This window comes from Neopelma chrysocephalum, unplaced genomic scaffold, assembly GCF_003984885.1.
Source record: "Neopelma chrysocephalum unplaced genomic scaffold, ASM398488v2 Primary Assembly neopelma1_97517, whole genome shotgun sequence".
Lineage (NCBI taxonomy): Eukaryota > Metazoa > Chordata > Aves > Passeriformes > Pipridae > Neopelma > Neopelma chrysocephalum.
The window spans coordinates 2,158,615-2,280,510 of record NW_020926159.1 but is presented as its reverse complement, the minus strand read 5'-3'; the positions used below and the strand labels follow the sequence as shown (position 1 = coordinate 2,280,510).

The 121,896-nt window shown below is 41.0% G+C and overlaps 2 protein-coding genes and 1 long non-coding RNA gene across 7 annotated transcripts; 2 read left to right on the top strand and 1 right to left on the bottom strand.

Annotated features, from left to right (window-relative positions):
• Positions 1–1,862: 1,862 nt before the first annotated feature.
• On the bottom strand, positions 1,863–9,970 carry ENPP4 (ectonucleotide pyrophosphatase/phosphodiesterase 4). 2 transcript variants are annotated; one of them, XM_027672647.1, is made up of 4 exons: positions 9,832–9,970; positions 7,263–8,121; positions 6,167–6,337; positions 1,863–3,092 (listed from the first exon to the last, which is right to left on the bottom strand). In XM_027672647.1, the coding sequence occupies exons 2-4, from the start codon at positions 8,077–8,079 to the stop codon at positions 2,728–2,730; spliced, it is 1,353 nt and encodes a 450-aa protein (XP_027528448.1). In that variant the 5' UTR covers positions 8,080–8,121; positions 9,832–9,970; the 3' UTR covers positions 1,863–2,727. The 2 variants fall into 2 exon arrangements, with proteins under 2 accessions (XP_027528448.1, XP_027528447.1); XM_027672646.1 differs by having other exon boundaries at positions 9,847–9,952.
• A 767-nt stretch (positions 9,971–10,737) lies between these two features.
• LOC113961943 lies at positions 10,738–16,173 on the top strand. 2 transcript variants are annotated; one of them, XR_003532409.1, is made up of 4 exons: positions 10,738–11,848; positions 14,174–14,434; positions 15,223–15,334; positions 15,768–16,173. It is a non-coding gene; the product is annotated as an uncharacterized LOC113961943 (long non-coding RNA). The 2 variants fall into 2 exon arrangements; XR_003532408.1 differs by having other exon boundaries at positions 15,223–16,173.
• Positions 16,174–16,383: 210 nt separating this feature from the next.
• Positions 16,384–94,789, top strand: CLIC5 (chloride intracellular channel 5). Of its 3 annotated transcripts, XM_027672648.1 has the most exons (7): positions 16,384–17,297; positions 18,615–19,597; positions 64,066–64,175; positions 64,510–64,635; positions 65,976–66,082; positions 84,546–84,727; positions 86,931–94,789. In XM_027672648.1, the coding sequence occupies exons 2-7, from the start codon at positions 19,076–19,078 to the stop codon at positions 87,096–87,098; spliced, it is 1,215 nt and encodes a 404-aa protein (XP_027528449.1). In that variant the 5' UTR covers positions 16,384–17,297; positions 18,615–19,075; the 3' UTR covers positions 87,099–94,789. The 3 variants fall into 3 exon arrangements, with proteins under 3 accessions (XP_027528449.1, XP_027528451.1, XP_027528452.1); XM_027672650.1 differs by lacking the exon at positions 16,384–17,297 and having other exon boundaries at positions 18,301–19,597; XM_027672651.1 differs by lacking the exons at positions 16,384–17,297; positions 18,615–19,597 and adding an exon at positions 36,379–36,739.
• The last annotated feature ends 27,107 nt before the right edge of the window (positions 94,790–121,896 follow it).

Sequence of the window (121,896 nt, the reverse complement as noted above, 5' to 3'; positions counted from 1 at the left end):
CCAGAATTTAGAAAAATAATCATGTTTAAATAAATCAACTTTGTGTCTTATGGACAAAGAGGTGTTTTTCTAGATTCTCTTCATCTGTACATGATCTGTATGAAATCCTGGATGTACAAGAGTGACTCTGAAACCCGTTGTGCCAGGAAGAATACTCAGAACTGTTACAGACCATACCACATCTTTGGAAATTCAAATAATCAGCAATGCAACTGGAATACAGTTTATCCTATTTCTTAGTACTTAAATTTCCTCTTTAAGCCCTTTCCACAGGGCTAAACAGTAGCACTGTTTAGTCTCCACGCTAAGGGAGGACGAGTAGAGGGTGTTAGGGATTTCTACTCAATACAACCACTCACTGTCTGCTTTCACAGCAGCTCAGTGGCTTGTAGCAATTCTCATCAGAAGGGGCTGCCTAGAGCTAAAAGGAGAAATGCACTTAGACCTCGATTTCCCCATCTGTAACAACACTCCTTTTTCAGATCACACTGCACTTCAGTCAGCATTTACATTTCTGGCCATTAAAATCTTGGTGGTAACTTTGCCACCTGCCTGTGAGGGGGATGCACAGAGGAACTGAGAGGACATCCATCACAGGCTGTGTGACAACTGCTGGGGGGAGGGCAGAGAAGGGGGAGAACAGAGTGGAGCAAATACTGTGCTATATCAGGTTTAGCTTCCAGCAAAAAAACACCAGAACTCACATGTAGAGACCATACAGTTTGGTCTGACCAAGTCTGCTGGGAAGATTAATTCAGTCTAGTCAAGCCTTTCCAAACACAGAAGATGCAAAGCATATCCCAATAATTCCACCACCTTCTGAGGATCCCAGCCTGTATCAGCAGAATTATGAGAACCTAACAAACAACTTTCTCCAATGTCCTCCCTTTTACAGCATATCCAAGCCTGGGTCCTACCCTGCAAAACATTCCCTTTGTAGTTACTCATTAACTCGACCTCTTGGTGCCTGTAATTAATTAGTTTAAACTTCAGGCAGGATGGGAAAGTGACTGTGCTCAGTCCAGCTACTGCTCTAGGATAGCAACAGATTAAAATCCAGGACCCTGTCAGCAACAGAACAGATTTTTCAAGGGGCCTGAGCCTCTTTCAAGTTCAGATTAATCCAGCATAAAGCATTAATAAGTAGTAACTAGTAATTTAAGAAGGGGGGGAAACCAGAACCAGTTAGGTTTTGGTTTGTGTTTTTAATCAGTACAACAGAATACCCAGAGAGGAAGTCACAAAGTAGTAAAGCTTCCACACATTTCTAAAACTCCATGTATTTTTTTCTGTGGACAGTTAGAAGCAGTCCTTCCCCTTCCCTCCAAAGTCCCTGTCCCCTCCCTGCCGGATCACTAAAAGGCAGTCTGGGGCCAATACCAAACTGCACTGAATTGGAGCTTATGAAAGAGAAACAACATTGCACACTACCATGTACCTCTGTCACTTCAAATTATTTTTTAAAACCATCAGACTTGTAGGAAAAGGACTCGGTAACCATAGGTCTCTTTTGGGTTAGCATTAACAATTTAACCTCACATCCTCTCCTCACTGAAAGATAAGTTATCATTTAAGGCTTTCTACATCAAATTTTAATGTCAAGGTTCAACCTGACCATTAACAAGGAATCAAGAGTTTCAATTAGGAGAACCATTAGCACTGGTCTTCACCAGAAATTTGCATCTATACATCTCAAATGCTATAGAGTATTTATTTTTTTGAGATAAGAGCTGTTAACTTTTCCCTTTAAATTTCCAGGGTTTAAAATAAGAGTTTGGAAGACTTGTTTGATGACTCCACATCAAACTTTCCATTGTTGCCTTTTAGCATGACAGCCTTCAAAAGACAAATATCAGCTGGTGCACAGGGCAGAACCACCTTTATTACAAAAACACCTTCAGCAGAGTTTACACCTGAGAAACTTTCCACAGGACTTAGAAGCATTAATTTTACACGTACAGCCCATGAAACTGGGTAATTCAAAGATTCTCAGATTAAACTGACATCCTTGAGATAAGGCAGCAGCACAACTGGAACTGGAACTGTGGATCTAAGTCACTCACAGACACGTGGCCAGAAATGTCAGAGCCACCTGTCCAGTGTTGTAACTGCTGAACCACATGGTTTATTGCTCAAAATAGAAGTGATATGCACCAATTCTTTTCTCACTGACTTCCATTTTCTTTCTCAGCAATTTCATGTCATATTGCTGCCTTAGGGTGGAAACAAAAGTCTTGAATCTTCCCTATACCCTCTATCCCCAAATTAAATGGCAAACCAGAACATACTCTGCAAACAAAACTAACTTCTAGCTCTCATAAAAAAGATCTTCTCTCCAACACAGGTACAAGAACACTAAAATAAGTCAATATTAATTTAAATTTAATACAAAAAAGCAATTATCATTTACAAATATTAAAATTCACTTAGTCTATCCTGCCTAGTCATACTCTGGAATTTCATTCTGAAAATGCTCAAAGGCTTGAATGAAAAACTAAGCATCTTTATTTTGTTAAGCATCTCTTACAGTGAAAAGCCACCAGTTCACTGTTTTGTTCTGAAAATATTTTTACAGGACACTAGTCAGGCAGCACACAAACGAGTCAGCAAGGTCTGGCCGTACAGTATTTTACGTAGATAAAGTGCATCACAGAATGCCATCCAGTGCAAGTTCAAACTGTTTTCCTGAAATCACAATGTAGCAAGTGAGGCTGGGCTCCCTCTGTGCTATCCAATTAAAGGTTCATCGTCATCACTTTGTAACTGCAGTCGGGCAAAGGGCCGTGGCGGAACGACTCTGTTCTTGGAGATGACTATGATGCAGGTGAAAGTACTCAAGATCACGAACGCCCCAATAACTATCCCAATAGCTTCGGGAATGTTGATGCACCACTGGTCAGCCAGAAGGCACTTGGTGTTTCCCAAAGTGCCGTTGTTGGGCTGTGGTGTCAGCCCCAGGATGTGGCACATCATGGGGTAGATGTCCACATTGTTGATGGAGCTGTGCGTGTATCCGCGGCGGAAGGCGGGACCGCGCGCAGCCAGGAATGGGTGCATGCTGGGGAGAGCGTTGTCGTAGCCGTGGTCACCCACTGCAGGGAGCAAAAGGTAACAGTTAACACTACAGGGTCTGTCTGCACCTTGTATTCCTCTCCCTCTCTCTCTCCCCCACCCCCAAAAGTATGTATTTTAACCAAAGGCTAATGCCGAACATAAATGCGCATGTCAGATCAAGCACTGAAGGAACCCAGAGTTCCTTCCCCAAACCCCAGAAGACTCTTCCAATACCAGTCCTCAGCTATGGTTCTCCCTCTCATTATCTCTTTTATTTCAGTCCTTAACATTTCCAGCTTCACCCCTTCCCATTCCTCATGCCAAAGCTGTAAAAGGAGGTTGCCACTCCACCATGAGTCTGTAGCTGGAATGGAAATTTTTACCTCTCAGATATTTGGAAAGTCATCTCTCACTTGCATAGCAGACACTTTAATTACTTCTTAAAAGCCAAGCACCCTTCCCTTGATAGTGTTTGGTTTGAACATATTAAGTACCCTCAAATCCCGTTTATCAGATTAGGTACTTCAGGTGAAGGGACACACAAAGAGTCAAAATCAAATAAACAGTCAAAGGATCACTGTGCCTCTGACAGGCAAACAACAAAACCTTTGTGGCTACAAAGTCAGCAGTATTTGGACATTTAGTAGGTTAGCAGGTTTTTAAGATAAAATATAAAGAGCTAAAAAGCAGCCATAGTCAAATTTCCTAACAACATTCCTGAAAAACCTGTCCAAGATGCCAGAAGTTTTTCACAGCACACTCAGCTGTGAGAGTATGTGAGTATGTGAGTGACTGCATTTGAGTCCATTTCTTAGTAACAATTGATAGTCGCCTTGGGTGCTTCACTGAAGTTTCTGATGCAAAATGTCCAGATTCTGACTGATTAGGTCACACCACTTAACTGAACTTCCACTAGTCCTTTTTAACGTTTTCTACCATTCTGTTTGTTACCACAGAGGTATTACTGCACCGCATCTTGTTTAACACAATACTGTGTTTCTTGATTTTTTTCCCCTCTTTTGCTACTCGATTGCTTTGAGCAGAGCTCTTTCAAGTCCTCCTCCAATGAGGTTCCCAGTCTTTCACTCTGAAGTTGGATTCTGGTGTGAGGTGTTGGTACACGTGGCATTCACTTTGTCCATGAAAACAGTAAGCCTTAATCATAGAATCATAGAATAGGTAGGGTTGGAAGAGACCTCCAAGATCATCAAGTCCAACCCCTGATCCAACTCCAATTACTATATCATGGCACTAAGGGCCACGTCCAATCTCTTTTTAAAAACCTCCAGGGATGGTGAATCCACCACCTCTCTGGGTAGGCCGTTCCAATGCCTGATAACCCTCTCTGTAAAGAATTTCTTCCTAACATCTAACCTAAACCTCCCCTGGCAGAGCTTGAGCCCATGTCCCCTTGTCCTATTGTTGGTTGCCCGGGAGAAGAGACCAACCCCCGCCTGGCTATAACCTCCCTTCAGGTAGTTGAAGAGAGTGATGAGGTCGCCTCTAAGCCTTCTCTTCTCCAGACTAAACAATCCCAGCTCCCTCAGCCTCTCCTCATAGGACTTGTGCTCAAGTCCCTTCACCAGCCTCGTTGCTCTTCTCTGGACCTGCTCCAGCACCTCAATGTCCTTCCTGAACTGAGGGGCCCAGAGCTGAACACAATACTCAAGGTGTGGCCTCACCAATGCAGAGTACAGGGGAAGGATCACTTCCCTGCTCCTGCTGGCCACACTGTTCCTGGCTTTTAGGCTAAAACCTCCCGTGCCTAATTCTGGGAAGCCTTGGCTAACAAAATTGATTTGAAAAGGGATTCACTTCAGCTAATACAATGCTGTTCCTTATAAATATACAGTTATTAACTATTTTAGGTACATGAAAATTGAATCTAACCAGAAACAAGAGACCTCTAATAGAGAACACCTGTGCTACATATTGTCAGTTTGAAGATAATTGTAGCAAACCTGTGGGGAAATTTAAATGTAAACACATCTTGCATTAAAATCAGTACTTTTGGACAAATAATGAGAACACCTGAACTTAAATGTGCAAAGAGCAGACAGAAAGAACAGCCAAACTGGATGAAAACTGGAGTTTCCACCACCCAGCACCCTGTCTCTGACAGCAGTCATACAGGGAGTCTGGGGAGTATCCAGCAGGGATATCCCTGACACACCAGCCAGCCCGGAGCTGCTGGCTGCTCAGAAACTTCCTGGAAGCTGGTACCTTTTTACTTAATTTCTATTAATGGATTTTTCTTCCAAGAATCTGTCCAATCCCTTTCTGAACATGTGTATATGCATATATATATATATATATCTGCACACACACACACACAGAGCCCTCATCTACAACAGAATTACAGGCTGAATTATCTCATTATTACAACGATGAAATCTATATGGAATTTCTTCTTTGAGATATACTTTCATGTGACTGTTGGATTTTTTTCAGTAAATTATACATGCCCCTTGCCTGCATGTGGAACACCTGGAAAAATACATACACATACACACACACATATATATATGTAATTTGCCTTTCATCAGGAAGCATCCAGCAGGAAGAAAGTACACAGCTTAGCAGTGCACTGAGAAGTAACATCTGTTTTGGGATTTGTCTTTCAAACATGCTATTTGATGCCCCCAACAGGAAGAACTCTGGCTTCTTTCACCATTATTGTTGTGTTCCTATTATTTGTTGTACTTCCTACCATTCATTTTTGTTTCCTAGTACTGCAACATTAAATGTTGCATCTTGCATGCCTCAATTTATGCACCCCTATATATATGTATTTTACATACAATAAAAAGTTAAACCACACTCTAGGGAAAGCTTGAGACAGACTAACCTGCCTAAGATAATAGCCTGAAGTACAGTTTTAAGAGTTAAATTGAACATGACAAAGTGTTTCAGCCAAGAGAATATCCCCATCTCTTAAAACACTCCAGGCTCAGGCTGAGAATGTTCTAGAAGACACTGAGCTGTTCCTAAATGTGCACAGTGCCAGAACTCCACTTGCTAAAGGAGAACCATCTTGCAGCTGGCTGGAATAGAAACAAAGCAGTTTACCAACATAAACCACAGAGAGCACCAAAGAGGAAAACACACTTACACTTGGAAAGTGACTCGTTCTGTACAATTGTCCAGCCTTCGTCTGCAACCAGAATTATGGGTTGGATTCTCTTGTTATGACTATAATGAAATCTGTCTGGAATTTCTTCTTTGAGATACACTTTCATGTGACTATTGCAATTTTTCAGTAAGTTATACACATCTTCTTTGTCTGCCAAGAAAAGAAACTGCATGTGAAACACCTGGACATTAACTCCTGTTTATTACAATTATCTGTCATTAAACCTAAGATCCATTATTTCAAAACAATAATATTTTAAAAGACACATAGAAAACGATTTTTTCATGTCCCTCACGAAAGCAACATATGTCAGGGTGGATTTTACTATCTGCTTTAATTTTAAATCAGACACATCACAGCTGTGGCTTTGGACCTACTATTCAACTTACCCTTTGGGCTGGCAGGGCAATATTCAAGCAGAGAAATCAAGAGAAAACAGTCACCTCTCCTAGTAGTCAATATCTTATCCAATGAAGTAAATATTAATTTTTTTTTTTACTGTATGAATCACTCTGTTCATTAGTCTGGCCACAGCTGTAGAAACTGAGGCCAGCAGAGCCATGACTTTAGACATGCCTGTTGGGAACTACTCCGAGATACAAAAATTGAATTTACAGCATGAAACCTGAAGTTTCACTCTCAGAAACAGAACTGGGAAAATGATCAAAGTTGGGTTTAGATTTTCACTTTGAAATTTACATTTTTTTATTCTGACTTAACATGTGGGTTTATTTCATGCTCACCTTGAATTACAACTGCATAGACTAAGTGAGCAACAAGAGAGCAAATGTGCCGATCTAATTTCTCAACTAGATGTACCAGGATCATCCTTATGATGATAACCCATAGTAATTTGACAAGAAACTCTCATTGGCCCACCAATTACCAAAACAAAGTGATTTCTAAATAAACTGACATCTTTCATCTTATTCATAATGCCCAAGTGCTGCAATACGAACTCCACTGGTTTTGCAAAAGATGTGAACAGTCTACCATAGTGTATACTTTTTAGAGGTAAGATAAACAAGATCTAATTCTCAGTGTGTGAATTAAAAAACAGCCAAACAAAACATACTCTGCCTTGGCAGCACTGCAGCAACCGGAGTCTTGTCTATCAGAGTGTAGTTGTTGCGCCCAATGCACTCGTCCAGGATAATCAGCTTCTTTGCAGAGCAGGAGGCCATTCCATGATCACTTGTTATGATGATATTAATAGTGTCCCACAAACCTGATGCCTTCAGTTGATTCATAAGGAAACCAATCCGTTTATCCACTTCTTCCAACACTCTGCGCATGTTCTGGGTGTCGTCTGGGCCGTACTTGTGCCCACTTGCATCCGGTTCTTCCCAGTATAACACAGCAAAACTGACCACTGGGTTGGAGCTGTTCAGCCACGCAACAAGCTTCTCCACTCTCTCCTCAAACTTCACTGAGAAGTTGTACTTCATAAAGAACTGAGGGGTCGTATCGTTAATTTTTACATCGGTACCAGGCCACATGGCAGCAGCACTTGCTCCCTTTCCCTGCTGTTGGTTTGTTACCCAAATTGGAACTGCCTCATCCCACCAGAAGGGATCTGAATCATTGAACTGGGAAAACTTTTTCTTGGCATCTGCATCATACATGTCATTAGCCACAATGCCATGGCTTTCCTCGTATAAACCCGTTACTATGGTGTAATGGTTTGGGAAAGTTTTGGTGATAAAAGAATTCATGACTTGTTTTACAAGCACACCATCCTCAATGAACTCCTGAAGATGAGGAAGCTTATAGGTTTCCAAGTAATCAGCCCTGAAGCCATCAAAGGACACGAGGAGTAACCTGGAATCACCAGCTGAGCAAGCACAACAGGCAAGTATTCCAGCAAAAAGTAACATTAACATTGAGCTCATTGTTGAGGCTTCAAAGTACCTCCAGCAGGTAATCAGATGCACCTGAAAAATTTAAAAAGATAAGACATGTAACCAAAATACTTGTACTGGAACCAGTTTAACTAGCTATACATTATGTACATCTTCCTTTTAGAGGGTAACTCCAAAATAATCAGTCTAAATAACCACTCAAGGCAACCATGGATTTCCCTACTGACTTCAGAGGTTTCTCACACTGTCATAGTTTTTCATATATTAAAACAAATGAGCAATAAGATTTTTTTCATTATAGACTAAATGAAAGGAAGAATTATTTTCTCTTTTGAGTAGTTATTCCATTGTTCTGTGTGTCTTATTACAATTCTACATCCCAAGACAGACAATCAGTATTTTTCCTCATATTCAAGCCACATGCTCCTGAACAATTCCAGCCCCACATTTAAGAGTCCTCTGCAGCTCTAAATTCTTATTACACATCCCTGCTCAGACCAGAATTCTGTTTCCTACTGTAATTATAACTTCTCTTTTTCATCCTGCCTTTCCTTTTACAGTTTCCACCATCTCAAGCTGCTGGAAGACTTCTGAGCCTTTCAACAGTCCTATTAAGTCAATGCTTATTCTATACACAGAACTGCCAGGATTAACTTCTACTCCTTCTTTCATTCTAAGCTCCTGTACACCTACCATAACAGTATTTAAACCTGGCTTTTATGTATCATATTTTTCTCTCTTAAAAAAATTTAAAAAATCATCAGTAACCTTAGCTGTGAAACAAGTATTTCTCACCAAGGAATTCATGACTATTATGAATGCAAGGTATGATTAGTAAGCTTTTTTTTCCCCCTAAACTTATTACGTGTGCCTGGAGCACTGTTCAGGAAGGTCCAGAATGATTCTCTCAGTCTTTAAGAAAGAGGAAGCTCCAGGTTTCAAAAAACCTTCTGCAATGCTGTTAGTGTATTTATTTCTCGAGAAGAGCCCCACTTGCTCCAGCAAGGGTCTCCTTTATCTCTTTTGCACAAAGTGGGTGATTAAAGGAGCAGCAGCTGTTTTCCCAGTTTGTAGTAACACTAACTTTTCCCTTAAAACTCCTTAAAACCACAACTGTATTCTTTTAAAGGTATAAGGAGCTTTAATGTTAGCTATAGCTTTAGCCGTGAAGGGGATTCAAAGCACGGGAAATCATTCCTCCTGCCTCCAACAGTTAAAATTTCTTTAGAAGATACAGAAGTTTGAAGAAATGATCGGCAAAAGCAGCGTTAAGGCACCTCCTAGTACAGAGCACTTGGAGCAGGAGCCCCTTTAAAGAAAAAAATAAAAAGGAGACAAGAAAATAGCAACGAAGCAGCGAATCACCCCTTTGATGTTGTCAGGTGCTTTAAAAAGCAGAACCAGAGTTTTCCATAGCGCACTAAAACGCAAAAACACAGCGTTCGCTCCGAAATGCACCAAAGCTGCTCAGCACTTGCGTTTTTTATACAAAAACGTCGCGGTTTAACTAAAAATTAACTCTATCCCAGGCAGAAGCAGCACAACAACCCAGCTGTGGAACTCCGCCAGCGCCAGTGCCACCTGCTCCCGAGCCCCCGCACCTCCCGGCCGCGCTGGGGAGTTGCGCAGCTCGGTCAGGACGGAGCTGTCCCGCCTGCGGAGCGCAGACACCCGGCACCGCCGACCCGACGGGCGCTCTGGGACGGCTCCCCCCACACCCGCGACTGCGCTCCGACCGGGCTCACCGTCCCCACAGCCTCCCGACGCGGGACGCCCCCGTACCCGCCCGGTCCCCACCGTGACGTCCCGCTCCGGCTCCGCTCGGGCCGGATACGCGGAGGCGGCGCCGGAGGTGACCGGGGCGGCTGAGGTGGAGCGGGACGGGGGGGGGTAAGGGGGGGTAGGGGGGATGGAGCGCCTGCGCACCCGCCGCGCCCGCGGCCCCAACCGACACTGGCGGCCCTTGGGGGGGGGGGGCGCGAGCGCTCGTCAGTGCGCGCGGCCTCCGCCCGCTGCGATTGGCTGCGAACCCGCTGGCGGGAGATCTGATTGGCTCCGGCGCGGTGGGCGGGGCGCGGGGAGGCACGGCGGGTGGGGGAGCGGGAAGTGAGGGACGGGCGCCGAGGGGGGTCATGGGGGGGGCGGTCATGGGAAGGAAGGGGGGCGGATTTCCAGTTTCGCGGAATTAATTCGGTTGGAAAAGGCGTCTGAGATAATCTAGTCCAACCATTGACTGGTCACCACCCTGTCAACTACACCATGGCACTAAGTGCAACGTCCAGTCTTCCCATAAACACCTCCAGCGATAGTGACTCCACTACCTCCCTGGGCAGCCCGTTCCAAAGCCTGACGACCGTTTTTGTAAAGAAATTTTTTCCTAATATCCAATCTAAACCTCCCCTGGAAAAACTTGAGGCTCTTTCCTCTTGTCCTGTCGCTTGCTACTTGGGAAAAGAAACTGACTCGCACCTGGTTACATCCTCCTTTCAGGGAGTTGTAGAGAGCGAGAAGGTCTCCCTGAGCCTCTTCCAGGCTGAGCGTCCTCAACTCCCTCAGCTGTTCCTCACACTTGTGCTTCAGTCCCTTCCCCAGCTCCATTGCCCTTGTGTGGACATGCTCCAGGACCTCAATGTCCTTCCTGAATTGAGGGGCCCAGAACTGAACACAGCACTCGAGGTGCATCACCAGTGCCCAGGGGGACAATCACTTCCCTAGTCCTGCTGGTCACACTATTCCTGATACAACCCAGGATGACAGGAGCAGAGCTGAGGGGAGCAGGGCTATGGAATGCAGCTGTCACAAGTTGGGAGATGTGATGGGTTGCAGGGGAGCTCGAGATTTTATGAGGGGCATGTTGTACAGGCTGGAGTGAGGGTCACTTGGGGTACAGGGTGATTCCTGGCTGCCCCATGGCTGAAGGACACTGTGGGGCGAGGCGAGGAGGTGATGGGACGTGGCCCTGGAAGTTCCTGTGTTTTCCCAGCACGCCTATAACCTGTCTCCCGCCTCCTTTGCAGGAGTCACAGCAGCCCCAGGCTGTCACCTTTGTGAGGCAGTGGTGATTGTCAGCATGTCTTCTCCGTGACTCTGTCTCCCTTTTGGTTGCACAGCTCTGAAAGTTGCCTGTTCATATTCTTACACGCATATGACCTTTTTGTGGCCTCCTGTGAAAAAACTGGTTTACCCTAAAACTCAGAATACAGGCAGGAAATGGTGAATGTGTTGTTGAATATACTCTGAGTGCCACCGCAGCTTCTGGAAAAGCAGTGTGTGGTTACAATGGGTTGAGGTCTCTTTTGGTTCCTGGTGTAAGTTTGCTTCATAAATTAAGGCAAATAATTTACATTCCTATGGTTTTCCTTTTTATTATGAGGACAGATTAGTAATTCTGCAAAACCTGTTAAGTTACTGGTGCTGAGTAACAATGAGATCAGCTCTATGTAAAACATCCTTTAATAGCACAGAGCACAAATAATCACTCTATTTTAAATTTCATCCTAAAAACTGAGAAAACGACATGCCTATAGCTTCATGATTGACTGAAGTAGATCTGAATTTCATTCTGTTTATCCTGCTGACAGGTTTATTCTGAATACCATATAGACTTCTCTCTAATGGCTTTCACATATGTATCAGTTAGGCAGGTTGTGCTACCTGCCTGTTCCAGCTGTGAAGTGGTTCTAAAGATGGGGTACAATAGGCTGAATAAAGTGACACGCCTCTGATTCACCTTGATTTATGGAATGTAGTAGGTGTGGCAAAGCACAAGAGTGTGAAAGAGGGAAAAAACCAACTCCAGGTGAGCAAGATAAGACTTCTTGCATCTATTCACGTGTTATGTGTCAGGTTCAAGTCAAGGTCTTTCAGATTTTTTTCCCTTTTTGTTACACTAATTCAGCTTTCTGCATATGCATGTGACAGTTGATCATGTGGAGGAGAGACGTGTTCTTTATGAATTACTTTGTTGTATTGCCTTAAAAATATTTATTACACAGAGTGAACTAGAGCTCAAGGGAATTCATAACAGGTGCAATCTTTTCGCCAATTTCATCAAGTTACGATTGAGTTCTTGTTACAAACTTTGTGCACAGATTCAGAGAAATTTTAAGCATCGAGGCTCTTTTGCCAACCTAGTTTGGCAACATACTCAGCTATTCAGTCCAGAAGGCATGAGTAATCTCGTGTTTACACCTGCTCAGATGCTTTGAAACCTATTTGCAGAATTCACATATTCATGAGCCCAGCCTAACGTGATGTGTCCAATTTGACACATCATGCAGGCAGCATAACATACCAACTCTGGACTCTGAACTGGGCTAGCCAGTATGTATCTACTCATGTATTTAATACAACTCTTCGTTCCATTTACAATGTTTGCCTACAAGACGTGGGTGAGTTATGTCTATACTTATATTAAAAGAAGTAAAACTGGGAACTACCAAGATGTTTGCCTTTCATCACCTTGATCTCTTTCTACATTATATTTCACCCCACATTTGCCTGCAGATCTAAGCATTAGACTGTCCTAAATGCTGCCAGAAGCTGTACAGATTTTTTGCTGGAGTATAATTGAGCACATGCAGCTCAAAAACCATTGCATGCATTTGTTTGTGTCAGTGGAATTTAGTGAATGCCAGGAACTAAAGCGTAGGCAAACTCAAAATATTCTGTGTTTGGTAGGTTTAATAAGCATTTCATTTCTAGATGGAAAACTACACCCTCCTGTTGGCAGTATTGTGAAGGAGAAGCAACTGCAAATTTATTTGAATGAATTAAAATTGAGTTTAAATTTGGATTAATTTAATTGGGATTGTCAGCCTGGAAAAGAAAAGGCTTTGTAGTGACCTAGTTGCAGCCTTCAAGTACCTGAAGGGAGCCTACAAGAAAGGTGGAAAGACACTACTTACAGAAGCATGTAGCAACAGGACAAGAGAGAATGGCTTCAAACTGAGAGTAGGTTTATATTATGAATTAGGAAAAAATTCTTTACTGTGAGATTGGTGAGGCACTGGCACAGGTTGTCCAGACAAGCTGTGGCTGCCCCATCCCTGGAGGTGTTCAAGGCCAGGTGGGATGGGGCTCTGAGCAACCTGGTCTAGTGGAAGGTGTCCCTGCCCATGGCAGGGGGGTTGGAACAGGATGATCTTTAAGGTCCCTTTCAACCCAAACCATTCTGTGATTCTATGATTCTATTAAAACTTGATGTTGCATGTAAATAGTTCAGATACTTGTCTTAAGTGGTTTCTTAAGAAAAAGCAGGGCATTTTCACTACTTAACATCAAACAAGAAATATTTCCTGTATTTCCAATTTCGTTCTCAATTTTATCCATGTGACAGAAATCTCTGTGACCATTTTTGCTCAGTGGTTTTGTAATCTGTCATTTAGCATGTTTTGATGCATCTTTATATAACTGAGATACAAAAAATAGAGGTTTAATGAGACCATAAAAGGGCTGGGTGACTTACAGCTGTTAAACTTTATTAGACACTAAGCTTTTAGTGCCTGTTTAATCCAAAGCATTGCTTGTGTATGGAGGCTATAAACCCAACAGGGCTCTTAACCTTGACGTTTCTCAAACTGTGTGGAAGGAGATCCCTAGGGCTGCATGACAGGCTGATACAGGGGACTCTGCTGCCTCTGCCTTCTTTATTTTGGTTACCAGAGCCTCCACTGCTAACAGGCTTGAAGCTGGGTTGCTGGGCTTCTGATGGGTTGGTTTCAGAGGCAAACAAGGGTGTTGAAATGATGCCAGATTTTAAAGGTGAACAAAAATGTTTTGCTTGGAGCAGTTGGGCAAATAAAAAGTATTGCATAGGCTCTCAGGTATTCTAATGGAGTTTCCAACCATGGGGTTGGAGACCAAACCAAGTAAAGTTTTATAAAAGGAACTGGAAGACCACAAATAAAGGGCTGTGAAACATCCAAGTTGGGAATAATTGTTTAGGCCCCGCAGCAGGTACAGCAGGTTTTCAAATGTCTGTTGGCAACCAAAAAGCTGTCAATAACATGAGATTTGCGTGTTCTGTGCAAAGTAGTTTCCTATTGTTTGTCTAGTGGAGAAGTGTCTGTCTTACAGAATCAAATTTACAGATGTGTTTGCTTTAAATGTGTCTTTTATGCAGTCAGCAGCAAAGGAAAATCTGGGTGAAGGTAAATCAGCATTACTGCAGTGGGGTCCCGGATTCGTGAACCAGCCCCTCAAGCAGAATCTAGGTCACTGTTAGCTGAGCCATAAATGGATTTCTGGAGTCCTGCTTCAAGGATGTGTTGACTCCTGTGTGAAACAGTGTCATGACCAACATCTACTAAACCACCTTCTTCTGAAATGGTTCTTCTGTGTGTTTTGTTTTCCTTGCTACATCACAAATAGAATACAAATAAAGGTATAAAATGTGGGATAAAGGTATTATTCTCATGCTGTTTAGTGCAACATTGTCAGTGAATAAAGCATTACTGTTGATGAACTGTGGAGAGATGAGGTGGTGCTAACAAAACAAGTAAAAGCTGAGGCTGGAAATGATGCAAGAAAGTTTGTTTGCAGTTGATTTCATCCAGGTATTGAGTGCAGCCAGGAGTGAAAACAAAGTGGTGTGATTTTATTGCAAGCCCCTTGTAGTAAATCTGTAAACCATGACCAGTCTGTCTCCCAGAGCCCACAGTGTAGTTTCGATAATGTCCTTGAACTACATGTTGCAAAGCTTTGGCAATTTTTGAGCTTTACAAAGAAAAAAAGTTGGGTTTTTTTGTAAAATCAGCATCCTGAATGGCCAGGAACATTCATGATGTTTGCACTGAGTGCCCTTAAGTGAAATTGAAGGGTCCGATCCTATGGGATGCCAAGATCCCTCAGTTTCTGAGGGACAGTAAAATTTGTTGACCATCATTCATTTTCAGGTTCGGCTGTTTCCAAGAACTCTGAGTGTTTTAACTATTCCTTTTTTTTTTTTGCATCTCTTCTGGCTGGCAAAAGACACTTTAGAGCAAGCAAATGAAGGACCCCAATTTGTTTAGGTTATGAAGAAAGATTTACAGGCTCTTTGCTTAAAGTGTGCAAGTATCTTCATGGAGGACAAATAAAACTGAGGGACTCTTTTAACTAAAGCACTAAAATCATAGCAACTGGAAATGATCTGAGAAATTCCAATAGAAACATGTTGCTGTTTCTAAACAGGGCTGTGAACTACTGAAGCTACTTGTGTCACTGATGGATGAGTTGAAGTTTCTAGGATTGTGGAATGTCTGGAAGACATTCAAGTTATTTGCTTTAATAGAGGTCTACCCAGGTAAAAGGCTTAAGAATCTGTATTAAATAGTGTCATGTGGCTTTTTACCTCAAATTATTAATCTCCGAGCAGATGTGAGGATTGCTGTTTAGGGGTCTGACATTCTTGTTACTTTTCCTTCTTTCCACCCTTCTCTTCCACTCTGGAGGTGAGGGCTAACTGACTTTAGCAATGCAGGAATTTCTTCTGCTTGTCGTTTTAAAATAAGTCCAGGTGGGGATGCTGATTTCTGTCAGGGTGACAGGGTGAAAAGATAAAGTTTCAGTAGTAGCTTCAGTGGTCTCATTTTAACATGCTCTTCCCAACGTGCCAGGGCCCTGACTGTATCTGCTGTCCTTCAGATAAAATCAAGTTGTCTAAGTGAACAACTTAAATACCAATAAATGTCTGTGTGTGTTTGAGCTGCTGAACTGATCTCTGTGTTTCTCTGCAGAGTGAACCTGGCAGTTGTCTACATTCCTAGCGTGAGTTTTGATGTCCATTTGTGGGCTTCTAAATGTAGATGAGTCCCAACTTTGCTGCCTAAACAGACATATCTGTTTAAGGGACCACTGATGACTGGGTTTTGCAGTAATAAAGACCATCTCCAGAGTATACTTAATTTCCTTTGGATGTAATTATTTCCATCTCTTTTTATCACATACTTTGAGGTACCCATTGCTGTCCATTGGACTGTAGAAAGAATCAGTGATTTGCCTACTCTAGGTACTGGACACTAACAGAACTGTAACTTGTGTCTTATGTATGCTAACTGGAGTTGTAGTCATGTCAGCTCTGGGATGTCTTGCTTTAAAAAGATAGAGGTTAGAGTAAAAATGGAAATTCAGTCATAAAGTAAAAAATAAACCTTGAAAACGAGGAGTTCTGTTGTTCATGTTCTTTGTCCCTGTATGAATTTTGCTGCTTGTGGTTTTTGTGGTTCTTCATGTTTCTGCAAAGCCAGTAACCAGTGTTACCAATGGCTCATGCGGGACCTGGATTGCAGAACTAACACCACGAAGTGTTGCTATTACTAACTTCCACATTAAGTCAATGCCTTCTCGATTTGGGAGCAGAGGAATTTAGCAAATGGATGAAATTAGTGATCTCTGCTTTGTTTAGTTATGCTGAGATCTTTTCCTGCTCTCCTGCCTCATACCACCTCTTCCCTCTCACCTCTGTGCAGGACAGAAGTCCCATTGCACTGAGCACATGTGCACACAGCACCTCTATTCAGTTCCTTTGCTGGAGCAGAGCATTTTTGGCTGGGGAATAGGGAGGGAGCAGCACTGGACACAGGGGAGCAGGTCAGGACACCACTGTCCCAGGTCATGGTGTGGGAGCCTCAGCTTGGATCTTGTTTGTTATCCCATAACTTTTGAATTGTAATGCAAAAACTGTTCCATCTTCCCTGAAAATGAAAAGTAAGGGCTGTAAACCAGCGGAGGGTTCATGTAATGTGATGAGAAATGCACCTGATTTTCATCTGGGTAAATTCTTAAGTGTGGTCAGGTTTCCCCTGGGGCCTTATCACTCTGTCACAAGAGTGACATCGGGATCTTGGAGCTGGCTGATATTTTTTTTTTTGGTCTTGGAGTGGGCCAGAGGAAAGAAGGACTTGGGTAATTCACGATAAAGAAATCCACATCAACTGTATTTATTTATTTTTAAATAATACTCATGTTACACTCTTATTCATTGGTTTACTTGTGATATTTTAAACCCTCCAGCAGGTGCTGCTGCATCCTGCAAATGTCATCTTCGTGAAGGGGAAAAAACCCCAGTAGTTTAATTTAACACAACTTTGTTTAGTGCCATGAATATTTCTGTGTTCTCTTTTCTTCCTCAAGCTTTTTACCAGCAGAGTTACTAAGGAGTGAGTTTTTATGATCCCAGCGTATTTAATCCTGCAAGTAAAAAGAGGTTGAAGATCAGTGGGAGTTGCTGATCAAGGTCATGCTCAGAGCAAGTTGAACAGTCACAGGTAGAAATACGTTTGTCCTTCTACAAAAAATGAAGAAATCCAAGTGTTTTCTTAAAAATGTAAAAAAAATTCATTGAAAAAAGTGAAGTTATCTAGTTGGCTCATTTGTTTTCCCAAGTTTCTTGAACTTTAGTGATTTAGGCTCTTGATTTTAAATCAGTCTTATCTCTAGCCTGATCTTGAATGCAAGAATTTTACAATACAGATTACACAACACATTTCAGAATCTCTGATTTAGGATTTCGATGTGAAGAATTGTGTCTGAGTTACATACACAAAATGTAAAAAGTAGATGTGTTTTGTCCTGTTTGCTGATGGACCACTTGTGCCAGGCAGGAATTTGTAGGTAGGAATAATTGAAATTAGACCTTCAAGATATCCTTGAAGTTCTTGAGTTACATCGGGCCAGAAATGCATCCGTGACTAAGAGATCTCACTGTTCTCTGATACTTACCTGCATCTTGTGCTGTACAATCATTGTGATTAAATTTGGTTGTTACTATGATCCTGGCACTTTTCAGGTTACCGAGGAGCCTTAGAAGGTGGATCCAAGTTTAATAAGATGAAATATTGGTTTGCTTTTGATGTTTAATTTTAGTAGTAATCTAAACTGTTCAGTATAAGAGTAAACTTGTTAACAACCATAAATCCCAGGCAGGCAGCACCTGCTACTCTACTGTGTGAAACAGCACGTCTTCCCTTGGTTGCTCTGTTTGGGGTGGATGGAATTACCATCTTTTTCTCTCACCTCTCCTCTATGTTTCTTTAAGAAATCCAACCTGGCTGTGGCAGTTATCTCTCAGAAAGTTACATGGATGAGTCAGGAGGAAAATACCTTTATTTTTCCTTTTGGCTTAAACCCAAAAGGTTAAATATAATTAGATTATAAGAATTCTTGTCATAATCTACATAATCCAGATGTAGTAAACATTGAGATAAAAAGCCTTTAGTCAGTAAGGTCTGAAGTTCTCATGACTTTAATAAATGGATAACTTTATAATAATTTGATAAATTCAGGTTTGGATCTTTGAGGAGTTTCAGCTCCATTGAATTCAGTTTCTCTGGAATGTGTATCTCTCCTAGGAGGGCAGTTCATTTTACGCTGATGCTGGCAGTATTCATCCCCTTTAGATTCTGTGCAGTGTAGTGTGTCTCTCTAGAGAAAAGGAACTGCATAGACAAGGAGGCAAATTAGATTGCTAAAGTTTGTTATGACATGGAGATACATAATGTAAATGTGATTATAATTAATCAATACATTAAGTGTATTTAATAATAGCTAATACTTATTCAGTGTTTTCTTTTCCTACATTGCAGGGCAGCTCCAAGACTTTTTAGAGTTTTGGCCCTGGTTTATAGATGAGACGAGGAAATTGCTAAATGTGAAGTGTGTGGTCCCCAAAGTGAGTCAGTGGCAAAGCTGGAAAGAGTTAAAATTTACCAATTTATATTTTTTTTATTTGTAGTTTTTATAAATGATCATCATTTGTTGATGATGTTGTAAGTAACCACTGTGAAGAACAACTGATTACAGCTCCTGAGATACCATTCCCAGCAGTCAGATCAACAAAGGGGTTAAAAGTGAGACAGCCCTATCTTTTACTTGATTCAAAGCTCTCAGTAAATGATTGTTGGAGCTCTGCCATGTATAGCAGAGCATTTAGAAAGCACACCACAGACTCTGCTTCCTCCTGAGGAGAGCTTGTCTGTCAACATCTCACTTTAATTGTAGTCTTTTAAGGTACCAGCAGGCAGGCAAATCTCACCAGCCAGCAGTCATGGAAGATCCAGCCTTTACCAACATCAGTGAAAATGTTAATGACACCAGTGTCTGTGAGGTCTCAGACTCTGAGGAAGACAAAGGGGGTCATCTTTATTATCATGTCCATAAAGATTCAGCATCTCCTTCTTCCATTGCTAATATCCCAGAGAACATGAATGGTAGTCAAGAGAACTCAGAAGATAGCTGTAGTAATTCTGTGGCCTCTCAGCATGGAGATGATGGAGAAGATGATTCTTCATTTCACCATGGTGCTGGAGAAGATGATTCTTCATCTCACTATGGTGCTGGAGAAGACCACCCATACCAGCAGATGGATCTGATGAGCCCAGGTCTGGAAGAGAAACATGTAGAGGTCATGATGCTTGAGAGCAACCTTCATTTTCCTCCGGATTTCCAGTCGCATCTGAGGCAGAGCACTTTTTCCAACTCTTCAACTTCTCTGAAGTTTCCCCTTAACAATAACTCTGGAGAAACTAACAACTTCCAGGAAGATTTTGAGATTTACATTTTTGTAAAGGTAAGAAATTGGGTGCTCCTAAGCAGACTCTAGTTTTAACCCCCAAATCAATGTGTGTGTCCTCCAAATGAGGGAAATACCCTACCCACTGTTTTGTTCCAATTCTGCTGCCTGTGTGCTGCAGGGATCCAGTCCCTTCACTTACCTCTTGCATCTTAAGGCACAGAAAGAGGTGATTTGTGTTGTGTGGAGGTGCCTGAGATTTCTTCATTTTGAGTGGAATTATGGTGAAAGTATTCTGATTGTTGCTGCAATTCATTTATTCTGTGAAATCTCCCTGCTGTTACAGCTAGACTGCTACTACTTGAACTAGTTTAGTTGATCCAGTTAAGCTGTCCCTGCATTTCACTTTCTATCTAGTAGCTGAGGGCTCAAAAGTGATAGTTATTAATGCTATGAAGAAAACTGAATATATAGTTTAAATGGAGATCATGCCTGAAAGAAGTCTTTCTTTTATTTCTTTCATTATTTAAATTATTGTATTTCTGTGATTTGTTGGATTAATCTATTTCTGTTACAATTTCAACATGTACTTTTCAATAATTTCCAGTTAGGTATAAATTACTGAAGGGGCTTTCACATTTTCTCTAACCTTATAAAGCAATACGTACGTTTCAAAACTGTAAACACCTGTGTTCTTGAATAAACACTATGTTTCCCATCATAAAAGCAATTGTACTTAACTATTCCCAAAAAAGTTCCTTCTTTTTAACTACAGAAGAAATAAATATTTAAGGTCTTGTTTCCCTTGAATAGGATGGCACACCATGAGTATAATACTCTGTTATTTCAAGAGAAGTCTCATGAAGCTTCTCACTTTTTGACATAAATAATATTATCAGTATCTGTTCCTCAGTTCCATGGGGAACTGTAGAAGCAGGAGAACAGATTTTGTTACCACACATAGTAAGAATGTCTTTACAATGTCATTATTTGGTTAGTTTAGTTCACAGAAGTAAGAACACATGATAAACTTTTCATCCTGATTTCTGTGGAAGTGGGCTGTGAGAGCCATGTGTGAGGGCCCTTGGCCTTTTTGTTACCTTCACAGTCCTTACACTGCATGACTCTCTGAAGCAGCACCTCTCCTATTTATTTTTGTGACTGGATCATGGTCATTGCTAAAAGTATGTTAATTATATGGTCAAAGTAAGAGCTGTGGTGTTAGTTCCAGTTCATATCTCTGCATGTAGTCCTGCATGGGTCTGTTAAAAGTTGCAGCAATTGAGTATATTTTGTTAGCATCTATATGGTGTAAGCAACCTGAGTGTTGTATTTTGGCTTTAAAATCATCTATATTCCTTATTCTTTTGTGTTACTCTTGTTTCAAGATAATAATGTCTTCTTTTTCTATGGATAAAATAAGAAATGGATGCAGATGCTCCCATTCAAGCAGAGTTATTTGGGTTAATCTGACTTTCTGAAGAGTGAGAAGAGGGGCATTTTGAAAAGAACTGTCATGGAGAAGGTCTAAGGAAGTCCTTTTCCTTGCCTCTGTGCAGAGTACCTTATCCCATAAAGGAACTTATCAGCTATTCTAGAGAGAAAGGCACACTTTGTGCTCTCTTCACTTGCCAAACATAAGCACCTGGTGCCTTTGAGACGTCCTTGAATCCCAAGGCATCCTTACCTGGCTGGAAAATGAAACATGAGGCTCTCAGGTGATCCATGCTGTGATCCCGATGGGCAGGGCACTGGATACTGTTGGGTGTGTGGCTGAACTGAACTCCTGTGACAGTGTTTTACTCCATGAGAAACTGATGACATATAATTTTTGGCTTTTTTCTTTTTCTTCCTTTCTGGTATCAAGGTAATAAAGCAGTAACTCCCTAGAGTGCAGATCCAGTTTTGCTCTTTTTAATTACCCAGATAGCAAAAGTCAGCCTATAAAATGGAAGGTCACAAAGTAATATATAACAGGAGTAGTGAAATACCTGAGGGCTGTTACTTCTTGCACGTTGAACCAATATCTGAGTTGTGTCAATAAATATTACTCACAGATGGGTTCCCTTCCTGTATGGTCTCTAGTTCACCTGGGCCCAGTGTTGCTCTGAAATTGGGTTCATCTTCTGGATTTGCTCTTTTCTGCAGACACCAACAGGGACAGCAGGATCTTTTGCTGTGGGACAATAGTGGTCATGACAGTTCTGGCACTATTTTTTCCTTCCTTTGTTTGTAGCATTATTAAATCTCTGCGGGTGGCTGGAAATGTGAGTATCAGAGGTCGCTGCTGACTGAAAACCAGAGAAAGTGGGAAAATTAAAAGGTTTCTAACTTAGAGTGCAGCTGGCTAGAAGAGAAATTTAACTTCATCAGGATTTTGTAAGTGCTGTTACATTAAGATCATAATTTCAGTCAGACTAGATAATCTTTACAGTAGTCCATTCTGTGTTGTTAGACACCAAGAAAATGTTTAAATCATCTTTCACTGTTTATCAGTACTTGGTTACTATGTCATGTCAGCAGACTACTTCAGGATGTGCCATAAGTCAGAAAAGGAATTCCCTGTACCTTTAACAGCAGAACATAGCATGTCCCAACATGGTGATGTTTGTGTGAATCCAGCAAGTCCAGGCTTGTCACAGCCACAATAATGCCCTTTCAATAACACTGTAATTTCTTCAAACAAAAGCCTTTGCAATTTGAGCAGAAATATGATGGACACACAGGCTGTGCTCCTGAGCACACAGGACAGCCTGGCCTAATCAGAGCTCTGAGGTCCAGCCTTCTCACTTGTACACTCTGTTTCCCTGTTGAGTAGCATGTTTGTTCTGAAGGTTTAGATTTCTTTAAAAATTTTAACTTTTTTTTTCCTGAAGCTTGAGTTGTTATTTAAACAATCGTCCTCCTATTTTCTTTTCAGAAGAAAATTATTGCCCTTCTGGTTTATTGATGACCTGAGACTGACTACAGGTTTGTACAAATGTACACATTTGTGCTATAGAAGCAGAGTTCCCAAGCAAACGGAGGTAATTCTTTACCTGAGCAATAAACACCTTGTGTTATGCAAAAAATGCCAATGTATTACAGTGGTTCAGCATCATGAACCTGCATGTTGGATCACTGCACTGGGGTAACAGAGTTATGGATGCTGGAGGGCACCTCCGGAGATGATCTGGTCCAACCCCTTACTCAGAGCAGGATCACCTAGAGTAGGTTGCTCAGGGCTACGTCTGGGCAGGTTTTCAACATTTCCAAAGATGAAGAATCCACAATTTCTCTGTGTAACCATTACAGTGTCCTACCCTTATGGTAAAGATGGGTTTTCCTATGTCTAAGTGGGATTTCTCATAGCTCAATTTGTGCTCATTGCCTCCTGTCCTTTCCATGGATGCCAGTGCTTAAGAATACTGTTTTAAGAAAGATATTGCTTTTAACTTCTCTCTACATCAGAAATTAAACTTTTAGGGGTTTCCACAGGGATTACTGCATGCTTTAGTAAAATTTCTTTAAGTCAATACTAGGGAAAGAAAGGACATTTCTGGTTTTCCAAAAGATGCTTCCCACTCCCTTGTTTCCAAGTCAGGAAGATCTAAGGGTTCTAACTTGCTGGCACAACCCTGTTCTAGCTCCCCACTGACACACAAAGTGGAGCTGAATAACAGACCATGTTCTTCGTGGGATTAATTGTTGTATCACTGCAAAAATCACACTCCTTCCCATTGAGTTGGCTTTTCTCGTTGTATGGTATCTGTTGAGAAAATTTTGTCAAGAAATGTGTATTAGTAGGTTAGAACATGAAGTTACAGAACACAGATAATTTTTGGCATGTATTATTTGCAGAGAGCAGAACCACATGGATGTCCAGTCATAAATTAGTGGTTAAACTAGTGCTTTGCTGAGCAGAATTGAGCATTTTGTAGAAGATGAAAATTAAAAGAATCCCCAGCATAGATGAACTTTTGTAGCTTCCAGTAGGACAACCTGCAGGGGGGTCAGATAAAGGGTGACGATGAGAGTATAAGTTTTTCAAATTTTCAACGACTACACTCATAATCTACAGAGTAAAACAACCATATTTGCAATTTTGGGCTGGTAGATATTTGCGAGCACAACTGGGTGTCCAAATACCTTTTAGCAATGCAAACCAGGTGGTATTTTAATTGACTCCAACAGAGCACATAAGGATAGTATTAAGCCATTTCTTCTGCAATGAGGTTTGCAGGTAGTAAAATGAGTTCAAGCCGAAGCCAGGTGGCAGGTGTAACTCTCTATATGTACATAAAATTACAGTAGTTTGGCTTTTATGACATTTTACCTTTTGCAAATATTTTTTATAATAAATCTAATGGAAGTAAGCAAATATTATTTTGGTCTTATGAATAAGCTTAAAGAAAGGTTGAATGATTCATAATCCACCTTTTAAATAGTTTTAACTGAGCAACTCCAGCAAGGAAAAGATCCAAGAACTATTTTTGGAGTTTTCCAGTCTTGGCAGATTTACAGACCAAGATGCAACATGCTGAAGTTGACACCTGCACAGCAGGAAATGACTCATGGGGAGCCAGTGTTCCTAATCTCTTTTTTTATAATTATAATTAAATTAATGGTTAATTATTCCTTCAAATAGTCTTGAGAGAGCTTACAAGTACAATTAAGTATTGAAATACAAGTCTGGAATATCAAGTGATAAGACGTGTCCTCCTGCTCTCAATCTTATCCAGACTATCCCTAACAGACTCTTCTTTGGAAACATTCAGTGATGCCAATTCAGTGCTTCTGCCAATTAGCCTCTGTCAGTGCTTAATTGTTGTCTTGAGAAAAACATTTTCCTTTATTAAAATTCTGCTGCTCTGAATTATGCTGTTTTTATAGATAGCTCCTTTACATATATAGAACACAGATACCAAAAGTGCTTCAGTTCCTTCAGCTTTCCTTCAAGCTTGAGTTATCATTTCTAAATGTTGTGTGATTTGTTTTAGGGTTTTGTTTGGTTTTTTTGGTAGGGTGGGTTTTGTTTGTTTGGTTTTGGTTTTGTTTGGTTTTGTTGTTGTTTTTGTTGTTTTTTGTTTTGGTTTGGTTTTTGTGTTTCAGTTTGGTTTTTGTTTTACCTTTTCTAGTCTTTTTCCAGTTAATTTATATGATTCTTATGCTCCAGTTTTCAGATACAAGTAGTGTATATAGCATTGCCAATAAAAATTACTACAGCAAGTGCATCTTTAATGCATCATCTGTCCAACTCTCTAGTCAGGACACTTTATCTGCTGTATTGTAGCATATTTTTGAATTCTTTGACATTTATATGGTTCATCTAGCCCTGGTGTTTTCCCAATAAATGCTTCTGTAAGGGTGTTGACCATTTATTATTTGCCCATTTGCAAGCAGGTGTAATGCAGTAGTATTGCACAGTTTGCAGCTGCTGTTTGACTTTTAGAGCATTAGGTTTTTCTCCTGTGAGCATTTAGGTTTCTCCTAGTGGTGTGATCAGACTCTGATGACTCGTCACTGAAAACAGCATGAGTTTGGAGTCAGACAAGTGCTGTGATACAAATCCAGTGTGAGGGACACCATTGCCAGTGCTTTTGCTCTACTAACTCAGAGAACAGAGATACATCTCTAACACCTCCACACCACACTGTGCAGACACAGCGTGGCTTTATGGCTCCCCCTGTCACAGATAGGAGATCGGTAATCTCTTAAGTCATAATATATAAACCTAATAGTTATGTAATCTTATTTCTGAGGAGAAAAACTGTGTTGTAGGTCTCTTCACAGCTGGATTTCTGCCCATCCGAATTACTCTGTGTGTGTGTGTGTGTGTGAAAAGATTAGCGAGTGGCCGTTCGGTTACAGATAACATCCAGTTCCCCGACTATCAGTCATGAACAGAACATGTGTTTTAGCAGCAGGGCAGAGCAGTTTGCTTAATCTTTTGGATACAAAGGGCAAAAGGTCTTGCTTCTGACCCTTGCTGGGTCTGTGGCTCATTCAGGCACTTTTTCTGACTGTGGGAAGGTCCATAAATCAATTTTCAGGTGACAGTCCCATGCCACCCTCAGTGTGTGGCTCCAGTCATGGTGGTGGCCGGGCACAGTGCAGTAGCATAGCAACAGCTTCAGAATACAGACCTGGATTACCTAGGAAATTGCTCCTGCACAGTGATTGCAGCAATGGCAAATGCAATGTAAATATCTAGGTCATACCGAGGAAAAATTAAAACAGGATTTATTGACTCGTTTATCTTTCCATGTATTTTCCTTTTTCTGATGCTTTCTTTGATGTTCTGAAAACAAGACTGTTATCCCAGCTTGGAATGTTCTTTTCCTTTTAAACATCTCAGTGCCTACATTTTAGGATTAGAAAATGTTTGGATTTGTGGATTGATTACTTCCTTGCTGCCCATGAAAACTTATCTCTGTAGTTAATACTCTTATGTCATCTGTTAAATGGATTCTGTCCAATACAGAGCGATATATATTATTTCTGATTGCTTATTGCAGAAGTACCTAAAAAGCAGCTCCACTGAGACTGATGTTTACATACACAAAATAATACATAATCCCTGCAGAGCAACTGGTAATGATATATGGAAATTATTTTGGAGTCTGCAAAAGGAAAGCAGCTTTTCTGCTCTGCTCTTTGTTTTCTTCAGATATCAAGGGTCAGATTTGACTTACCCAACTTAAAGTGTGTCTGTAAGCCATTAACTACGTCTCTGCAGGATGTCTAGGCTCCTTTTGCAACAAAAAGCTATTTAAAATAGCACAATGGGATGTTAATTCTGGTGGCCAAGTGCAGGCATCAGCTGTAGGGTGAGGTTAGTTGTTCAGTAGACTCCATTCATTGTATGGAGTAGGGGCCTAACTCAGTTTTCCAGTGATGGTTTAGCTGTCTTAAGGCTTCCTTCCTGGCCTCCAGCTGCCTCTGCAGAAGGCCACAGGTCTCCCATAGATCCTTTCTTGTACATATTTACAGATTTCCTCAGCTATCCTAGGGCCTTTCAGTGCTGCTGCCTATCTTTGTTAGCCAGAAATGTCATTAGAAATTCTTCCTAATTTTAATATCTATTAGCTATGAAATTTCCAGATAAATACTGGAGAAAATCACTCAGGAATACTGAATTTCATAGAGTAGATTTGTTGACCCAAGAGTCCTTTCTTTAGCTTTTTGTTTGTTTTGTTGTTTTTTTTTTGATACCACACTGTGATTTAGGCATGGTGGGTAACCTTTCTTGCACATTTCATGGGCTCTTCCACAGGGCATCAAGAAGTGCCCTTAAGAATGAAAACAGGACTCATATCCTAGTTGTTTAAAGAAAAAGTAAGTTGTCCAAGAGCTCAGTGCTGCAGCGTGCTGAATGCTCTGATGCTTATCCCTGAAATGAATAAACCACATGCCTAATGTTTTAGCGTAAAATAACTTTAACTCACATTTTTCTCAGTAATTTAAAATTAATAAAATTATGTTTCTACTGAAATACTTGATTGCGTTTGGATAAGGAGGAATAGAAAGAACTTCTCTTTTAATAAACTGGGGAATCTTTACAGAAGAATCATAGTAGGGAAGAATCACAGTGTTTAAGAGGAAGTTAAATCATAGAATCATAGAATGGTTTGTGTTGGAAGGGACCTGAAAGATCATCCAGTTCCAACCTCCTTGTCATGGGAAGGGACACCTCTCACTAGATCAGGTTGCTCCAAGACCCATCCAACAAGGCCTTGAACACTTTCAAGGATGGGACATCCACTATTTCTCTGGACAACCTGTTCCAGTGCCTCACCACCCTCACAGTTATGAATTTCTTCCTAATATCTCATCTAAACCTACTCTCTGTCAGGCTGAAGTCATTCCCCCTTGTCCTGTCACTACATGCTCTTGTAAATAGTCTCTCTCCATCTTTCTTGTAGCCCCTTTGGTACTGGAAGACCACCATTAGGTCACCCTGGCTAATGGGGAACTCTGGTCACCTGATAAATCCAGCCACATAACATCTGAGAACAAGCATCTTTCTTACTTGTGGAAGTGATTCAGCTGCTGGGACACATTAGAGGCCTGATCCTGAGAAAAGCAGCAATTGGAGGTTTGGCAGGATACCCCAGGGCATCTAACATGGCCCTTGAGGACTGTGTCTGAACAGTCTAACCCCACCATCAATTGCTCAGAGCCTAAAGTTGCTACAAGGTCATATTTCCATGAAAATATGGTAAACAAATATACTGGAGAAAAGTCCAGTATCAAAAATCTGTTATACACCATGTGGCCTATTTTCAGGAGGCACCAGTCTGTCTTCCCTTTCTTTGGCAAGCACATGGATTTGTAAATATCAGCAGCAAGTAGTTCCTAGTTACATAATGCATAGTTACACAGTGACAAAAAAAGAACACCTTTGTAAAAACTACACAGATTGTTTTATGTATATCACACTGAAGGACTGCATGCTCTAATGGATTTTATGAGGCACCTTAAATTTACTGATTTTCAGCAGATATAGGCAGGATGCTTATCTGTTAAATCAGTAACTTCACCGTGGTCCGAACTATTCACGTACTCGGTGTTTGCGCTTTAATGAGCCCTTATAACGAACGGCAGAAGTGCAGAGCAGCAAATTCAGAGTCATTTGGCTCCTCCCTGTGAGATTGCTGAGAGTGAAGTTTGGACGGAGCAAGAGTTTCTTGCCGGCATCGAGTGTGGATTGGCCCCGACACCACGGCTGATAACAGCTAAAAATAGCACCGGTATAAAAGCCCGGCCAGCGGCTCAGCTGCCCTGGCATTCCCTCCTCGACTGCCAGCCAGGGAGGAGACCGTGTTCTCCAAGTCCCTGCAAAATATGTGACCAAAGAACACCCTGCTGTCTCATCCCACTTAACAATTAACTTGTGAAGTCAAACACACACACTGGACTGTGTGACTCATGGGGACAGTAACGAAGTTATAGAAAAAAAAAAAAGACACAAATCGAAGGTCAGATTTTCCAAGCAAGTTTTCCCATCACAGCATGGCAGGTGGGCTGGTGGAATGTCTTTGGAAGTGTGCTTGCAGAATATCTGTGGTTTTGTGTACAAGAATGTTATAATATACTCATAATATAATCACCTGTATGGAGAGCATACTCTGTGACGATGGAATTCTGAACACTTGGAAAAACAAACGTGTTTTCATTTGACAATGGTTTGACTAAGCTGGCATTGAGGAGTTCAGAAGTCTATTCTTAGCTTGCTGTTGATTCTGGGGAAATTGGGTCACTTCCTTGCATTTCTGTTCCCTTTCAAGCACTGCCTGTCTTCTGTTTTAAGCTGTAGGCTGGGGGATCAGTGACTTCAGTGACTGAGTGCATTGCAAGATAAACTTTTGGGTATCTGAAGCACTCTGGATGAATAAAGAAGTCTCCCCCTTTAAAGTCTGGCAAAAGTTACGCTGAATTGAAAACAGGATGTAATCAGGGAAAGCATTAGGAAGTTTTAAAAATCAGCAGCATTATCAGCCCTATCAATAGTAAACTATTCCCACATGTATTACTTGAGTTGCTCTGAGTCCTCCTCTGTGATTTTATCAAGCTTTGCACTGTGAAGTTTGTATGTGTGGATTCCCCTTCATTTTAGTTACAGTATTTTATTTTTTTTCAGCTTTACAATAATACAGTGAAAGGTTTATAATATCTTACAAGATTGACAGATGACCTGGCTAAAATGCCTTCAGTTCTGATTTGATATGCTTAATTTTCTGAAAAGGTCACTTATAAGGACATTTAATTACCTTTTATTTTATTGTCTTAGGTCAATCTGTCATGGCAAACAAGATAATTGCAGAGCATGTTGGCTAGGTAGTTCTGTAGCCTTTCTCTGGTCCAGAGACCCGGCTTTGACAGGGGTGGCAGAAACTCCCACAGCTGACTTGTGTGATATAGACGGATATCAGAGCTGAGGAGAGTCAATCTTTACAACACATTTAACTTCCTCCTTTTGAACTCTTTGCTTCTCCTCTTGGAAGGTCAATTTGCCGTGTTTACATGTAGCAAAGAGCTAACTGCAGAATCTCTTATTGGTGCCATCCTCTGCAGGGGAATTTAGGCTCTCTCTCGACATAATGAGATACCTTTATATGTATTTATTAATTAGTCTGGCATCAAATCTTAGTTGATGCTTGGCTAGAAAGGGGCTGAAGTTGCTAATGAGCAAAGGGCTCCATGTCTCATCAGCACTTTTCTAACTGATGTCGGTCCTAGTGCCTTTGCTACAGAATTGTACCATAGTCATCATCAAGGTCAGAACACTGAGACTGCAAAGAGGACCATGGAGCTTTGACATTCCAGTGTTTTATGAGGTTGCTTCCAGGTTTTGCAGTCAGTGACAAAGTGTCCACACCTTCCTTAGAGAAGTGATACCTGCTACATGCTCTGTGAAAATTTTGTGATTTTGGGAAAAGATAAAACATTTTTGGAAAATCTTCCATTTAAGAGGAAAAAAATCTTATGTCTTTCTAGTTAAGACTACCCTGTGTTCCCAATTCTCACAGACTTAAACAAGACCCCACTGCTATTGAGACTGTGCTCAAAGCTGAATTTTACACTAAGATTTACTTCCAGTCTTAAGGCAAACTCTTTAAAAATGGTCACCCCCACCTCTCTCTTAAGAATGTGGGATGTGGTCTGTGAAATCCTGATAACCTGTGCATGGTGGTCACCAGCGAAAATCTGCTAATGTGAGAGTGTATTTGCAGAAGAGGAGTTCACATCTGTTCTTAACTAACCACCTTCCTCCAATTCATCCTGGTTGTCTGAATTAACTCTTCAGTGAAAAGCATCCTCAAGCAAAGAAAAACGAAAATGAGATATCACCAAGTCAACATCAGGTGCTTCAAGACGTTGAACTCTTATGTTGAAGTTCGTAAGACAGAAAAAAAGAGCAAACAACTCACCGTTCATTTCACAACAACTTACGATGATGCACTGAGGCAAGTGAGCTGGCAAACTTTGTGGAAACTTTATCACAGAAGAAGTACCAAAAGGTAAAATGAAAAATGAACGAGGGCAATTTTCCAAGGAGAACTAAAAGAGTTCTCCAGTTCACTGTAAGGCTCAGAGTCAGCCAGCTGCATTAACCCAGGAGTACAGCACTGCCACTGACCAGGTGGACCATATGCAGAGGTTAAACTTTGCTCCATAGAGAGGTGTAAGGATGTCGATCCCTGCTATTTCACACTGATCAAGCGTAAGTTTATCAGGGAGCCAAAAGCCTGAGGCCCTTTTTTAAAGCCAAATAGTACAATACACCACAGAGGATCCTGAAATCCAGTGTGCAGATCCATGCACATAACCTGCTGTGCAGGTACTGATGCCAACATGTGAACCCATGGGAATTAGCCTCAGTCATGAGTAATTTCAAACTGAGTTGTTAAAGGCTTCATCTTTTAGACATAATGTGCATCAGAATGTAGAAAGTAATTTCTGCTCTCAGCCAAATTGTTTGCTAAACAAGAGTGTGAAACACAAATGTATCCAATGAAATCAGCAGCAACTGTGCATTCTTTGGCATTATTTACTGTGAGAAACTGAAACCTACCCTGAGATCTGCATGGGCTGTACACGTCATTTTGAACACTTTCTGTAAATAATAATTCATAAATTGGGATTGGAGTAGTGTGTTGTGTGCTGGTCTTTACTTTGGGGGGATTTAATCCTAGTTTGCATTTACATGCTTCAAATCCTAATTAATTTAGACTTGGTTTATGACAAGAAGCATACCAAGAAGTGAACAGAAATAATCTAAATAGGGACTTGCACTATGAACTCTTGCAAATTAGGACAGGGATAGGCACTAGTTACTCTGTTGCAGACTTGTAAGTAAAATCATGTAATTTTAGTTCTATGACAGCAGTGAGTCAACAACAATGGGTACATCATCCTTACCTGGTGCTGTTTTTCTTCATCACGCTTAACAGCATGGAGGATTTATTATGAAAAGCAAGGGCTGAGGATTTCTACATTCCTCCTTTCATCAGTTACATTACCCATATAGCCCACAGTTCGGGACAATCTGTAATGCTCTCCATTGTATCCCCTACAATACCACTTTCCAGAGCAGTCTCAGTCCTGGTTGGAAGTATCTTTTGTTTTTAATTGAAATGGCAGTTTTGGAATGATAGTAAAACAGAGGAATACACTGCTGCCCTCTAGAAGCCTCTTCACTGAATGCAGCATTAGGAGATGATTTTGTACCTTTTCAGTCCCACTTCCTTATGAATGGATACCTGTGGCTGTCTCAGTGCAAGCACTGAGATAATTATCCATAATAAAATCCCTTTTCACACTGAACAGCAGCAGGTTTTTCTCTTAAAAGTGTTAATGCTTACTAATGTTACAGCAAAGTCTGGTACTGCGTCCATGTGAAAACATAATTATATTTAAAAATAGCTTCAAGCTTTTGGAATAGAACTTACTATGCAGAACTCCAGTCTGAGCTGATTCCAGTGATCTGCCTTTCTGTTGAAGAGTTTCAGCCAGAGACCTTTAGAGCTAAAATAATGCATTTTCATAATAAGATAAAGGAGAGCTGCTGTAGATCATGGCTGTGATGGATTCTTAAGGTCTGGGTTATAGAGTGGGTTATCTCCAATTTGCCAGTTAATGGACTGCAAAGTTTTCTGGCCTAGGTTTGCCATCCCATCCTGTCTCTTGGGACATTCAGGCTGCACAGCTGTTGTATCACTTGATGTCTTTTGTTCCATGCCCTTGAGTGTGGGACAATTTATAAGAAGGAAAAAAAATCCCAGTTCTTCCATCAAACCAACACACTTTGAGGTACTGTATGTCTCTGGAGTTGAGGGAAAATATCTGCTTGCCCAGCCTTGGCATGAGGCTGATGAGAAGAGCTTTGTACATCCTTGCATGTCTTGTACATCTGTGAAGGGGAACATTCTGTCTGGCCCCAAATATCTGAGACAAATCCTTTTGATTTTTCTGAAGATCAATCAAGACGTTCATAGTGAAACACTGTAATTCAAAAGGAAACTAAAATGATTGGATTGATTCATTGGAGTTGTTAACTTGTTAAGTAATTAGCATGTCAAAGCTACAAGAATGCAATAAATGCAATTGCAAATTGCCAGTAATTGAGAACTGAACCTGGGAGAGATATTTTCATAACCCACTCAAACATGCTGGGTTAGTACCTGGTTATGCTTAGGTGTGGGGTTTTTGGCATCTAAGCAGTTAAATAATTCTCAGATAAAATCATAGCCCCAAATACCATTTACTGCAGCTGCACCATGTTTTTACTTCTTTTCATCACAACGATGAAAAACATTGCCTGTGTTGTATAAAACTTGCAATACCCTGCTCTTATGGAATGAACTGGATGGAAGCATCAGGAGATGGATATGCTTTGTGCCCTGATCCTTCTTAGTAACTTAGCGGCCTGCTGGAGAACTGCATGATAGAATTACATTCTGGATGCTTGGCCTCTGATTCACCCCCTCGGGACAAATCTTTGCTGGAAGTGAAGCTTGGATCAGGCCCGTGAAAGCTGATAGTGCGTCAGTTCACCTACAATAGGCCTTATGTGGAGATGTCGCTTTTCCTTTTCTGAAGCTGTTCTCTTTTTTTATTAATGGGATGACGTGCTCATATTCATTTATATATCCCATAAAACCTCAAACTATAATGACTTGGCTTATGAGGAGTTCATAATTCAGTGTCTAATGTTCTTGTGTGTAACTCAAAGCCTCTGCTACTTCTGACTTGTGAGAAAATGATAGCCCAAACTAAGTGACTTATTCTTTACAGTAAAATGAGAGTGTACTAATTATTTATCAGTATCTTACCCTTAATTTGGCCAAAGAAAGAGCTGATTTCATAATACAAAACAGAGCTGTGTAGGCAGTAAAAACCATTATAGTCAAAGAGGTTCCACCCAGATGTAAGCGATAAGTCAGTTTTATATGACAGAAAAGCAGTAAATGCATGAATAGATTCCTAAAGTAGTGCATATATATATATATATATTCCCTCCTACTCACTGATTTCTACAATGTTTATCCTAAATTCAGCTTTCAGAATCTCTTTTTTTTTTTTAAAGAAAAGCATTATATGAATAAGGACTCTGTCTTGTTTGGTCTCTTCTAGGGATTCCATAGGGAGATTTTTGAAAGTTAGCATTTTTTTGAGGTGGGCTGAGTTATTCTCTCTGTGGACACCTAAATGCACAGCTGGAACACCAGATGTGTGGTATTCAGTCTACAGCTTCTGTAGCTTCTGAGCATCCCATATCAAGTCCTGGGGCAAGGAATGAGAGCAAGGTGATGCCTTATGGGTGAAAATGGATGGGGAAGGGACCTTACAGGGGCACCATTGTCCAGAATCACCTTGAACCAGGTGTGATCTGGCCCTTTTCTGCAGTATTTTATATCTGGGTCAGGATGAAACTGCTTCAGGGTATCTTAGCTCCTTTTCTCTGTATTGCACAGTTTCCATTCTGCTTTGCTGAGCCTCAGCACAATAATCTTTGTCTGCAAACTAATTATAACACACTACTAAACCCAGACAGTAATTAGGAGGGAAGGATTTAAATGTTTTGACACGATGAGTCTCTACTGAAATTGCTACATTTAGAGTTTAACTTTCACAAGTGCAAGGCACGCACAACTTCTGAAGTGGGAGATGGCACGTGCATAGAAATCAGGCACTAAAGCCATAGATTTCTTTTACTTAATAATTACAAGAGAATTTGTCTGACCATTATGTGTTTATCTTGTTGCCCTGGGTTCTCTTTATTACCCATGGAAAAATTAGACACTTCTAGGGCACAATTTTTCATTCCAAAATAGACATCTAAATAGGTCACATGCATTACATCTTGTGCCAGTATCTCGAAAGTTGATTTTATTTCAACATTTTGATTTAGCATTAGCAGCATTAACTCCTTTACTATGCTCACAGCTGGAAGTGTTTTCCCTTCTAGAGCCAATATATATGCTCTGTGATATAAATTGTTTAAAGCACTTGCCTATATCAAAACAGTGTTTTCAATGAGGCTGGAGCTACAGGTAACTTCAGTCAACATGACCCACTTCCCATTATTTCCAAGGAAACCTCATTAAAGGGATAGTACGTCATCGTGGGGTGCTAAAGCAAAACAATTTTTCAGCAAACCCCTAAGTCTTATAATTGTATAGTTGATAATACATTATTTAGGGATGCATTTTAGAGATATGGTGACTACACTTGAGTTTTTGGCAGACTTTTATAACTGTAATGCATAATTACAATGCAATGATTCTTTCTGCCACATGTAAGTACACTTAGCCCGTGCCCTTGGAAGCTTGCCTGTAGGCCTAAGAGTAATCATACTATATATGTTTGGTAATTAATGTGCCTAGTCCAAAAATTACATGTAGAAATTTGAAATCAAAGGAGTAATAACACTTAATTCTCTTACAGTTAACCTTCCAGTTATTTGAATGAGTGCTAATTAGATCTAAAAACCATAAGCACACTTTTACAGTAATTATAATGTTGATTATGCTGTAATTATGGTTGCAACAGCATAATGAGATTTACTTGTTAACCATTTCAGTCCTTCATGGAGTGCACACAAAGCAGCTGTTTGGGGAAATTCCCATAGAGCTTATCCAAAGGGCCATGGAGATGATGGCTGTGACTGCTCTGGACCTGTGTTAAATGCCTAGAGGTCATGGAGGAAACTAGAGATCATCACAAAAGCGCACAGCTAAGAGCACTTTCAGGAAAGGCGAGTGTTTGATCATGTCAAAACCATCCCCCAAAGGCCTCTCTGTGTCAGAAGGGAAAGGTGAAACTGCTCGTGTCTGGCAGGTCGAGCTGCCAACAGCCTGTGAGCTGGTCCCAAAACAGAATCAAGGGGCAGCAGTGCAGGAAGGGGCTGCCTGAGGGCAGGAGGACATGAAGTCCCTCCAGGCAGTGATGGGGATGAGGAGGAGGTCCCACTACCCCCTTTGCCTCTGCCCATTGTCCCCTCCCATGCCAGCACTCCCTTCCTCCATGCCTTTTGGCTGTGTCAGGCCTTTCTATCCTGTGCCACCTCATGCTTAGGGTTGCTGTGTGGTGACCTCTGAGTCACGCAAGGAATGCAGGGTGAAGGAAGGGAGTAGAGATGACAATATGTCAGCAGCAGGCTGAGGCCTTTGGAACTGTTCTTCCATGCTCCACCCCAGTGAATCATTGCTCTCCTGTCCCCCCTCTACAACCAGCATCCCGAGGGACATGCTGAGAAATAGTTATGGGACCCAAACATTCCCATTCCTCTGCTCCTGAACTCCATCAACAGTGCTGGCACCACAGGTGCTTCTCTCACCTGAGTATTGAGTTTTGGCTTCTGTGCCCCTTTTTACCACACACATGGGGGGTTTTGCTGAGGCAAAACTCTGCTTTTCTGCACACCCCTTGTACCGATGCCACGGCCAATGCAAGTGCATTGGGGCTCTTTTTTTCCTTACCGTTCTTAGCAATAACAATATTAGGATTTTGAACAGCTAGAAGCAGGACAAACACTCCTCAGAAAAGCAGGAAAAAACATCACTGCTGCTTAAAGCAACAAAACCAGGCTTGCTGCAGAACTTCCTTCTTCCCTGTCCCTGGTGCTCCCAGCTGTAGAATAAAGGGAGGGAACGACAGAAATGCTGAAAACGGGGAAGACCAGAATTGTTTGCTCAGAGACTGATCCTCCCATAGGTACCAGAAGCTTACCTCCTCCCCTGTGAGTTAACTCCACCCTCTTTTTTATGCTCTGGGCGATTTTGTCTCCTCCCCTGTGAGTTAACCCCACCCTCTTTTTTTATGCTCTGGGCTATTTTGGGCAGGCAGCAAGGGCTGCAGCTCTGACAGATGAGGGTACTGTACCAGAGCACAGCAGCACTTGTTGCTCTGAAGAACTACACAACTGTAACAGGGACTGCTTCTCTGCTGCCTGCCTTTTTTAAATTATTATTAATTTATTAACCTGCAAACTTGTTTTCTCCACTGCTTTTGAGCTTTATCATTATTACAAATGATATTTTAAGAGCTTTGTGAGAGCAGTTGGGAAGGGAAACTCACCTGCTGTGCAGTTGAAACCTCCTTTTGCCACTTTAATAGAGGGAGATCAGCTGGTGGCCTTGGGGGTGAAAAATGACAGACTCTGTTGCTGCTAACGGGGAAGGAAAGGACCCTGAAATTGAGCTCTTTGTGAAGGTAAGTTGTGCTGTGAACTGGACACTGGTGTGACTCTCGGATCAGCTCGGCTTCTACTGAATAATCAAACTTTAATTTTCTGGCACTGAGCTGAAGTGGTGCTTTGACAGCCTGTTATCTCTTGCACACACGCTCACACTGCTTTCTTCTTCGTGACATTAGAATTAGGTAATGTTGTGAAGGGAAAGTCAGAGTTCCTGTGTTTTATTGTTAATTCTCTCCTCATGAGTTTGTTCTGTTATTCTTAGCCTGCTGCCTGCAATTACTGTGTCCTAACTTTAGACTTTAGGCTGTAGACTTCAGGTTTTCCACTATGAATCCTGACTGCCTTCTCCATTTTTGGGAAGAGCTGAGGGGTACCATGATTTGGTACCTCAGCAGACACTGTAAGGTCTCAAATGCTGATGGACCATAAAACAATAAGGATTGAGATAAGGTGTCAGTTTTCTGATTATTTTCTGCAATACTTTCTTTTTTCTAAAGCAGTAAAAACTGAGTCAGTTTTTACTTTTGGTTTCCTCAGCCTGAAACTCATTCTGATTTTATAGAAGGGTAACTGAGAACAGAAACCGATTTAATGAATACATAGAAATATAAGTACACCTGTTATATGGTAAGGTTTCAGAATGTTTCAAGTTGGGTATGACTGTCGCTCTTTGGCTATGAAAATCTTACCATTCAAATCAGTGGCACAGTTCAAACGCATGACACATACAACTTTATTAATAGCAAACTTTGTGGAAACTCTGTCCCAGTGAAGAGCTCAGATTTTTGATATTCAGAGTATGTTTTAAAAGCCTCTACACACATTGAGGCTGAAATCCACTATGCTCGTGTAAAATCGTGGAATCATAGAATCATAGAATGGCTTGGGTTGGAAGGGACCTTAAAGACCATCTTCCAACTCCCCACCATGATCAGCAACACCTTCCACTAGACCAGGTTGCTCAAAGCCTTGTCTAGCTGGTCTGGAACAGTAGCAGGTATTTGGTCTCTTCAAGCCTAAACCATCCCTGTAAATCAATAGGATTATTATTAATATGTGGAAGTTACCTCAGACCCTTTGCAAACAGTACTGAATGATTAGGAAAGCAAATTCCAACCCCTCCCTTCTGTCAAGTTGAGGGTATATAATTGCTTTTTACTCCCTGATGGATGTTTTGGGCTGTAAGTTGAAATGTCAGCCACATCCATGATGTGTATACATGGCTTCTTCACACATCTTTCAAAACCAGTCAGTTTAGGTGCAGCTGTTCTGACTGAGCCAGCAGTGAGGTCTTTTTCCCTAGCAAACAGATTTTACAAGAATTTCTGGTTCATAAATGCCCAGCAGATCCTTCGTGCAGAGCTTAATGTATTAAAATGGACCTACATGGGTCCATACAGCCAGACACCTCACCTCTGGTGTCTAGAAATAAGTAATTTCTACCACAGTGAGTTTAATGGAGACATTTATGGGCTAAAAAATAGGTTGGAGGGGTTGTTTGGTGCTCTATGTCATCACAAATGTCAAACCTTCAGCTACTGATTTGTTTTAGTGCCCACACTATTTTACTGAGGCTGATACAGATCTTTGTGATATGTGGTTCCTTGACTGCATCAGCTGTTAAAGTGAAGGTCATTCCCCAGATTCATTGTGTGAAGTTCTGGATCCATAAGATACTGGAAAAAATGAGCACTGCATTGAACTGAGCCATGCCATCACCTGAAGATTTATAACTCCAGAAAGAACATTTTTAGTAATGTGACTTCCTGCATAATGCATATTACAGAATTGCATAGAGACTCTCACATAAAACTCATAATTTGCAGAACTGGAGCAGAAGAATTAATGGATATCTTCCTGAAGACTTTCCATTTAAAGTGAAAAATTGCAATTCTTGATGTTTTGGAAAGGTGCCACTAATTTAATTAGAAGTTTAGAAGGTTGTATAGTAACACATGTAAGCAGAGTATTAAATTATACAGCTCAGAAGTTGTAAAATAAAAAAGAGAAGAACATCCAAAGGAGAGATGAGTGGAAAGCTGAAAAACAGGAGCTTGTAAGAGAGTCATGAGCAGGTGACAACTTTTCTGGAGCATGAATTTGAAAAGAATAGGATATTATTAAGGGGAAATAAACAGGAAGGCTGATCCAGGAGAGAATCTGCAAAGGAGAAGGCACTTCTTCTGTCTGTCTTAAGGCTGGTAAGAAGAACAGAAAAGTGCAACTTCTGGATGAATATGACATACTGGGACAAATGGCAAATCTAATATACTAGACCAGACTTGAGGCGAGTTTTAATAGCAGAGGATGTTGGGATCAATGAGAAATTCATCATTTAATTTTTGTGGAATTAATACTTAAGGGAAAGAGTTCTGTGCTGCATCCTTGGATGAATGCACAGCCAGAAAACACAGAGTTCAGTGAGAAAATGTAGGGCAGTAGATGTGGCATGGAGGAAACTATCTTCCACAAGCACAAATAAACCAGAAAGGGCTGTTTTTCTCCAGCCAAAGAGTCTCTAATAAAAACAGTTTCTGTCTCAGGTTAAAAAAAGAAAGGTGTTACACAATTGCTCTATTTCTCCTTTCTATTTAACAACCAGGAGCACAGGAGCCTCAGAAAGAAAAGCAGAGAGCTGGTTGTAAACAAAAGAGCTGTGCTGTAACCTAATGCAGGTTGGTTCAGGATGTCCTGAGCCCGCAGACAGGCTGGGCACCACCAGGACACAACTGAGCTGCTATGGCAGAGACAGGTTAAGTGGTTATCACAGCTGTTTGTTACCATCCCCTTTGATTTCACTCTTTTTCTAACAGTGCCCTAACCTGGATCTGTGAGATTTTTTTTTTTGTGAACCAGTGTTTGTTTTTGCAAGATGCCTGGTTGAGAGGTAACCACCCCAAATCTGGGGCAGGACACAAGGAGATGGATGGTGAGAGCGGGCAGAGCTGAGGAGCAGTGAGGTCTGCCACCACCTTGATCACATGGGCAGTTCATGTAAGCAGGGTTTTGCTGAACACTGAAACTCTACAGCAGCAATTCCCTCTCTAAACTTGTTTGACAGGGAATTGGAAGAGGCTGCCAGAGAAAAAAGCTTGATACGCAGCAGCGCGAGACACTGGCGGCAGCGGCTCTGGGGAAGTGAACATCAGGAGATTGTGCTTGCTCTGTGCTTAACCCAGCTTGTTGTAACTCAGGTTAATTTTAAATCTTTGTGTACTGGAGAAGCAAAGTGCTTCTGCATAAATGATAGACCAATGGAAGGTATATTTAGGTTTTCTTGGCGATGTGACACCTGTATACGTGACCGTAATGACTAAACCGAAATTGTGCTCTTTTTGCATGCAGTAACAAAATTAAAATCCATAGGGGAGGACCACAGAACTTTTGTGACTTCTTTCTGTTTGCAGTGCAAATAGATGTTTGGATGTACGTTCCTTGCCCTTCAGGATTAGAGTAGTGCCTAATATTTAGAAAGTTACTTTGAAAGGAGATATTTTGTACACATGGAAAACAAAACATGATGCAAAGAAAACTGTCTATCTGCATCGCTCAGAATGAGTACAGTCTAGAAAGCAAATAACCCACACAAATGGGCCTAAGTGCTTCTCATTTTAAAAGTCTTCCTGCTTTAGAAATACTCTATAACAAGATACATCTTAATCCATATTTCTGATAATGAAAAGATGGTGGTATCATCATGGTAGTAGGAGGATGAGGATGTGTGGTGAGCTGGCAGGCAGCTACTTCTAGAACAAGTAATTGTGGTATCAATGGATTAATATTATGGATATGTTCATCAGTATCCTGGGCTGCATCAAAAGCAGTGTGAGCAGCCAGTTGAGGGAGGATATTCTGCCCCTCTGCTGTGCTCTTATGAGACCCCAGCTGAAGTGCTGCATCCAGCTCTGGGGTTCTTAGCATAAGAAAGACATGGTTCTGTTGCAATGAGAGTTCAGAATTGGCCACTAAGTTAACCATAGGGCTGGAGCACTTCTGCTATGCAGACAGGCTGAGAGTTGGGGTTGTTGAGCCTGGAGAAGGGAAGGCTCTGGGGAGACCTTAGAGCCCCTTCCAGAGCTTTAAGAGGCTCCAAGGGAGCTGAAGAGGGCCTTTTGATTAGGGCATGTAGTGATATGACAATGAGGAATGGCTTTAAATAGAAAGAGGGCAGATTTAGATTGGACAAAATGCTTTACTGTGAGGGTGGTGAGGCCCTGGCATAGGTTGCCCAGAGAAGTTGAGACTGCCCCATCTCTGGAAGTGTTCAAGGCCACTTTGGATGGGGCTTAGAGACGCCTGGTCTGATGGAAAATGTCCCCGCCTGTGGCAGGAGGTTGGAATGAGATGATCTGTAAACACATTCCCGTCTGCCAGCTGAAGACATAAAGTTCTAAATGCATTGAATGCTCTCATCCTTTTCCTCCAGTTTGGAGCTGAGCATTGTGTATGACCAGGCACAGTGCTGGGGTGTTTGCAGTGTCCCAGGGGTATGGTACCAGCCAAGGGAAGGTTCAGGGACTATCAACATCCCAGTATTTGTAGGGCCCCTTGCAGTCATTCCCTGTTACAGTATGATCACAAAGAGAAGAGGTTAGTCCTGGAATGGTCCTGATCTCCTGGAGCAGCAAACACACATACAAGGAACCTGTGAGCCCTTTGTGATCCAGCATTTCATTTCAGGGATTTTCAGGGGCCTGTTAGGATTATGTTTAAAAGCAATGGCAAGATTTAGCACCAAACTTCCTCTCCCTGAATGAATGGGTCAGTTGGAGAGCCGGGCTGTCAGGACAGAGCAGTCATCCTGCTCATTTATTGTGCTCCAACAAAATACCAGGAGCCACTGCTCTCGGGAAGATGTTGCTGTCCCTCTTTTGGACAGAATTATCCCAGAAATTATCTCGGGGAGGTGCAAGATTATTTTTTGAATTCTGGCATTTCTTTGCTGCATTTTCTGTTCTCTTTTTTTTTTTAAAGTTACTTCTGCCAAAAGGTGATTTGAAACTAGCCTTAGTTTGGAATTTGGTGAACTGCTGCCACATAGTCTTAGAGGAATATATAATGTTACTCCTGGTACAAACAGTTGTTCCCCACTGTTAAGGCTTTTGTGGTTTTAATGTAAGAGAGTCCCTCTGATAAGAAATCTGATTTCAGTTTCAGAATTTCAGGGTTATCAAAACCAATATTGCCTTTACAAAATGGGAGAGATAAGTTGATAGGAACCTTTCAACCCATTATAACAATACAGGCTCTGTAATGTATTTGATTCATAGACTGCACTCAAGAAGTTTTTTGGTGATAAGTAGAAATCAGCATCAGATCTGTAGGGTGCAAGTTCATTTCTATTTCTTAAAAAGTGTGGGTATTTCCTGGGTATTATGAGCTCAGCTTTTGGCTTCCATACAAAATCGTTCCTATGTTTAGTAAAACTTTCTAGATAAAGAGGAAATAACAAAGATTAAAAAAGCACAGGGAATAATAATGCTGCTGAGACATCTGGTTCAGTCTGCCTGGTTGCCCAAGGCTGACAATAACATTTTTTTGCATCCTTGGTAATGAGGTTGGCCAACCCTTTCACATTTTGAGGGAGCCACAGCTACCCTACAAAGCAGACACACACAGTGTGTGCAGTCTCTGATACTTCCAGCTGTCACCCTGGAAGTGGCGTGAGCACAGGGTTTATTATGCATCTTGAATTTTTATCCATTTGAAGCTGTCAAGCAGACAATGGGGAACACAGTTCATGTCTCTTCCAAACTTTTTTTCCATGAGGCAGTGCATGATCAGCAGCCTGAGTCTTCTCCTCCAGTGTACTGGCCTTGTGCCTTGGTATTAAGGTCACAAAATTTACAAGGTTTAACGGTAATCTGGACACCAGGGAGGAAAATAATTTTACTAAGTTTGTTTAAACATCAATAAATGTGTTTCATAACTTCCATGCAGGGGGACTCAGGTATTTCAGTGTAACCCTGGCTCTGCTTAGATCTTGTCAAATCAGGAGTGACTGGAGTGACAAAGCAATAGCAAGTCTATTACCAACCCAGTTAAATCAGGGAAATGCTGCCTGGACTGATAGTTTCTTCTCTTATCTTTTTATTAAGCATTTTCAATAAAATAATTAAAAAACAGGGGAAAAACATCCATCTTTGCAAGATTTAATTTTGCTTTAAGCTTATGTTGTTAAAAGAAAACAATTCAATAAACTACTAAAAGCTGCCTAGCAAAAGTTTAAAAATTAAAAGCTGCTTGTTTTTCTTTGTGATGAAGAAAAACAATACTTTAAAGAAGCTTTAGCCTGAATTATACAACCCAGCGTCTGTATGTCTGTGTGTCTGTTTTCTCTCTGAGTGTTTGCAGACTTTGTTTTGTGTCAGGACAAGTGCCTCGTTGGTGGGAATATTAGAGACGGGCAGTAAATAGTTCAAGCAGGCCAAGTTTATAAAATGACTTGGCAGGGATATATTCACTATCCCTGCCACCTTGAACCTAGTTTGGAATGCTTTTGGGATTACTTGGGAGACTGGATCTCAAGTTAAGAAGGGATTTTCAGCTCTGTCTCCTTCTGCCTAAGTTCATGATCTAATCATTATTTTATGGTTCAAGGTGAATCACATTCTGATCTGCCATGGTTTGCTTTTTTATCCTCATATAAATGTCTGTGATGATTTGCTCTTCATTAAACTTAATGGCACCGATATATATGTTAATTGTGATTAAAATGAAACATATTCAAATGCTTTGTTGAAGATGCATAACTTTACTTCTTTACGTGCCTTTGTAAATTGGATCCATTTGAACGCACAAGACTTCAGAAGCATTCAGTTTGGGTCATATCCCATGGCCACAAAAGCGAGTCAGTTTTGTACTGCTGAGTTCAGTGGCAGCACAGTTAGGTCAACTTAAGTGTATTTGAGATCTTGTTTAAACTCCACTTGCTAACTCCTTCCTTTATTCCAGCTTTTCTGAGCCTCATAGTCAAATTGCGTAAATACTGTTTTAATTTTACTGTAAAGAACTGGTGATATTCCTAATTATTATTGCTTGTACTGAGAAATAGCTGTTGGCGTGCTTTGGGTGCTCTATGTTTAGCTGCAGGTTGCTCTTTTTCCATCTCTGGCAGCACACGACTCGTCAGGCTCACAGGTTGTTGTGTCGTAGTTCAGCGATGACAGTGAAGCTCCAGTAAGTGTCCTCAGGGAACTTTTATCGGCAATACATGGCTCTGGTGAGGCTATTCCAGAGCAGCAAATGTCACTGAGATCATTTGACATAACATCCCAAAAATACACAGGGATCCTTTCCAGAAGAGCCAGCAGGAAGTACGTCTGCCTGTGCTCTAGAGTTTAACTTTATCATCAGATCAACTGGTTATGTCAAATAGAGTTTGATGAAAGGCTGTGTAAGATTGCTTAGGAGAACATATTGATCATCACAGCAACAATATCGCTTAGTTCTTGTGAGGCACATAACTCTTCAAAATATGGCAGCAAAATAATCCCAGCGGTGCAGCAAAGAGATAACTTAAACACTATTTTATTAGTAGTATTTCTGTTTTTCAGCTAAGATCTCTGGTAAATTTTTCAAATTGCCCCTTTTTAATGTTAGGCAGACATTAAAGGGCTGTGAGTTTGTGTGTTAGTTTTGTACATGAATAGGTTTCAATGATACTTTTCTTTTTTCAGCAAAGGCTGACTCAAAGTCAGGGAGAATCATTTGGAATAAGCAAGGGTTTAGTTTTCTGCTGAATTCCATCTATAAATCTTAGGTGAATTAGGCAATCCAAGCAGGTACCTAAAGTGCTCTAGTAGGAGCTTTGAAAATAGTTTGAAGTGATTTGTTTGATACAGTAAAATTTATCATCGACACAGTCCAAAACAGGTCCGTATTTCCTTTCCTTTCTTGTCCCTTGCTCTCTCCATTTGTTTGCACTTCTTCTGTATTGCTGACATGCAGTAATACTCATCTGGATATGGTAGCAGTGATATATATGTACATATGGAGCCATGAGTTAAAAAATACCTTGTTTTTGTAGGTCTGAGGAGTTTAATCAGCATCATGTATTCCTGGCATGATTCTTATATTAAACTTAAAACTTGGAAATTATTACAGGGGAACAAAAGTAATTCAAACTGTATCCAGCTGCGTTTTGCAGTTTCAAAGCCAGCAATTTTATCTAATAATACCTAAGGGTACAACTTTCTCTAACTGATTACATTTACAACATGTCATTGCTGTTTGTTATGCAACTTGATTGCACGTTCACACATAAATGTAGAATAATCAGTCCATTGGATGTTTTCTTTGACTCTGTTAAATTACATGATTCTTTTTTAATGACTGTGATTCTGTCTTTCTCAAGAATAATTTCATAACAGCTTTTAGGATGTTTATGATTTTACCCTTCTATATGTATCCTTTTTTAATGATGGTGAAGTCAATCTTCTGTGACATAAGACAGGTTCCTTTTCTATTCAGTGACTCTGATGCACCACAGAAATTTCATGGCTACAGTGTCAGAAGAGGAGATGGGCTCAGAAAAGAGGCTGGGACATAAAGCACCTGAGATACAGTTCTGTAATGCACCATAGGAAAGCTTTGCCATGTTAAAAAGGCCCCAGTGTTGTCAAAATCCAAGTCAACGTTTTTTTTGACTTTCCATTCTGCAAACAAATCAGCATTTCAGCACTTTATCTTAATAGAAAACAACAGCAGAGCTCCCACCAGCTGTAAACGCTGATTCTTATTATTTTTTCTAGTCAAACTATGAAAAGGTCCCACTGTGCAATTTTTTCAACATGTTAAGCTTAGTAATATTACCAGGTTTCTACCCAAATTCTTGACAGGCTTTTATTACTTTCGGGCATTTCTGCTTCCTTCAGTGATCCAAGGCAAGGTATTCAGGCTCTCCTCCCCTTGATAAAATGCTGATACCAGTCCTTCTCCTGCAGATGTGGATATATGGTGGGATCAGGGAACATTCTTCACCCCTATCCCAGAGCGGGTTCAGCATCCTGAACACCACTTAAAATAGAAGAGAAATATATGATGGGGTCAGGTCTCCAGTATAGAACTGTCTTCTGACAAAGTGTATTGGAAATCTCAATTTCCTGGGCATAAAAGAAATCAAAGCAGAGGAAACTGGATGTTAGTCTGCTCTTAAGTACAGGCTGTTGGGTGCTTTATTAAGTGTCTGGACAGTAGCTCATTCTAGTTCCGAGTTTGTGCAGATGTGTTGTATCTTCTGTAGGATCAACTTATCTGCTTTTTCTGCTTGTTCTCACATGAATTCAGACTCATAAATTTATACCAGTCTGCTAATCCCCATGATTTCTGTATTGGTCCCCAGGGTAACCTGGTTCAAGTACCTCCTCAGAGGTATTGTATATCTGGAGCCCAGGTGCTTCTCCAATTTTTTTCCCCACGTCCCTGATAGCCAAAATATATTAAAATAGCTCCTTTATGTGTATTATTGGCAACTCTGCGTAAAACTGAGATAATGCACTAATTGAAACTCATTTCAGGAGAGTTGTATTGTAATAACTTACTAATGCATCTGTAGGACAGTAGGAACTGAAGCTATTCCTGATATGGATGCTCTGGCATAGGGACATTGTATTAAGGGTAAAGTTGCTCAAATAGTGACAGTTGGCTCTTCTAAATCCTCATTCTTGATAAAAGTAATTATGTGTGCAGAGCAGATGACAGAAGCCCACGGATTTCACCTGTATGTGCTTACTCAAAAATGTAAGTAAAATGTTCAAAGCCTAATATTCAAGGTTGCAGTCCGAAATTTGGATACCAACAGAAAAGGAACTGCTAGGATTAAAAAGGAAACCTTGGGCCACAGAGGCTGGGGAAAAACCACCATCTAAAAGACCACAAAAGATCTGTTGTCCTGATCTCCCCCAGCAGGATGTAGAGAGACTTTGCATGATGCTATCAGATATCCCATTGTTTTCTCCCTCCCTATGTAAATCCTTCTTTCAGGTAAAGCTGATCACCCTTCCCCAATGTAACCCTGCTTACTGGAAATATCAAAACTTCTTCCCCAGAATGTAAATACTGTATCAGAGAAATGTAAAATAATTTTTCCCCTTATGTCACCCCTGTTACTGGAAATGCCAGTAGATTGTGGAATTCGCTGTTTGGAATAACCCTGCCTCCTCATTAGCATGGAAGCCCCTGAGACCCTTAAACAGCACTTGCATGTTCAATTCCAGTTTTTGCCCTCAGAGCTGGGATCGTGATGTCTTTATTGGACCGTTATGATTCAAGACCAAAGCTGATTTTCATTTACTTTAAATTCTATAAAACTTGGAAAGATTATATATGGGAATAGTATTTTTTATCCTTCCTTATGTAAGTCAGGCTGCAAAAAAGCCATTTCTTGACTATTTTTGTTGTTTCTCTTGTGTTTCATAGAATCATAGAATGGTTTGGGTTGAAAGGGAACTTAAAGACCATCTCAATCCAGCCCCCTGCCATGGGCAAGGACACTACACCAATTTACTCAAAGCCCCATCCAGCCTGGCCTTGAACACTTCCAGGGATGGAACATCTACAACTTCTCTGACCAAATATTTTATTTCCTTTGGACTAAAAAAATTATCGTGGCTCAGTTCACCATTCACTAATATTTCAGGTGTTAAAACCTATTAATGGTGCTCTAAACGGGGTTTATGCACAGAGGAAGTTTGCTTGATTTAGGTATGGCTTTAGCTTCCTAATCTCTTGACCATGAAGATGCCAAAGAAGATATAAATTTTTCTAACTTCTGCTGCTAGTAAATTGTAATGCTCTACTGCTTGGAAAAGGGCTCATCACCTCCAATGAGTGTTCTGCTGCAAACTAGCAGTGGAGTTCAGAATATGATGAGCTAATCCATGTGTGCTCAATCTCAAAAACCATTTGACAGCTAAGCTTAGCAACTGTCCATAATTCAGAAAAGATAGTTTAGCATCCATTTTAAATGTTCAGCAGCTGTGCCTTTGTTGTGAGTGTGAATTTTTTAATACTTATTAGTAAAACACAGGGTGATAATAGAAGATCTCCACTCTTCTTAGATGCTCATAGCTCATAAGTGTTCTTAGATCCCAGTTCTGCAAAGGCGGCTGTGCAGGCTGCTCCATGCTTTGCCAGCCATTTCTGAACATGATTCTCTTTGCAAAACCCAGTCCCTGAGATAAAAAATACTGATGCCTGTTTATAGCAAATAGCAACTCTGAAGCACTGTACAGTCATGGTCAACACTTAAGAGGTGCAGAAGCTCAGAAGCAGGGGCCTTGTGCAAGGAGATCCAGCAAGAATTTCCCTCCAGTCCTGTGCTCTGCCCTTTAGCCATAGCTCTTGTGTCTTTTGGGTTTTGTACAGCACTTAGCATGACTGATTCAGTGTTCATGTGCCACACCTGCTTAGTAATTCACAGTAAATATTCCAGTAATAAACACATAAATCAGACTAGTCACAGCCATGCATTTTTAATTTTTTATTTTGCCATTGTTCTTAGTAGGGAGGGGTCAAGGTTTAAATTATCTTTTGGCTGGTCATTTTAAACACACACAGAGCTAATGTGTGTTATGATATTGGAGAAGATGTAGAGAAGAATAATTTTAAGGGGTAAAAATACTTAAGATTGCTCTCCTTAAAGCAGTCCTTTTCATTTAAGTAAAAGAGCAAACATCACTTGACCACAATATTAAATGTATCTATGGGGGGCTTTTTAATGTAGTGGTAACAAGTATAACAAGACATGGAATCACAGAATGGTTTGGGTTGGAAGGAACCTTAAAAATCATCTAGCTCTAAGCCCCCTGCCATAGCAGGGACACCTTCTTTTAGACCACCTCGAGATCAAATGTAGCCAAGTTAGGACTAAACTTAATAGTAATTCTAAAAGTGATTAACTGTTGGAACAAACCACCAAAGAAGTCATGCCCTTTCTGCCTCTGATTCAGATCAAGACTAGATAATGCTGTAACAAACACACACAGTTAAGGACAGTAAAGGAATAAGCAAGCCACAAAATCTACAAACCAGGAAGGGATTGCGATGGAGGGAATCTTGGCAAACCAGAACAGGGTTTGGTTCAAGCACAGAGGGAGTCTTTGATTTCTGTGTCTCTGAAAGACAACACAAATTTGGTTGAGGCCAGTCAGATATAAATGATGCTGAGAGGCTGCTTACATGTCTTGAGTGTGATAATGAGATGTGATAAATTCAGGTGGCAGTTAAATATGTTATTGCTTATCTTATATGCTTATCATGTCTGGGTTTGCAAGGACCAGACTTTGGAAGGGCCTCCAAAGGCTGAGCAGATGAGTGCTGTGTCAGTACAGGTCAGACCTTGAAGATGAGATGAAGGAAGAGCTAAACTGGGAGATATGAGAGCCAAATTCCTTTTCTGTCTGTCAGTGTCTAAGTCATACAATGTCCCTATGCCTTGGCTTCATTCCCTATGAAACATTTGCATCAATATTCATTTTCATATCTGTGTAGCCCAGTAGCTTATCCAGCTAAAATTGCATCCGTTCTTTTCTCTTGACGTAGACTGTAAAAACTACTCAAGTGTTGTGGTTTAACTCCTCACAAAATATGGAATTAATTTTCAGATTGGGCAGGTGCTTCTCTTTATGAATTACCAAGCTTGTCCTCCCTATGACATTTTAACACCCAAATAAACATCCTGCACAGAGCTGTCATTTTGTGTGCTGGTGCAAGTCTGTACCTGTGTATTGTCCAAAACAAGTGGAAATCAGAGAAACTGGCCCCGATGGATCATCGCTATTGTTGCTGGTGTTTTTCTAGATTGTGATTCAATTTGTGTGTGTCAACAGGCACTTTGTGTTACTGCTTTCCTTTTGCTTTTAGCTGCTGAATGGGCAACTTCAAACAGATACGAGTGCATATCATGGGAGGAAATTATTTTCTTTCACTGCCCTGTGTTTTGTGATGAGCCATTGCTGCTGATTCAGTGTGTGACTGGAGACCTGTTTTGTTTGTTTATTTTATTCATAGTATTTTTTAAAAAGCTGTTCCTGGATGAAGAGGGGTTGAATCATGGAATAGTCTTGCAGGTTCTAGGTTCTCTCAGAATGGCAGTTTTAGGTTTTTTCTGTGCTCAGTCCTTTTAAGTGTTCAGGACATGCCAAGAGGATCCAATGCACCAAAGTCCTTAATTGTTAAGCTTATTTTCAGTCTTCAATTAGCATTTGGATAATTTGAATTCTCTTTTCATCTCTGAGTGTTAGCTCACTCATGCAGTTTGACAAGGAATTCTATTTTGCCTTGAATTACTGAGTTGCTCTTTCTTGTTTTGGCATGCTCTGATTTTGGATATTTGGTTTTATTTTCGCTTTCAAGTCAATATCTCTGAGTCCCCCTGTTAAGCTCTGGATCCAATCCTGGAGTTGTGTCTTGTTTGAGGTTCAAAAATGATCTCTTGTTTTCTCTGCATTAAGCACTAAGTGCTCACCCTGCTCAGAGATGGAGCCACAAGGAGCTTCTCAGAGTACATGAATGTAATCTTTTGGGGTTAGAACATCTCCAATTACATATTTTTCTAAAACAACCCATACATCTTACTTCTCACTATTCAGGCTGTAATAAAGGCAGGAAGACTTGTTTCAGATTTGGGAATATCCACCTGCCCATCCTGGTACACTGAAACCATCAGCCCTATGATATGTCTGCAGGAACACCTTGTTCTCTTACTGGGCTGAGCACAATCTCTGCCCAGTGGCCTCATGATTCAATGTTTATCTCAAAGGAGATAATTCAACAAGAATAATACTAATAATGTTAAAAATGCTGACTGTAGACAGCTAGTCAGGTCCAGCCTTGGAGAGCCAGGAAAGAATGTGACCAGGACGGAAACTTAGGGGAGGTGCAGTCCCACTGCCCTGACAAAGAGACAAACCTTGAAACACTGATTTTCTTTTCCAGGGGAAGGAAGTCCCTCTCTCCCCTGACCTTGGCCATCACTCCCAGCCCCATCTGCACATGGGCAGAAGCTCCCATGGGCAAAAGAGCTTTTTATAATTAGTCTCTGGACATCTGTTCCACTCTGGGCACCAAGGATTACCGATTTTTTAATTTATTAAAAAATTTATTTGAATGTTTATTTAACATTTATTTAAAGCCATATTCAAGGTCTTTGAGACTGGGTGCAGTAAGTAGTAATGCCAGTTGTGCCGTGCTTTCAGAAAGAGGGATTTTGTACTAACAGATGCTTAGCTTATCAGTGGAAGTGTGAAATTATAGGACTTCTGTGTATTTTTAATTTTTCAAGAACCACCTGTGTACTTGACATTTCACAGTAATAGAAAAAAATCCCCCTCCATTTTAGAGAGATTTGTAAGTAAAGATGAAAAAATAGCTAATTCTTCAGAGCCTATTCAGGTACTTGAGGAAATTGGGCCTAACTGTACACAAATGTATAAAAAATGCTGTGAAATTTCCTTGCCAAATGCTAGTTTCTCAATTACCTCATTAATCTGAATGTTCCAATAAGTTTTATTCAATGGGTGCTTGGTGTATGGAGTTCCAGTGGCATTCTGGAATGTGTCTATGTTGGAGTCGTGACATTGGAAGCACCAGGTGCTCCTATCACAGCCCAAAATCCAGATCTATCAGCCCAAATCCAAGTGTTCAGACTAAACTGTAGTGGCAGATTTTAATGATGATTAAGTGAATGTTTTCCTGTGGAACAGATGATATTGGGAATAGATGGCACGGTCAAGCATCCCAGAAACAAGAGGGCTGTAAGAGGTGAAGAGGTGCAGGGGAAAGTGCAATGGCATAGTTAAGTAAGATTTTGTATAAAGGAATGAAAAGTATGAATTATTTTAATGAATAGCATTGAGTTAAAGGCAATTAAGGTGTTGTGGGGGTTTTTTTTGGGTTGATTTGTTTTTTTTTTAATGCTGGATAGTAGAATAAGATAAAATTAGAGGAAATTCAGTCTAGGCATCAGGTTAAAATGTGTTCAGAGAAAGTTGTCAAAACCAGTTCCAATGGGAAGTTTGTAAAGTCACATCACTGGAGCCTTTCAAATGGACCCAAACATACAGACACAGGGATTTAAGAAATCATTCTGCACTGAGGTGCTGAGTAAACAAGAAATGTGATCCAAACTCAACTCACTGATCCAACTATTTTTTCTACTTACAACATTTATGATATATTAATTCCACAAGTCTGTACTGTAAAATATTTGTAAATTATACTGCTACTATTATACACACTTATTCAGAATTTCTTAGTAGCTTTTAGAAGGCATCACTGTTTGTTTTCTTGAGCATTTGCTACTGAACACTCAAATTGTTTTGCTTTTAGGTGAGTCTCAAGAAACAATTGCTTGCTGGTTATGTGTATCAGGCTCTTGCTTTCATTGCAGGTACTTACATTTACAAACTCAGAACTTTCTCTGTTTCTTGTTTAATGAAATATTTAGAGAGAGTCACATCCCCCTCTTTTGTAGATGGCTAACAGAAAAGACTGCCTTGTAGTGTAATACCCCTTGAATGGCTAAATATGACTGTAAGTGTAGATGATCAGATGAACAAATACAGCAATTTTTGCAGGTAAGAAAATATTAAAGGTGAAAAAATATTGTCTAATCACTAAACTCTGTAATTATTTCTCTGTGAGTGTCTGGAAACCGGAAAATTTGTTTGTACTGCATTTGTATTTTCACAGGAGTAATTCTTGGTCCAAATGCTGGTAGTATTATATTGGTAAATAGTTTATTGGAGGTATTGTGGGTTGCAATAAGTCACACCAAGATGCAAACATCAGACCAAAGACTGAGCCTGTGTTGTGCTGCTCCTTTGCAAAGTAACTTGATCTGCTTTTGGTGAAAGTCATAAACATTCATCACATCTCAGGATGGAGCTTCTCCTGTACCCTCTGCAGCGCCTTGAACTTTGGAGATGCAAAAGGAGATAGAAAGGCCCAATCCTGCCCACTGTGGGACACCTCCTGAGGGCTGCCAACTGCTCTTTTAGTCCAGTGGCCTTAGATCACTGATGAACAGTATTTCTGTGATGTTAAATAAGATACAAAATGAGACCCTCAAGGGCAGATTATGGCCTGTGTTGGGGTCAACTGATGTGGTAAATGCCCTTATTGGCAACACTGCACCATCCAGACCTTTATTTGCAGTGACTGCAAGTGACTCTGTCTTCTAATAGTGCAAATGAAGTAATGGAATTTCAATAAATAATTCAGCCCTGGATCTGATTTCGGGTTCAGCATTAACTTTCAGCACCTGGCTGCTGTTATTATTTGTTAGTCTGATACGCTGCTTAGAGGCATGGAAATTTGGCTGCAATTCACCAACATTTCCAGAATATGCCATATGACCAGATTACCCTGGTCAAAAATCCCTGGCTCATAGATTTTTAACAGACATGCAAATTCCAGATGTGCACAGATTTAATTCTTACAAGAAAAACTGCGTTCAGGATTCTGGTACTGTAATGGGAGCTCTGCATAGAGCTTGCTTTGGAGAAATGACTCCTGTATTTGCACCTGATCTCTACTAGAAACGGGAATAATTTGGCTATAATTTGCATTGCCTGTGACACCTTCTGACAGTGATCTGTCTCATTTTATTTTCTGCAGCTTGCCTGAGGTAATTTTTTTTATGTATCTAATTAGCTCTGAGGATATAGAATCATCAATATTTGAAACTATTAAAATTGGTACTTTGTGAATAGCTAAATAAGAGTAATTCCCAATTTCTTTCTCCAAAGCACATAAAACCACTTATGTTTTAAATCACTTATTAGAAAGAAACCAGCGAATCCAAAGTATGACTCTGCTCTCACTGAATTCAGTGGAATATTTATCGTCAGTGGGAATATTTTATGTGAATATTAACTGCTCTGGAATTAGATCAGGTATATTATCATAGAATATTTTGAGTTGGAAGGGACCTTTTAAAGGTCATCTAGTCAGACCCCCCTGCAATGAGCAGAGACATCTTCAACTAGATCAGATTGCTGAGAGCCTTGTCCATCCTGACCTTGGATGTTTCCAGGGATGGGGCACATACCACCTATTATATTAGAATGTAATAAACTAATAGGTGTGGCACCAAAAGACCAAAGCTATAATTATGACCCTATAGGCATAGGTTTCCAAAATGTAGGAGCTGCATTACATATATACAGAGCATGAACAGCCACCCAGTATCAGTATCTTGCAGGACAAGATTCTTCCAGTACCTGAAGGGAACCTACAAGGAAGATGGAGAAAGACTATTTACAAGGGCCTGGAGTGACAGGACAAGGGGGAATTGGCTTCAAATGGAAAGAGTGTAGGTTTAGGTTAGATATTAGGAAGAAATTTTTTACTGTGAGGGTGGTGAGCCCCTGGAACAGGCTGCCCAGACAAACTGTGGATGACCCATCCCTGGAAGTGTTCAAGGCCAGGTTGAACAGGCTTTGGAGCAACCTGGGGTAGTGGAAGGTGTTTCTGCCCATGGCAGGGCGCTGGAACGAGATGGTCTTTGAGGTCCTTTCCAACCCAAACCATTCTATGATTCTAAGTTAATTGTTCTTAAAAAAAAGGATGTATACCTCTTCCTATGAGATACACTGTTGTATCCAAAACAACCAAACAGTAGCTGATGCTTCAGCATCTCTATTGACTTTTACTAAAAATGGAATGATTTTCTGAGTACTGCTGTGTCCTGCCTCCCCAAATCCTGTGACTAAGGTTCCTTCCAGAACTTAAACCCGTATATATTGCATAAATGCAACTGGTAGATAAGAATAAAGGATTGCATATATATGTGATGTGACAAGTTAGGCACCTTTGGGAAAACTCCACAAGTGGGCTGTTGCTGGTTGAGAGCTTCTCCCTGCAATGCAAGCAGGCAACGCTAGAGGGGATTTTACTACCGCTCTATGTCAGGCATGTGCCTCTCCTGAAAAACCTTCCAAAACGCGTGTTGTAGTTCAGCAACAAGATGTTGGCTACAGGCTGAGCAAAATCTATGTTTGTATGATGCAAAAGGTCAGGAAAGATTATTATATTGGTCCCCTGTGGCCATGAAAGCTCTGAGTGAAATTCTGGTCCTGTCAAAGTCGTGGGCAAAATTGCCATTGATTTCACTGGGGCCAGACTTCATCCTGTGCAGGTCAGAGAGAAGCAAAAGTCTGTGCCACCAAGCATCCAGCACTGACAGCAAGAACAGCTTTATTGTCAGAGTCACTAATATAGACTGTATAGAAAGGATTTTTGAAACATCCTTTGCCCCCTCTCCACTCTGCAGCAGGATGAAATAAATCAAGACCAATTTTACCAACTTCTTTTGATTTCTTCAAAGCCTCCACTAAATGCATATTACACAACCTCCTTAGAAAGCCTGCTTTGTGTTTCGTTAGTCCTATAATTACACTGGATTCCCCCCCCCCCCAAGTTTTATTGTTGCAAATTAAGCAAAATACTTAATCCCATCCTCTGTGGTCATGAACAACAATGGAAAATAATCCTCTTTGTGAAACAGTCTTATACATGCTCAAGAACAGTTATGTTGTGGTAGAACATTGCATGTACATCACATTATCCTGTTGCTGTTGCCTGTAGATGCATATGCTGATGATTCCTGTTGTTTGTGATTTACGTAAAACCTCTTTCACTTCGCCCTCGCAGCCTCACCAGCTATTCCCCATCCAGCATTTGTATGTCACATTTTGTTGTTCTCACATCTTACACCTTGAGGTTAATTTCCCTGAATTTCATTTAAGTGACTTCAGAAACTTTGTTCCAGCTTTTTAGCATCACTTTGAAGTCTGCTCCTCTCCTGGGAAATACTGATAACCTCTCTGTGCTTGTTGCTGTCAGGAAATTTTGCAAGGTTTTATCTGTTCCTTCCCCCATTTTGCTAATGGAAACATTAAATATGACTCATCTTGTCATAGGCCTTTATGGTACCTCTATTTGTTGTATTTGTAGAGTAGCAGAAAACTTTATTATTACTACTTTGTAAATATTTTTCAACCACCTATACAAGCACTTTGCAGTAATTTCATACAGGTCCCATTTCCTTACTTTGTTTAATAAAATACAGTCTGGAGCTGACGATGGAAACCTTACAGAGGTCAGCTTCCAGGTACCTGCTGCTTCCTTTCTACCTGCAGTGCTGGCAACCCTGGCAGAGAACTAAATTTACTTAGCTTAATTAATGTCATTTGTTCCTGAAAAATCCATATTGTCTTTTCTTACCAACTTTAGATTTCCATGTGTGCTTGTGAGTTATGCTTTAGTCATTTGTTCTGGTATCTATCTATGTGTTAAGCTTATATATCTGACATTTCTTAAGTTCTTTTCCTGTTCCTATGGTGTCTCAATGAATTATTGATGGGTCACCAAAAAACAAACCTTTTAAAAGCCGTTCTCTGAGGTTACGTCCAGTGGCTAATATGGGTACCCAGGATCCTGTGCCATGATACTGGTGAGTGATAGGAGCAGAATTGCTTTATGAGATTGGAAAAGGCTTAGGAAGAAGTGTAAAGGATGATTGTTATTTTTATGTCAAGCCAAGAAAGAAACACCTGTACTTTCATTCCACTGGGTCCAGAAGCACATGAGCTTTGTGAACAATCTGCTGTCAAGAGCTGTGATGAGAATGGCAATTTTGGGTTTTGAAGAATGTCAAGATTTTGCTCTAAATTTCTCTAAGTCTCAAAAAAACATTTTGAAACATTCACGACGTTATTGAACCAAAGCTGTGGTGGGTTTTCAGTGAGGAGGGAAACTAAAACAGTCTCAGTAATTTTAAAAGGAAATTTTGGCTGGTGGGTGGGCTGCTGGGCAGCCAGGGGCCCTGGGAGCCCTGCTGAGCTGCATGTTGGGACCCCATGCTCTTATGTCTTTGTGTGGTCCCAGCACCCTGCCTACCCTCAGGGGGGTGGCCAAAGACCACAACTCCAGGCCTATTTCCAAGGTGGTATGGCCAGAGCCACTGCACATCTCCATCAGGTATTTGTCAAATTCCAAGTGAGCTCCTCAAAGAATATTCTTCCAATAGAGATTTTCTTTTAAAACACTCTTCATGCTCAAGAGGCTCACAGTCACAGCTCACAGTGATACTCCCTTCTTACTAAGGCTTTTAAAAGCAGCTTTTCATTCTTGGTGGCTTGTGGCCTGATTTTCCGAGTGTAGAGAACTGATACTTGTGAGAAGTCAGCTGCTTTCGAATTGTCTCACAGGACCCAAAACTGCTAGCCACTTTGGAAATGTCAGCCAGCATTTGCCACCCATCCTTTAGCTCATATTTTGCTGACATTAAAATAATATAAATTAAATACATATTCTATGTGATTTCTTTATACAATACTGCTGATGTTACTAAATGACTTTTAGTCTTCTGGAGACTTTTCCCTTGTACACCACCATGTAAAAGTCAGTCTTGGTGTGCAGAAATTCTTCACAGCAGAGCATGCTGGAATATGGTCTCCTGGAAAAAAAAAATTGTCCCAGCCTTAATTCATTGGTGTAGGAAGTGCCATTGTAGTTCCCACTACCTTTAATTATCTAATAATAATTCCTCATTAAGTTAACCATATGCAAAGATAAGTAAGGGATCTATAAATATAAATGAGAACAAAATAATTGCTTGGTCTAAGGTGTCAGACCACTCTATACTTCTCTATTCTGTTGATATTTGTCATATCATTGGCCTTTAATTCTTTGAAGAAAGCAGAGGTGATGGAATAGAATAGAACCATTTTCACATGGTGGGTTCAAACTGAAAGAAATTCAGGTTAGATATATGGAAGAAATTCTTTACTGGGAGAGTGGTGAGGCACTGGAATGGGTTGCCCAGAGAAGCTGTGGGTGCCCCATCCCTGGAAGTGTCCAAGGCCAGGTTGGATGGGGCTTGGAGCAAGCTGGTCTAGTGGAAGGTGTCCCTGCCCATGGCAGAAGGTTGGAATAGGGTGATCTTTTAGGTGCTTTCCAACCCAAACCACTCTGTGATTCTGTGATGAGACTATACACCTGTGTTTAGTCTGTAGTTTTCTACAGCTACATTGAACCTGAATTATTGGAGTATTAGGGCATCTCAAAATTTATTTCAGAGCAAAACACGTTTCATGCAGAACATATGCAGTGGCCAGTGGCTCTAACAAAGCCCTTGAGGAAACTGAGACCTATTTGTGCAGGTTGATCACTGTGAGTGTAGCTGTTCTGCTACAAGTACCTCAGCTGATGTGGAAGATGACTGAGTTTTTTGTGAGTATCCTAAGCTGTAATGAAAAGATCCCTAGGAAGAAGCTCACTTGTATGACTGATTCGTTCCTGCCCATGCTGCCATTCATGTGAATAAAAAAGTTGGAAAATCATGACTTACCAAACCTAAAGATAATAATTGTCCTGTCCACGGGTTCTCCAGCTTGCACTTCCATCTTCTGAAAATCCTGAATGTCTCAGGAGTGCAAACGCATCTCTCACAAAAGTGCAGAGATCTGAGAAGTGCAGTGACAGCTCCTTGGAGATCCTCAGCTCTGCTGACGTGCTGCCCAGCTGGTCTGAACCCAGTGGAACAAGCCAGCTCCCCTCAAATTGGCCGGCAGCGCAGACCAAGTTAAGCTTATGTGCATCTATAATATGTGCCTGTATGTAATGCCAAACTTGGACAACATTTTGGCTGGCTTTTGGGGAGCTGGCTAAAGAGTTTCACCACTTCCTTTTTGTTTTGTCACTATCCTGACAGTCTTCCAGGCAAATGCTCTATTTTTATTTGACATATATGCACATAGTCTATTTCTGCGTGTGTGTCCTCAGGAATATATTCCTGTTCTGTCTTGCCCTGCTTTGGAAGGAGGAAGAGCTTCTCCTAGCAAAATAAAATCTCGGAAAAAAGCCTAATGAAGTTAAAATGCTGCACAGCAAATTTATTATTGTTGTTATAGGCCCCTGTTCAGGAAAGTGCTTAAGTATGTGCTTAAGTCTATTGAAATCATCAGGACTTAAGAACATGCTTAACGTCAAGCATATACTTCCTCTGAATTGGGATGTATTTCAGCACATGCTTAAATGCTTTTCCTGAACCAGAGCCACAGTCAACAAGAGTGTCCTGTGATACACAGGGCTTGTGCAACGAGATTTACTTCTCACTTTAGACCTACCAGTGCTGCTCTATGAATGTGCACTTCTTAGCTTGCCTCTCTGTTGGTGGCACTCCAAATTGCTCACTGGCTTTTACATTTGGATGAGAAGTTGGGAAAAAAAAAAAGACGAGAAACTGGAAAGAAATGATCCTTACTAAAGCAATACCTTGGCATGTCTGATCTCATGTTGCAACCAATGATTTTCCCCTACAATGGAGATTTGTGCTATTGTGTGTGTGGTATAATTACTAAGACAGATTTTTTTTTTTAATGGCACAATAAATAGGATATTTCCTGGCCTGCTCTGCATTTCGAATAGGATTTTCACTTCCCCTTTGGGTTCTGAGCGTAAGGGGAGTAAGTGTCAAAAGGCAGGAGCGTTCCCAATTTTAAAACAGAGAGGGTGTAACCATGTGTAATGTGAGTCTCAATTTTGATTGTAGGGATGATGAAATCAAATCCCTCCTTAATCCTTACTGCGAAACATTGAGGTAAATTAGCCTGACTGCTTTTGTTAACTTGTTAAAATCCTTTTGAAAAAGAAATGTGTTTTAGTGTCATCAAAAGTGTCTCCCTGCTTTACCCCAGAGTCTTACAGACCCCTGGACCACGTGCAGAGTGGCCTCAATGCAGTGAAAAATCAAAGAAGGAGGATAGAAAAAACCAAATATATTATTTGCCTGGAAAAAACACAGTGCTCTGTGATATGCAATTCTTCCCAGCACTGCCATTTTTAAGGTAGATGCTTAGTCATTATTAATGATGGTGTATTTCTTTAAAGTTCTATATTTTGGGAATAAGTGAAACTTGCCCTTTTTTTTCTCCCTTAAGGTTATTAAAATAATATACGGTTGTCTGTGTGCATTGCAGTCCCTGTGCATGTACCAGTTGGATTATTTTTGGAATATGTGAGGAAGTTTATTCCAGTTGTTTCATTTATAGCAAAGTATTATCTTGAACTTGAGAAGAGCTCCCTGTTCACATCATTGAGCTGTGCTGTGCAGTGGTTGGAATCTCTCGATACTGCCACAGCTCTACAAAAACACTTGACACAAGCTCATAAAATCACCGAGACTGTTTTTTCTCCCTCCCAAGACCTCCTTAATTATGTTAATTGATAATGTGTCTCTACAACCCCCACTTGTGCACACAACTGTCTTTAAGGTTTAATTAATCCATTAAAAATAGCTGAACTATTTAAGGAGGAGTGTCTTATAATTAATAAAGGAGAGCATCTTGTTCATTCTTGCCATTACTCAGATAGAGGCAAGCAGCTGCTATGACAGTGGGGTTTTCCTGATGTGATTATACCAAGTTCCAGGGCAGGACCTTGCATCATTTGGTGTGAAGGACCTAAACAGCTGGAAATTAAGTAGAAAAGCATACTTTTTTAGTAGGTAACCTAATAAAAGTAAGCTTGTAGGAAGAAATGGGAGCAGAAAGTGATGTTTCCAAGACAGAGCAAAATAATTCTCTCGAAATTCTGTCTCTGCAAACTCCAGGCTTTTTTTGCTGTGGTCCACATACATCCCACCCAAAATCAGATACTCAGTGGATTCAGTTGAAGTGAAAAGTGGCCACAATTATCTTTCAGATGTGCATCTTGACCTTACCTGCTCAGAAGACCTTCCCTTAGGCATCTCAGTTAAACTGCAGGGGGATGAGCACTGGCCAAAGAGTCTCACCCAGCAAATCCTCAAATCTGTTTTACTCTTCCACAGTCACTCTGGAAATTTACCTTTTCAGGTAAGGTTCTTCTCCACTGGGAGAAGGAGGCTCTGAAGCCCTTTCACAGCTGTGAAGCTTATAGTTCACTTTAACAACTCTGTCTCCTTTATCCATGCCCACAAAGCCTCAAGTCTATCCCTAGCTGCAAGCATTATATCAGGTTTGCCAGAACTGCCCCTAGTTGCAATCATTATATCAGAAATATCCGACATTACTGGCAGGGAGAGTGCATATATCATCAACTTGCTCCTTTTTGTAAGCGATTTATCACTTTTACTGTGCTTCAGAGAAGCTTTTGTGCTCGTTTTTGAACAGCAGCAGGAATAAATGGTGGTTCTCCAACTTGTCAATTATTTGCTCTTTTCTTTCCATCCACTGTTTGAGTTCTTGATCTTGATTAAGGTATTATTTAATTCCTGCCTTTCTGAACCCTTACCCTTGGACAGATACGTAATAGATTTGTATTTAGGCACTACTGGGGTGCTTTAAGAAAGCTGTTTTTTTTTGAAGAGTGACTAAGCCTGGGAAGTTCTCTCTTCTTTCTCATCTCCTCCTGGTAGTTAATAGACTTCATAAAGGATCTCACAACACTCTGATAAGCCTTTGAAGTTATTACCTGCTAAGGTTTTGCTCTTTCTGAGTACTGAACGTTGAATTACTGACTGCTGTTAGAAGCAATGACAAAAGATTCACAAAACCGACAGAGCCTTGCCTATAATTTCTGCAGAAAAATAGCTGAATTTAATGGATAAATTGTGTTGCTGGGGAGATTTTGATTCTGTTCCCTCCTCTGTCACCAGTTTGCCTTGTGATTTGTGGTAGCGTTTTCAGTTATGCCAGTCACATGAGATCAAAACCCATGAGTCACTCCCCACCCAAATCATGAGCCTGGCTTCCAGATCCAGGAGCTTTGAACAGAGATCATGCCGTACTTTTTCTTTAGTTTATCTTTTGTTTCTGGAATTTCCTCTGCCCATTCCCAGTATGTCTCTAGCAATTAATGTTTCGCACTCCTTTGGAAGTGTTGGGAATATACTAGAGGCCTCGTTTGACCTACACAATTAATTTTATTTTTGATCACCAAGTGAATCTTATGTCTTCCAGATTTCACATCTTTCTCCTTTCCCCAATGACTTCTGCATCCCTTAGCCTCACATGACCCATCACTTCTGTTTCTTCCTTGTAATTCAGCTGGTCTGTTCCCCCTTTAGTCTTCTGGTATTTAGAGGGTTTTCCACCATTTCCTTGAAGGACAGAGAATGTTTAAAAAAATGCAGATCTGGGTAACCCTTAACCTTTGCACGAGAATATGAAGTTGGAGAGAGCAGGGAAATGGTGTTCCTGAGTCCCTTTCCTGAAAAAGATGAAATTGTTACTTGCAGCAAAGAAGTGGGCAATGAGGCCAGGCAGGAGGTGGCCTCCATGCAGGATGGAGACTTGCAGGAGAGCTGGAGCTTTGCACGTTACTGTGAGACAAGACCCCTTTGCTCTCAAGGTATTTGCAGAACTTGTCAAACCAGGGTTTTGCACTTACTTTGAAGGCAGTCCGGTGAAGAAAAAACAGAATCAATGATTTTAATAAGTCAAAGTAATTCCAGAGAAGGTAAGATGAGAATCAGCCCTCCTGCCTGCACTCTCTCACTCTCTAATTCAATCATCGATCTGTTTTTCTTCAAATTCTAGTTTATGACATATTTTTTGCAGACTCAGTTATCCAGCTCCATTATGAAGGATGCAGTTATGATTCGGATGGTGAAAAAGCCAAGGGGAAATCTGGTGTCATACCACTGTTTTCTCCCATAGCATTTGCCTCTTTTGAGGAAGGGTAAGAAGTTAAAAGTTCTTGGCAATGGTTTAATCAGCAACTGTGACTTTGCAGTAATTATGGCATGCCCGGTGATGCCTAGTATTCCCATGGTGACATTGTTGCTGTTGCCATGAAATTTGCAGAACAGTGCTAACTATTTAACTTATAAAATTTTGTAGAACCGGGCTACTCACACCTCAGGTAGATGGGAAAATGCGTCTTCTCATCCTCCTACCCTACCGCTCTTTCACCCACATTGTTTGCTGATTCTTGCATATGCCATGTGCCAGACATATTGCAGATCCATAGTTTCAAGTCAAACTGCAGCCAAGCTGTTCACCCCTATATCCAAATACCTCTAGAGTTCCGTGTTTGAAACTGAATCTGAATCCAGAGCAAAATTCATTACATAGCCCTAAACTTTATGGCAGGTTGTCTCCAAGCCTTCAATCCATACTCTCTCCATAGTCTGGCAACAAGAAATGTCATTTCACAGGCAAAGCCTGAATTTGTAGCAGCTGGACGTTTCTAATCTCAAAATGTTTCTAGTTGTGCTGTGGATATTTCACAGAGCTGCAATAATTAGAAGTGATTCTTTCTTTAAGACAGAGAAATGCTACCTCACAGCTTGAATATTAATAAGATAAAATTTATGGGAGCCAACAGAGTAATATAATATTGTCTCCAAAGGAAGAGGGCATTTATTTGCTTAGCTCTTTCATCAGCCATTTTTGGACACACACTGTGTGCATAAAATACAGTTATGCAACCCGTGTGGGTCAACAACAGAAGGTTGGTTGCTTCACCAGGATTATAAGAATCTTTTAAACACAATGGTACCACAAATTAAAATGGAAATCTATCAAAACCATTGTCGTCCTGAAAGCTTTGGCCACAAGCATAATTATTGTAGAAGGATGTTGTCCTTGGACACAGCTTTGGCTCAGTTCAACTGGTGTTATTTGTATCCCTCCATGGCTCAAAGTCAGAATTTGCATGGCTAAGGACCATAAATTTTTAGAGGAAAAAATAAGCTGTTTCCTCAATGCTAACAGCAGCAGTTTTTTATTGGTTTGTAGTGGTTCGTAGGCAACTCATTAGGTAATAGAGATAGGAACAGACTGAATGCGGTGGCTGAAATCTGCCTTGAACCTCAGAAGGATTCAGATGGAGATTTGTGTCTGCATCTGGTTGTTTGTGTTTGAGGTTGCTTTGCTGGATGTGAAGAAGAATGAGTCAATGTCCACAGTATTTGGGTTTAAATATAAAGTACACATTTTAGATAGTAAAACAGTGAAGCAGATATTAAGCTGATATAATCTGCAGACTTTAATTGTGCAGAAAACCCGTCCTGAGTTTTTCTGTCCTCTTCATGAAGCTGGAATTCTTGTAGGGATGAGAGTAACTGAAAGAACATCCTGGATGTTGCTTGCCATCAGCAAAGGACACATCTCCTTACCTAGAGCTGCCCTCAGGAGAGGCTCCATGTTGCATTCTCGAGCTCCTGACAAAGGCTGAATCCTGCAATAACTCCATGTTTGTGTTGATGATAAACTATATTAAATAACAGGCACTACTGGTTATTTTTAAACTGGTTATTTTTCTTGTGACATCCTGTTTTCCATCTTGAGGGAGGTGAATGACTAACAAGTCTGAAATCCATTTTTCCTCCCTTTCCATCCCTCAGGCTGGTATAGATGGAGAAAGCATTGGGAACTGCCCATTCTCCCAGCGTCTCTTCATGATCCTGTGGCTCAAAGGGGTTGTGTTCAACGTCACCACTGTTGATCTGAAAAGGTAAAAGCTGTTCAGTTTAATTGAAATAGTGAAATGATCCAGTGTTTGTCCTACACAAAGGCACCACCAAGTTCGATCAGATTTGTATCTAACCTAGAGAGCCTGTGGTGAACAACAAAATAGTTGGGATTCAGGTTTGGTTGTTGGGTTTTTTTCACTTGTGGAATGTTTTTATATTAAACAGGGCGCTTGGGGTACTTTCAGAGTCTTCCAACCACAAATTACAGAAAAATAAAAAAAGAAGGCAGACTGATTTTCTAGGAACTATAAATATCTGTACAACTACCTGATCGTAAAGATTAGTGACTTCATGACTTTTTTTCTCTGTCCGCAGAAAGCCAGCTGACCTGCACAATCTGGCTCCTGGGACCCACCCACCTTTCCTGACATTTAATGGAGAAGTCAAGACAGATGTTAACAAGATTGAGGAATTCTTGGAAGAGATTCTTGCACCTCCAAAGTAAGAACTTGAGATTTTTTTCAGTCAAAATTCGATTTCCTAGAAATGAAAGATGTTCTAAGAAGAGTTCCTAAAAAGCACTCCTTCCTACAACCTTTACTTACAGGAGTAATATTTATTTATGAAACTTTCTGGCTTCAGTGAGATGACTTCCATGTGTGAAGGTTACTTGTGTGACTAATAACTGCAGAATGTTTTCTCTGTACACATTTCAGGATGCCCTTGTATGCAGAATTAAGGAGACTGGTATTAGAAAAATTTTGTAGGGGTCTGGTGGCCACATTTTGCAAAACTAAAAATAACTTGGAAGAGATGCCGAGAATTGCCACGCAAAATATCTGTGCCAGGAAAAGCATTTTACAGTGAAAAACTGGAGGATTCTGAACTGTACGGTGTATTAGGAAGTTTGGAAGGGGAACTGATTACAGAGGATGAGAGGCTCTGGAGGCAGAAAAGTGCTCATTATTCTAGTCAAGAAATGACAGGAGCCCATGAGTGGAAGTTATAACCAAACTAATTCAGATTAGAAATAAGGCCCAGATTTTTTCAGTATGAAAAAGCTACCAAGGAAAGGTTTAGATTTACCAGATATGCCTTAGTTAGTCAAATGTTTTGGACTTAATACAAGGATAATGGGAAAAAGAAATTGTTGGCTTGTGAGTTGGACCTTAGAATCTATGAATCAATGAAGTTTGGCTTGGTTCCTTATGGAGTGTTTTACCTCCAAGTGAATCAGCAGCTATAGGATAGTCCTGAGGCAAGAGATCAGATATTTTAATTTTCTATACTCTGCTCCAAGACCACTGAAGTCAGTAGAAGTCTTTAATTGTGTTTATCTTTCAAATCGATATATTCCTTTTCACCAGTTCTCTATAAAAAGCAATTCAGAGACTGAAATCTTTATGTTCCTTCACCTGGATAATCCTAACATCCCTTGCTGTTCCATCCTGGGGTACGTTTTCAGTGTGGGGGATTAGACATGACTACCATTCATAATGGAGAGACTTGGCAGCCAAATTCTCCTGCACCTTTCTGGAAATTTATGCTTTCTTGTGATTTAAGGCCACTGTATCTTGGATCGTGGTAACACAAAGCACAAGTACAATTACCTTTGTCTTGAAACCATCCCTGTGTAACTCTCCAAATGCCTGCCTTGATAGACAGATAACAGATATTTTTTAAGAGGGACTTGCCAAGCTGTTGTTTTGAGATAAATGATGGTGTTAATTACAGTTCCTCGTACAGCAGCTTTTGTCTTTCTTCTATTAAATTTTATTTGTAACTATCTCTATGATGCTGGTAGCAAGATGTTACTCTTCACACTGCTTCTACTTTTTCAGATACCCCAAGCTGGCTGCTAAGCACCGGGAATCAAACACTGCTGGAATTGATATCTTTTCCAAATTTTCTGCATACATCAAAAATACCAAGCAGCAGGATAATGCTGGTGAGTATGATCACTGCCAAATGTGCCAAGGAGTTTGTGTGCTTAGAAGTGGAATAATTTTGCCATTCCCTCCTAATTTTATTTTAAGGTCTGTTCAGATGACATCAGGTTCTGCTGCTGAGCAGTGGGAGATGGTTGGTTCAGTGGACTAAATCCACATGTTCACAGCTGAATTAACTGCATCTGTAGTAGTAAATAAAACAGGCCACAGAGTGTTTAGTAGCCTCTTTACCAACAGCCGTGACATGACTCCTGCCCATACAGCCCAGCTTCCTCACCAGAACAGAATCCCTTAGTGCTTGCTGGAAGTGACTGGTGGCCTGTGCTACATCCTCTACTTTGCCCAGATGGTGCTTAGAGGAGTGTGTGCGACTGGACCCAGAACTGTGAGGCCAACTCGTGCCGTGACCCCTCATACTTTGTTAGATGTGGCTATGAGACCTGCTTACCTCATGATTATGTTATGTTGTTGTAGCTAATTTGCTCATATAAACTGAGTTATATCAAGACATCCAACATAAAGTTTTTAAATGAAAGAAGTGGCTTTAAGAAATGTAACTGCACTCGGTAAGGTCCAGACTTTCCTTCACAAGTTTGTTTGTCAACCCCCCCCCCAGAAACCAGATGCCATTCATACTTACATGCATCCCACACTGTCTTCTTAATGAAATTGCTGTTCTTCACATTCCTTTCCCCTAGAGAAACAACACTTCAGCTAGTCTTAGCTCCTGTTGCTCCATGAAAGCTAATGGATTTACACATCCCTGTCCCTGGAGATGATCTAGTAGAATATTTGCAGTCACTCACTGATGTGAATATAAAATTTACTAATACCTCTTATCTTGTATGACTGGTTTCACAGTCAGAGACCTAATGCCTGTTGAACACCGTGTGCTCATATAATTCAGAGAAAACTAGATTTTTTCAGGCTCCAGCTCTGCCACACATTTCATCTGTGCAATTATATTTCATTGCCCGGGGCTGACCCATGAGATAAAAGTGGGTAAATGATGATTTATGCCAGATAACAATCTCCTCCATCATATTTTTGTGTTGTTAACAGAAGGAAATAATTACAGTGCTTCATTTCTCAGTGATTCTAAAGAGTTGGGGTTTTTTTGTTTAATGCTAATGGGACGCTCAGCTAACCTCTGTAGGAAGTTGTAAAAGGAAAATAAATTAAGAGTTAGACTAAATAGATGTTACAATGAAAGTAAAATATCTTGGCAATTTACAAGGAATTTTTATGGTCTGCTCTGCAACTGTAAATCTTCAGCTTGCATCCTAAAACAGCCACGGGTATCTGTCCACATACAGAATCCCAATTCTTGATTCTCAGTGACTCTGCAATATGCAAATCCCTGGATTCACAAGGGCTGGCAGCTCCAGGCAGGAATAAATGGCTGTCCTAGAGGTGTCTGCATCTGGCCATAAGCAGAGCTGGAATTCAAGGTCGGATATCCGGTACTGTGAGATAAGGAATCTAACCCTGCAAAGCACTCCACGTTTTTAGAAGCTGCAGTATGATTAATGGGAGCTTTCTCTAGATTTACCTAACAAGCCCTTGGTTTAGGTACTCTTGAAAAGAAAAGGAAAATGCTTCCAATGCCAATTAAGCACACCAAGGTTATAGGGAAAAGAGATGTTAAGCTGCAGAAGAGCAACAAACAGGTGTTTGTTCCCTGCAAACACCCTCACTCCATTTTTGTTAGCTAGTTTGTGCTCCTATCATATCCAGACACTTCAATCTCTGAATGTACTCATGCTCAACTTTCCTCTTTGAAGTAGAGAAAAGTTTTTAGCTTAATTCTTTTACAGCTGTAGTGCTACAGTGCAAAGAGAATAAAACATAGGCAAGCAGAGTATCAGTAGTACCCACATGTTTTTTCTATCAACAAAGTACCCGAGGACCTCTGGGTCCTTGGGACTGTCAGTGCAGACTTACACTTTGTGGGACACAGACCTCAATTTCAGTAGAGTAGTTGACTTCCAGTTTTCAAGGGCTAAGCAAGAATACCTTTTCCCTTATCCCAGGGATGTTTTACTCACCTTCTGTCCAGTTCATTTGAACCACAGCAGTTATTCTGAAGGCTGATTTGGATGGCAGATAATGAGTTAAAAAGTGGTTGTGTTAGATTTCTTGAGCAGTGAAAAGACTATGTCTGAAAAGGAAAGGACAGCACCACTGGATGCATATTCCCACATGAACCTATTTCTTTTTGATTGGTATTTTGTAAAATTGCAACACTGATCCAAAAGGAATCTGAGGCTCTAGCCCTGATCTGATACATGTCCTTTTACAGCAGGTTGTGACACATTATCTTTCCTATATAACAGTATAAATAGTTGTATATATTTCTGTAATAATAAAAAGTATTTTATACACATAAAATATAATTACTTAGGTGAAGTCACTTTCCCTGTCTCCATATGAGCAAGTGAGATCCAAAAAGAACAGAGATTGCTGTTTGTTGTTATCTTCAATGGTTCCTATAGATCCCAATGCTCAGATAAAGGTAATACATCTCACAGTCATCCTCTATATTTGCTCCTAACTCCAGCTGACTCAAGTGCTTGGGTTAATCTGGAAAGCCACACCAATAGCTGGGACATCAGTTGCACATGATCAAAACACAAATAGAAAAAGACTTGTTAATAAATTAAAAATAGGTCATAGAACCCAGGCCATTATTTAAACAATAATTTTAATTTATTTTAGTTGGGAATAGGGGACTGCTGAATACTAGGGAAGCTAAAGCACCAAGCATCAGGTCGTTTAAATTAAGTTCTTAAATTGAGAGTCAGGGAAGTAAATTCATTAATGTGTGGGATATCAGGCTGGGAATTTGTAGCATCAGCCTATCTCTAGAAGTGTGGGTAAGGTGTAATTATATGTGATCATTCTTCGTAGTGTACTGGTTTATCAGAGATCGTGTGGTCTGTGCAATATGAGCTCTCACTACAGCCTGTGGCTGTTACATCTTTGTGGTAAAGTGGCGTGAAGTGGTTGGGATAATTAAACGAGATTTATGCATCATGAGGATACTGGATGTAAGAATTAATGAGAACCTAATGCACTCTGAAGATAAGCCCAAGCTGGTGTTCCTCCCAGGAGGGTTTACAGGCAGGGCCATGCAGGAATGTCAGGCTTCAGATGATGCTATTGCTTGGCTATGTCATTGCAATATTCATAGCAGATGGCTCTGCTAACACAGTCTGTAGCCTTTAAGTAGCCAAACAATTTTTTTCTTTCGATAATGGAAAAGTTACTAAGGAAAACAAGAGATTGGTAACTTCTTGGTTTAATGTGTATGTCTAAATCCTCACATGTAAATGAATAGATTCAATGATAGGTTTGTACATGTGTTTCTAAGATTGTGATACCCTCTGCTGGCAAATATGTGAATGTATAAAGCAAGCAGCTTAACAATCAGGGCTGAAACATCCCCTTAACAAAAATAGGGTTCCTTCTGTCAAGACAGTTTGCTCTTACAAATGCAACATCATCAAAAGAGAAGTGTTTCATAGCAACCTGTCAATTTTGACAAATGGAAAAAATCATGTTTTTTCTGGACGAGTTAAATTTACTTTGAAGTAAAATGCTTTAACATTACAGAGAAAAATAGTGTTTTTTTTTTTTCTGGATTCATGTAGTACTTCATTAGCCACACACCGTTATGTTTTGTGCCTGGCACAGAAGCAGGTGATAACCTTCTCCTGTAAGTCTGCGTGGCAATATGTTATTGATCATGATTCATTTACTTACCAAAGGTATTTGGCAGCAAGGCTGCCCTGATTTAATAGTTCCCTGAATTTCTGATTCTTTTTTTCCATCTTTGTTTTCCTAACTTTCTGTCTTATAATATAAAAGCGCTGAAAGTTTTGGAATGGGCTGGCGAGGGCTGTAAGCCCAGAAGCAAACATGCTCATGCCATATCAAAGTCCCACCACTTTTAAGCTTCTTGAAAGGGAAGGAATTGATTCCAGATTCTCAGGATGTGGCAAGCTGTGTTTAAAGAAAGTGTGTGCATTTATTATTTCAAGTCAGTTCAATTAGAACTTGATTCCTTCCACCCCCCGTGCCACTCGATAATTTTATGACAGGCCTGCTTGAAGGACTCATCTCCTCATCGTGGGATGATCCGTGTCTCGCTTGGGTAGCAAAACCGGGTTATGCAGTTTTCTGGCCCTTGTGCTTGAAATGACAAGTGTTCCTTCACACAAGGACAGGAGTCCTTGGGAGGGTTTAGTGGCAGTAGTCTTGAAAATTATTTCCTGGATGCTCTTGCTCAAGTTTTCACAGCCAATTTGAGTGTTTCTGGTTGCTTAGTGATTGTTTAATATCGAGAAGGAGGTCTTGTCTGAGCACAGGAAAGTAAACCAAGGTCTTGTGTGTTTACTTTGGTTCCTTTGGTTGATGCTGAGCAAGTCACTCAAGCTCTGTACAGTCACTAGGGTAGCAACAATTTATGTATTCATTGGAGGAGGATGAAATTTAATTAACTGGAATGCTGTGTACATATACAGTATCCTGCTTATTATTTTTTCCTGCGAGACTGTGTACTGCAAACCAAGGGGACAACCTAGAGTAACCACCCATTAACTGTCCCGCCTAAAATTGTAAGTTCTTTGGCTCGCAGAATGAGCCCTTTGATTTCATGTATGAGTTTAAAAAGTTGTTCTTGAATTGAGTTCTTAGGGGGCACCAGCTCCAGTGTGGGTGGGCGCATTCATTAGTGGTACGGAAGGATATTTCACTGTACGGCTCTTCAGAAGGCGCTGAGCTGGGAGACCACCAACATGATTTCATGCAGAGGAATTTCCAGCCGTCTGACCAGAGGACTCCGCTTGTCTGGTTTGGATTTACATCAAGAGGCCAAAAATAAAAGCACATTTAAATCATTAACTCACATGTGATTAAATGCTGTTCACCTCTTTCAGTAGCTCCATCACACTTTGTGGTTAAGTGCGTGAGGTGGGAAATGTCTCTCTCCCTGTGCTGTGTATGTGTGTGTACAGTAGATATGCACACACACGTATAGGGCTGGAATTTAAACTGCCCTACATCAGTTTTACGCTGTGGAGTTACTCCTGCTAAGCAGAGAGTCAGACCCATAGTACAGGTACGTGCACAGGCTGAATGGTGTGCGCTGATCCTTTCTAGAAGCCATCACATGCCTCTTTAAATCAGTTCACTCCAAACCCCAGTGTAGAATATTTACAGTAATACCAGCTCTGTGGTGCAGACCCTTTGTGGCACCTGAGCCGGGGTAGGACCTTCTTGATGTGGTGGGGCAGCCTGTGTCATCCTGACAAGCATGGCCTGGTCTGGCTCCAGCAGCAGGTCCGTGTAGGAGAGCAAAACATCTGTCCCCAAAGCATCTCCATGCATGGTGGGGAGGGGTAGGGGAATCACCCCCCTTCCTTCCACACCGACTTCTCTCATCCAGAGGGATCAGATTATAACTTAAGATGTGATATGGCTTGTCCTGAGGCTTTGGTCCTGTTCTGTGCCTAAAGGCTTCACCCTGTGCTCAGCCAAGTTCCTGGCAAAGCTCCTCGACTTTACCAGAGCAAGTTTGAAAAGCTCTTTGAATGCCCTTGTACTGGTGGGTGTTTCCTGTGACAGGGATCTTGGATCAGACTCTAATTTGGGACCAACATTAATGCTTTATGCTTTTTGAACAGATTTTCAAGGTGCCGTATAAATATATAGGTATAAATATGAATATATAAATATGTGTGTGATGTCTGTGTATCAACTTACCATTAAATTTTTTCCTTCCTCTTTAGTTGCAGATTTTCCCTTTTCCACTACAAAATCCCACATCTGTCCAAGGCCCAGCATGAGCCACAATTTGTCCTGTGCTGTGACAATACCAAGTTTTCTCTGTCATGCAACCAAGAAGGACTAGAAATAGTGTTTAAAATTGTTTTAAAGAAAAGGATTTGCTTTATGATTTAATATGTCAAGATGACAGTTCCTCTAGTGGAAGGTGTCCCTGCCTGTGGCAGGGGGGTTGGAACTAGATGATCTTTAAGGTCCCTTCCAACCCAGGCCATTCTATGATTCTGTGATAGTTCTATGAAAGCTATTTCAGAACATTTTAAACAAGTTTTTATGACTCCCCCTGAGCTGAATAATGTTGGGCTCATGGTAGCTGAAGTGCCTGGCAGCTTTACAAAACCAGCCCTAATATAAAAAATACCCAGTCTTTAAAACATATGTAAAATAGCTTTTCTGCAACATTTGTGGCACATAAAGTACCAAATACATGTTGGTGGGTGTGATATAAAGCTTTTATTGCCATCCATTTGGGATGACCCACATAACTCACTCATGATATGTTAATAAAACTGTTCACTCTGTCTCCTTATAAAAACACATGTATAAAGACCACTAAAACTGTGGTGATAGCTCTGTGCTAACTTGTTAAGAAGTGCTGCAAGTTGCATTTATCATCCGTCCTAAATTGCTTTATCTGCTTTCTGCCCAGTAATCAAAGACTGATTCGAAAATGCCCAGAAACAGCAGTTTGCAAAAAAAAGTTTACTTGAGAAATAACTCTTTGAAAGTTCTTCTCAAAATCATGCTGGCTGGAGGCCCAGAGCCATCAATATTCTGTCTGGGACCAGTGACAGCTTTAAGGACCAATATCTTTTGACCTGCCAGAACTGAGATCTGAAATTTTATGCCATTAGAAGGAAGAGGTTTTCAGTTTTCTAAAATGATAACACACCACCACCTTAATCTGAGAAATATGTACTTACTAGGGAATATTTCTGAACTTTCCTTCTTCTAAGACCTTGCTAATCAAGGTATGAAGATTTCCTGATGGAAATGTGAAAAACACGATATAAGAACAACACAAAACTAAAATTCTGTGTAAATCCAGATGTGATCAGACTGCAGCTCTCCAAGGCAGGGACTTGGTATGCTTGATTAGCGGTCTTAGATGTAGCCATTCTGGGAATAGTAAATATTTGCAATTAATTTACTAACAGATGTAATTTTATGACACATCTGTGTTGAAGCAACTTTGAAGACATAGCATACCATAAGGAGGAAGGGAAAAAAAAAAAGAAGAATATTTGTATTTATATAAATTAAAGTTATAGAATATGCTGAAGTCAACAAGATTATGCTGAAATTAGGGCACATTCTCAAGCCTTTGCCGAACCAGGGCCTATATGCACAGGCCAGGCCTAGACTACAACACTTGCAGTGGGAACAGTAGTTGGCAGATGCTCTTCCTTAAGAGGGAATTATTTCCCCTGTGTGTTTGAATATTCCTCCAAGTGCTTCTGGCTTTACTGGGGTGCTTTGTTCTGTTTCCCAGCCGAGCTCCCATGCTCACACACAGGAGCAGTAGCACAGCTGGAAGTGGATTAGAGCAATCTGGCGGCAGCAGTCCTGGGAGGAATTAAGCGCCTCGCTGCTGGAATGGGAAGCCTAAATTACATTATTATTTAGAATTGAGTTTTAACTTCGTTGCTCTATGGTTTTGCCCTGGTGGGTAACTCTCCTCAGCACGTTATACTTGGTGTATCCTAAGTATGTTCCCCACACCAAGGACTTAGTTGAAGTTATGGCCTTACTCAGTACAGTGTCCAAATCTTATATAAGCAGATGCTCAAATTTAAACACCAACTGGTCTTAATGTCCTGAGAGGATTGTTCACAGACTTATATTTAGCCATTGCAGAGCAAGCTATCACATGATAGAGAGCCTAGTGACTGGCTCCTGGAAGTCAGTTTGCAAAACTGTTGGTGACTTCAAAGGGAGAAGAATTGGCCTAGAATCTGTTTTTCCCAAAACAGATTTTTTGTTTTAGGCATGGAAATGTTCTTCATAAAATAACAGGGAAAACAAGAATGAGACATAAATGGAAATCAGTGTTGCTAATTTTCTTTATTAGATCAGATCTTAAATAGTTGATCTTTAGCTTGAAAACAGTGTTGGGAATAAGGCATGAAAATGTGACTTTGAGGCTAGGAGGACCTTTGGATTATTTGCTACCATCTCTTGCAAATCCCATCCCAGTCAGTTTTGCCATTGAGCAAACATGTTAGTATTTCATCCTTGAAAGGATTGGATTCGATTGATCAGAGAATAGGAGGAACTGGAGTGTCTTTGGTGCACTGAAGTGTCTTTGGTCTTTGAGGCTTTTTTCCAGTCCTTGAGCGCTGTATTATTGTTCTCCTTTGACCTCTTGCTAGAATTCCCAATACCTTGTTTTAATTGGGGACACCAGAACATGGAAAAATGTTCTTAATTCTTGCCACAGCAGTAAAGTTGCAACAGAGGGAATGTGACCTCCCTACTAATACTTGAAATTGTTTCATACATCCAGACATAATTAAAAGTCTTTTTGCTTCTGCACCTTTCAGAGAGGTTGAGGCATAATCAGGATGATCCCTAAGTCATTTCATGGGCCTCGAAACAAAAAAATCTCAAAAGCAGAGAAACAATGGAAAATAATTAAGATGTGAGTCATTTGTAAATCTCATCGTCTCATGGCTTTTTGTGTCTCAGTAACAATTTCTGAACACAAAGGACAGAAAATACTGGAAACATTAAATAAATCTATTTGAGACTGAGATTTTTTAAGTGAACTAAGGGATTTGGGAACTTAATATCTTTAAAATTTCATCCTCACGTGCTGTTAGATAGGCATTGCTGTGTTTCCCTCTCATTCCACCAATGCTGGAATTACATATAACGTAATTGAAATAATTGAAGTTCAATTGGGATTATCCTGGTGTAAACAAAAGCAGACTTTATTCTTCTACATGCCTGGAATTGAAAGAAATTGATATTTAAGATTCAAGTGCTAACAGCCTGTAGAGGAACTGACTTTTTAAAAGTTTTTAAGGTCCTTAAATCTTGGAACACAAGGGGTCCCCACAGCACTGTTGCTAAAGCGTGTCTGCACTATACCAGCAGCTCACTTTTAATTCAGATACATGTAGTTAGTGTTCCTTTGTTGGTCCCAGAATCATCTTGTTTGCTCTTTGGTAGTAAAACAAAACTTTACATTGTGAGTGAATACACAGCATCTCAAAAATCAAGACAGCAGAGTGCTAATCTCATACTATGAATAATGTGGTTTTATAATCTGCAGGGATTTATTTTATTTTTTTCCCCAAGTTTCTGATGCAAATCAGCTGCTGATTGTCTACAGTTATTTTAGGGACACCTGCACAGGACTAGCATTGCAGAGGTCAGGATTAGGCCCTCGGGGATGTGCCCTTGAAATGATGCTTGTCATTTACGTGCTGCTACAGAGTTACAGTGATTTGTGAAATGCAAGTTCGGTGCTGTTCTTCCTGGGGCACTTGTAGGCCAGTAGTTTTACATTCACTTGCTTCCTGCCCTCAGGGTCGCTTGGACTCCTGAGAGACTTGGAAGTGAAGCTTTCTTTTGGTGTCATTTGAACACCTGGGTTTTCTTCTTAAAAAACAGCATTTTAAGGTGCTCAACCTGCATTCTTTGTGATAATGTTACAAATATTGCATTTATTTCTTGCCTCCACTGTAAAACTGAATGAGGAAAGGGAAGGAGGAAACCTGAATTTTCAGTATAAAACTAGACATAAGTCAAAACAATCTTTCTAGATGGTTAAAAAACATGTGTTTAAATTTTTTTAAGACATTATTGATTTACCTGTTTCATTAGGTTTAATTTGGGAGTAGGACAAATGGTATCATGAAAATAGGAAGATGTCAAGATGCCTCTTCTTTTTGTTATATTTACTGTGTACCTTCCTCTAACCTGAACCATATGTCCGCGGGTGGTGCATCACAGCTTTACTAATGTAGAGTTTGTGACTGAAGTGTACTTTTATTCTTATTTTGTATATAGGAAGTTACAAGGCAAATGATTTAAATCGTTTTTATAAGGTCATGTAGAAAAGGCTGAGAAGAAGAGACTCAGGTCTCTTAAATCCAGGTAACCCCTTAACCCTTGGATCATTGTTCTCTGTCTTAGGAAAAGGGTACCTGGGGAATCAAAGTCTCAGACTCTCTGAGTCATATTCTGTGGAACTTTTTGAGACATCTGTCAAAATATAAAAAATTTTGGGATGTAGATGCAGTTGATCAATAAACATCATCAAAAGTTTGTAGATGGCGTGAGGAGGGAAGGGAAGAGGGATTATGAGGGAGATATCATCTCGGCTAAGTCTGTCTAAAAGCTATATTAGTAATTCAATAATCCTGGCTTCTTTTGTGATCAATGGAGAGAGACATCAATCCATTTCTAAAGAGCAGTTTGATTTATCTTAAAATATGGATCTAAAGCTGGGTAATCTTTCTTTGATCTTCCTTTGGAGGTACCTGTCTTTCATTGCTATCTATAGGGGAGACTTGGACAACTAGATGGGACTAATTACCTAGCAAGTAGATGGCTGAAGTTAGGCAAGGTGAATTTTACCTCTGAGTAAATCAATAGATTTTTGATGTGTCTGGGTTCCTAAGGTTTCTATCAGCTGTATTTCAGCTCCATGTTCCTCTGAGTCCTGGGTGAAATGTTCCTGGGATTTACCACCACGATGTCTCTCACTGGACATACACAGAACAACATATATGCACCTACAAATACGGAAAATTTGTCCCTATTTATGCCTGATTTAGACCATGTCTGAAAGGCGAGTTAGGACCAAAGTTGTGTGGCTGTTTGCATGTGTGCACCTGTGTTTGTGTGACTCACTCGCCTCCTGGTGTACAGTCACCTGAACGCTGACCAGGAGTGAAAAATCCCTTTTCAAATCCCAGCTCTGACTTGTCTGGAGGACAAATATGAACCTCTGTCACCTAAAACAACCCCCTAATCAGGAAAATGGAGTTGAGGAATAAGAGACACTAATCTACTTCTCTTCTGTGTACACAACTAGGTATTTGTTGATTCATTAAGTGAGTAGAAACAGACAGATCACACCTTTTCCACATGGATGTGTGGGCATTTGCCTTTATTGTGGGAACATGCACAAGTGTCTGTTCCAGTGAATATTAAATTATTTATCTGGAGTGGAAAATCTGTAGTAGGAGAGATGAATCACCCCAGAAACTCCCTTTGGCCCAGAGTTAGACATCTAAATGCCTTGGATGCAAAGGAGCACACAGCCTTCATCCTCCTTTGCATTTCCAATGGCTCTCAGTGACTGCCCACTCATTGCTGCTCAGAGCTGGGGATTTTACAAGGCAGAAACATGTCTGGGAAGGATGTTGCAATGCTCAAATTGGCCATGTATTTGCCCTTTGGGGTGTAAGTCCTAATATTTAAGTACTTTTTAAAAAAACAAGAGGTATTATACTACATCACTTGGGTGAACTGTGAAATTATATTCAAAGGGTAGGATTTGTCTCCACTAACTTCACCTCCCTGAAAGTGAGGTGTCTAGTCTGAGCTAGTCCTTTAGGTTTCAACTGTAGTTGACGCAGCAAGAAGGGCATGTGTGGATTGAGTCACACTGGTTTTAAATTAGGTGTCTCAGGCAGTTGGATGGAATTACCCTCTGGAGACGCTTAGTCCCTCTGAACAGAGAGAGAACCTACATAACCAGCTTAGACAAGGCACCTGACTCTTAAGTGGCTGAACAGAAGAAATCAAGGCAGCACTCAAATCTCAAGGGTTATATTGAAATCGCAGGGGGGAAGATAAACTGTTCAATATGTAATATACAGTCATGTGTACTGCAGTCACAGCTCCTCCATGGAGGAGGATTAATCTATACAGATTATTGTTACAATACTCTGTCGAGCCTGTCTGAAAAAAAACCTGAACAGGATGGAGAAAAAAGAGAGTGAAAATATGAATCCTTGGTCTTTAATCAGACTGTCAGACTTGTAGAATGATATTATTTTCTTACCTTAAATTGCTGTTTCTTAGCTGGTTCCCCTTTCCTACCAGAAAACAGTATTGGGTCTCATATAGTATCAAACTTTGTGAATCTGGAAGTGATCAGGAAAGGTGGTTTGTTTTTTTAAAGGAAAAATAAATCGCAGATTGTTTGATTGCGACTGTGAATATTTATGTGCTGTTCCCCCTTTTCCCTCATTGCGTATTTCACCAAGTTCATTTGCGTGTGTTACAGGATAAATCTTACTGGAGGGCAGTGGGAGAAAGCAGTAAAAAGGGAAAGCATCAATCAGTGATCCAGGGCAGCAGCAGGAATCGTTGTTCATTTCTGTACATGGATCATGGTTTGTTGAACTTGCCTGGGCTCAACAATTAAAGAACCTTGCGGTTCTGCCGAGGTCAGTCTCAGGTAGTTTCAGAGGTTGGCTACAAAAGCCGTGGTGTTGCTGGGCTTCAAAAACTTTGAAGTCTTGTTGCCATCGTGCTTACAGTGGTAATTACTTAGGAAGAGGGCCACATATATTTGACCTAGACTTGGAGAAAATGTTTTGTGACAAAATGTTTTTTGACAAAAAATGCCATAGGTGGTGTGCGTAACCTGAATTATTGGCAAATGTAGGTGGAAATTTGTGAATAATATCTTGCTTTGAAAAGTAAAAGTATTTTCTCTTAAATTTTTTGAAACATAGGTTATTCTCTTTTTAATTTGGAAATGATATGTTAATTTTGAAGATTACCGACACTTTAAAAATTATTGAATGCCTAGGCGTGACTTACTTAACCAACCATCCCAAAACATGACTTTTTTGTTTTCATGCTTGTTTGAAAATCTTGCATTATTCTGCTTAAAGTTTGTTTTAAAAAATTAACTAGTTTTGCTCTCCTTTCACAAAAATCAAGTAGTTTTAATGCTTAATTTGGCTAAAGAATTGTTTGTTCTTACTGCTCTTGTTGTGCCCTCTATGCTTTGCATCTCTTCCCATAAAAACTGTCGAGTGAAATCCTCATCCTGCAAATGGTTCCACTCAGACACATAAAACACGAGTCATCTCATCTCATTTTAGCTATTTTAAATTTAGGTAGCCATTCTGCCTGTTCTCAAAAGAGAGAGAGAGATTGAGGCTTCTCTGGTGGTAATTCAGCTTTTCGTAGGCTACTATTTTAGGATGGAATGATTTGCCTTCCAGTGGCTCATTCAGGCCACAGAGATTGGCGTTTATGTGCTTTGTCTGCTTTGCTATTTCTCCTTGTCCCAACATTAAACAAGGAAGGAAATATTTGGAGTTCAAGAAAGGGGAAGAAGAGTCCTCGTCTGACCTCTGCAAATGCTGTGGGTGTGGGCAGCCTGAATTGGTTTTACTTTTTCCGATCCGTTTCTCTTTTACTACTTTCTAGTTACTTTCCATTTTACTTCAGCCTTATTTGACCCACAGAAAATAAGAGATGGAAACGACCAATGATGCTGGAAGTTTTTTGGCCAGTATTATTTCAGAGGTCAGATTAACTGATTATAACAGTCTCTTTTGGATTTAAAAGCTGCTGGAGAAATCGTAACCCCGCTGAAGTCAACAGCAAAACTTCCATGGGCTTCAATGTGCCCAAAATTTCACCCTGAGTACCTACTAATGAATCTTTGTCGTGTGGACCTCCACTTGACTTGCAGGATTCCTTCATGCATTACATTTTCCAATGTTTGCACTTACAAGGATTTTACTCCGTCCCCTGGAAATAGTTGCACAGGCTAATAGTTTAAGGAAGTTTTTGCTTGAAGAGTTGAGTAACAGAGCCAAAGTCTGTTCTTGGTTGAACTGGAGTAAATATGGAATGGATTGTTGACAATGCAGAGTTACTCTTCTTTTATGTCAGTGTAACTGAGAGCACAATTTTGCCAATTATTAACTTTTGTTACATTATTTGTATTTCTGTGCATGTCAGAATTTGTTAATCTCATTGTTCAACATCAAGTAACCTTTTGCTGAAAACGGAACGTCATTCTGAATTAGGTATCATCAACTAAATTGAACCTCACCCTGTGCATTTGACAGATGGTAATACATTCATTAAGTGTTCTGTGGTTGCTTTGAGGTTGGAAAGTGCTATTTTTCTGGCTTCTAACTCTGGATTCTTAAGTACAGTTGTTTAAAAGCATAATCTTGAAGGGAGAAGGAAAATGACAAAGAGCTCATAAGGTTTTTTTATTAATAGAGTTGTTTACTATTGGTGGGGTGACAGGGCAGGACTGTGATTGCTATAAGTTGTCTTGGCTGCATAAGGAGCCCAGAGTGAAGTAGTGAAGGCTGAGAGAGATGGCTCCACCATGGATTTTGTATATACATGGGTAGAACTTCTTTGAATTTGAAGTTATATTAAATATATCCCTGTGGAGGCAATATGATGCTGGAGCCTTTGCGCTTGGTAATTTCACTGTCCATAGAGATGGTTTCCAGGAGTTCAGACATTTCAGCTGTTGATGGATAAGCTGATGACAGGGTTCCTCTCTCAGAGATGGTCACATTTAGGATCTCTAAGTTCATACTGAAAGTCTGCAGAGTGGGGAAGCAATTGGAGGTAGAAACTTCAAAAGCAGCACAGAGCCACATTTTCAGGCACGGTTCCACTTGGTGGTGTAATACTGAATCCTCCACCCTGAAGTTACCAAGACAATGCAAGGGTGAGATTAGACACTTCAGGAGAGGTTGTCCCCACAGCTGATTTAGGGGTCACTGAAACCAAGTGTAGACAAGAAGACTCCACTGAATGCAGAAGGAGCTCAGGGTGCTTAATTCAAATTTATTTACTCACTTCAGAGAAGATTAATCCCACCCATTGGCTGTTATCAGCAAACCTATTTAGTTATTTAATGATGTTTCCCAGAGGATAAATTGCCAAGGGAATTAGGTGCTTAACCACTTCTGAAATTCACTGTGGGTGTTACTTTCACAAATGGGGAATTAGTAATTTTTTAGTTAGTCACACCTTTTTAAACATCTTCATCCAGTCTAGTGCTGTGACTGGTATTCATATGACCTCTGCCCTGGTGAGTGCATCCTCTCCCCTGTGTGCTAAGTGGAGACAATATATAGAGTCATCCAGATTTTCATGAAATAGCCATAGTATGGGAGGTTTGAAATAAAATCTTCTGCTGAGTTTGCTCAGTAATGAACCCCGACAGCTCTGTCCTCAGCAAAAGTCCCAGAACATTCAAAGCTATAGGATATACTGAGGGAGTTATTTCTTTCCCTGGTCTCTGTTCATATTTTTTCACCTTTCACATAATGCTTAAATATCTACCAGGTAAGAGAGAAAATTACCTTTTTTTACACATCCTCCTACTTTGAGTGGGGATTTCCCTGAGTACCTTCTCAAGGAACATAAGACTTCAAATCATACAGATAAATCTGAATGTGTCAGGACACCTAGCAAGTAGGATTTGCAACATGGATATTTGCATATGGATTTCAAAAAATGCCTTGAAAACCATCAACAGGCTTTAAAAATCTGATCACATGCACCTAAAAAACATTTAATATTGCAATTTTAGGACCTTAATTCTCTTAGTTTTCAAAATTCTGTTACTATTTAATTGGAAGAAGACTGGTCCTCCCTTTTTCAGTTCTCTTCTATTTTCCTGGCTGTTCTGAGAGATTTGCCAGGATCAGAAGAGTTTTAGTTAAATAAATGGGGTCATTGGTGTCATAAGTAGTGGTCCAGTTCTTGACTATCAGGGTATGAGATGGTCTTGACCATGTGGTGCTTTCCCTGTGAGATGTCAGGATGCTGTGTGTTAATTTCCCGGTGAGGTATCAGGGTCCTGTGGGTTCATTTCCTGGTGGGATGTCAGGATCCTGTGGATTCCAGCGGAGCCCGTGAATTAGGTCACAAATGTACTGAACCCTGAACATATGCTTATTTCTGGCCTAAAGCTGCCGTATGCAAGGGCCAAGCATGAATTCAAATAAAAGTTCTTCCGAGTGTCACAAACAGGCTTCACTCCAGGCATTGTTTTTGGGAGAGCCATGACGCACTTTGATATAGCAGAAAGAGCAAAAAAATAAACCCAAACCCTAATAAGTTCTGGCAAAGTTACATAAACACATCTCACCTGCTGCTCCTGTCTCCATACACACACCTGACTCACCCCACAGGCTAACACACAGCATCTAATGTCCTGCTGATGCTGGAACACTGCTCAGATGACTTGGAGAACCAATGATCCTACTGGGTGAAGGAAATACTGGAAAATGCTCAGTGTCAAGCCAATTCTCTAAAATCTGGATGAGGAAAATTGAATTAAATCGCAGTAATTCAAGTCTGTTCTTTCGACATGAATGCACTGTAAGAGGACGCAGTCTGAGGCTGACCAAGAGAAGGAGAACTATCTATTCAACAGGTGTTATAGGTCAAACCAAAAAGAGATTGCTAAATCTTTTGAGTGTTGCCACATGGGGGTAAATGACACACTACAGAGTTACTACCCTCCAGTAGAAGTTGTGCGACTCAGTACAGCTGCAGGCAATTAAAGGCACCACTGCCAGCATCTGACAGCAGAATGTCAGTGTCAAAATTCAATTTGAATTGATTAAATGAGGGATGGCAACACTTTTGTTTTATGGATGGCAGCACTTCAGTCGCTTTAGATGCTCTGCTTTCAGAAATAAAATTCTTTCCCTCCCTGCTATGTTTGTGGGGGTGTTTTCAGTTGGATCACAGTCATTTCTCCAGTCAATCAATTAAGCCAGGGTTTGCCACTGTGTCTCAGAGTCAGCCACAAAAGAGCTGGTATGGTTCCCTGGTGCTGGGCCAAGAGGCTTCAGTGGGAACAAGGCATCAGGCAGCTTAATCTGACTTCCACCGCTGGCACAGGTTTAATGGATGTAAGGGCAGCAGAGAAATCCTGTTCTGTGGTGTTCAGCTTCTGCTCCCTTAGTGGCCCTGGACATGCTGCCTTTTCTCTCCATGCCTAAAATACAGGGGTGGCTGACAGCAGAGCCTGTAGAGCTACCTGTGCCAGCAAACCTCTCTGTGAAGGGTGATTGCTGCAGCCCTTTCAAGCTTCTGTTGTGCTCCATAAATATATTTAGAGGCATAGAGTGGTTTGCATTGCAATGGATCTTAAAGATCATGTGGTTCCAAATCCCCTGCCACGGACATTTCCCACGAGACCGGGTTACCCCAAGCCCCATACAGCCTGGTCTTGAACAGTACCAGGGATGGAGCATCCACAGCTTTCCTGGCCAACCTGGTTCAATGCCTCATCACCTCACAGTAAAGAATTTCTTCTATATAACTAACCAAATTAACCCACTTTCAGTTTGTATCCATTGCTCCTTGTACTTTCTCTCCATAGGCCTTGTGTTGCTGCACTGCCTGAATAACTTGATCCATTGAGTAGACTCTCCTAAGTTCAGTGGCAGTAAGTTACTCAGAGATATAAGATTTTACAGGATTAGGCTTTTAATTCTGACTCCAGGCCAGATCTGCAGCAGGTATAAATCACTGCAGGTAATTTTCACCAGCTGAAATTCTGGCCCTGAGCCCGTGAGTCGTGTTGTTATTTTTTCACATTGTAAATTTTTGCTGTTTCTTATTTATGTTGCTTTAGCACTTTGGGGCACTTGTTGGGAACCAGGACTCCCTGTGCTTGTCACCCTTCAAACAGAAATGCAAAAGACCCTTTTTGCCCCAGAGTGTTTGCAGTTTTAAGTAACACGTAAACCTGCGTAGAGTCATTCAGCTTTTTGTAAGTGCATTATTGCAATCAGGTTTTTGTATTATCCTGCACGTGAAGTGTAAGAACACAAATTCTGTGCCTGGGTGAAAAATTTGTGCTCTGCTGTAGAGGTCTAAGTGTTATTTAAAGACTGGAATTTGTTGAGCCAGCAGCAGTGTGAGACATGGTCTTTAGTAACTGTTGTAACTGTTCTGTAGTCTCCTCTCCATTGTGACAGCCTATTTGAGACATCTCAAAAAGACTATTTGCAGCTAAGGTTGAACCTGAGGTAAATGTGAATCTTAACTGTAGCTGAGTATCTCATCTCAGTTGTAGTATATCTTTCAGCTCCATAGAGCTCTGATTAGCATCTTTGGAATTACTGCTATTGCCTTTAATTACTCTGGAAGGGGGTTGGAAGAAGTAAAACTAAGATTTCTTAGAGCTGAAGTAACGCTAGAAAATTCAGCTTCACTGCAGTCATATGTGGCTGCTTAGTTAAATAAAGTAGCAGAGTACAGGGCTCCAGTTTACTGTGTGATGGCCTCTACAGACCAGAAAAATATCTTAAGTTGTAGGTGTTTTATTGGTGTATCATACTGATAAGCTGTTCTTTCCTTCTGGCATCTCTTTCACTGTTTTTTTGTTGTTTGTCTAGGCAGGAGAAGACATGGCACAACAGGTTCCTGTGTCCCTTTTTCCCATTGCATTACCCTCAGGCAGACCTTGCTGGGCTACTTTGTCATAAGGTTGTGTAGACTTCGGAGCACAAATTAACGACAAAGAGACGGTTCTTGGCTTTTTTTTCTAGATACTACCATAGCCATTGACAATGAGTGTTTATAAACTTCTTACTCTGCCCTAATCACTTATTCTTTGCTTTTTTGGGAAAGCTCTTGAAAGAGGCTTGGTGAAGGCTCTGAAGAAGCTCGATGACTACCTGAGAACCCCTCTACCAGAGGAGATTGATGCAAACAGCACTGAAGAGGAGAAAGTGTCCAAACGCAAGTTTCTGGATGGAGATGACCTGACTCTTGCTGACTGCAACCTTCTGCCCAAACTCCACGTTGTCAAGGTGAAAGATGTCTTGCAATGGTCGAAGAAGCCTTGTCTGACAGTGATGTGCCCTGCTCTGGCAGCTGAGTGCTAAAGCCTGCTTGTATTTCAGCAGAGAGATCTGAAGTCCTAGAAGAGCAGTTTGAAACACACTTTTATTCCTCAGTGTTTCCTATAATTTAACTAAGGGAACTTTGTATATAGTACATGGGAAAACTGTCCCATCACTGATTAGTGGCAAAGACAACATTAAGTTCTATCTCATCTCTTTATTTTTACCCTGCTGCAAGTAACAGCAGTCTTTCATATTAATTAGTTCCTAGTATTCTTAAGAGACTTGTCAAAACCTTAGGCAGTTCCCACCCATTTGTAACTTAAGAGCAGCAGTCCATCTTTTTGGGGAATATTTATTCCATCTGGTGTTTCACACAGAGAAGTTAACAAATCAAAGTCACCGCAGAGGTCCGGGATTTAAGATGTACTATGGTCGCTGGTATAGTGCAAATGGTGTACATCATCTTGACTTCTAAATGTTGCATTTATTTAATTTATCAGATGACATGTTGCTTTAGAATAAGGCAAGTACCTGGCAGACCCTGGCAAGCAAGTGAGCTAGGAATTAAAGCCAAGTCATGCATCTAATTTGGCTCCATGAGCCAAAACATAAACTGAGCCTGGGAGCTGACTGCACACATGCAGAAAGAAAAATAAATAAATTTAAAAAGTGCATAAGTCACCAGGTAAGAAATGTGATAATATCCTCACAGGTTCAGCACTTTCTTTGGCTTATCTTCATTGATGACATTGGAGTCAGACAATGCAAAATGAATGTATGGCCCCTTACTGGTTCTTGTCTCCTTGGGATGAAATGAAAGATGTCAAAGGAGAATGAAAATTTTTTTCAGACAAGCATCGCCATAGGATATTGCCTGAAAAACATTTTACAGATAGAAGAAAAGGGTAAATTATTTTTTCATTTGATGGAAGATGTGTGCTGGAAATTTTGAAAATCCTAAGTTTCTCAGCAGGTTTTATCTTCCCCATATGTGTGTAAAGCATCACTGAAGGCAAGAATGCTTAATTAAATGCAGTTTAGGACACGATTTTGACTTGCATATACCAAGTGAATCCTGATAATAAAAACAAATCACAGTAATTTCTGAGAACATGACTGTCCTAAGAAATTTGAGATGGAAAACAGCTCTACCATGTGCTTTAAAAATGAAGGGGAACTCTGTGGCACATATGTATGTAATTTATGCCCAGGAACAATTTTATACTGTCAGAAAAACTAGAGATTGGAAGCACTCATTAAATTAGCTAATCCCTCCCTTCCTATCAACTAGTTCACTCTGTCACCACAGGCTTATTCTATATAAGGGAAACTGAAATATCCCAATCGAGCAAGGTACTTAACCAACAAGCTATAAGCACAGATTAATCCCATTGACTTCAGTTGGACTGTACAGGTGCTTAAAATTAAGTATGCACTTAACTATTTTCCTGAATAAGAGCCTAAGTGTTTTTAGAAATCCAAAATTTCCCTTGATAGACAATTTCCTAGTCTAACAAGTCTTGAAATAACCATTTTCTCACCCAGTTTATCCCAGTGCTCCTGTTTCTAATATCTGCTGAATCATATTGGTTTCTTAACCATGCTACCCGTACCACCCTGAATTTTTCCTTTTCATGAACAAGGATAGAGCCTTTCAACAGCTGTAGGTGGTTACATCCTCTGACACCATTGGGCAGGCAAAATATATTAAAATTAAAATATAGTATAGGTATAAAATAATTTAAAACATAAATATTAATATGAAAAAAATTATAATTTTTACTAATGCTTTTCTCTTAAATCTATCTTTCTTTTTATGATTTAGCTCTTTCTTATGTGGCATCTCAGCTCTAAGTAATATACTAAAAACTGGTAAAAAATCCCCCAAAACTCAATATGGTGAAATTAATGAATTTCAGGTACTATAAAAGTAGTAATTTGTTGGCAGTAGCCCGGTCACCGACTTAGAATGTTCTCAGCCCAAGTAGCATCTTCGCAAGACAGGGGACAACCAACAATCCTTTTTCAGGCTTTTCTAAGTCACCAAGCATTTTTCTAATTTGCAATTAATTCTATGACAGGAAAGAGTAAGAAGCTCTCTAGGGAGGAATCTGGAGAAATATATCACGAGCAAGATGGTTTATCCCCCCTTTTGTCTTTGTTTTAGATTGTTGCAAAGAAATACCGCAACTTTGAGTTCCCGACGGAGATGATGGGGCTGTGGCGGTACCTGAAGAACGCCTATGCCAGGGATGAGTTCACCAACACCTGTGCAGCAGACAAGGAAATCGAGCAAGCCTATGCAGACGTGGCCAAGCGGCTCAGCAAGTCCTAACTGACCTCAGTGGTGGCTCAGTATCCCCTTTTACAGACTCTTCTCCTTGTTGCCTTAAGATATACCTTATTGTTATGCTGTCTGGTTGGCATCCCTATGACTTCACCTGTTCCAAGTGTATTGGTCAGGGACAAATCTGCTTCTCCCTGGAGAAAAGGCAGCTCTGGTGGGGTGGGTGGAGACCCTTTAAAGTCTAACCTAAGGTCTGGCTCGACTAGTATTATTTGCAATCAGTATTGGAAATGAGTCTTTACAACTTTCTTGTTTCATGTGGGGGGTATATCACCACCTGTAGTCTTTATAGTTTTACAAATAAGATATTAGCTGAATATTCAGATAAGAGAGTTAGGAACACATAGAACTGGTTCTTCTGTAGGTTATTTCAAGGACGCTTTTTCCCCCAGTGCTATTGAAATCCTGAGGCATGAACAAAATACAAGAGAGAGGAGGGAAAAAACAGGAGTTTGACCCTAAAGCAGAAATACTCTTAGCAGTTATATTTAAATAAACTCTCTGAATGCACATTCTGTCTTAGCAGGCCCGAGAGTTTATAGGGTATTTATTTTTAACTTGGTGGAAGAGGGGGAAGCCAGAGCGAATATGTCAGACTTGCAGATGCTACTCTGCATAAAATTTGCATGGTGTTGTTGGATCCAAATGTTTAAAGCAAAAGAGAGTGAATGAACAATTGAGCAGGCAGCCCTTGGAAGAGCAGGGCTCGTGCCAAAATGCCCAGTGGATCAGCTGGTTGGTAGAGACAGACAGACACAGCAATAACGGGGGCAGCAGATTGACTCCAGCACCCACAGAGGGAATTGGCACAGCTAACCAAACCGTGTAGGATATTGTCGTCTTGACTGTATGGCTGCCAGTTCCTTTATAATTGCTATCTTGGGAAACTTGGATCAGCAGTAGAAAGCTGTCGCTGCACACGAATTCCAGGCAGGGGGAAGCGCTTTCTTCGCCTTGGGCTCCAGATGGGTCACTTTCAAGTGCTCATCATCTCACCCCAGGAGAAGTTTGCTCTGAGAGCCTCAAAGAGGGCAGGCTGAAACAGTGAGAGGCACGTTTCCAGCCAGAAATTCAGCAAGTATGCCAGCAGAAATCCGTGCAACATGCCTCAGTCCCGTTCATCCAGGGTTTACCGATCCAGGTTCCATGATTCTGAATTAGGAACTTTTTTCTAACAGTAATTATTTTGTTCTATCTGTAGTTCCTTCCTGGCACATCTGCTTTATACTAGTGATTATTTGCACGTTCCTTTAGCAAACTCAGAATGACAGCTCTTTTACTTGAAACTCACGTGCCCCAATATGTACAGCAGTGCACATGGCTCATGATTTTTCAGTTTAGGGGGATTTATTGCTGTTTTAAAAGATAAAACTGAGCTCTAACCTGATGTGTCTCCCCTTCTAATCAGAGCTGCGCTGATTTGAGGGGAACCCTGAGCTGGTGAGCTGTGACCAACGGGAACCTCACAGCAGCCTTGTTTGCAGCCAGAGAGCTGGAGGAGTGGAGACAGCATCAAGTGCCAGCCTCTGCCGTGTGATGTTGATGACAATCTGAAACCATCCTGTTGCTTTGGTGGGATTATTCCACTTTTCACACTAACCCAGCTGGGAGTAGAATGTTACTCATTAACTGTGAAGATAGTTTGTGGTTGACTATTGTTTCTCCTGCAATGGTCAATTTGTTCTGAACTTTCAAAACCTTGTAAGAAAAATCCATGAACTCCCAAGTCTTCTCCTAGAACGGGCTGTTTTATCAGTGGCTAGACAGGAGGGCAAAGGCTCGCACTCTTTAAAATATTGCTGAGAAATCAGCTGGCTCAGAGAACACTAATAGCAGCCAGAAAAATCTAATGAGATTAGAAGTGTCTGCACAAGCACATGTGGCTTGTTAAAAACATTTCTTCATGAGATTGGAATTATTATTTGTGATATTATTTTCTTTCTTTTCCCTTTTATTCTGGCAATTATTTATTTATTTATTTGTCTTGATTGAGTCAGTCGTTTCTGTCTGTCTTTCTGGTTTTGTTTTCACTCACCACGCAGGTCAAGATGGCTCGGTCAGTTTAGAAAAGTGTTATTAGCAAAGCTCTGCCAAATTGTTCCTAGTGAAAAGTCTTCTGTCTGACCAATGGTCACAGGGACTTTTTTACTTCCAGTATGATTTGAAGCATGTTGATCAACTACATTTTTCTCAGGTTTGTACTTCAGTCAGTAGCTTTGCTTAATCACAGTTGAAGCGAATCTTTGAATAAAAGACACAGAGGCGGATGCAGATTCTTTCTCTCTGCTTATTATATTTAGCTCCTGAAAGAAGACTGTCCAAACATGCAGCAGATCTCAGGCAGGTTAAGAAAACCAGGGTCTGCCCTGATTTCCATGTCTGAATCTTCACCAGTGTGCTGAATCCTGTGGTTCTGAAATGTTCTTATACGTCTTTCTGTAGTTTTCATAGATAAGGGCCAAATCACAACCAGTTGCTCTTAGCGACCTCAAATTGCATCTGTTTTTGAAAAATTATGTTTAAAATGGTTGGGCTTTTACCAAAAAGAAAATGAGCTGTAAGTGCAATGAGCACTAAGATGATTTGCATGTTCTTAAAAACTTTTTAAGATTTCATTATAAAATCTAAAAATCCCCAAGCTATCTTCCTTCTAATTAATAACAAAAAAATCTTTAAATATCTTCATTTTCCTAACAGTACCCCCTAAATACCTAGATAAGATGTAACTATGGGTATGAGAAAAAACAAGAGGAAAATGGAGCAGTTTTCAGCTCCCATGCCTGTTCTGCCAGAATTCAAGTCTCACTCTGCATCCTAATTTGTATTTTACTCATAACTCTATTATAGGTTGATACAAGATTATGGACAGGTTCAGGCATTCCCTGACCTTTGTTTGAGTTTGAAATCCAAGTTCATGTTTTCAGATCTGTAACTTTCGCTCACCTTTGTGCTTTTTGGCTTTTATAGTCAGAAGCAGGAAATACTGGAAATCCTACGCAGAAAAGTGTTTTGCTAAGATTTTGAGCTCAGTTCTCAAGACTCAGGACCCATCACCAATGAGATTTTAAAGGGCTCCAGACCCCTTTAGGCAGAGTATTTTTTGTGACCTTCCATTGTATTTAGAATTATAAGTAATAAATATTAATCATACAGGATTGTATATCTACATTGGCAAGGCAGCATTTCTGAAAAGAATCTAAGTGACAAGACAGACATTGCAGATTTATAATAACTTTGTTCATAAATTTTTTGCAAGATGTAAAGAAAGACATAGTGCGGAGGGGGAAGAAGCCAACAATGTGGATTTAATCATCTACATTTCAAAAATGCAGACCAAATGTCTGTGAAGATGTCCATTTCATCTAAACATTTCTTAGATATTTATTTCAAAGCTCCCTGCTCAGTCAATCCAACACTCCATTCATATTGGAACTAATATTGATTTTTCTTCTATTAGCAGTGGTATGGGAGTGCTGGAGGATCCCATAGATTAGTTACTCTTATTCTCTTTTAGACTGTTTGAATTGCCAAGAGGTCATTTTGCTGTACAGGTGGGACTAGAGAGTATCTGTTTCAAGTCTATTTAAATGAGGGCTTCAGAGAAACATTTTTTTTCCCGACAGAAATCACATAATGATATTGCTTTGTCAGGTCTAGTGTGCAATACAGAGCTACAGGTTACTCCTCTGTTTGCACCAGCTGAAAAGCCACTGCCCGGCAGGGAATGACAGTCTATATCACAAAGAAATTAGACAAAGTTGTTTTTCCTACAAGAAAGTTCAGCTGAAATGCACGCATTTCTTTTTAATATTTATTTATTTTGTTTTAACCCCTGGCTACCTTGTTTTAACCCTCCTCTCTTGTCCCTGCTCAAATTCAGCTCCAATTTAGCCACAACCATTTCCTCAGTGCTAAGAATCAGAGTGCTCAAGGACTGGCACACAGGGAACTGTGTTTTAGTGTAACCCTTCCGTCTGGTGGGATGAAACCCCCTTTCTGCATCGACTGAGTTTGGCTAATTAGCCAAGTTTAAAGTATTGCAAAAATTTAGCCAGTGGAAGTCACACTCCTGTAAAGCCAGAAGCACATGGAAGCACTATTTTTTAAAAAATGAATTGGTGTTTTAAAGAAAAAAATATCCCCAAAGTCTTGTGTCTTACTTCATGTGTATTCTTTCAAGCATCAGGAAGTTTGCATTTGTTTATTACTCTTCTAGATATATTCATTATTCTTGGATTGCTTTTGATATTAAGAAATATTTTCCCAGTAAGATTTTGCCTTTTTGCTGAATCTTTCATCTCTTCATTAATTTTGATGTCTGCAATGACCTGGTAATTCCAGAGGCGGCAGGAAAGCTGTAAGGTTTATACTTGTTGAGATGTTGAAGGAGGTAGTAATTTATTTTTTTTTTCTGGAGAAAACAGTATTAAAAGCATTTTTAAAAATGGGTCCTTTCATCTGGGATACTTTATCCAAGAGTGATAGACTGTTTAGTCTGGATTATGAATTTCAGCACAGGCATGAGCAAGGCACCATGAAGGTGGCTTTACCTAGGGATTTCTCTGAGATAGTAGACATATTCCCTCTGAGTCACAAAATTTCCCATTTCCTTGGTCAGGAGGGATCTGCTGGTTTGGACACTGAACTGTGACTCACTCAGTGCTCAGCATTGAAGAGGGGGCCTGTTCCCTTTTCTCCCCTTCTGGCTGATGTGCAGGGAAAGCAGAGAGCATTGAGCTGCTTTACTGCCTTGTCCCACATCCCAAGCAACATTCGGCCACAGGAAAGCCCAGAGACCCCATCCAGTGCTGGTTTCCAAAACTTGATCAGTCCATGTTTTAACATGTGATGTAAAGGCCTGAAGAGCCCTGTAACTCCCCCTCAGGCACTCTCCACACAGGGCTCAACAGGCTCTCAGAGACCACAGCAATCATCTTACAACCCTGTTGCCCCAAATCATTCCCCTTTCAGCATTCATTGGAGAGATGCTAATGCTGAAAATACTCCAGAGGATGGGTTTGAATGTGGTGTGTTTGAGCTGTGCTCATCAGCTAAGCAGCTCTAAATGATGACATTGTCACAGCTCAGCAGGTCGTGCCTCTGCTGCCAAGGGAACAACTCATCACCCTCTGGAGGACCCGAAGCTGCTTCGCTAGTGCTGGTGCAACCATGATGAAAGGTTTCAGGGCCACCTTTCCTCCAGCCCAGCTTCCTTGCTGGAGTGTGTTAGAGCTCAGCTGGGGCCATGATCCAGCGCTAATGAGCATTTCTAGCTTGCAGCATGTGAATAGAGACTACTCATGTGTTTAATGTCAAACATGTGCTTGCCTGCTTGCCTGGAGAGAGGCCTAAAAGTCATGACAGAAAAGCCTATATTAATGAAGGGCATTATTATTCTCTTTCCTTTGAAACCCTGTGGCATAATTCCCAGTGGGGGAATTCCCAATTGGAATTCCCAGCAAAGCCAAAGGCTACATAAGCATGAAGATGTTTCAAGTTGCAAAGATGTCCTTAAGAGAACAGAAAGCACTCAAGGAGAAAAGGAAGCAGCAGTGATATACAGGGCCTTAGTGCAGAAGGACACCAGCTCTATCCAGGTGGTAACTGGAGGAACACGACTGGTGCTGCCAGGCTCTGTTCTGGTCTCATGGAGAGGTTCAGAGTGGAGCTGGGACCAGGCTGGTAGTGCAATGCCAAGGCATGTTCCCCTGTATCTCCAACCACACTCCCTATGGTGGTATCCCACAGCATAATGATGCCTCCATTGTGTCTGCCTCACTCTTATTATGAAGTGGCTTGTCTAAAGAAAGGGTGGGGGATTTTTTTTTTTTTATATACATACATGGAGTAAAAACAATCCAAATACGCTTTAATGGCTCTCAACATGATACTGTCAATTCTCACCACAGAGTGGAATTTGTTGGTGGAAATTAAATTAAATTAAATTAAAACAGAAAAGCTTGGCTATTGCTAATGGGTACTACTGGGAGCCCTAAAAGCAGTTTGCAATGTAGAGCCATAACAGGAGCGAACATCCTTTAATTCCCAGAATCGCTTGGGTTTCACAGGGTCATTTTAGCCTATTCTGCTGCACTGCTGAGAAGTTGCTCTTTCCCAGTCTCCCTAGGTCTATAAACTCTGAAGAATCTGGGAAATGGCTACAGGCACCACATCAGTCTTTTTCACTCTTTTTTTTTCTCCTTCATTAAATGAACTAATTTAGTTTGGAAGTAAGCAATAAGTAAATAGAATTTGCAAACAGCAGATTTCTCTACTTTTTGTTTAAGAAAGTTTTTAAGAGCTTTCAGGAAATGAGAGGTTATCCCCAGCTTTGGGAATAAACTATGGTATAAAATATATATGGAAGTGGGATTCTGATTAAATAATTGAAATAGAAAGATCTCAGTTTGTTTTAAGGAGCATGCTTAGGACTAAATGAACAGCATACTCCAGTTATTGCAGTAGGGACTAAGAATCAGTTCTAATTTCCATTTTTTAAAAATATTATTTTTAATTACTTATTTTCCACATAGAAACTGTATATACATATATATTTTTATATATATAAGTATATATTTTCTGTTAATTTTACTGCATTATTTAATTCAATAGTGCTGTGAAGTTTGTTGGGATGGAGGGTGGCATAAAGAGGAAAACTTACACTCTTGAAACAGTGCTATTATTTCTGTGTCTTTGATTTGGTTCCCATTTGGATAAACAAGAACCACACCATTTAGTTGTGTAGAAGCAGGATCTCAACTTCACAGATCCAGAAAGTTTGACGGTCCCTTGGAGGACAGAATAATTTGCTGTTTAGCAGTCTGAGCCTTGTAGTGGGCACAGCACATTTCGGAAGGCGTCCAGGACTGTCCTTGGGTGAAGGAGTGTGTTGCTTGCAAAGCACCCCAGTGAATCCCCTGCAGTTATAAAATGAGATTAAGCCATCATGAGATGTGGACTGGCCAACCCCAAACCAGACACACTCGCCTGCAGTGCAGCCACTAAATTGGTCTGACATGAGGAACCGCAGCGAAGGAGCTTGGCCTCAGAAGTGAGTCAAAGCAGCATCTTTGTCACCAGTCATTTTCTATTTATAATGACACAGATCTGTTTTATAATCACGGGGAGGCACAACAGGAGTGTGCTTTGTTCTGCCTAAATCGCATTTCTCGTGCGGGTGCGTTTAAACACAGCCCCTGGCCCTTTGCCGCACACCACACACACCCAGGGCGGGCAGTTCTGGCACAACAATGCACACCCTGTCGTGCTTGAGTGCTCAAAGCCTCCTGTGCTGGAGCAATAAACTCCTACTAAATGGCCTAAAAACGTTCCCTTAAATGCACTGAGCTGCCAGGCCTCCTCACTTCTCATTTCCAAAGCCACTCTGTGTCTAAACCTTGGGTTTCAAACAAACCAGGAGTGTATTGTGTTGTTTAGTGGTGGAAATTACTGGGCATTATTAACTGTAAGAGATTGGGGTGAAAAACCCCAAACCCCAACCCAGCCCTCTTTCCAAGTGCAAAACTGACAGCTTGTGCTCCTGACTCTATTTTCAGAGGTTGTGAACAAATTCCCAATAGGTGCTCAGAGAATGGATCCTCATCTGTGCAAACCTTGGAGCTATGATGGCAATCTCCCTTTGTTCCCTTCTCTTTTTTTTTCTTTTTATTGAAGGGTCCTGCTCTGTATTTCCTAGAAAATTTATGATGAAGTGATCAATAGATTTATTTCTGTAATCTGAGTGTTTTCAGTTCTGAAGCCTGAAGATCAAAACCAAGTTGCATAGTGAGATTTAGGGGTGAACAGAAGTGCTTTTTTTTCCCCACAAACCCACTCGCTTTCAAATCCTGACTCATTTGGGGCGTGATCCTCGTTACTTTGAGAGGGTCTGAGGTTAAAGGAGAGGAAGGGGAGCCCATTGTACATGCTTCTGTCCTTCCACTGAGAGAGGATAGCAGGAACCGGTCTGGAAGTCCTAAGAGATGTACGACAAGTTTCCTATGCAGCGTGTGAGCAACCTGTGCAGAGACCTGCATGGCCCCAACTGACCCACAGTTGCTTAAAAACTGCACTGACATTCAGAAGCAAAATTTGAGCTGTTAACAATGGCATGGTGATCAGACAGACACGGTACCTGTTCAGGGCATTATACAGGCAAAAAATGGCTCATTTAAAAAGGCCAACACCCAATTTGATGACTGGATTTTCTCCTCCAAAATGTCATTAATCTCAGAAATGCCTAATGTCTTCAGGACTACCACCTGAATTATTGAACTAAAAGCAAGATCAGGAACTTGTAAGGAGAAAGCCGGAATTACCTTTAACCTCAGACCTGCTAAGGTTCAAAGAAAAGTTATTTATTTGTAAACAACTATTTTATAGTGGCTGACAGTGAAAAGTAACTGTGTATCCGGGGGTCTCCATCAGATAAGAAAGAAAGCCAGGATAAAACCCTTGGCATACTTGTGTTTTTCAGTTGAGGCACATCCTCTCTTAGTGGGCAGTTTTAGATTAGATTGCAACCTTTTGGGTTAGGAACTGTATATTTCTTCTCTGCATGTGCAGCTCCTTACACAACAGGAGCCTGATTAGGGTCTTTGTGTGCTGCTCTAGCCCTCATAATCTATAATAATAGGAAAAATATAATTAAAATGTCATTGCAGTTCACCTTTAATATTATGATTGTGCTACTGTACTCTGTCAACTGTGAATAAAATAGTGTCCTTTTTGTATAATAGGTAGTATATTTTATTATTGAAGAAAGAGTTTCATTTTTAAACTCAAAAAAGTATCTGCTCATTGTTTCATTTTAAGCTTCTAAATAGATTAAGTAAAGATTTATTTTGTATCCTTCAACTGAGTATCTGTTAAATGAAGAAATACACCTTCCTGAATTGGAGCTGTTTATAATTATATTCCAAGAGTGATTAACACCTGATAATTTGAATAAAAGTGGTTTATTTTCTCATTGGGTTATTCCTGAAATTTTGTTTATTTTGTTTATTGTTTTTTTTAAACAGGCAACTTTTCCTTGACTGCAAGAAAAAAATGTGCTGTCACAGCTTGAATACAGCTACTCATGATCTAAAAATGGGATATGAGAACTGGTGGAGTTATAATACGTGTCTATAAAATAATGGATGGGGTGAAATGGGGAATGATTATTCATTATTTCTTATATCACAGGTTATGTGTTCCTAATGAAATAATCAAGCAGCAAGTTTAAAATAATCAGAAAGAAATGTCTTTTTACATAGTGTGCAATTAAACTTTGGAGCCCTTTACCAGAGGATGCTGTGCAGGTCAAAATGAATATGGGGTTCAAATATGGACATACTAACTTCCTGAAGAACAGATCTGTTAATGTTGTTAAACAAGAAACTTTGGAAGCAATTTCCAGGTCAAGAAGTCTCCAGATACCAAGGCTTAGAGAAGGTCCATGAGGAAGTACATTTCTGTTTGTCTTATTTCTTTCACTGCTTCTGTATGAGAGGTTAGACACAGCTGAGGGAGGGCTGGGTGCCTTGGCTCCAGGATGGCCTTTCTGATGTTATGATACACAAATGTGAAGTATTGTAAGTTGAATTCCATCACAAAACTTTGAATTTATCTTCCGCAAAGCAAACCACTTCCAGAGAGGCATTAGAGACAGAGGCTTGGAATCCCTCTCTTAGCAAATGACAGGGAATCACATTCCATCTAAAGCAACAGGAGTTCATCATCCAACAGCTGCAGCCGGAGAGGAACAAGTAGGATATCGACTTCTCTTCTGGTCACCCAAGATTGTACTCCATGGGCCACATCTCTGTAGTATTGCATCAGTCTAGTACCACATCTCTTTGATGTTATGTGTGGTATAAAAATGAGGATCTATTTCAAATTCTTCAGACTCAAGGTGGTGCCAGCCTAATGTTTCTGTTTTAACTAGCTGCTATACCTGTTAGCTGAAATACCTGTCACTTGTTCAGAACTGTAGAAATCCAGGGCCTTGGCTGACTGCTTTTAGGCTAAGCTGTCAATGTGCAAGCACCCAGGTGCACCTTCAGAGCAAATGTGTTCTTTTTCCCTTTCTCTCCAATTGTGGCAGGATGAAAGAAAACCAGGGAATCTGAAAAACTTGCCATTGGGCATACCAAAGAATTAATAAATATCTTTTTTGCCCATTTTGTAGCCAGTCCTGAATGGAAGTTCAGCTTTGCTGTTTGGTCACTCAGCTTTGTAGATGACCATGGCTGGCATTGTTGCTGGCTGATTGGTGACACTGCTGTGCATTTTCTAATAGAAACTCACACCTTGCACAGCTCCATCATGTCCCTGCCTTGCCAGAACCACAGGTATGAGACTGTTTCATCCTGCTGAGCATCTCTAAGAATGGTCAGTACTGAAAGCTTCACAGAGGGTTGCTGGTAGCCCCAGGCCTTGGATTTTGACCACACATAAAAAAATGTTCCACACTGGTGGTGGTTTTTTAGAGTTTATTTCATTAAAAATCATTGCTTGTAGCTCTGACTCCTCTCACTGTACAAAAAACCTGACACTGGTCTCAGGCTCTCTGGATAGTGGTCTAGGTCATGTTTTACAGCAGTGAAACTAAGAGCATCAGATCCATTGGGCACTGTGTAAAATAAGAGGTTTCTGTGCTTAAGTGATTGTGATTGCTGCCCTGAATGATGAAAAATGGGGTGAGTAACAACCTGGATCACTTATCATTTTTCCTGTCTTTATTTTATCATTCCTTATGCATTTGCTCTGAACAAGCCAAAGCTCTCCCCTTTCCACAGCAATGTCTTGCTGCTTCTGGTCATTTTTTTGGTCATTTGGTCTCTGAAGGATCTCTTCTGCCCAGCTAATCGCTCTCTCTGACGGGGATTTGTACTGCTGTCTCTCCCTCCTTGCCATGTGAAAAATAGAGCCCTTTGCGGGCTCCAGGGAGCCGCTGGCACCTCTTCCTTCAGGGATGGGGTGGGGGGAAGCTTTGTCAAGGAGGGTTTAGTTTGGTTTTTCTTTTTTATCTCAATACCTGATGTAACACTCTACACGTCCTGCTAGACACACTGCAATCAGTCCAGTCTGCGCCAGGCAAGAGTTTAGACATTTCAGGTGTCATCCATCCTTCATATCTCGTGCATGCCTTTCCTTTCATGAGCCCAGCAGATGCCTTTAATTGCCAGCCTTTGCTTCTTGGCTTTCCAAGAAGTAGCAGAGGAACTATGGAGTCCCTCTGGCGAAGGATGAAACAAAGGGGCCCAGCAGTGTTATGACATTTCTAGCACTGAATTGGCTTTGGGAAGAATGGGCTCTTTCCTCCTGTTAGATAAGCACAGAAATCTTAAGCAGATGCTTGCAAAACATCAAACAAATATATACTTTAAAAAAATAAATACAGGCTATACCCACATGCCCCATAATCTGGCCAATATTCAGCCACCGCTGACAGGATCTTGCCTTTCTCTGGTGAAGCCTGGAGGAAAAGAAAAACCCGCAGTCTAATCACTCCTCAGCAGGACTGGAACTGGCTCCTCCAGCATCCCAGAGCTCAGTGTGGCAATGCCAGTGGCTGGTGGCCAATCTCCAACCCACCCTGTTGTTCAGCAGCTAGTGCGAAATGCAGACCTTCTCTCTTGGGTGCTGTGTGTACACCCCAGGGACTTTAATCTGTTTAAGTTTCTCCCTAAATCAGCATTGCGGAATGCAAAGGGGAATTTAATGCCATAGGGAAGAAGGTGCAGCAGATTGAAAATCCCAAATTGCCAAAAATAAAAAGAAAGGGTGTTTTCTTTAGTGCACACGTAACCCTTGTGCTCCTGATTTCCAGAGCAGAGAGAATAGGGGAGGATTTTTTCTGGTTCCTTTGCTTTGAAAGCTACAGGTTTTGGGAAAAGCTGGATGGAAGAATATTAATTGAGAAGTGTGAGAAAGAATTTATTGCAAGAAGTCCCACTTCTCCCAACCCTTTGTTAAAATAATATTAAAGAACATTATTGGTGCCAAGGGAAGGACTTTGAAGAACCTGTTGGAGTTCAGGTCACCTGTGTAATCCTCATTCAGCTCCTTGTGTGGGTGGATTGCGGTACCAGTTTTCATCACCTCACATACCACATCCTGAGCAGCTCCTGTCCCATTCAACGCCCTGGATGGGTGATACAATTTGTTTTCTTGGCATGGTGTGGTGCCGGGCCTTCTTTATTCCTCGTTTCTCAGCCTGTTAGGAACGTCTTTAAAATAGTCATGGTATCATGTGCTTTCTGCAGCAGCGTTGTTTGTAACTGCTTCACAAACATTCATTAGACCACTTCATGTGTCCCTGAGGGGCATGGGATGATGTTTCACAGCGTGGGAACCAAGACTGAAAACTTCAGATGTGAGTTTTCACTTTGAATGCTTGGTTTCACGTATTTAAGACATGATTTCTCTCAGTATGTCACACTGCGCTGCAATTTCAGGGTGCTGCTGCACAAATAAATTCAATATGCTGGGATGACTCTCAATCTCTAGGACAGACTGGCACAAAATGTCTCCTGTCCATACTGGTTTGCCCTCCTAAACTGAATGGCTGCCTGCAAATCACTTATTAGAAACCTCCTTGGACAAATGAGCTTCCAAATGATTCCAAAAGCTGGTTTGGGAGGATACTAGGTGGCCTAAGCCAAAGGAGGTCTCACAGGCTAGACATACAGGCATGGTGTATATGGTGTATATATACATTAAGTAGTAAAGGCAGGTATTTGGGTTATGTCCCCACTGCTTTCAAGTGCAATCAAGAGTGCTCAGAAGTTCCTGCCCCTCAACTGTTGCTTCAGGTCCCAGTGCCACCATGATGCTAGTATATAAAAAGTAACAAACCTGGGGGAGGTGAGCAGTATTTGATTTTTCCTAGCTTTAGAGTGTTTGAGTTTGGACGTGTAGTAATATACTACTGTAGTTTTTCCTTGTACGTTTTGTGCACATACACACATCTATTTCTACGTGCATGTGCATACACACATGGAGTGACACCCTTCCCTCTGCGCAGCATTTTAATTCTGAGTATCCTTAATGAGCTCAGAAAATCAGTGCAGTTGGTATTTGATCTGCCACAGGGGACCAGCTGGCTTTGGCAACACGTCTCTGCTGAAGCCTGAGTCCTCGGGAGGATATTTATCACACTGCAGTGAGTCGTGCTGCTGTGCCTGCTCAACTGGGAACATTCACTATTCCTCGCCATGGGCACGATTCCCCAGGGAGAGCCCCACAGCTGTTGGAGCCAGTTGGATGCCTTGCTCTGCATCCAGCAGGAGTAGCACTCATATTTATGGTGTATGGGCTAAAATCTTTATTCATAAAGAAGCAGCTTTAGCTTTTCATTGTCAATGTGGATGTTGAACTAATCAGAAAGGGGAGCAGAAGGGTGGGGACAGGAAAAGAGGAGTTTGTGGGAATATAACAATGTTAAAGAAAAAAACTCTGCTTGCTGTCAGTTAAGTCTCTCCATTAGTTACCTCTACCATTATGGATTCATTTTAAGATCCAGACTTCAATATACATAACTTTAAATCACTAACATCCTTCATGGCTCTGTGATTTGCTGGTTCCATATGTAGCCTCTTGGCCCATTGCATTGGCACAGGTTCAACTCTTGTTCTTTGGGTTACGGTTTCCTCGCTTTGATGGGGGATCAGGAGGGGAAGAAGAGGGAAAGAGCAGAAAGGGGTGGTGAGACAGAAGGAAAGTGTTGAGGGAGAGGGAAAAAATGAAAGGAAAAGAAAGGAGCAAAAGGAAAAGTAGAAATAATAGAAAGGGAGAGAAAGCTCAAAATAAATCTGGAGAAGTAAAAAAGCAGCATGGAAAAAGCAGAAAGAGGAAAACAATGAGAAATGTTGTCGTGAGCAGCTGTCCCCATCCTGCTACTTGTGGCAGCACTGGGATGCTATGAACCAGGAGGAGAGGGCTGATGCAGCCTTTCCCAAGTGCCTGGAATGGCAGTGCCATGCTTCTGCTCATCCCCTCGCAAACAGGCTCAGTCCCTGCCTGAACTTTATAATTAAGCTCACTGAGATTTTGCTTGGGGTCTGGGCTGACAGCTGTATTGAATTTTGGTTTATTGTGTGATTTATCAGGGCCGTCGATGGGTGTTTGGATGATTTAGTGCTGCAAAAATACCTTGGAATGCAATGCACAGCAATATCTGCATTATTAATAACAATAATAATAAAGATAAATGTCCCTCCCCAGAGCTTTCGATGGCTGTGCCACTCAATTTAACATTTTAACAGTGGCATGTGGCCTCTCCATGGCACCTGGTAGCGTCTGATGGATTCGAGCAGGCAAAGAAAAGGTTATTTGTCAAACACTCAGCCTCAACTGTACAGTATTTTGAAAGCTCCAGGTCAGAGCTTGAACTACATTCCTGTCCCTGACATCCAGCAAGGCTGAACTTTGTCATGTTATTAAGCTGTCAGCAGCACTGGGGCGTTATTTGGATTTCTGGTGGGAACTCCTTGCACATGCTTGGGGTGCTCTAGTGGGATTATATCAACACCATTGTAAAACACACACAAATGAGCTGTGCTGTAATTACCACATGAAGACCTCACTTGGCTGGGTTAATCAGCAGAGAATGGAAATACCAGATAAACACAAATGGCCCAACAGGACGTCTTTTCCATTGGCAACAATGCCATTGTTTCCTAGGAGACCAGCCTGATTCTGGGGCTCCTCTGGCAGGCAAACCACTGACTGCTTATCTGTGCCATGGAGGAGCAACGTGGGGCTCTGCTTCATCCTCTGCACCAGCTTCCTACAGGCATGACTAGCAGGACCAGGAAGATGCAGACGGACCAAGGTATTTACAGGTATTAAAAGTATCTTTGATACTTGGTGATTAAAATTTTAAAAAAATGTTTTCTCCACATCCTTGCACTAGTTCCACTGAAAGATCTGCTTTGTGTGAGAGTCCTGTGCCCAACAGGTAGGACAGAGGCTGCTTTCTGTGCACCTCTCCCTGTGATGCCTTCTGAAATGGAAGGGGCAATTACAGCTTTATCAGTTCCAGCTGCCTATCGGGACGGATACACTTGGGAAAAGCAGCTGTCTGGGACAGTTTATTCTGTTGGTCACCATTGAACAAGTCACATTTTAGTGTGCTTTTACCATTTGGCTTTTGGGAGAGACACAACCTGAATTAAATTGACTGCACCTCCCAGTAGCCACAAGTCACAATGGCCAAGTGGGACCTTGGTGGCACCAATGCTGGGCAGTGCAGAGGGCCGAGATCCTCCTTCACAAATCCTCCTTTCTCTGCCCAGTACATCAGACTTGTTTTACCTACAGAGCACCTGGGGGCTGTGACTGATGCCATGGGTGGTGGTTTGCTAAACAAACTGGAAAATGGAAAAAGTTGCTGGAAAATGTCCTTGTCCCAGGTGTTTGCGACGACCTCCACAACTTTGTCCATGGACAAGAGATTGCCTGAGCACCCCTTAAGTCAGTGACAGTGTTTATCCAGAGTAGTTTGAATGAGCAGTGAGGATGATAGTGCATAAGCCTGCCTGGCTCTGTCAGGAGGTGATAGTAAAGCATCTGATTAATCCTTTCCTCTAGAAAAACTACAGGGAAACAAAAGGGATAGAGAGAAATAGTCAATGGTAACACCAGCATGGCTCAGCACAGCAAGCTTTGGAAGAGGTTTTCCACAAAGTCTGACATCCTGTTATTGTAATGTAGAAATAAAATAATGAAAGTATATGACACTCTATGTCAATAATATAAGTTAGTGCTGTGATTTAGTTGACTTGCTGGTGTTTGGTCAAAGGTTGAACTCAATGATCTTGGCAGTCTTTTCCAACCTTAACGACTCTGTGATTCTATCACTGTGAGTTCTTGAAGTGACTGTGCTACTCCCATGAATTTGTTGCAATCCAGATGAAATAAAAATTTCATACTGGAGCCTCCATTTGAAGTGAAGGGATTGTCCAGACACGTTCACTCACCACTCAAATGGCCAGGTTAATAGTTCAGGTCTCATCTCCTGTACATGTATGAAGCCCAGGTTTATCAGTGCCTTCCCACTCCTGGCTTGCAGGAGGGTTTGCTCCTCCACAGAAAGGAAGGGGAGAGGAAAAGGGTGATGGTCAGTGGCAAGAGAAATCTAGAGACAGTGGGTTTGGAATACAAAGCCAGAGCCAAGAAGGAATGGTGTTTCCTTAGGGCCTTTTTGCCATCTGCTGGTTCTACAGAAAAGAATAGCCAAACCATGCTCTGAAAATCCTCTTTGAGCCCCCAGGTGTCCCTGTCTTCACTTATTTCTGGGACCATGTAGGACAGCAGATGCTAAATAACCGTGATAATCTCATTACCATTTCTTCTTTCCTGTTCTCTTTGCCACATCTCTCTGTTCCATGCTCCATGTTAGCTCTTGACCTCCCATCTCATGGAGAGGGTTGAGGTCCACCAGGCATTGGGGCTAAATGCAATTGATAAATAATACTGACCAAGAAGCCTTTATCTCCTCAGTGCCACCACCACTACAGCAGCCTTTCATGCTTTAAGCCCAACCAGCAACTGAGCTCAGCTGCTTCCAGTGGGATGGGAGAGAGAATTGGAAGTGTAAGAATAAGAAAACACAGGGGTTGAGATAAAGACAGTTTAATAGGTAAAGCAAAAGCCACACAAGGAAGCAAAGCAAAACAGGGAATTCATTCACCACTTCCCATGGAGAGGCAGGTGTTCAGCCATCCCCAGGAAAGCAGGGCTCCATCATGGGAAACAGTGACTTGGGAAGACCAATGCCATCATTCCAAACTTCCCCTCTCCCTTCTTGTTCCCCCAGCTCAAGATGCTGAGAATGATGCCCTATGATCCAAAAAATCCCTTGGGTTAGTTAGTGGTCAATTGTCTCAGCTGTGTCCCATCCCAACTCCTTGTGCCCCTCCAGCCTCCTCACTGCTGGGGTGAGGAGCAGAAAAGGCCTTGGTGTTGTGTAAGCTGTGTATGTCACTCCTCAGTTAAGGGATCATCTGAGCATTGTGTATCCCAGATGAAAAACATTTTTTAACCAAAAGGAAATTCTGATTAAAAAACATAATCCTGTCAAAATTTTCTGTATAAAATTTCTGGTTTGGACACACTCTCAAAACCCCACCAAAACAGTTAATCTTCATTTACTAACCAGGATACCAAAGTTAAATATCTCATCGAAATTCAGTATTTGGAAATTGAATTACATTTTTAAGTAAGATAGCAGCTCAAAAGGAATTGTTCCTTCCAGTGCACAAAAATGGACTATGTTTGGCTGACAGTCATTGTCACCTCATGTTCCCCCTTCTTGCTTTACTTAATTGCTGTCAAAATTGTCAAAAGAAGCGTGGCCAGCAGGTGAAGGAAGGTGATTCTCCCCCTCTACTCTGCTGTGGTGAGACCCCACCTGGAGCACAGCATCCAGCTCTGGGGTCCCCAGCACAGCAAGGACATTTCCCTGTTGGGGCAAGTCCAGAGGAGGCCACCAAGTTGATCAGAGGGATGGAGCACCTTTGCTATGAGGAAAGGCTGAGAGAATTGGAATTGTTCAGCCTGGAGAAGAGAAGGCTTCAGGATGACTTTATCATGGCCTTCCAGCACCTGAAGGAAACTTACAGGAAAGATGGAACAAGACTATTTACAAGGGCCTGAAGTGACAGGACAAGTGGGAATGACTTCAAACTGAAAGAGAGTAGGTTTGGTCTAGATTAGATATTAGGAACAAATTCTTTACTGTGAGGGTGGTGAGGCACTGGAAAAGATTGCCCAGAGAAGCTGTGGCTTCCTTATCCCTGGGAGTGTTCAAGGCCAGGTTGGATGGGGCTCTGAGACACTGAGGTGCTGGAGCGTGTCCAGAGAAGGGCAAGGGAGCTGGGGAAGGGTCTGGAGCACAAATCTGATGAGGAGCAGCTGAGGGACCTGGGGAGGCTCAGTCTGGAGAAAAGGAGGCTCAGGGGAGAACTTGTTCTCTACAACTACATGAAAGGAAATTGTGAAGAGGTGGGGGTTGGTCTCATCGCCAAAATAACAAGTGAGAAGATAAGGGACAATGGAAAGTTACTTCAGGGAATGTTTAGATTAGATATTAGGAAAAAATTTCTTCACAGAAAGGGTTGTGAAGCATTGAAACAGGCTGCCCTGGGCAGTGTTGTAGTCACCATTCCTGAAGGTATTTAGAAGATGTGTAGATGTGATGCTGAGGGACATGTTTGAGTGGTGGACTTGGCAGTTCTGGGTTAGTGGTTGGACTTGATGATCTGAATGGTCTTTTCCAACCTACACACCTATTCTATGATTCTGTGGTAAATTATCACTGCCTTGGACTTAGGTAGCCCCCAGGTTCTTTTTGCAGGTGCCCAAAACTGGCCAGGTGAAGCTTGGATTGTATCTTTTGTTTCTTTGACTCCTGCTTGAAAACGTGCATGGGCACATACTTATCCTTAAATCCAGGGCTGAAGTCAAGGGGATTATACGGTCTGTTGATCTGGGATAGAGTGTGCTTGAAGACGTGCTTGGTTTATTGAATGGGAGCATTTCCACTGAATTTAAAGAGAGAGAGATTGAAGAACAAAAGCACAACAAGATAATGGAGAAGGTCAATGTCACTGGACAGGGGTGACACAGCAATAGAAGGCCCTTGAGATAACTCCATCCTCTGAACAACACTGATAAACACCTTCAAAAGTGGTTTCTTTAAAGTGTCCACAGCTAGGCAAAAATTAGTAAAAAATAAATCAATAGGGGTATCTGAAATAGAAAGGTATGTAGACAACAGAATTTGGAATAATTAGGAGCTATGTGGCAATGAGCTGTTCCCCATGTAGCCCATGTTTTCCTTGTGGTTTTATGAAATGTCTTAAGCAGGAAAATAAGAAAGTAAACACCTTTGCTCCCAGCATGCTTGAGCACTGCATGTTTCGTATCCCACAATACCAAGATTTCTTACGCTGGTACTTGTTTTCTTTTTGTCATCAGTCAAGGTCTGCAGCTTCAGAGGAAAAGACATCATATTATTTTCCTAATATCTGCAAAATCAAAGGACAAGAGAAAATCCAAACCACACTTGAAAAAGGGTTAAAAGTGTTTCCCCACAAGAGAAAGCATTGAGATATTTGAAAGATTATTCTTCCTGAGATTCAAGTTTTTTACCAGTGATCTGCATGTGTAGCCTTTCCCAAAACACTCTGTCATCAAACGATTCAATGTCATCATCAAAGAATTTTTGGCTACTGACTTTCCTTTAATAATAGTTGAGAAGCTTAATGAAAGGAAAGGTCTGCATAGATTTCTTCCTAAATTGGATGAAATCCTGTCTTTTTTCTTTTTTCTTTTTTGGTAATATTTCTGCTCAGAGAAAATTATAGCCTCTGGTGCCAGAGATGTGCTCTGTATGTTTTGTTTATTACAGCGGTTTTAACTGGAACCATGGGTGAGGGAGTATCATTATAAAATTCTTGATACCCCTCATATATTTGTGCAAACATAGTTGTGGGCACCGGAGGCAGTGGTGGAGATGGCCGTTTCAAAGCATTTTCTCCTTGTTTTAAAAATGTGGTACATGCCCACATGCTCTCTAGGCAGAGAGAAGCCAAGGTCCTGGTTCAGACCGGACTTCTGACCTCGTGTGTCCAACCCCACCTGGGGTGAAGCTGAGTTTCTGCAGCTGCCTCTCCAGCTGAGCCGTGGCTTGGTGGTGGTACCCAGTGGTCAACCCCTTCCTGGTGTTTGCCATCAGGAGCATCGTGAGAAGCTGTGTGGCTTCTCCCAGGCGCACAGCCTGGAATGGTACAAACCAGGAGTGATTGCAGCTCGTAGCAAAAACCTCACAGCTGTGTAGGTTACACACATGCAGTGGTTGAGAGGAACAGGTGGTTCTGCCACCTTTGTGAATAGCAAGTGTTGCGTCCCAGAGAGCTACAAATTCTTGCCATTTTTTCAGTACCAGCAGAGATGAGCTCTGGAAATAAGGCCTGCTGGTGCTTTCTTTGAAATTCTCTATATTTCCTCACTATTTTCTGGCAGTGAATTGCTTCTAACTCCTTGCAGGACTGCAAGAGGTGACAGTTGTGGAGGAGATAAACAAGAAACTGTTTGAAAGGCAAGGGCTCAGGTTTTCTAAAGAGCCAGGAGCTGGATTCCTTCCCATTCACTGTATACAGGCTGGGGCAGATTTTCCAATCAGTTTAGTCAGAAACACTGGGTGTCTCCCACTAGGGCACCAGTATCACACTGCAAAAAGCTTAAATCACAAAGATGTTAAACCCTCTTAGAAATCTGGCACCTGCCAATCACAGGTCTGCTTATTTATTTATATTTCTTTGTTATCAAGGATTGGAACAGGCTGCCCAGGGAAATGGTGGAGTTACCATCCCTGAAGGGATTTAAAAGACGTGTAGATGTGGCACTGAGGGACATGATTGTGCTGGGTTAATGGTTGGATTTGATCATCTTAAAGGTTTTTTCCAACCTAAATGATTCTATGATTCTACAAATCATGAGGAATAACTTAGTTAATAGCAATGTAGAGCAGGAGGGAACTGAGAGTTTTATCTATCTTCAGGAACTTCTGTGTCAGTAAGGGCTGCATGTTGCCTCTGCAGAGCTCAGTGCTCCTCGGTGTCACCTTGTTAAGATGAGGGCTCAAACAAAACCATTCAGGTGGGGTTGTCCTCATCTAAGGGGGACAAGCTGTTGACTACCTCAGACCAAGGTGTCTCTGCCACCAGTGACGTGAGATAAGCACCTCCACAAAGCTGTTTGCCTTGCTGGTTGTAGACACATCCCTTAGGATGGGAGAAACACAGTTCTTTTCCAGAGCATCACCTCAGACTACGTGTTTAGCTTTATGATGTGTGTGAAGTCAAGTGAGAAAAATCTCATGTGCACACCAGTGGGACTGTGGGTGGCCCGAACTGAAGTTCTGGGCTTGCACACTTTGCTGGATTGGACAGTCAGCAGGTGCTATAAACAACCCCCAAGTTTTGCCTGTGGCTCCATTGACTCAAACACCCCTCTGAAAGGGACAGACAAATTGTGTTGCAGCCCCAGAAAAGTGCCTCTCATTGCAATGCCATAGGCAAATCATCAGGAGATGTATAACTGAGAACACATTTGTCCCTCTAGTGTAAAGATAGCTGCCAGTAGAATGTGATGAGGAGGAAGCAAACCAGGGAAGAGCTGTAGACATCCCCCACTGGAGCCAGGAGAAAAGCTTTTATTGACATCTCTGCAAATCAGGGCTGAGCCAGATGAAAGCTGTGAAGAAAGAGCTCTCTGTGCTGTAAGGTTGTGCTGGTTTACAACCAAGGAGGGGAATATTCTGTAACCTACAAGATCCCTGCTGGGCAGCACCAAGACAAATTTTTCTTTCATCAGCACAACTGGAATTAATATGGACTTGTTCTAGTGCAAAAGGAGAAATAAATTCACTCTTTACATTTTCCCATTTCTCTCCCTCCCCCCACTCACTGAATATGCATTAAAAATGAGCCCTGAACTCTGTTCTGAAGAAGTGACAACTTGTGATGCACATACTGGGAGTATTTGGGAAATGTTTATGTGACGGGGCCATCTGATACAAAGAGGAGGTGGGGAGATGAAACAAAACTTTCAAGAAAGGAAGAAAATCAATAAAAGACTGGTCACTCAACCCTGGGATAGAGAACAAATAAGTAAGTAAATACCTTGTTGACTTAAGACATCTTGTTAGGAAGGCTCTGAAATAAAAACGTGAATGGAGTCCACAGTGTCTTAGGAGACCAACAGTGGTTTTGATTGCTTTGATTGATCCATATCTTTATGCAGTCCTGCACCTCCACTCAGGTGGCTCTACTGCGCGTCCCAGCCCTGTGTGAACTGAGTCTCCCCTGTAAAATGGCAGGAAGTGGCACACTTCCACACTTTTTTTTGTTGGATACATCTTTTGTCACTTTAATGAGCTGAATTAGCTCAGCAAAAGGTCGACAAAGAAGGCCTGGGGCAAGAGCTGCAAGGCTGGGGGAGAAGGAGGAGCAGGGATCCACAAAAGGTAACGGAGGGATCTCCAAGGGTCTCAGTGGGACTTGAGCTCGGGCCATCAATATCCCATTGATGCTCGTGAGATCCCACACACAGGCTTACACATCTTCCTCACCTGGGATTCCCCATTAAAGAGGTTGATTTTTTTGTGTTTTGGATTTTCTCTTCCCTCTCACAACATATAAAATATCCCTGTCTCCCCTTTCTCTGCTCTGTTGTATCTCTGCCCATGTTTTCATAGGGAGCATGTGTATTTCATGAGTGTGCAGTCTTGCACATATGTTGCTCATGCCAAGTATGAGCCATTCTATATCAGAAACAGTCATTTATGGGACAGGGAGTAGTCAAAAGATTGCTATTAATAGCAAATCCTGGCATTTGGCAGTGACTGTTCAAAATCTCTGGATGCTGGGAACATATAATTTATTGCAACAGCCTCAAGACTAACCCACATGTAGAAATCAAGTTTTAGCACAATATAAAAAACCTATTCTCAGGTTGCATTGTATTTATTTTAAGAGATTTTCTCTTCCAAAATCCAATTATAAAAAAAAAAAAGGTAGGAAAAATGCCTATTGTCCATAGTCTCTAGCCCTTTCTTATCACAAAAAGGATAGGGAAGGATAAGCACTTTTCATAAGAAGTGACCAGTGCAACAAAAAAATACTGGAAAGGGAAAAATAAAACAAAACAAGTCAACCCAACACATAGGCATTATTCAACACAAAAAACTAGGAACGAATAAAACCAGGAAAATTTCTAGAAACTTTAAAAAGGCTGTAAAAAGATGGTTTAAAATCAAAGGAAAAAGAAATAACAGCCCCCAGTCAACTATTTTGCAGACCTTTGGTCGTTTGGGGCATTTTAAAAAAATTACTATTAGATTTGCATGCATGTTTACTAATGTTGAATATCACTTCTGTTTTAGAAGTTGCTTAAATAAACAGAACTGGCTAACTTTACTGTACTACCTTGTATTGATAGTACTTCAGGATTTATCAATGTCCTTTTACGGGTAAGGAAAGTGAAGCATAAAGAAACATTAATAAGACAAGTATTAAAATACAGAATGTCTAGACTATGTCTCCAGCTTCTTCAATTATGAATGTCCATGGGAAAATACCACCTACTTAGATTTAGACAGTGTTTTAGGAAACATCTTGTAAATGGGTGTGGATGGAAAGTCACTGTTCTTCTGTTGTGCACTGGGGTTAAGGATTTGACCACTGGTAGAAGCTGGACAAGTTTAAACTAATACAACTGTGCACAGTGGGAACAGCAGATAATCTGTTTCCGTAATCCATGTGTTGTTGTCACTTATGGATTCCATTGAAAAAGAAGTATTTTTCTTTGCCCAAGATTTAATGGAAAGTGAATAATCCTCTAGAAATTTTTTAAAAATCTGATATGTGGACAACGTCAGTCCAAGTGTGGAGAAAAAGCTTAGAGGTATTTGGTGGCTTAGGAAGCTCAAAATATAATTCAGTCTTCCACTGTCATGTGATAGATCTTACTCTGCCCAGTAGTTCCTACCTTCTTTCTATTCTTTGTGATAGTTCCTACCAACTGGGCATGTTTGCCTGGTGTTTATGAAATAAATGCTTTTAATGAACTTAGTGCCTTTATGCCATGGATTATCCAAAGGAAGGTTGTACATCCTAATTTTCTCTGTGTGTTTTGTGGGAAGCAAGAACCATGAACTAATATTCATGCTGAGAACAAATGTCCTGGCCCCATATGCTACCTCATCTTCTCCTCTCTCTGCTCCTGTTGCTGTTCCTGATTATGGGCACTTAGTTTGGTAGGCGCAGTTATGTTCCTTAAACTGGTTTGGGTAACATAAGCCCTCTTTTGAATTGCTCTTTAGAAACTCCTTGATATACAATTTAAAGGCCTTTCCAGTTTCATCTGTGTGTTGTAGCTGTAAAAGTTTCTCTTCAGGGTGCATCTTTGCTGGAAGCAATTCTCCAAAGAACTACTTTCTTCTTGTAGAAAGAGAACTTTTACTGGCAAGGTCTGAGTTAAAAGCTACATTGTTTTCCACCCTCCTGATATCAGGGAGTTAATGTGAATAAACTTGCTCTGCCTTGACAGCCAAACCACATGAAAAAGGGACAGCATGAGGACCCAGGAGTTCGACAAACAGTGCTGGTGGAATTGGCAGAGATGGGTCCAGGCACAACCATCACCAGCTGCCCACTCTCCCTCTTTGTTGGGGCTCACTACCCTCCCCTGCTGCTCACAGTCTGGTGTCTTCCCGTAAACACCAGCAGTATCAGCTCGTAAGTGGCGATGTGGTAGAGCTGAGGAGGCAGAAAGTTCCTTGGACACTAGCTGTTAGGTGAGGCTAAAATGGAGGTGATGCAGACCACAGGGAAGGTGGCATTCCCACTGGCACATCTCTTGAAGTCCTAGTTTTCCAGGTTTTTCTACTTGCCTTGCCCACTTGCACCAGTGAAAAGAGACAAAACATGCCCAAATCATTCCTTTAGCTCCAGAGGAGAAAGCCACACTTACTTGTGTGCTGATGTGCTGATTGTGTGCTAACGCGCTGATTGCCTCTTGGCCATTAAATGAAGTGGTAAATCTATTTACATGTATGCCATAATGATTTGGCTCAAATCTTGATGGATCATGGAATCATAGAATGGTTTGGGTTCGAAGGGACCTTAAAGCTTATCTAGTTCCAACCCCCCTGCCATGGGCAGGAAAAACTTCCACTAGACCAGGTTGCTCAAAGCCCCTTCCAACCTGGCCTCGAACACTTCCAGGAATGGGTCATCCACAGTTTCTCTGGGCAACCTGTGCCAGCACCTCATCTCCCTCTGAATAAAGGACTTCTTCCTAACATCTAATCTAAATATCTCTTTTTTTTGTTTAAAACCGTTTCCCCTTACCCTATCACCATCTGTCCATATAAAAAGTCACTCTCCCTCTTTTTTATAGTCTCCCTTCAAGAACTAAAAAGCCCCAGTGAGTTCTCCTGGAGCCTTCTCTTCTCCATGCTGAACGGACATAGAATAGAAGTGTATGGTCCATCCCCACCCAACCTACTTTCAGTGGCTCCACATTCACACCTCTCAAAAAAAGTGAGGAATTATAAATTTTGGGAGGCGCATTGCCTGTGGAGAGAATGCGTGATGCTCTAGCGATGCCCAGCGCCTGTGGTTCTGGCACCAGAGGAGCTGACTGCTGCACTTTCACCAGCAGATCACTTAAGGCAATGGAGAATTCAGTTCAGGGAGAATTCAGGGAAATTGCTTGTTTAATAACAGGGCAGGAGTCTTCACCCACCTCTTTCACCCTCGCCTGAGTGCTGCAGAGAGTAGTTATCTGTATGAATTGGCTTCCTCAGCTGGTCTGAATCATTTTTCTGAGTCAAGTTTTAAGGGATTCTTTGTGGCTACACATTGACTCTGGTTTTGTCCCTGGCATCCCTACAGGAAATTCAGCTCCACAGTTTTGGTGTCAGACTCAGCAAAACAGCTCTAGACTGAGTGGGAAGAGTTAGACCCACTGGGGAGAAAAGAGGCAGAGTGAGGAGATGTTACCCCATTGCCCTTGTTATTCTAGTTCTGTGGATAACCAGAAGGTTACAGCCTTCAGCACTTCTGCCAGTCAGAGCTATTTTTGATTAAATATAAAGCCAGGAAGTTTTTAATATGGGCAAACCAGTAATGGGTTGTGTCACTGGTAAATTCTAAAAATTATAACACTGAGTCTTTGTTAAAATACAAAGCCATTTGCCTACACTTTTTTTTTAATTTAGATTTCTTGTTTTAGGTTCAGTCATGGGCTCAAATATTAAAAAGTACTTTTCTTGCTAAAGACATTATCTATAAACTTGTGTAGAAGCTGACAACCTGGTTTGGAACACTAACTCAGAGTTTCATGTATAAACTGAGAAGGATATGGTCAGCAATATGTTCTACACTGACGTTGACCTGTTATTATACTGTGTTTATGTCTTGCTGTGCCCTCCAAAAACTCCACATCATAATATATGTGGTAGCTGATCAGTGATCAAATAGGAATTAGTTGGAAGATGTGTGGGGAATCAGCTCAATTGAAAGAAAAAAATGAATGTGATGAAAGAAATTATGGGTTTGGCTGGAAGGAGGTTACAAGATCAGGTTTTTTTCAAGAATTGTGCTTGTCATTAACCATTTTTTAAGAATGAGCACATTTAATAGAGCCATTTGTCGCTTTAGCATAAAAGGCTGTTGATCTGCTCCTCTACTCTGCTCTTGTGAGACTCCACCTGCGGTGCTGCATCCAGGTCTGGGGCACCCAACACAAGAAAGATGTGGGCCTGTTGAAATGTGTCCAGAGGAAGCTGAAAAGTTGATCAGAGGGCTGGAGCAGCTCTCCTGTGAGGGCAGGTTGAGAGAGTTGTGGCTGTTCAGCCTGGAGAAGGGAAGGCTCCAAGGAGACCTTAGAGCCCATTACAGTGTCTAAAGAGGACCTACAAGAGAGCTGGAGCGGGACTTCTCACTAAAGCATGGACTGATAGGACAAGAGGGAATAGATTTAATCTGAAGGAGGGTATGTTTAGGTTACATATTAGGAAGAAATTCTAAGTGTGGTGAGACACAGTGAGGTTGTGGATGCCCCATCCCTGAAAGTGTTCAAGGCCAGGCTGGATGGGGCTTTGAGCAACCTGGTCTAGTGGAAGTTTTTCCTGCCCATGGCAGGTAGTCAGAACTCAACAGCCTTTAAGTTCCCTTCCAGTCTAAATCCTTTTGTGATTCTATGGTTCTATAATTTGCTGATGACAAGAGGAGTGGTGCATCATGAAGAGAGATCTGATGTTCTGAGGGTGAGAAAAGCAAAAATAGTATGATGTTCAGCAGAGTAAAATACAAGGAATTCACTTTAGAATGAGTAATGGGAATTTTTGCTAGAATATCAGAGCCATCACCTGGAAGGGACTGAGATATGAAAAGCATTAGTTTATTAGCTGATAGCATATTTATTTGGAATCACCAATGTAATGGAATCAGAATTGCCTAATTCCTGGGTGCCTATTGTTGGACGAGCCTCAGAAAATCAACCCTATGAGAGCAGACTCAGGGGTTCCACTAAATGAGCCAGGTCAAGGTGCAGAAACAACCTCACCACACTTGCACACAACTTTCTTCAAGCCAAAGTGGCTTTCACCTGGCATGTGATTGGACCTGAAGTACCTCCTGCAGAGCTGTGAAAAGAAATCCCCTTGTAGGCTCCTCTCCATTGACACCTTTTGCTGGAAATGCAGAAGATGCCCTACAGTTGCCCACATCCATGCAAAGCAACCTCTTCAGAAGCCTCTGATACCAGTCACACTCTGAGAAGAGACCATGGTAAGATGAGCAGCTCTTTCCAGTTTGGCAGCCTGGCAATTTTTGTTTCCCTGGGAACTGGCAACTGCCCACATACGCTGAGCCACTGTGTAAGAATCCATAATTGATGTCACATTTGCTCTACCGTCAGTCTAGACACATTTGTCTAAACTATTGTTTTTAAAAAAGAAATAAAAATATAAAAAATGTCAATCCCCAACAGACAGAAAGTAGAGAGTAAATAAAGCCTGGCAGGCTCTTTTGCCTTTGATCACTTTTGCTACATTCCTAGTTCTCTTTTGAAAGAGTCTGGCAGAGATTTGAAAAAGTGATTTCCTTTATCCTCCTTGACTTTACAGTTGCCCTGCATTAGTTGGCATCACATAACAGAAATGCTGTTATAGCTAAATAAAGTAGATACCATGTTTAAGGTTTAGCAGAGCTATGTTGTATATTATTTGGTCACCTTTTGCTGTTTTGTTATTTTAGTGTAATTTTCCTCAGCTTTAAAATGTCTAGAAACATTCAGAAATAACTTCACTTATCTCTGAAGTTTAGCCATTTGTGTAGTGTTATACTGAAGGAATAATATTACAGAGGCTTTTGGATCAGAAGTATATCATTAAGCATCCGGATGAAAGCACAGGGAAAATTTCAATTTATAGGATCCTGATTTGAATTTTGCTTTATAGCACGTTATGATTTGTTCTCAAAAATTGCCAGTAAAGATGACCATATAATTTCTTAATACATGATGTTATTTTCTAATAAAAGTGAGAAATTAGTGTTCTTTCTTTCTCTCTCTTTCTTTCTTTCTTTCTTTCTTTTTTCTATCTCTCTTCCCTCCCCTTCTCCCCATAACCCTTTCTCTTTTCCCATTGATTTTCACTCCTCTAAAGCTTTGTGCATACCTTAAATCACTCATCTAAGGTTCCTTAGAATTTAACAGAGTAAGACATCCCACCTGTTATTTTACTGTTGCCTCTTAGGGTGTAATAAGGAACACTCCTCTCCATATTTTATACGGAAAACTTAGGCAAGTAACTTAGATGTCACCTTAATTCATAATTTTAGGTTTCTATATATGTACAAGTTGTCACGAGTCCCATTATAGTCAAACTCTTATAGGTACAGGTAGTGGAACCTTGGGCAGAGAAAATCTTACCATATGTAGGTGTCCACAGCAAGATGAACCTCATGGTTTAGGATTGAACCTCCAATGACTAAAACAGGGGTCAGATGCCCAGCTCACAGGTAAATGTGTCTTGAAAGTGCTCTGGACATGATTCAACCCACCCTTCATGCCTCACTGCAGTGCAGATCTGTCACTTTGGAGAAATGACCCCTCTTACTGCTTTAGCTGTCTACCAAACATTATGTGATCTGCAAAAGTTGCCTGTAGTGAATTTTTTTCCTTGAGATGGATGAGTTAGAATGACCTCAAAGACATTCTTTAGAGATTGTATCTACCTATTTATAGCATTTAAAAGTTCTTATCAACGTGATATCACCACAAAAGCCTTTTAACTGGAGACAGAGAAGCCTTTTGGTTTTAATGCATCCAAGCATTTGTGCCACCCTCATTCACATAGTTTCTGAGCATTTAACAAAAGGATGTAAACAGTCTGTATATTTACTTTCTCCAAGTTTTGCCTCTTCTGATGAGAAATAAAGCCCTAGTAAGCTCTCCACACAGCTCTCCTCATTATACTCTTACAAGCAAATGGAAAAATTATTATTGTATTAAAGGAGAAGGATACACCAATATCAAGTGTCTTGCAAAAATCTGTCTTGAAGTGGCAATAATGCAAATCATGTAAAATTAGGGGGAAATCTATCATAACCAGAGGCTGTGCACAGTTTGTGTGACCAATTTTTTTTTTATTTTCCAATGTGATGACAGCCTTTCTATATTTCTGTCTGAGTGCAGGGGGGTTAGAAAATAAACAATTATAAGAGAAATTGCAATGATTGGAGAGGTGAAGGAGGAAAAGTCAGAAGAGTGAGCAAATGGCAAGAAGCACAGTGCAGAGAGATAACATTTTTCTGATTCAAGTAGCCTAGAGCACACCTAAAAATGAGGTTCAGTTGGAATAAATTAAATTTTCCTTATTAAAGTAGGTATTTTAATAAAAGCGGTGATTCAGTTCCATTCGAAATTTATATTTTGACTGAAGAGCTCAGATGATTTCTTTAGACTCAAAGCAAGTGTTTGACATTCCTTGCACTCCATCTTTCCAAAAGCAAAGCTCAGAGAGCATGCTGAAAGGCCAGGGCCTATCTTCTAAAGCTCAGTATCTTCTAAAGCTCAGTATCTTCTAAAGCTCAGAAGCAAACCTACAACCGTACACAACTTTCATCCAGGAATTTAAACATCTACCCACTGTTCTACCTCATGCGCACACATGTGCACTGAACTCTGTTCCCTTTCTCTGAGTGAACATCAGCAATCAAACAATGACCTGCAAGTTGGCTGAGGAATGAGACATGCAATTAGCAGTGAAATAAAAAACAGCTGGTGCAACTGAATAGCTGTTATTCTGAGCACATGAACCTGAAAAGATACTGTTTAGTTTATAAGGCAAACAAAATTTCCCTTCTGTTTGATCTAGGAGAGCATCTACCATCGGGAGCTGTCCATTTTCATTTAGTCTTTCTGGTGCCAGGGCCAACTGGGCAGAGTTATAAACAAAGAGCAGAAAGTATCACTTTCCTTGTTAATTTGACAGTAAACAGTACTAATTGGACCGTGCAGCTGTTTATTGATACCACCTCCCCAACAATTTAATATACAAAACAGTAGCCAGTGTGCTGAGACTGCATTGTTTATAAAATTCAAGGAGCCAGAATGGCCACAATCTCTTGTTGTAATGCAAACGTCAGGAGGGACCCTCATTTGTGCATTTCACCCAGAGCCAGAGCAAGCAAAGGAAATCATAGAATCATAGAATCACAGAAGGCTTTGGGTTGGAAGGGACCTTGAAGCCCATCTTGTTCTAACCCCCTGCCATGGGCAGGGACACCTTCCACTATCCCAGGTTGCTCCAGGTCCTGTCCAACCTGGCCTTGAACACTTCCAGGGATGGGGCAGCCACAACTTCTCTGGGCAACAAATGTAACAAATCATTACTGAGATCAAGATGAACAATTTTTTCTGCATGGGTGTCTTCAAGATGGTGTTTCCAGAACCACTTCTTATTAGTCTTTCTCTGGTTTCTGTGATGTCAACAAGAGCATTACCATCTCATGTAGCATCTGCTCAGCTGGCTTTCAGTATCATGACACTGAAAATAGGTCTTATGTGTTTATTTATAAGACATCCTCACTACTAAAATAGGTGAAATACTGTATTGAATAAAATAGCAACTGGTGAGATTTGTGCTGAAAAAAAATGCAGCTGAGCCTGAAGCTGCTCCAATATTGTGAGATAAAAATGGAGGAGAGGGATCATGCAAAGGCATATTAATTTACATGTGCATCTGGGTTGGTAGAAGCCATACTACAGCCTTCATCATCATCTCCTAGACCTTCCTTATCAAGAGGATAGACACCCATCATCAAGAGAACATGAAGGCAACCAGTTATTGTCTTGCTAAATACCTTCTGTGTAAAAGCATCCTTTTGGCAAGATTTTAATTGTGTGCTGAGATGCTGAATCTTCCCAGGTTTCTCATCTGAAATATAATGAAATGGTGGCATTAGGCTTGCAATTAGGAAACAGATCTCTTAGTTTCTCAATTTTTCTCCAAGGATTTATTACTTTATGACTCACACCTGCTGAGTACAAAGGGTTGGAATCATGGAATCATTAGGGTTGGAAAAAGACCTCTAAGATCATCAAGTCTAGCATTCATCATCACTGTGTTCAGCACCTAACCATATCCCCAAGTAATCCATCCATGTCTTTTAAACACTTCCAGGGATCGTGATTTCACCACTTCCCTGGAAATCTTACTCCAGTGCTAGTAAAAGCTGAGTGATCTTTGCAGCCTCTCTTCTGTATTTTTAAGGGTAAAGATAAGAGTATCACAGAAAGATTTGTAGTTCCACAGAGGACAAACAGTGTTGAATGACTGAACTGTCTCACCTTGGTCCAAACTGGTGAGGACACAGATTGTTATTCCCAGTTGTGCTTGCAATCTGTGGACTTGGTTGGAAGATGTGGATCATGTTGTAGAACAAGTAATTACTCCCATAATACTTCAAGAGGTCAAGCTCAGCAGGTTTCTTTCGGGTGACAGGGATAGTCTCACTTTCTGGTTTTGAAGGTATAAGTGACAGTCTTGGATGTAACACTTTGACTCAAGTCATCAACAGCAATGATCCTGGGGCCAGTAGTTTAGTCTGGCCATCTTTTTTTCCTAGTAAAGTAAACAAAAACTTTTCTTTTAGCACGTGGGTGGCCATTAGACATTGGTTTATTAGTAGCCTTGTCAAACCAGAACTATTCCAACAGGCTGAATTTGTTGTTACATCTTGATATGGGTGTGTTGGTCCTTGAGGACTGTGGAGAGAGAACAGGGGGATGTGACAGCACCAGGTTGTACCATCTGACAGAGTGATGGGGTACAAGAAGTGTGTCTTGGAGGAAGCAAGGAAGCTGCAAGTGGCCATTTGTGTTCTGGGGGAAGGTTCAGGCTGCTGACTCTGCTTGGAGTGTGTGTGTGGGTCAAGGATCATCTTTGTGTTGGCAGCAGTGGCCATATGAATCACAGGGTCAAGATGCTGGGAAGGTGGCTGGTCTTGCAGAACATCATCTTGGCCCTAAGGATGCCTTTCCCTTTCCCCAGCCAAGCTTATCTTCCACCTTTTTTCATTTGCACTTGTGGTTTTGATCTGGAGCTACCAGATGCTGGCAGAGACCTTCAGCCTCCCCAGGGCAGTAAGGGAGAAAATCTACAGCAATTCCATCTTGCTGGTTTCATTTCTCAAGAATGCTCTAGACATGGCTTTTATTTGTGTGGCCATACCCCTGTGACCCACTGCCAGGATGTAGAGTGTTCTGCTGAAAAGCTGATGTCCTCATCCAGAGAACACACACAGAGAAGCCTAAAAAGACAACATCAGCTGTCATATTTGAGAAGCAAGTATAATAAAAACAAAGTCAAGACTTTTCTTGCCCAATTTGCATGATTTTTAATAAGATTTTTACCTTTTCTTTTCTCTTACCTATTTTGCTAATGCTTCCTGGGAGTGATGACTGGTGCTGTATCAGCCTTTTGGATGAAGGATTGTTTTAAAGATTATAATGACTGTTTGGAAGATTTCATACCACTTGATTATGTCAAGTTTTGATTGGATCACTCTTACTTTGCAGAGATGATGATATCAGCTTTGATTTTTATTTTAAATCACTGTTGCCCAATTTTCAAAGTCAACAGTTTAATAATTAAAAATACATGTATGTTTTTCATTGGGCTGAAAGGGACTATAAATATATGTATAATACACTTATGTGCATTGACAATTCATGGTGTAGCAGAGAGAGATGAAAACTGCTTGCAATCAAATACACAGAAATCCGAAGAACAATTTGGCTGTACCAGCAGAAATACTATGACTCCATTTGCTTTGAGATTTTAAAAAGAAATTGAAAGAAAAAAAAAAGATGGTTAATGTCCATACTTTCCTCCTAAAATATAAATAAAAACCTGGGTATTTGAAATTACATCCTGACACTCTTTTTGATTCTCACTGCATGCAAAATCAGGAACTGCTGCACAAATCTGTGGAGCTTAAGGTTGTCTCATGACAGGTAGCTGCTGAGATGTTCCTGAGCTCTATTAGGTCAGGATATTAAAATGTCACCTCTTGTGACAAAGCTGGGGAGAACTGCCAGTTCTCAGGGTGGTGGTATGTTTGTAAACAAGTAGGGATGAACCTTGCACTATACACACCCTGCACATGGTTTCAATAGTGGTTTAAAATCTACCAAGTGCTGCTGAGAATTGTTCTTCCAAGTGAACCTGAAAGGTGTCTTCCCCTCAGTGAGCTCAAGCAAGCTTAGCTTAGCAGGGAAATGTACTTCCCTCCTCTTCTTGGGTTTGTATTTGAGTGGCACCAATAGCAGATGTGCTCAGTGAAGAATCCTGTGTACAATGTATCCTGAACTGGCATAGAATCACAGAATGGTTTGTGTTGGAAGGGACCATAAAGATCATCTAGTTCCAATCCCCCTGCCATGGGCAGGGACACCTTCCACTAGACCAGGTTGCTCAAAGCCTTCTCCAACCTGGTCTTGAACACTTCCAGGAAAGAGGCAACCAGAGCTTCAATGGGCAATCCGTGCCAGGGACTCACCACCCTCCAAGTAAAGAATTTCTTCCTTATATCCAATCTAAACCTGCCCACTCTCAGTTTAAAGCCATTCCCCCTTGTCCTATCACTACCTGTCCTTGTGAAAAGTTCCTCTCTGACTTTCACTTGGCATCACCAAGTTAACTTTGTGGTTTTGTGTTTTCCTAATATGATACCACAACTTCAACAAGGGAGCTATTCCTGAAAGGCAGAAAGTTGCCTACAGCCACAAGTTTTCTCCACATTCCTGACTTGCTCTTTTGTATCACTTTGCACATTGTTTTGTACCCGCCGGGTTGAGGGAAGCGGCACCAGCAGGAAAGCCAATGAGTGGTTATAGGTGGTCCAGTAGTGCATCTTAATAAATCACTTGTGGACTCCAATTAATAATAGTAAGCCTGAAAGTATGGTCTAGCATTTCTCTTGGGTAGTTGAAGAGCAGCCCTTGCACATCCCTTTCTGATCATTTTCCTCTATGCACGCTGGTCTGCCTGCTGGCTCCAGACATGAAGATCGGTGCTGGGACTTGGTGAACCTGGCTTGGGTTTGCTCTCTCTCCAAGTTTTTATAGAAGCCAAGGCCTGTTAAACATTTATGTGACTAGGGTCTTAATGATCTTTGCAAATGATAAATTTCATGCTTTGTTTCAATACTTGAGCTCAGATCACAGTTTGCAGGTTTGCTGAGTTCCTGTAGATGGCAACTGCAGGACAGTTGTCCCTAACTCTAAAATAATATCTAAATGGTGAGATTTAAGCCCAGGGAGCCAGGAAAAGGAAAGGTCCTCCCAGTTGAAACTAATTGGATCCATGCTCTGATATCCGTGCCTGTTTCCAAAAGGGTATAATGATTCCAGCCAGATTGTTTGCTCAGTGTCAGTCTGAATTTAACTTCATGCTACTTCTCTTTATTTTAATTTCACATTATTTTCATGTTTATTTTACCTAATAAGTGAATCATTTAACTATAAAAGACTTATTTTGGAGGGTTAAGGGTGGAATCTGGAATGGGTGAAGCTTGGAATAACCACTGACCTGCTCGATTACGCTGGAGTAGGGCATGAGCAATGATGTCACATCAGGGAGGCAAGCCAGACACGTAAGGGTGAACAGGCCTGCCATTCTCCCTTCCTCTTCATTGGAAATGTCAGTAGACTT

What these genes read in the sequence shown, in the direction of transcription:
- ENPP4 (XM_027672647.1), bottom strand. Translation starts at nt 8,079, where the DNA reads ATGAGCTCAATGTTAATGTTACTTTTTGCTGGAATACTTGCCTGTTGT. An exon ending in TGCAGTGCTGCCAAGGCAGA is followed by an intron (nt 6,338 to 7,262) that starts GTATGTTTTGTT and finishes TTTTCTTGGCAG; the next exon opens with ACAAAGAAGATGTGTATAAC. An exon ending in GAACGAGTCACTTTCCAAGT is followed by an intron (nt 3,093 to 6,166) that starts GTAAGTGTGTTT and finishes TGCTCCCTGCAG; the next exon opens with TGGGTGACCACGGCTACGAC.
- CLIC5 (XM_027672648.1), top strand. Translation starts at nt 19,076, where the DNA reads ATGGAAGATCCAGCCTTTACCAACATCAGTGAAAATGTTAATGACACC. An exon ending in ACCACTGTTGATCTGAAAAG is followed by an intron (nt 64,176 to 64,509) that starts GTAAAAGCTGTT and finishes CTCTGTCCGCAG; the next exon opens with AAAGCCAGCTGACCTGCACA. An exon ending in CCAAACTCCACGTTGTCAAG is followed by an intron (nt 84,728 to 86,930) that starts GTGAAAGATGTC and finishes TCTTTGTTTTAG; the next exon opens with ATTGTTGCAAAGAAATACCG.